Genomic DNA, 144,179 nt, shown 5'->3' on the forward strand with positions numbered 1-144,179 from the left:
GGCAAAGGAAATATTATGAAATTCTTGGAACTATGTGAGTTTTGGATTATGTTTTGAGAGATGTTGATATCATGAGAAGTTTGAGGAATGAGTATCCTATGTTAAAAGGGTTAGAAATTATTGAAGTTTTACTCTATATATATTGCTCAATTCAAATTAGGGATGGTCACGGGTCGAGTTTGAGGTAGATTTATAGAAATTTGCCCGTGCCCTGTATCAGATTAGGGGCGGGGCAAATCGAAGAGTGATGGAAGTGGGGTGAGTATGGGGTGGGAGGCGGGTTAATTTTTTAAGTTGAAGCATAAAAATATTAATAAAAATTATATTATATAATATAGAAAATAAATGAATAAAAATTAATATTAAGTATAATATTTCAGTGTTTTAACTCTATTATAATGAAAAATAAATAAATTATATATATATATATATTATACATATAAATATGTTTAATAAATATAAATGGGGTGAGGTTCGGGTGGAACGGGGCAGGGGAAGCAAAACTCATCCCCGTTACATTTCTTAATCGGAGCGAAGAAAATCTCTACGAGACGGGACAGGAGATGCAGGTACGGAGTGGAGCAAGGGAAAATGACCATCCCTAATTCAAATGTTGAGATAGAAATATTTGTCCTGGCTATCGGTGGAAAATATCATTGATTGTTGTAGAAAACGCATGCGAATTAGGTAAATTGAAATGCTTACAAAGTTATGCATAACATTGATCATATCATACTCTCATGATTTAATTAGCGCATTGAAATTGAGAATTTGCTATCAAATTTTATTGGAAATGATTGAATGTGTAGAGTTAATGGGGTAAATACTTTGATGAATACGGTTAGCGGGTGTAGATGGTTATGAATGAAGTTGGCCTTAGGTCCATGGTGAAATTCCAAAAACATGCGTGGAACAGGTCCCAATTTCCTTTCGGTTAAGAGTTGATAAAGAGATTTTAGTAGTGCTTTGAGAGCCTACTTGCACAAACCAGCCTAGAGATTACTAGTGTCGTATTTATCTATTTTATCAAGTGAATAATTGATTGGTTTTGATTTTGAACAAGTACATGGCATGATGTCTTCTATAATGCCTTGAAATTTTAATTCAATTTCAAAATATAATTCTCAACAACAATAAAATATCTTTAAGACTTTCGTGTAACTACTCATTCTCATTGAACTATTTCCCATCAAATAAATATCTGTTCCCAAAGGTGAGAATTTGATTATATATTACAGTTCAAAGAGTTAGAGAGAAACAAAAGGAAAGTGCCCTATTGGCTTACATATTTCAAGACATGTGTCTTGATTACACAAAAATGGATTTCAATCCCAAAATATCAAAGCTCGATAGCTTAAGCACAATCAACATCTAACGAGCAATTTTGTGCTCCATCCAAAAATAATCACCACCATCTATCAATTAGGTGGAAGCACATCACCCATACCTGAAAAGTTAATGATTGGGATAAGCAATGTTGCCCAGTAGGAATACATTTAACAAAATATATAAATGCTTGAAATGGATATGATCATGCCATGCTCATGCTAAGTTAAAACCTTATTTTTTCCTCCCTTTAAGAAACAAAATGCAAGGAGTTCCCATGTAAAATCAAGAATTTGCATATCTATCACTCAACCGTCATTACCCTACTCCACATATGCCGACTCACAATATGGCAGGGTAATGGGCACCTAAAACATACACAACCTTTTCACATTTGTCAATTCATAAGACGGCAAGGCCAGTGGACACCCAAAATCACTTGTTTTTCCACATTTGCCAACTTGATACAACAGGGCCAGTGGACACCCAAAAACATTTCCCACATTTGTACGGTGATAAGCTCAAGACAAGGCAATTGGGCACTTAGACTCCCTGTGCGAGTACCAATACAATACACAACCCATTAACACCTTCTAACTTTATTACCAAGACTTATACATCGTTCGCCTCCTCTTCACATTTATCAACAACCAATAAGTGCAACATCACAAGAATAACCATACATGTTATGTTATTCCTGAATTTGCCAATGTTTCAAGTCACCTAAAGTTCAATTCAATCATAAGAAAATTCCAAGCCTTTGATATGAAATTTCATGACTTAGAAATCTCAAGCATCAATTTCAACCCTTTTTATAGCTTCAACAATAATAACAATATCTCAAGGTTTGCAAAAATCAAGTATTTCCCCCATAACAATATCAAATCAATCTCAATTTCATAGTAGAAAATCAATTTATTTCATAATCCTCCTTTAATTCACATTTAAATTCTAGGGTTTCCAAGAAATTTGGGGTTTTTCTCATTTCCTTAACAAACCATCAAAATCTTCAAGTATTATCTTCTAATATGTTAAAACATTCAAAACATTTCAAGAATTTGGAAGGAATCATCATTTTAACATCAATATTCCATTGTAAATCAAATGGTTCATCTCATACATCAATATAACTAGGAAAATATCACATATACATCTTGTACATCTCAAATCATAGATATATCAAGTTAAAGGTATCCTTACCTCAAGAATGTGAGCAAAAAATGAAAACCCAAGGAGAAATCTTCAAGAAATTGTGATCCAGTCGGTGAGAGTGATGATCTCTACTTGTTCTTCACTTTTGCTACAAAATCTAAGGGGTATTCTTTGTAAAAGTGGAAAAAATCTTAGGGATTTTTGGAAATAAAGAGGAGAGAGATAGAGAGAGAGAGAGAGAGAGAGAGAGAGAGAGAGAAAATGTGAGAAAAAATGGAACAAAAATGACTTTTTAAGTGGTTGAACCTAAATAAATTGCTCGAGTGGTCAATTCATCGCTCGAGTAATGTGAGAGTAAAAACTGCTCAAGTGGTAACTTGGTTGCTTGCGCAAAAAACCTCTCCTCCTATAATTTTTGAGCTGCAGAGAAGATTCTGAAAGCCTCGCTTTACTGCTCCAGCGGTAACTCCATCGCTCAAGCGGTCCCTCAAATGAACTCGCCCTTACAGACATCTAAGATCTCAAAAGATTTGTTAATTTGTTTTAACTGTTCATCGGCCTTCATCAGGTCAGGCTCGCCAATGAACTCAGCGAGATTAGAGCGGAAGAATTCTTTCTTCAAGAATGTGACTCTAGTCTCTCCTTCTACGGTCCTAGTTACTTACTCAACTCTAAGGATATCCATGGACTCTCTAAGAGCCTGACCATCTCTCAGGCCAATGCTTCCATTGCATCTTGGGCCGATGGCGCAACCATGTTTTTGTGATCAACTCCCTCTTCTTATGGAGGAATTTTCTGTTGGGCTAGAATACCCTGACCACCCCAGCGAGGTCTACCATAATGTCTACTACATCCAGACATTCTATATGAAAGTAAAGATAAGATTAAGTTCTCAATTCATATGCTCACACGTCACATATGCCTAAGCATGAACCTGGCTATGTTTGGCATAAATGGTTTGGGCTAAAATAGCCACAAAAAGAAAAAATAGGCTAAAAAGTCAATAAGAGAAAGGGACACATCCAAACTATAATCATTTCATTTTTTTCTCTCACAAAAGTCAAAAAAGTCAAAAAGCTCATCCCAAACGAGGCATTTTAGCCCCAGGCAAAAATAGCCAAAAAGACAACCCACATCCTAAACGAAGACATATATTTACAACACATAAGGCAAACCAAGTAAGCACATAGTCACATAGAGCACATACAGATTACTCTCCCAAGATGCCAACTCGTCCCACGGCGCTCAAAGACCTCCAAGTGGAAAAAAGCATTTATTAGGTACCTATCCAAAAGGATTTATATGAATGCAATAGGCATAAGTCGTATCCTAAAAGCTTACCCCATACCCTTATAGTCACATAGATACATAAAGCATAAAAAACAATTAAACATCTCATCCTAGCATGATAAACCCATTATGACAAAAGCCACCGCCCACAAGCTCAAGGTATTCAAATCTGGATAGCTCTGATACCAAGTTGTAACCTAAAATTTTAATTGAATTTACTAACTATAATTCTCAATAACAAAAAAAATATCTTTAAGACGTCCACGTAACTACTCTTTCTCAATGAATTATTTCCCATTAAATGCATAATTGTTCCCAAATGTGAGTATTTGATTATACATTACAGTTCAAAGAGTTACAGAGAAACAAAAGGAAAGTGCCCTATTGGCGTACATATTTCAAGACATGTGTCTTGATTACACAAAAATGGATTTCAATCCCAAAACATCAAAGCTCGATAGCTTGAGCACAATCAACATCCAACTAGGAATTTCGTGCTCCATCCAAAAATAATCACCATTATCCATCAATTAGGTGGAAGCACATCACCCATACCTGAAAACTTAATGATTAGGATGAGCAAAGTTGCCCAGTATGAATACATTTAACAAAATATATAAATGCTTGAAATGGATATGATCATGCCATGCTCATGCTAAGTTAAAATCCTTATTTTTTCCTCCCTTTAAGAAACAAAATACAAGGAGTTCCCATCTAAAATCAAGAATTCGCATATCCACCACTCAACCATCATTACGCTACTCCCACATTTGCCGACTCACAATATGGTAGGGTGATGGGCACCTAATACATACACAACCTTTTCACATTTGTCAACTCATAATACGGCAGGGCCAATGGACACCCCAAAATCACTTATTTTTCCACATTTGCCAAATTGATATAGCAAGGCTAGTGGACACACAAAATCACTTGTTTTTCCATATTTGCCAACTTCATACAGCAGGGCCAGTGGACACCTAAAAACATTTCCCACATTTGTATGGTGATAAGCTCAAGACAAGGCAATTGGGCACTTAGACTCCCCGCGTATGTACCAATACAATACATAACCCATTAACACCATCTAACTTTATTACCAAGACTCATACATCATTCGCCTCCTTTTCACATTTATCAACAACTAATAAGTACACCATCACAACAATAACCATAGATGTTATGTTATACCTGAACTTGCAAATGTCTCAAGTTACCTAAAGTTCAATTCAATCATAAGAGAATTCAAAGCTTTTGATTTGAAATTTCATGACGTAGAAATCTCAAGCATCAATTTCAACCCTTTTTGTAGCTTCAACAATAACCATATCTCAAGGTTTGCAAAAATCAAGTATTTCCCCTATAACAATATCAAATCAAGCTCAATTTCATAGTAGAAAATCAATTTATTCCATAATCCTCTTTTAATTCACATTTAAATTCTAGGGTTTCTAAGAAATTGGGGCTTCTTCCCATTTGCTTAACATACCACCAAAATCTTCAAGTATCATCTTCTAATGTGTTAAAACATTCAAAATATTTCAAGAATTTGAAAGGAATCACCACTTTAACATCGATATTCCATTGTAAATTAAATGGTTCATCTCATACATCAATATAACTAGGAAAATACCACATATACATCTCAAATCATAGATATATCAAGTTAAAGGTATCCTTACCTCAAGAATGTGAGCAAGAAATAAGAAACCCAAGGAGAACAGTTCAAGAAATTATGATCCAATCAGTGAGAGTGACGATCTCTACTTGTTTTTTTACTTATACTACAAGATCTAAGGGGCATTCTTTGTAAAAGTGGATGAAATCTAAGGGTGAAGGACAGGGTTTTAGGAAAATAGAGAGGGGAGAAAGAGAGAGAGAGAGGAAAAGAAAAAGTGGAGCAAAAGTGACTTTAAGTGGCTGAACCCAAACAGACCGCTCAAGTGGTCAATCCATCACTTAAGTAATGTGAGAGTAAGAACTGCTTAAGCGGTAACTTGGTTGCTCAAGCAAAAAACCTTTGCTTCTAGAATTTTAGAGCTACAGAGAAGATTCTGAAAGCCTTCCTTTACCGCTCCAACGGTAACTCTATCGCTCAAGCGGTTCCTCAAATTTCAAAATGTTACATCTTCCAAACGAGAAATTTATATTTTGACATTTCATCTGATGATATTGTTCAACATCATGCACTTCATTAAGATTATCTTTACTAGGCTTTATGCTCATTTTTATGTGGAAATAATTTTTCAGATGTTGACAGCGTGCCTTCACCAAGGTGAAGAGTTGGAAGGATTTTGGAGCTTAGGGCTCATTTAATTGCTTTCATTTTGTATAGCCATTGGGTTTTTATGTTTTGGATTTGAATTCCACTTTTACTGTAACTGGGCTAGGTCTTGGAATTTGTAGCCAATAGGGCATAAAATTGTATCTATTTAGTTTTAGCTTTTGTAATCACATGCTATAAATTCAATTCTTAGGGAATATGAATGTGTAATTGTATGTGATTCATATTTTGTAAATCTTACTTACAATTGAAGAATTAAATAAGGAGATTTAGTATCAATGTTGATCATGAGTTATTCAGAACATCCATCACTTCTCCATATTAATTTTCATGATAATGGAAATTAAGCAATGAATGTGAGTATAGTTAGACGAATCGGGTTTCATTATTTTGGGGAATTATAATTTTTATTTAATTTGAAAACATTTTTTAATATCAAATAAGTTTTCAATTTTTATTACATTAATAGATGACCTAAGGCAGTGTTTGATAATTTAATTTAGCACTTAAAACTTAAAGTAGTAAGTGCCAATTAATTAAGTCTATTTGATAACCACACATATTACTTACAAATTTAAATGACTGTTAACATTTAAGCTAATTTTTTTTTAAAAAAAAAAAGTGATAGAAATCTTATTCAATTTTGACTAATTTATAAATATTTATACATAAGCATCAACATACATTGTTATAACCTCACAATCGTTGCCATCACTGTCGTTGTCGCCTCTACCACCACTACTACCATCCTCCACCTTTCCATGACCACCACCACCACCTTCATCACCATTATTATAATTACTATAAGAACCACCATTATTTTGCTACCACTAACACAATCGCCATTACCAATTTACCACCACAACTACAACAACTACTATAACTCTTCGCGCCCATAACTATTTTCATGTGGCCATAACGACCACCATCGTTACACTATCACTACCCCCTATTTTTTTTTATCTTGACCACATTACTCCTCTACCATCTCTATAACCACTACGTCTCTATCTTCACTAGGGCTGCAAATGAACCGAGCTGTTCATAAACAAGCCAAGCTCGAGCTCGCACAAACTCGGCTCGTTTATCTATATTTAAATTATATAATAAATATATTATTTATATATTAAATATATAAATAATATATAAATAATTGTATAAATATATATAAATAATATTAAAAAAATTATCGAGCCGAGTCGAACCGAGCTCGAGTTTCATTAATGTTAACGAGCCGAGCCGAGCTCGAGCCCAGTTTCTTATCGAGCTGAGCTCGAGCTCAATTCGTTTGCAGTTCGTTTGCAGCCCTAATCTTCACTACCGTTATCATTGGCGCTATAGGCATCATTATTGCCTCCATCATTACTACTACCTCCAATTCACTATCATAATATTAAATTTTAAAATAGCAAATTTCAAATTTAATATTACACACATCAAATAATTTATTTTAAGTTTTATCAAATAATTTTTAATTTAAAAAATTTAACATTAAATTTTCAATTTCATCTAAGTAATTGGCTAAAAAAGTAACTAGATGAATGACCAAAATATATGTATGTAGAGGGTTGCTATTTGCTCCTACATTTTTACTTTGGCCATTCCACTTCTTTAAATCCCCACCCAGCAAAATGAAGCCCCTTTCATTTTCAATTTGAACCCCCATCTTAATACCAACTACACCTCTAACCCTAAATCCAAACCCAAGCCCAAACCCAAACCCAAACCCAAACCCTAACCCTAATTTCATTTCTATCACCTCTGGTAGTCACCATCGCTTTTTTCCTCACCAACGACAAGTCCTCATTAACCGGCGACCACCCTTCCATGCACTCCTTATCCTCATCTTCTCTTCTCTTCTCTATTTCTCCTCATCTTCATCTTCTTTTTCTTCTTCTCTTATCCTCACCGTCGTAATCCAACCCCACTGACAACTTCCAAAGCACCAACTTCCTTTCCAGTGGCGATCTTCTCCACATGAGACATTCTCAACTCATTGACTATGACACAATCTCCTCGCTTCCTCCACCACGACCAAGCCAAAGCCACGCAAACTCTCCGTTGCGATCCATCCAATATGCAAACTCTCCATAGTAACCTAACCACCATGCGAACTCTCCACCATAACCCAGCCATTGCACGCATGAGATAGGGTTGAGAGAGATAGAGAACCTAGATTTCCTTTCCAATTGAAGAAGGTCACGGTTGTGACACCCCAAATGTTTAATTAATTTTAAATATGGCATTAATATCAACTAAAACATATATATAATAATATATTTAATTTTATAATTGTTTATGCTAAAATGTAAATTAATTTTAAACTAGGAATAATTGTGTATTACTAAAAATAAAAAAATAATAAAAAAAAGAAGATGTAATTATTAAGATTTATGGGCCAAAGGGTAATTAGGCTTAAGTTTCATGAGTTATCCATTTGGGGTTAAATCTATGTAACCCCTTGGGAAAGCAGCTCCTAAATCCTGTTCCCCTATCTCAATCCACATAGATACAAACAGTAGATAATGAAATAATAATACAATTCTATAACACTTCTTTCGCATTGAACTATTCTCAAGAATTTCAATACAGCCAGTTTACATCCATGGTTAAAATGAAACAGTTCAAAAGCTATGAAGTTATACAAAATAGAGAAATCAAAAAGGGACAACACTCGATCAAAAATGTCCCTGATTCAAAAATAAAACCCTTTACATTTATACAAAATAACCCCAAGACTTCAACAAAACATCAAAAAAGTGATCGTTCATACTTCATCCAAATTGCTTTCTATAGTAAATCATTTAGGTGACTCGTCAACTTCATTTCCTGAAAATGATTAGTTTTTGGGGTGAGCGAGTGCTCGGTAGGAAGTATATTTAACAAATTATATAATTAATTGAAATACACATGATCATGCTATGCAAGTATAGAAATTATGTTAAAGTAAATCTTCTTTATAAGTTTAAATGACCATGCATAATATTAGATAATCATTCTTCTAAAAGCAGGGGTGGTAAATATACTATGACATCCCAAGTAAGAGCCGTAATTCAAAATACATACATAGATATAGATTTTGTATACTGAAAATAGTTTCACATTTGCTTACTCCAGAAACGACGAGGCTATGGGCACCGAAATTTTTTTTCCCCCTCCACATTTGCCGACTCCTGAAATGGCAGGGACATGGACATCCAAAAACCATGTTTTTTCACATTTTTCGACTCAAAAAACGACGGGCTTGTGGACACCCAAAAATATTTTCCCACATTTGTCTGGCGATATGCTCAGACAAGGCAATTGGGCACCTTGACTCCCCGCGCGGGTACCAATTACTTGACACAACTCAACCAAACCCGACTCATTATCTGGACTCATAGACTATTTACCCCCTTTTAACTCCATCAATATGCCAACATTTTAAAAGTCACAAGATAAAATTTTAAAAGGTTATGATGCATGAATTTTTCAAATCTCAATTTCCCTATAATAATTTCAATGCACAACAATTCAATAGTTCACATGTCAACAATGAGAAGTTTCTTTAATTCATAACCCCTCTTTATTGAACAAGTTTCAAAACTAGGGTTTGTAGAAAATTAGGGGTTTTCTCTCTTGCATGAATTAGAGACTACTTTTCATCATCAACAATAATAATCATCAATAATAGACATAGTTCCATCCATAATCATGAATTATTTCCCACATCCTTCCAAATCATTTATTAGCAAACACAATCTATATATATATATATATATATATCTACAAAGGTCAATATCTAATGAAATTACCACATGCATGTCTCAAATTAAAGATATAATAAGTTAAAGATACCCCTACCTCAAGAATGGAAGCGTAAGATGGAAACCCACTTAACATTTCAATGAAAATGCGAAACAACCAGTAGATATCTCGAACTAGACTTGGTTCTCAATTTTCTTGAAGGATCTAGGGTGGATTTAAGGGAAAAATTGGAGAAATCAAGTGTTTGGAGCTCTAGGGTTTCAAGTATGGAGGAGAGGGAGAGAATAGAGGAAGAAAGAATATATATTTTGGGCCAAAAAGTGACTTTAAAGTGCCAGAATTTGCGCATCAAGCGGTCAAAAGTTCGCTCAAGCAAACTTGCTTCCAACATAGGTGCGCAAATTTCAAAAAGGCATAACTCCCTTGTCCTGACTCCGTTTTAGGTTGTTCTTGTGTCCAAATCGAAGTCCTAGAAACAAGCTTTCCAATGGTTTTAATCTCACATCCAAATTCAAAGTGTGGAAAGAGAAATGAACAACAAAGTGAAGATTACTCATGGGATAATTATGCAAATCAATATTTTTGGTTCAATCTCACTTTACTATTATGATACCATCTCAATCAATACCCCAAAACGAACCAAAGAGGCTACAAGTACAATAATAAGACTGTTAAGAGCAATCCCACTAGTCCAAGAAGTACAAAGTGTTACAATCTATCTAGGAACAAGATGTTGCAGTTATTGCTGCAGCAATGTGGGAAGCCTATTATTAGCCTAATTAATGAAGCTATGGAAGCTAATTGATGAAAGCCTCAGTATAAATAGTGAGTTTATGCTCACAAAGTTGAGGACAAATAAAAGATTAATAAATTAAAGACAGGCAGAGACAAAGAGAGGCTCATAACATAAGTAAATAGTAGGAATCTACACTAAAGTGAGTTTGAGAAACCATAAATTGTTTTATTATTTTGTGAATTGTTTTATGCAAATTATTTTTTATAAATTATATTAATATTTCAAGAATGTTATTTGTTTTATGAACCCTATTTGCATAAAAATAGAAACACGTGGATACAACTGTTTATTAAATGTGTTTTTGAACAATTATTTTATAAGTACCACCACAAAGGTCCCATGCCTTGGGGGACTTACATAACTATTGGCCCTCTGAATTGTCACTTTAGTGACCCTCTGACGGTCCCATGCCTTGGGAGACTTAAATAACCATTGACCTTCTGATTAGTCACTTTTTGACCCTCTGTCTGTCATGGATCCATTAACCCTCTGTTCTGCTCTGTACCGTAGTTATAATTATTTGCTTATATGATTTATGATTTATGCATTATGTTTCTGTTGGTTAAAATGATTTATTACTTGAACCAAACTACTCATTATGTAGCCTAAATAATTATCCATGGTGATTTGTATACCCTTACGCTCTTAATATAATATTTCTCACTCTACCATGTGCTTATAGCTATTAAACCCTTTCAGGCGAAGAAACTTAAGGAGGAATTGTTTTACTCCATTAATCAGGACTAAGACTTGAGATAAACAGCGTGTGTTTTTTTTTTCCTTCTCTTTCTTGTTATTTGTAATTATTGTTTGACTTATGTTACATAAATAAAAGTTCCAATGTACACTTTAAATATCTATGTGCGCCTTTTTATTTATCTCGCTGCATTATTTAGTTGTTTAATATAGAATTAATCCTTGGTAACATTAGAAATCAACTAGTTATGACATCTAGCCCTAAGCACCAAGGTTGGGTCGTGACAAAAGTGGTATTAGAGCAATGGTTTAAAAAAAAATCGTGGAAGCATAGGACATTATACAATTAGGAAATAGGATAAGGAAAATCTTAGTTTGTTTGATACATTAGCCATTATGTGTATAGCCTCTTATTAGTTCCATAGCTGAGTTTAGGCATCCTATGATGTAGGAAATGTCAGAACTCAACTTCGGTGATTCTTTTTGGTACAGGCCCGATCTGCCAGTTTTCGAGGGGATTTTTGAAAACAACAGCTATGTCCTAGATCTGCCAGAGGAAATAGGGAATTCTAAACACATAGTTAGACATTCACATCCGACCTTTAACTAGCTAATGGATAGGCCTGTATATCTACAGGCAGACCCAATAGAGGTGGAATTGCTATGATGGAGGATCGGTGGCAATAGTACACTAGATAGATTTCTCAGACCAACAAGAGTGGTAGGCATGACCTCAAGCGTAGGATACCCTCGTCTCTTGGTGGCACTCTTGCCTCTAGAATTTGTGGCCCGAAGAGGGAATGTTTTTTTAAGTGACAACCTACAAATAAGAACCCCTCTCCCTCAAAACATTATCAATATCCAAATAGTTGATTTTGGTGGTGTTATGACATATGTAGAGGTAACAGTACGCATCACAAGACATCAGTTATAGGGTTACGAAGCATGCATTCCCATCTACCAAGTGAATTTAGTTTGGTTATGTTTTGGTATTGAGCTAAGTGGTTGGGAGTTTGAACAACACATGTAGCTGCAGTTTCCCTGGTTGTTTCCGAATTAGACCCTAGGAGTAATATCCTTTTAGATGTACAGTGAGCTAATCATGACCTAGTTCTAATCCATTTTTGCAATAGAAGGGTTAAACACTAACCAGACGTAACTGTTAACTCATAGGGATGAGTAATGTATCAACACCTTTATGCATAAATAAAAATGGTGTTTTTTTGAATAATGTATGTAATGTTTTGTGAACTATGTTTTAAATTATGGAAGTAATATTTTAATTGGGTATACGATGATTAACAATTGTTATGTACAAATAGAAATTATGCACTTCCATTAAAACATTTACTCTGTAGTGATGGCTAATGATGGAAATGGTACCAGATCGTCGTCCAACGGAATTGATCTAATGGAAAAAATCATAGAAAGAGCTGTTGCTAGTTTCTTCCAGGCCTTGCAAAATAATGCAAACGATGGAATACCAGAACGTCTAGAAGGGCCAATTACAATAAAGCAATTCTAAGACTTGAAACCTTCCACATTCACAGGGGATTCCAACCCATTGTTGGCAGAAGCTTGGGTTAAAGAAATGAAGAAGATTTTTTGTGCCCTACCTTGCACAAAAGAATAGAAAGTGTCCTTCACCACCTTCACTCTTAAAAAGGATGCGCAAGAATGGTGGCTTCTCACATTAGAAAAGGAAGAGATCGTGACTTGAGCTAGATTTCTAGAAGTATTTTATGAAAAGTATTTTCCAAACTCACTACGGGAACAAAAGGTATCGGAGTTCCTACACTTGAAGCAAGGAACGATGTCGGTAATAGAATATAAAAGTAAGTTCACTCAACTGGCGCAATTTGCAACGTATGTTATTCCAATGGAAGCCCAAAAAGCTAGAAAGTTTGAAGCAGGGTTAGATGATGATATCAAAAACAAGATTGAGGTTTTGAAACCACCAACCTATGTAGAGGTGGTAGACCAAGCATACATCACTGAGAAAGGAATTAAAACCTCACGTCTTGGCAGAACTGGTCAAAAGAAGCAGTTTTGGGAACCAACCAAAGGATTTAGTTCAGCACCACCAAAGAAAATGAGTACTAGACCTATTGGTTCAAACGGTTCGGCCAATCAAAGTTCTACGATCCCTAGAAGTAGCACCATTCCAAATTGTCAAAGTTGTGGAAAGGCTCATCGGGGATAGTGCTACCGGGCAATAGGAGCATGCTATAGATGTGGCCAAGTTGGTCATTTGGTGAAAGACTGTCCAAAATTTACCAACTCCGTAATGAGTACTCTTGAACCAGTTCAGAAAACAAGAATGCCTATAGGAGGGAGAAAATAATACAAATGCCAAGGGAGAGCTTTTGCTTTAGTACTTGGAAACCCCAATGCTACCAAGAACGTTGTGTTAGGTACACTTTTTATATGTGGTCATTCAGCTCATATTCTCATTGATTATGGATCAACTCATTCTTTTGTTTCTCCACACTTTACTCCCAATTTGACATCAACATCTGAACCCTTAGGATATGCATTATCTGTGTCCTTTCCATCTGGTGATTTTGTACTTAGTATTGAGATATACAAATCTTGTGCTATATCCATAAAAGATGAAACCTTATATATAGATCTGATTCCACTCTGCATCAGTAGTTATGATATAATCTTGGGAACGGATTGGCTTGCTGCCAACCATGCTTCTATTGACTGTACAACCAAAAAGGTCTTTCTCTAGTTACTCGACCAGTGCGAACTTGTCTTTGAAGGAACTGAAGTTTCTACCCTTTCATGTTTAACATCCTCCGTGAGAGCCCAACGGCTTTTGAGAAAAGGGTTGTTGTGGTTATATATGTTATGTGGTCGACACTCAACAAGTAAACCCAACACTCGATTCAATACTCGTAGTTCAAGAATTTCCTGACATTTTTTCGAATGACTTACCTGGTACCTTAGTTGACCGAGAAGTCGAATTCACCATTGAAACTTAACCCGGCACACAACCGATATAAAAAACCACTTATCGCATGTCGATTATGGAATTAAAAGAAATGAAAATGCAACTTCAGGAATTGCTCGACAAGGGTTTCATACAACCAAGTACCTCACCATAGGGAGCTCCGGTACTATTCGTAAAGAAAAAGGATGGTACAATGAGATTATGTATCGATTATCAAGAATTGAACAAGGTTACCATCAAGAATCAGTACCCTTTGTCGTGAATCGATGACCTATTTGATCAACTTCAAGGTGCTCAAGTATTTTCGAAGATCGACTTGAGGTCTAGCTACCATCAAGTGAAGGTCGAAGCTAGAAGCATTAAAAAGATTGCCTTTAGAACGCGTTACGAACACTACGAATTCCTTGTCATGCCATTTGGTATCACGAACGCTCCAGTAGCCTTTATGGACCTCATGAATCGGGTGTTCAAACCCTATCTTGATGAGTTTGTTATTGTCTTCATTGATAACATTCTCATTTACTAGAACACCGGAAGACCATGGGCAACATTTACGATCAGTTCTCCAGACACTACATGATCACAAACTTTATACCAAGTTGAAGAAATGCGAATTCTGGATCACTAGTTTACACTTCCTCGGCCACGTCATTGACAAAGATGGCATCTCTGTCAATCCACAGAAGGTTGCAGCTATCATGGATTGGTCGCGACCTACTAATGTATCTAAAGTTCAGAGTTTCTTGGGATTGGTAGGATATAACCGACGTTTCGTTCAAGATTTCTCAAAGATTGCATCACCATTGACTCAATTGACCTAGAAAAACATACCATTCGAGTGGAGTGACAAAAGAGAACGTTGTTTCTAGGAGTTAAAAAGTAGACTTGTGATAGCTCCCATATTAGCACTACCTACTGGAACGGATGGTTTGTAATATATAGTGATGCCTCATATAATGGGCTAGGTTGCATACTTATGTAAGATGGAAAGGTTATTGCGTACACGTCACGTCAATTAAAGACTCACGAGAAGAACTACCCAACTCATGATTTGGAATTAGCTGCGGTGATTTTCGCTCTTAAAATTTGGCATTATTACATCTATGGAGTAACATGCGAAATTTACACCGACTCAAAAGTCTTAAATATCTGTTTACACAGAAGGAACTGAATATGAGGCAACGACGATGGTTAGAGTTTATGAAATCTTATGATGTGAAAATTCAATACCACCCAGGCAAGGCTAACGTCGTAGCAGACGTGGTAGCAGACGCGTTGAGTTGGAAGGCCACCCGAAGTTTGGCATACTTTGTTACTGACAAGAAATCACTTATTGGAGACTTGGAAAAACTAGACTTGGAGTTGGTTCCATACAAGGCTGGTGGATTTCTCACAAATATAGTCATGGAACCTACAATAATCAATGAAATCAGGGCACGCCAATGTGAGGACAAGCTTTTAAAGAAAATATATGATGAACAAGGAAGTAAGCCAAATCTCGACTTCACCATAGACAATGGGATATTAAAGTTTTGAAACCGAATTTGTGTACCCGATATTCCTTGAAATCAAAAAGATGATATTGATAGAAGCCCATAACTCGAGATTCGCTACTTATCCTAGAAATACAAAAATGTACCATGATCTAAAAGAGCATTATTAGTGGACATGAATGAACAAAGACATAGTAAGCCAAGTTTCCAAATGCTTCCAATGTCAACAAGTTAAGGCATAGCATCAGAGACTTGCAGGACTGCTGCAACCACTTCTTATTCCTAAATGGAAATGAGAACATATTACCATGGATTTTGTTATTGGATTACCATAATCAGCCTCAAAGAACGATGCGATATGGGTCATAATAGATCGATTAATGAAATTAGCACATTTTCTGCTCGTCAGAGTCACATGCTCTCTTAACAAATTTGCCACTTTATACATCAAAAGATCATTCAATTACATGGCGCCCCAGTATAAATTGTATCGAATCGAGACCCTCATTTCATATCTCAATTCTGGAACACGTTTTAGGCACTTTGGAAACAACACTAAAGTTTAGCACCGCTTATCACCCGCAAACCGATGGACAATCCGAAAGAACGATTCAAACATTGGAGGACATGTTGTGGGTATGTATATTAGACCTTCAGGGTAATTAGGACGAGCATATGTCATTAGTAGAATTCATTTATAATAGCAGTTACCAAGTAAGCATTGGGATGACACCGTATGAAGCACTATATAAGAGAAAATGTTGATCGCCTGTATGTTGGACAGAGGTAGGAGACACCAAGTATTGGGTCCTGAAATTATGCAGATAACAAATGATAAAATTGAACTTATCCAACAACAAATTCGCATTACCTAGAGCCGTCCTAAAAGCTATGCAGATACATGGAGACGAGATTTGAAGTTTTAGGTAAGAGATCATGTTTTCTTGAAAGTTTCACCAACAAGGGAAGTCATTCGGTTTGGGAAGCGAAGAAAATTGAACCCGCGTTACATCGAGCCATTTGAAATACTAGAATGGATTGGCCCTGTAGCATGTCATCTTGCACTTCCACCAGAATTGTCCAATGTTCATATTGTGTTTCATGTTTCAATGTTTCGGCGATACCTTCGAGATTCAGAGCATGTCATTGATCACGAAGACCAAGAAATTCAAAAAGATCTCTCTTATAAAGAACAATTGGTACAGATCCTTGACTGTCGTGATTAAATTCTTCGAAACAAGACTATACCTCTTGTAAAAGTCTTATGGCGAAATCATTGTGTCGAAGAAGCTACGTGAGAAACTGAGAATCAAATGCGAGCTTGATATCCACATCTTTGTCGAAAACCAAGGTACGACAAGTTTGGAGAGAAACTTCTATTTAGGAGGGAAGAAATGTGACACCCAAAATGTTTAGTTAATTTTAAACACTGCGTTAATATCAACTAAAAATAAATAAATAAATATATATAATATTTAATTTTATAATTGTATGTGCTCTAATGTAAATTAATTTTGAACTATGAATAATTGTGTATTGCCACAAAAAAAAGATGTAATTATTTAGATTTGTGGGCCAAAGGGTAATTAGGCTTAAGTTTCATGAGTTATCCATTTGGAGTTAAATCTATCTAGGAACAAGATGTGGTAGTTGTTGCTGCTACTGCAGCAACGTGGGAAGCCGATTATTAGCCTAATTGATGAAGTTATGGAAGCTAATTGATGAAAGCCTCGGTATAAATAGTGAGTTTATGCTCACAAGTTGAGGACAAGCAAAAGAGTAATAAATTACAGACAGGCAGAGACAAATAGAGGCTCATAACAGAAGTAAATAGTAGGAATCTACACTAAGCTGAGTTGTATTATTATCTTGATTAATCATGAATTGTTTTATTATTTTATGCAAATTATGTTTTATAAATTATATTAACATTTCAACTATGTTATTTATTTTATGAACCCTATTTGCTTAAAATGGAAACCCATAGATATAATTGTTTAGTAAATGTGTTTTTGAACAATTATTTTATAAGTACCACCACGAAGGTTTTATGCCTTGGGAGACTTAAATAACCATTGGCCATATGAATTATCACTTTAGTGACCCTCTAACAGTCTCATGCTTTGGGGGATTTAAATAACCATTAGTCCTGTGATAGTCACTTTGTAACCCTTTGTCTGTTATGAATCCATTGACGCTCTATTTTGCTTTGTACCGTGGTTATGATTATTTGCTTTTATGATTTTTGCATTATGTTTCTGTTGGTTAAAATGATTTATTTACTCGAACCAAACTACTCATTATTTAGCTTAAATAATTATCCATGGTGATTTGTATACCCTTATGTTCTTAATAATATTCCTCATTCTGCCATGTGTTTATAGCTATTAAACCCTTTCAGGTGAAGAAACTTAAGGAAGAATTATTTTACCCCATTAATCAAGATCAAGACTTGAGATAAATATTGTGTTTTTTTTTTCTCCCTCTTTCTTTGTTATTTGTAATTATTGTCTAACTCATGTTACATAAATAAAAGTTCCAATATATGGTTTAAATATTTATTTGCATCTTTTATTTTATCTCGTTGCATTATTTAGTTGTGTAATCTAGAATTAATCTTTTGTAACTTTATAAACCAACTAGTTGCGACATTCAGTCCTAAGCATTGGGGTTGGATCGTGACAGTAGTGGTGAGAGATGGTGGTGGTTGCTAGTGAGGAGTCACTAGGATGGCTGTCGGAGGAAGCTACCGAGCAGAGTAGAGGTGGAGGTGGAGGTGGAGGTGGAGGTGAGGTTGGGGTTAGAGTTAGAGTTGGAAGGATAAAGATGGGGTCAAAAATAGAAATTGATATTAGGGCAAAATTATAATAATAATAAAAAAAAGATATGGGGGCAAATAGTAGCCCTCTATATGTATCATGCAATTTTTTTTTAATTTTTTGATTTTTTTTTTTTTGCATTGAGTTTTTTCATTAACTGATGTAAATATTAGTTAGTCTGTCATATTTTTTCATGATAAAAAAATAAAAAGATGGCTTGCCATACTTAGATTCATTATTTGAATTTTGATCTAGAAACACTACCAAAGTGTTAATAGGTTTATAACAGAAGGCACAAAGATTAATAACCAAAGATGCATCTACCATAGCATTTTTCATATAGATGATCTAGTTTAGAATTTGTGTCATTTTAATTTTTAATTTTTTAATTATTATATATTTGATCATAAATTTTAAATTTCATTTTAAATAAAGATAATAGAAGGTACCGTTACTCTATTTTAAAAGCAAATTCGTTAATTTTAATAAAATATAAACTAGTTTGACAAAAATAAATGTCAAAAATTATTTTTGAATTTTTAAACTTATTTCTACCCCACCAAAAATAAAATTATAAATCTTTTACATTTTTATTTTTTTTATCAAATTAATTTTTGGTATGCGTTTGGATAATAATCATGTAATGTGTGGTTTTTCCTGATATTTTCAGATGGTTATCATATAATAGATGGTTGTATTTGTTATTAACAGACACTTTTGGTTGATTATTATGTAATGGAGGGTTATTAAGTTTTTAATGTGTAATATATTTAATATATGAATTGTTTTTAGTATTGGATTTTTTGATTTAATTGATTGGTTTAATAAAAATATCAAAATTATTGTCATATTTGACTTTTGAAAAAATAGAAACTAATTTAACAAAAAAAATATCAAAAAATATTATTTGAAAAAATTATTTCTACCCTTCTAAAAGATAAAATTATATAAAAATAATTTATTTTAAATTTTTTTTCATCAATTTAAATTTTAGTTTTTTTAAAAAAAAAATCTGAAAAGAAAACCAAAAACAACTTTATAAACAAAAAAGTTTCAGCATTATTCATTAAAAAAAAAAGTCATTCGATTTCAAGTAACATACAAGTTAACTAATACAAAATAAATTGTATAACGATTTTACTCTTGAAAATAGATCGTTTGCAAATGAAATATCTTTGATTGTCTTTATTTGAAACATAATTTAAAATTTAAGATCAAATATATTACAATTAAAAAAATTAAAGATTAAAGTGACCCAAATTTCAAAGGAAAAATTAGTCTAAAGTCTCTCTCCCATTTTTAGTAATGGAAGAGGTCCACAATATTATTTTTTGATGTCTAAGGTCCCTCCCATCTATCACAGAGAAATTTGATATATATCTCATGTCTCCGTCCAGTTCCACTTGATATAGAGCAAAAGACCGTCGCCGTTCAGTTCGTTGACGAAACCTAGGGTTTTCTTTTTCCGATACTACAGAGGCATGAAATCTCCGTTAGATTTGGGAATCGAGCAAATAATCGACCCGATATGAGGAAGTTCCAATCAAGAAGCTTCAGGGATCGAACAAGACGGCCTTGGAGATTCAACCACCATTTGGAGACTAGAAAAATCGAATTTCTCTGAGATTGGGGGAGTTTTGAGAGGATTCGGAGGAGAAGCTCATCGGAGAGGCATGTCAACCTGTCAGAATTCTGGTTTCAGATCTGGAGTTAAGGAAGATATTTCAAGGTGTAGTAATGACTTTTCAACTGAGCAAGGCTTGAACAAGAAATTCTGCTTTGATTAATCAGAGACTCCAGCCTTTGTTTTGTGGAAAGAATGCAAACTCATGTCATTGCGACAACTTAACTTTGCTAGGACTTCTGGGGCAGAACGAAGGGCAAGCAAGTGGAACTGTATGATAGTGTTGTATAGAGCAGCAATGGCTAGAGGAAACCTGAAGCAGAGCTGCTTGAGGAAGAAGAAGCTGGATCTCTTGATATAGAGAGAGAGAGTAGGCTCAGATTTTCTTCAACGAGAAATTATTCGATGGATTGATGGCGTTGAATTCGTTGAGAAACATTGTTTCGCCTCGAAACTCAGGTGTTTTGTTGAACCATAAACTAGTTTCATCTCTCTCTTTCTCTGTCTTTCTCTCTCTTGAATTTTGATTTTCTGAACATGTTTGATATTACAATGAATCTATTTATTCATAATTTTTTAAATTTTTTTGGTGATCATTTGGATAGTCAATCTCATATTCAAAAAGATAATTGCCCTGTTTTTTTGGTGATTAATTTCTCTGGGTTGGAAGGCGATTTTCTCTGAGTTTGAGTAAATTTTTCTGGAATGGATTAAATTTCTCTGGTTTATATATGTGATTATTGTATAAATAGAAGGGGAAATTTCTCTGGAGAATGGGAAGGTTAAGGGAAAGTCAGAGAAATTTTCAAAATTTCTCTAAAAAATCTAGAATTTCTCTGTTGAGATTTTCTCTATGACAAAATAGGTAGAGTTGAATCTGCTGTTCTATTGATTTGACAAAGTGCACCAGAGAAATTCTCTTAGTCCAGAGAAATTACCTTCCAACCCAGAAAAATTCACAAAAAGTCAGTGAAAATTCCCTTCTAGCTTAGACAAATTCACAAAAACTCAGAGAAATTTAGAATTTTCTCTGAAATGCGTCTAGAGATATTCTCTGGATCGAATTTTCTCTGGATTGATGTTGAGGGACCTTAGACATTATGAAAATGTTGAGTGTCCTTTATGCTATAAAATCATAATGTTAGGGACCTTAAAAAAAAAAACCCCAATTTCAAATTACAAAAATTATTAATGTAATTTACCCAAAATAATAATATAATATTTTTTAAAAAAAAAAAAAAAAAATTGAATTTGTATCTCACTGAGTTGAACAGCACTAAAACGCAACCCGGTCCCGGAGCACGTACTCTACAATGATTCATCCCACTAAAAATATCACTACTAATAGCACTAATGCATTAAAAAAGTAAAAAAAAAAAAATACAACTCTAAAACCAAAATATCACATCATTAATGACGAGACCCACTGCCACCTAATTAGTGAGAGCACTAATTATTACTACCAAACATTTTTCCAAAAGTATAACACGGTTTCTATGCTCTGTGCCTCTCTACCGTGTTCTCTCTCTCTCTCTCTCTCTCTCTCTACCTCACACACACATTCTCTCTTTCTGCACATGCAAACACTCTTTTCCTCTTCTTCTGCATATGCACATTCTCCCTAAGCCACAATCTCTCTCAGCCTCTTCTTACTTTTTCTCGCTACACGACAAAATCACCTGTGTACAGTTTGGAACTCGAATCTGTGGTAATCTGTAAAATCCTTAATCTGAATAGCATTTTCAAATGTGTATATATATACATGTAGAATGATCTTATTATGGTTGAGCTGTGAGTTTTTGCAGTGTAAAATCAAGAATGTGGAAGCTTAAGATCGCGGAGGGAGGGAGCCCATGGCTTCGGACACTGAACGATCACGTCGGCAGGCAATTCTGGGAGTTCGATCCCAAACTCGGATCCCCCGAAGAGCTCTCGGAGATCGAAAAGGTTCGCGACAACTTTCGCAACAATCGTTTCCAGAAAAAGCACAGTGCAGATCTGCTCATGCGCATTCAGGTTCGATTAAGATAGATTCTCTAAACTTTCTCTCTGTCTCCCTCTGGATATTCGATTTCATCCAGAAATGTCTGTGTATATTATAAATACTATATATTTTTAATATGGACCCACTGTAATTTAAAGTCTTTTCAGTATATTCGGTGGTATGACAAGGCCTTTCGGTTGTGTGATTGATTGTGATGATCCAGTGGTTTTCTGATTTACAGACGGTGACAGTACAATTTAGGGTTGTTTGGGAAGACCTAAATAAGTGTGTTTAAAAAGAGGTGCAGAAAAGTAGAGAGATGTAATGAAAAAAAAGGATAAAAAGTGTGTGCCTATTTAGGATAGTCAAACTTGGCCTTAATTTTAATTAGGAAATTTGGATAGTTGAAATGGGGTTACTGTACTGGTGTGGTTAGCTTGATTTGATTGGTTCAGGTAGGTGTGTAGTCAACAACAACAACAACAACAACAACTTTAACAACAAAGACAACTAATGCATTAACAGAACAACCCTGTAATTTTAATTGTGAGTTATGCAAGCAGCTCCCCCCAAATGACAGTCTCTTTTGTATGAAAATTGACATTTAATCATTGTTTATATTACTTGAACTGTTGGCGAACCACCCAATAATTGTTTCAAACGTTGCCTCATGTGTACTTGGTTTTCTCCCTAATATCTTGGATTTATAATCTTCATATTCTAGTCTTTTTTTACTTCAAATGAGGGAAAACAAAAATCATTACTGTTCGGTTTGATTTTTTATTTATTTTTTATATTATTATTTTTAATTTTTGTTGCTATTGGCTTTCAAAGTTGTTTGACAACTCTATTTTTTAATTTTTTCCCCCTTTTTTGAAGTATTAAAATTTGAATTAGTTTCTGAATCTTGAATTGTGAAGTATTAATTTTTTTCCTCCTTTTTCTGTTCATTGTCTGGGAAATCAAAAGGTGATTATTTTTCAACGTCTGACTTAGCTGGCAATGGTGAATATCATAGATATTCACTGCTTATGCAATTATATAAAACCGTACTACTCGGGAAAAACAAAAAAAATCAACTAAATATGCTTTTAATTTGTTCACTGTAAGAATCTGATTGACTGACTTTTCACTACTTTCCTTTCCTTTCCAAAATGTAGTTTGCCAAGGAAAATCCAAGCAGGTTACTCCTACCACAAGTCAAAGTGAAGGATAGAGAAGATATAACTGAAGATCAAGTAATGACCACATTAAGAAGAGCTATCAGTTTCCATTCAACACTTCAGGCTCATGATGGACATTGGCCAGGAGATTATGGAGGTCCTATGTTTCTAATGCCTGGCTTGGTAACTGTTCTTTTGCCTCAGTTAACATTTCTACTGCACCATCCATTGAAAGTGGGTTGTCTAAAGTGCAATTGTAATTTTGTTCTTCAAACACACAATGGTTCTTACCATACATGTTAGTAGTTTGGTACGTAGCTAAGTTGGTTGAAGCAAAGGTTTATATGTGATTTGGATATCTTCATGCTCATTGATGTACAGGTTATTACTCTGTCTATTGTGGGGGCACTGAATGCAGTCTTGTCCAAAGAACATAAACGTGAGATATGCCGTTATATTTACAATCATCAGGCAAGGACGGTTTGATATTAGCATTTGAAACTGTTATGAATGTGGTCTATATTCATTTTTCTGTAGGATAATATTCAATAATGTTTTCCTGGATTTTTTCTTCTCCAAGTTTCTCTTCAACAGGATGAGCTAAAATTTCAAAATGTTGAAATATGTAATTACAGAACATTGATGGTGGGTGGGGCTTACACATTGAGGGCCCAAGCACCATGTTTGGTACTGTCTTGAACTATGTTACTTTGAGATTGCTCGGTGAAGGTGCTAATGATGGGCAAGGGGCAGTGGAGAAAGGACATAAATGGATTCTAGACCATGGTGGTGCCACTGCAATAACATCATGGGGGAAAATGTGGCTTTCAGTTGAGTTTTGAACCTTTATCTTGTTGGTTTAAGTGCTCAAGTGACAAAGTATTTGGCTGTGCTTGGCATTTGTTTGATTACCGTTGTATTCCTTGATGGTAACAGGTGCTTGGAGTATTTGAATGGTCTGGAAATAATCCTTTGCCCCCTGAGATATGGCTTTTGCCTTATGTTCTCCCAGTCCATCCAGGTTAGTGATCATTTATGCATTTCTTTTAAGTAAATCTTTCATTTTCTTTTTGGGTAATAAAAAACTATACATTTATCCGACAATGGAAGCCATTAATTCTTCAACGTATTTATCCAACAACATCCATTCAGATTCAGAGTAAGTGCATGAGTAAATGATCAAACACAAGGACTACAAAATTTTATATACAGGAGAACAACTTGTTTGTTCTTTCAAAGCTGAATATGTGCAAAACTTTTAAACATCAAGCCTTCTATTCAATAACTAGACATACAAGCCTCCAAGTCTATTCACATATACACACAGCTTGAATCATAATGGCACCTACACATATATAGGGGAGAGGGGTGAGCCAAAGCCCAATAAATCGTATGAAGTCAAGGCTTCAATTGGAATAAGTACCATCATTCTATTGAAAATAATGTAATTGAACAAAGCTTTTAATTAGCTTTGAAACATATTAATGTCTTATACATTTCCAAAGCATGATAATGACCATCCAACAGTGTGAACTAAGGACTTACTAGTCTACCAGTTAACCAAAACCACATGCATGTGGCAAAGGAGATTTCAACCATACACTACTAGTCTGCTTACTGTTCCCTAGTAGTTGGGCCTACCGAGGATGCCATTTCTGTAATTCCTAACGGATTTAATCTTAGGATATTCATTGATAACAAACATTTCAATGTTGTTTATAGCATAGCATAATTTGAGTTCTAAAATAATGGTTCGAAACATGACTTTGATGGAATACTACTTGCCTTAACTCTTCCTATATGAAGTGTTAGTTTCTATAGTAAGTCAACCTACATAGGCATGAAAAATACAATGCATTTGATGATTTTTGCTCTAAACGTAGTAAAATTAAGTGTACATACATGTTAGTTGTATTTTATTTTTTTATTTTTCAAAACAAGTCATTTTGGAAGATCCGTGGTTTCTGGAAATCTCATTTTCTCACTGTCTTTCAGTTTTAAGTTTGCTTTTGATGCTGAAACAGTATCTGCAGGTCATAAGGAGTCCAAATAAGTAAAAAAAAAAAAAAAAATTTACTGGTTGCTGCCTTCTTTCACTTGAGCAGGGATGAGGCCTGCTTGAGCTGACTGCTCCAGTTCTCAGTCCTCTTCTCTGTTTCCATCCTTTTCTGCACTGTTTGCTATTCCAGGTTGGAAATGCAATCAAAATAAGTTGCAAGGCATAAGTTCTTCAATTCTTTCTTCAAAATTCATTTTCAAACAATATCAATTAATTAAAAGGTTATAATTAGGTGTGGGAACATGAATTTTATCTCAATTCAAGCAAGGAGCAAGTCTAGGTCAATATTTAATCTTCCCCTTTCCTTTTCTTTATTTTCTTCTCTTTTCTCCTGTTTCTTTATTTTCTTTCTTTTTCCTGTAGATATTCTCTCTCTCTCTCTCTCTCTCTCTCTCTCTCTCTCCTTTTACATGCAACAGAGGCACTCGTCTCTCATATCTAATACTATCTATATAAGTAAATGTAGTGAGTGTTCTTAGGCCTCCAAATCTCCATCCCTAATTTTTTTTTTATAAAATTTAAAAATTTTAAAAATTAGTGGCACTTATTTCTAAATCAAGTTTTCAACTCACTCCTCTGTCCTCAATTCCATTTAAAAATAAAATTTGTTTATTTATTTATTTATTTATAATTTAATAATAATAATATGCTCTTAGAATAATAGCTATCCCAATACAAACTCATCAAAAAGAAAGGAAAGTTATCCGAAAATTCAAAAATATGTGAATTGGGAATCTATACAAAGATAATCTATATTTATCAACAAAATTCAAAATAAAGAATAATAATAATATGCCCTTAGAATAATAGCTATCCCAATACAAACTCATCAAAAAGAAAAGAAAGTTATCCGAAAATTCAAAAATATGTGAATTGGGAATCTATACAAAGATAATCTATATTTATCAACAAAATTCAAAATAAAGAAGATTTAAATTTGAATTTGAATATATAAAGATAATCTATATCTATCTATCCAATCTCACACCTTTCTCTTTTTCTATATAAAAATTATGTTTCAATTAATTGTAAACACATACAAAACTATTGACGAGATCAAACAAGGCTATTTGTATTCAAGTTCATAGATTTGGCCACCAGAACACATCGTATTTTTTGTTCTACTATTTTCAAGCTATTTATTTTAAACAATAAAGGCCAGAGCATCACATGGGTTGTCATAATATATATATCTGTTACAAGTGGGAGGTGGCATCTCCATTGGTGAGATGTATGTTTGTTTTGTCTCTATTAATTACATCACTAAATGAATCTATATTAACAGTAATTAAGCTAGGTTAGTATTATTTAATGAAGTTTGGGCCACTAATCACACTTAACCTAATTAATAATTATTAGACTTAGGGGGTGTTTGATTACACGATTCAGCATTTAAAACTAAAATTTAAAACTAAATTGATTAAGTGATAATCAATTAAACTTGTTTGATAACCACAATTGATATCACTTAAAAATATAAGTGCCTCCTATAATATAGGTTAAAACTTAAGAAAATTTTAAGTCATATGAAACTTATTTAATTCTGACTGAATTTATAAATATTAAACACAAGTATCGATCTATACTGTTATAAACTCATCACTACCGCCACCGCTACAACTATCACTACCACCACCACAACCATCATAATCATACCACCACAACCATCACCACAACCACCGCTACCACCACCACCACTATGCCACCACTACCACCACTACCACCATCATCACCACCAATATACTTTGTTTGGTTTTAATTTTTTGGAAATTGAGTTTTTTATTTTTTGTGAATATTTTTAAAATTTAAAGTAAATTTTTTTACTTTTTAGATGCACCTTACCTAGATGTATCTAAAAAGTAAAATGTTTGTAAAAAAATATTTTAAAAAATCAATAAATATACAAGAATACGAAATGTATTGAATTTTTGTGTTTTTTTTAAAATTATATTTTTGGTATTTAGTGAATTTTTTAAAGTTTTTTTTCACAAATATTATACTTTTTAAGTGTGTTTATGTCAGGTGTATCTAAAATTTTTTAAAAAATGCTTAAAATGTTAAAAAAATTCAGTTAAAACAAAAAAACACGGAAAACATAAAACTCTAATTTTTTGAAAAGCGAATTCAGAAAATTAGAACTCTACCACTGCTACCACCACCACCACCACCACCACCACCACCACCATGCCATCGCTGCCACTACCACCACCACCACCATCACCATCATATCACCACCACCACTACTACCATCATCTTCATCACCATTGTTATTGTTGCCATAAGTATCACCATCATTTTACTACCACTACCACTACCACTACTATCGTTATCGCTACCACCACCACCACCACCACTATGCCACCACCATCACCATCACAACATAAAAATTAAAATATACAATTTCAAATTTAATCTTATACATATTAAATAACTTATTTTTAATTCAGCACTTAAATTTTTACCAACCAGCTTTTCAGCTTAAAAAATTCAACATTCAATTTTCAATACTTAATTTTTTCAATACTCAAGATTAGTGATAATTTAGCGCAATTAGTGGACTTAATCAAGATTAATTAAGGTGGTGTTTGATATTAAAAAAAATAAATACATTAAAGTGGTATTTGATAAAGCTGAAAACTGAACATTGAAAATTAAGTCCACAAAAATGTCAAGCACATTAGACTAAAGCTATTAAGCACATCAATTAGAAAGATATAAACATGTATGAATGTATCAATAGTATAGAGTCTTTGAAATTCGCATTAATTCTTTTTCTGTTTCTTATCAATAACACATATAGGAACTCAAAACTACAAACATAGCATAGCAAAGCATATAAGTGTATTTTATTCGAATAACAAGTACTTCTAAGTCATGCCAAAAGATTATCAAAGCATACCTTTAAGTGTTTCATATATCAAAGAAGGCAAATTTAACTCTAGGCATTCCAAAAAAAAAAAATGAGAGATATGTACATGTTATGCAATAGAAACATCTGGGTGTTACATCATGATGTGAAAAAGGGAGGAAAATGTTCCACAATTGGTGTTGCATGTTTTAGAGGGTAGAGGAGATTGTCAACCACCTCTTGCTAAATTCTGAGGTTCCTAGAGAAGATTGGAGTCCATTGGGTTATGCTTGTTACTTTTCTTCAATCTTGGGTTATGTGGTTGTTGGCTCAATGACGTGTTTGAAATAATCCAAGCTTGGATGGTACTGCTGTTTGTCTCATGTGTTATAATTGGAGTGAGGGAGGAATAGGCAAACTTTTGAAGATGTATAGATGCAGGTTTGTAGGTTAAAGACAACAATACTTAAAGCTTGTCAATTTGGATCACTGGAGAATTTTCTGATTCTTTAATCTTTACGTTTCTTTTCTAGATTTTATAGGAGTCGAATTTTTTGGAGTGTAGTAGCTTGGTGGTTATAGGCTTACTCCTAAGTGGTTTAGTGTACTAGAGGTCACGGGGTTTGACTCTCACAGGTGGTCATTCGGGGTGAGAGACTCGTTGAATTAAGGGGCAAGTGAGGGAAATCGCCCCCATTGAATTTTTGACTTTTTAATAATTTAAAAATGGTTTCAATTTGGCCCCTTTAAGATTTTTGTTTTGTTTTGTTTTTTGCTTATGAATGTTCATTTTTTCCAATAAAATTCTTTGCAATTGCTTGTTTATTACTTTGATTGGAAGGTATTTTTTTTATCGAGTAATGATATTCACATTTCACTTTAAGCCTCTCACACTCTCTTTGTTGTGAAAGTTTCTGAGGAAAAGAGAAACTGTACATTCAATTGTGTCAAAAACAGAAGAATTACATTAGTATTTATAAATTATAGCCTAGGCTAACCCTAAAACAAAAAAGGAAATAATCCCTAAAATAATAATAGTTAGAAGGTACAATGAAAAGATTTAAGGTTAGGGTTTAGAAGAAGGAAGAAGAAGATGAGAGAAGAGAAAGAAGTTTTGTATATTTGTTTTCTCAACTCTACATCTGCAATATATATACAAACCCTAACAATGCAATATGATCATCATACCCTCGACTTACATAGATATTAGCAGAAGAACAATAGAACAAAATTAACCATGCTAACACTCCCCATCAAGCTAGAGTATAGAGGTCAAACATGCTCAGCTTGACGGATAAAAAATGAAATGAAGGCCGAGCCAAAGGTTTGGTGAGAATATCACCCAATTGATTTTTAGAACGAACATAGGAGTTACAAGTTGCTTGCGCAGTAAGAGATCATGAATAAAATGGCAATCAACTTCTATATGTTTGGTCCGTTCATGAAACATTGGATTATTGGCAATGAAGACTGCAACCTGATTATCACAAGACATGCTCATAGGGGTGGGAACAAAAAGCCAAAATCTCGGAGAAGAGATTAACCCAAAGCATCTGAGAAGCTGTATGAGCCATGGCACGGTATTCCGTCACTGCGCTAGAACGAGTAACAATAGTCTGTTTCTTGCTACGCCAAGTAGCAAGATTTCCACCAACAAAGGTACAATAACATGTGGTGGAACAACATCAGTCTTATTACTAGCCCAATCAGTATCACTGAAGCCAATGACAGACAACGAGGAAGATGGGTGACAGAGCAAACCCCGGCCCAGAGCACTCTTCAAGGATTGCAAGATATGACACACAATCGCAAAATAGGGTTGGCGGGGAGCATGTGTAAACTGACTGACCACACCCTCGGCATAAGCAATTTTTGGATGAGTGATAGTGAGATAGATTAACTTCCATGAGGCCCATTATGAGAACCATCACCATGTGAATTTATTTCCACAAATACCACTATGAGAGCCACAATTATCATAGCCAACATGAAAACCACGGTGGGAATGACCATAGTTGTTACTGTTAGAAACCACAACAGAAAGGTTGGGTAGTGGAGCCAACTGTAGTGGAGCTTTGTCCTAGTGAAGAATGCAACAAGTCAAACTAGGCATCAACAACTATTTATAAGGTTTCACTAGCAAGGATTTGATCTTTAGCGTCCTGTAAGTTTGAATCTAAGCGAGAAAGCAATGATGCAATCATAAACTTTTGCTTTTGCTTCTGTTGGATCAAGTCATTAGTAAAGGGTTTGTGTTGTAATAATTGATCCCACAAATTTTTAGTAGTGTTGTAATAAAGATCCTCTTATTTAATTCATACACTTGAGAAATATTACTTAAGCAAGAGAGTTCCCAATCTACTTAAAGGTCTCACAAAACTCAATAGTAGTTGCAATATGGAGTAAAGCCCCAAACAATTGGTTGAAAAAGTAGGCTTAAAAAATTTGAAAATACTTCAAAAACCAAAAACTTACATCGAATGGATTTAAAAGAAATTCACAAAAGCTCACCATAATTACCAGGAGGGGAAAATGAATCAGACCATGTGTTTGGCCCATCACAATGTCATCATATGATGATGACATCATCGTATGGATGATGACATCAGCATGTCTCTGTCACCTCATGATGATTTCCAGACTTCAATAACACTTACTACTGTAGGATTGGATTGCTTTGATACCAAGTGAAAAGCGTAGAGTGTAAGTAATTAAGGTAGGGTTAGAAGGTACAGAAAAGAAGAAGAGAGGAGAATTAAACGAATAGGTTTTTGGTGTGAAATTAACTATCACGACCCCATCCATCCCAAACAAAGACAGGGTAGTGACCGGCCAGTAGCCATAGGCTACCAAAGGCCTAACCATACAATTCTATAGTACTCCTGAAGACAATTGGGGTAAAATCATTATAAATACCCGAAGTCTTTAAAATTCTTTAACCTGTTTAATCTCTCACAACATCCATTCAGAGCAAGTCCGTAGAGATGAAATGAAAACAAACTATTGCTTTATTTATTATAACTTTCACTTAGTCACAACAAAGTACAACTTAGACAAAGATTGTACATCTTATTTACCAAACTAACTATATACAGAAAGTCATTACAAAACATTTCTCCCAAAGAGAAGAATAGGCATGTAGGTTCTTCTTCAAATCACATACACATATATACAAAGTTGTCACAATAATCTTCATTTAGTTTTGTCACCTACATATATATAGGGAGGACGGGTAAAGCCCAATGAATAGCATTTAATCAAAAGTATAAAATAATGGATATCAATATTTGTTCGATAAAAACATAGGTGAACTGAGAACTTAATGATGTAAATGATATGGCAACTCCTTTTGAAAAATATTACAAAAGAAGAGGGAAACCAAATTCAAAAGCTAATGTTGAAAAGTTTAGCCACCAACCACCAATAAAGTCCAAGCATTATCTGTATTTTGAAAATCTCATTAATGTGTATCTTTTACTTTGAATTTTGTATTCCAACTATTTGTCTTCTATTGTATTGAGATGCGTATAAATATGTAAGCTCCCGATGTATTGAGAACAACTTGAAGAAATAAGAAATCTTTGCTATATCTCTAGATGTGTGATACATCTCTTCTTGGTTGTGATTGCCCTTGAACCTAGGTGTGATTGCCTAGTTTTCATTGTTTTATCTACCATTTCACCTTATTATTTCTACTACATTTCTCTGCATAAAATCCAGCCTATTTGTCTTGTCTCTAAACTCAAATTTAAGCTCTCCAAACTCTACCTTAGAACACTAAAGCCTAGTCCCAATCTGTCCTAAACCTCCCATAAACATTCAGCCTACCTTCTCACTTTATTTAAGCCTAGTTTGGTGCTGAAAGTTTAAAGATCCTGCATCACTTAAACAGTTTGAGAACAAAATAGTCATATACATTTCATTTCAAAACTATGATAATGAACATTCGATCGGTACTAACAAATGGAATAACTGGGTTGACTCCGGTTAGACCCACCCAACCGTGGGTGGCGTGGCATTGGAGATCTCAACAGCTGCTACTGGTATATTTTCCTTCTTCTAATAGCTGGGACTAACCGATGATGCCATGTATATATTCACTTCAACATAATCATAAGATATCCATAAATTTGAGACATTTCAATATAATTGATCAAACAAAGTTTTAAGCATTCAAAATAGAAGTTCAAATTTACTTTGAAGAAATACTACTCACCTCAAGTCTTTCTAAGTGTTAGTTCCAAATTTAATCAACCTACATTATATAATGCAATGCATGTTTATCCATTTCAATAGAATTAGAGAAATTGAGTTTCATTTTTTTAAATTAACTAGTTTAAGGTGTATCAAGATTCAAACATGTCACTTAAAAATGTCTCAAAACATTTTAGGGTTAACTTGTGTGTGATTTGGGGCTGAATTAAATGAAGAAAAATAAGTTTGAAACAATTTTAGGCAATTTAAGTTGTGCTGGCAGTGCTGACATCATTTAGTAAAACAGTCATGTCCCTCCTTACTAGAAAACTCGAAATCAAGTTTCGTTTGATAGGTAAGAAATTAGACTCGTATATGTTTCGAATGATATGGACCATACAAATTATTTATTTCCCAATTGTTACAGATTTCAGTCAAAGTTGGCCGAAAATTGCTGCCTATGCACTAATTTCCAGCAAAGAGAAGTCATTTTCAAATGGGTATGACTCTTTCATACAAACTTAGATTTGGACAAAATTTGAGTCTAATTTGTAGCCCCATATGTCTAGTTTCTAGCGGTAGTAATCTCACATCAAAATTCCACATATTTTAGGAGATATGGTCAAAAGAATGCAACCTGGTCAGATTTTCCTTCTCAAGTACTTACTCGTTTTCTAACTCAAAAGCTTAATTCAATTAAAATAAGTTTCTAAACCTAAGTTCTTCAATTCTTCCCCCCCCCCCAAAAAAAAAAAAAAAAAATATCCAGACAAAATCAACCAATTATAAGATTATAATTAGGTGTAGGAACATAAATATTTCCTTAATTGAAGTTAGGAACGAGTCTAAGCCAAGAGTCCAAGTTTTCCCCCTTTTCTTCCTGGTCTTTTCTCTTTTTTTCTTTCTTCTTTTCTTCTCTCTGCAGAATTTACTCTCTCTCTCTCTCTCTCTCTCTCTCTCTCTCTCTCTCTCTTGTTTTGTTTTGTTTTTCTTTTGATTTACTTGAAGATGAGACACTTGTCTCTATATAGGTGGCAATACCAATTTAGGTGTGTGTACTTATCTCTACTAATTGCACCACTAACTTAATTAATCTAGATTAACACTAATTAAGCTATGTTAGTACTAATTAATGAAGTTTAGGTTACTAATCACACTTAACTTATTTAATCATGTTTAAGGTTATTTAATCTGGATTAATTACACTAATCCCACTTATTTACCACTAATCTCAATTAATTTTTCACATAATATATGAAAATGTCTAGTATATTAGACCAATACAATTAAGCACATTGATTAAGGATTAAGAGCACACATGAGCATATTAGCTTAAAAAGGAAAGTTTCTAATTTTTATACCTTTAAACCTCTTCCTACCAAAGCATATTTCTAAGCATTTCAAATATCAAAGATACTAATGCAATTCAAAACACTTAAACATGGAACAAAACATGCATATGTAAAGCTATAAAATTAGAGTTGTTACATGAACCCTCCACCTTAACACATTTATATTAAAACAATAATCTGCCAATATGAAAAGAGTACCCTCAATGTAAAATGACATAAGACTAACATGACTAGTAGTTCTTTTGATTGTCTAAGAAAAAACTTCATATATAGTTCTAGACTTTTTGGTATGATTTTGCCCCTACTGGACAAATTTTTAAGCTTTTCCCCTGACCACATTATGAAGTGAAAATTTAATAATGCATGCCATGTCAAGTCAATAAATATAATTTTCTTACACTTGAAATTTAACTTGATGACTTTGGTTGTTTAAGTTCTTAGGTGATGCTGATATTTGCATGCCACTTAAAATATCCAAAACAACTTACCTACTATTCTGTCTAAGAAAAGAAAACCTTTTTTCTCCCAATTACGCAGGAAGGATGTGGTGTCACTGTCGGATGGTTTACTTGCCTATGTCATACTTGTATGGGAAGAGGTTTGTTGGTCCAATCACGCCAACTGTTCTGGCTTTGAGAAAGGAACTCTATGCTGTCCCTTATCATGAAATAGATTGGAACCAAGCGCGCAACCAATGTGCGAAGGTTAGTATTCATTTTTATCAAAAGCTAAGGTTCTGTTATGTATGTTTAGCTGCTTGTTAATGTTTGTAAACATTTTGGGTGATCACCACAAGCGATAGTGTTGTAGATTGCATGGTTTTGGAAAATGAATTTACATATTGATTTCTTAGAAGTGCTTTAACTATATTCCCCAAAAAGCTTAAATTACTTGTTCTAGTTACTTAGGGATCTACACTATTCCCTAAAGCGACCTCAAAAGTTTTTTTCCCGCAATATTTTCTTTATGGTTTCTTTAGGGGTAAATTTTAAAACTAAATAAATAAATAAAATGTACTAAAAATCTGAAGTGAGTGAAGAACCGTACATAGGTTATAATGCTCATAGAAATGTGTTGTTACTTGGAAAAAAATCGTAAATTTTATTGAATGTCTAATTATTAAAAAAAAATAAAAATTTACTCTAGACTAAAAGAAAGTTATTTTTGTAGTTGTTAGAATGTATTGGAAATGTTTCCTATTTCATCCTTATTTATTTTTAGTATCTTTATTTATCCCTTAAGGGGCTCCTGTAATTTTGTTAATGATCTAATATAAAAGGGGATGAGATAGGACTCATACCTCTAACTCTTTCTTTTCTCTAAACCTACATGGTATCAGAGCCTCGTTAGGAGGACTCTTATGCGAATTCCAGTCTCCTTTTCTCCATTGTAGGACTGCCCAAGGCACCCAAACCCTTGCTTGGGACAATCGGTAACCCTAACAGTGCCGTCGTGTCTCTCTCTCTCTCTCGCAATAGCTTTTGGGTATTTGACTAGTGCCTTCGTGACCTTCCAGGTGGTCGTCTAGGGCATTCGTGGCCTCCCTGGTGGTCGACTAGGGCATTCGATCCTCCGTGGCTGGTCAACTAGGGCATTCGACTCTCCTCAGGTGGTCGACTAGGGCATTCGACCCTCCCTGGCTGGTCGTCTAGCCTTTGGTTAGCCTCATGAATGTTTCTAGTTGGCCGTTGATTTGTCTCTCATCCCTGTTGGCTCTGTATAACACAGAGAAGTTTTTTTTCTTGTCTATAACACACGAAAAACGGAAAAAAAAAAATGCAGTAAAAAAAAAAGAAATTATGAATTCTTAATTTTATGCTTTTCTAGTTACTATTGTGCTTGTTTCTTCACCATCTATCGAGTTTGTGATTGGTCCCGAGTTTGTGATTGGTCCTGAGTTTGAGGGTTACTTAGTAGAATATTCATGGCAGATTCCACTGGTGGGTCCACAACTTCTCAGCTGCCTAAGAGCGAGAGTTCCCTTATACCTTCTACTATGATCGATAATCTCAATTCTGGGCTTAAAATCACCACTTCTCTATTCAATGGTCAGAATTATCTAGCGTGGTCGCAAAGTCTGACTATTTTCTTAAAGAGCAGAGGGAAGATGGGGTATGTTGATGGCAAAATACAGGCACCTATCACCACAGACCCAAGTTATGATCAGTGGGAGATCACCAACTCCCTCATTATGGCTTGGCTAATATATTCTATGGTCCTAGAGATTGGAGAGGGCTATCCTCCCTATAGACACTGCACAGGAGATTTGGGAAGCCATGACTACCACTTACTCCCGGAAGGGAACTTCTCACAGGCTTTCGAGTTACGTCGCTCTATTGAACGGTCGGTACAAGGTGAGATGACTATTCTCCAGTATTTTACCTTCCTTAATAATGGGTGGAAGAGACTTGATCACCTTTAGAATTACAAGCCTGTCTGTCCTACAGATTCTGCTGGTTACCGGACGTTTGTGACCCAAAAGAGAGTCTTCAAGTTCTTGGAAGGCCTTAATATGGAGTATGATCCAGTTCAGAGCTGAGTCCTTGGCATGGATGTGCTTCTTTCTCTCAGGAAGCCTTTGCTTTTGTGCAAAATGAGGAGCGTTGCCGCTCTGCAATGCTTCCTTCTGCTACTACTGATCGCTCGGCCTTGGTTTCTGCTCCCCCTCGCAATGGCGACCGTGTGACTTGTGGTTCCCATCCTTCCTTTGAGAAGGATAATCTTTATTGTGACTACTGTTGTAGACCTCGCCCCACACGAAGCTTCATGGCACTCCCTTTGGTGGTCGAGGCAACCGTCCTGGTACTCGAGGGGGTCGATTTGGTCAGTCTAGAGGCCGAGGGGCCAATGCCTGGGCACATCTTTCAGACACTGTTGAGCCACCATCTTCTTCTCCAGTTGTCTCCCCTGCTGCTGATGTTTCAGGGTTATCTGCCTCGGATTTTGAGATTGCTCTTCGCCACTTACTAGTCCGTCGAGCCTCCACTTCTACTACAGGTGCTCCCTCTGCTTCCTTTGCCAATTCAGGTAACTTGGCTTCCTCCCCATATGCATTGCTCTCGCATACGACTGTACCATGGATTATTGATTCTGGTGCTTCCGACCATATGTCTGGCTCCTCTCATTTATGTTCAGAGTATAACCCCTCCTCAGATCAGGAAAAAATGCGTATTGCTGATGGTACTATGTCGTCTGTGTCAGGAAAAGGTTTAATTCATGCTACCTCTTCCCTTCCTTTGTCCTCTGTCCTCCATGTTTCAAATTTTGGTATTAATCTTTTATCTTTGAGTCGTATTACTCATGACTTAAATTGTAGCATGACGTTTTTTTTCTGATTACTGTCTTTTTTAGGACCTTATCACAAGGAAGAGGATTTGCAGTAGTAGAGAGGAGCATGGTCTCTACATTCTGGATCAGACTGACAAGTTGGCTCATTCATCTATTCAGTTACCATCCATTAAGGACAATATTTGGTTGTGGCACCGTCGCTTAGGACATCCCTCTTTTTTATTACTTAAGCATTTATTTCCTAGGGTTTCACCTATTGCAATGAGTCAAGCAAAGTGGGTTATGGGTTATGATGGCTCTAGTATTGCAGACGGATCGCCATCAAAGAGACTTGTGGGTCATGGGTTATGACCGAATAGACTCATGGGTTGTGGGTCGCAACAAGTAGTGAATGGGTGGCAAGTGAAGAGAGTGGATTAACGAAAGAGAAGATGAAGACGAGCAGAAGTCAAACATCTTCCTGAGTCGAACAAGAATCAAATAAAGATGAACTAGAGGCGTGAGGGAGGTGAAGGCCTAAAGGCTACCATTGACAGAATTGCAAAGCTTTCCGGCAAAGGTTTAGCACTAGAAATAGTACGGCTAGGCTTTGATATCATGATAGCAACGTAACCAGAATATTGTATTATTGTATATTAATCATCAATGCCAAGTACAAGTTAAATAGGCCAAAATATGAAACTCTAAAACTCTAATAACATATTTTAAGACTAAGCTACCCTCAAGTATTAAACTAAATAACATAAGATATTTCACAACTAGATGATGATTTCAAGTGAAGGATGGTAGATCTCCAAGTTGAATCCAAGAATGGTAAGAGAACTTCAAATTCCACTACTTCTAGGTTAATCTTTTTTGCTAAGAGGCAACTCTCTTAATAAGAATGAGACTTGGGTGTGGTAGAGATGGCTAAAGAAGTTTTGTTTCTAGGAGAATATACGAAGAAAAATAAAGAAAATCAAAGGGAAGGCTGAGATGTACAGTATGGCATAGGACCCTCTCATACCTTGTACATAATAAAGCAGCCATATACATATATCTCTACCTCATGATGGAAAAATCCATAGGATGATGAATGGTGGGAAATAAAAGTGATTTTGGATAGATTCACAAGCAAATAATACTGATGGTATTATATGTCATGAGATGTTTACCATGCAAAGTAGACAAAATAATAAATATAAATGTGCCATATGTGTAAGGTGATATAGAAAAACCATGGGTCCTGTTCCTTGTGATGCTATCTTACTAATATAAATGCAATCTTTACATATTACAAGGGGAAAAGATGACAAATTTGATGTGACACTATCCATGCAAAATAAAATACAATTTTTTTATGTAGGTTGGTTGGGGTTTCCTTGATTTATTCATGTATTTATTATTTTCTTTCTTCATTCAAGCGTATATGCATCATTTTATTAAATACCATAAATCACATTCATACATGCAAGCAAGACATCATCTATACATTAGTTAGATCATAATAAAGTCAAACTAACTATGATTAATTATTCTAGCACTCTATGTGGATCTAGTGTAACATCTTACATATTGATCAAATTCATTTGAATAATTGTAGTGAGTGATCCAATCTAATTCATTTAATTAGTGTCTCAAAGTGATTTCCCAAAATTGTGTAACAGGGTATTCAAGAATCATGCTTAATTAATTCATACACCAATTATTAATTGTGAAACTCATCAATTAAATACTAATTAAGTCTAATTTAAACTAGAGTCTATAGTTTCTACATAGATTGCACTTCTATCTAATTTATATAGATCAAGGCCAAAGCTTTGTAATTAGTTGTATAGAAACATAATTTCTCGTCAATGCTTTCTCTTTTCTTCTAGTTTGCTCCTTTATGGGATGTTCACTAACCGAAGAATTCATTACTTTTTCTTGCAGGAAGACTTGTACTACCCACATCCTTTGGTACAGGATGTACTTTGGGCATCTCTTGACAAGGTTGTGGAACCAATTTTTTTGCATTGGCCTGGGAAAAAGCTGAGAGAGAAGGCCCTTCGTTTTGTGATGGAGCACATTCATTATGAAGATGAGAATACTCGATATATATGCATAGGGCCTGTAAACAAGGTATGCATTTGATCTCAATGGTGATCTTTTATTGTTTTGAATTTTTCATCAATATATTCGAGTGCCAAGATCTGTTTGAATAACTTAACTCCCTTCCTCCAATTTGGTAGTTCATTCAATAAAATCCAACTTGTTAAGTAGAACCAAAGTTTTCAAAGGCGTGCTTGGGGTTCGCCATTTAGGCGAAGCGTGATGAAAACGCACAGGTGCATTGATTTTTAGGTGAAATACCAGCTATGCATAAGCCTCAACCTATGAGGCGTTCGCATCAATCACGTTTTTGCGCTTTTCACACATCAAAGATTGAAGTGTATGACTTCAAATCAGAAGAAATATACATCCCACAGATGCAAAATCACAAACAATCAAAGTTTCTTCAGAGTCGAAACACTTATGCTTGACTTCATCATGTCGTCCTCCAACGATTTAGGGTTTTCACACTTCTCTGCCTCGTCCTTCTCTCTCCCTCTCTCTCGTTTTCTGTCTTGTTCTTGCTTCCTCTCTTGTTTGTCTCTGTCGTTGTTTTCTCTCTCAAGTTCTCATTGTCATTCTGTCTCTCTCCTCTATTTTGGCTGAATGACTTTTGGTTAGACTCTTTGTATTTATTGCATAATAGGTCTCTTCCTTTATTTTTCTTTGTTTTTAGCTGGGTGACCTTTGGTTGGACTCTTTGTATTTATTGTATAGTTCTCTTCTTTCTTTTTTGGTTGAATGACCTTTGGTTACTCTTTGTATTTATTACATAACAGTCTTTTTTATTGGCTAATTTATTAATTCATTTTATTTTTAGGCATAAAATTGTTTTTATGAATTTTATTTACTACTTTTTAATTTTTTACTCTTTTTATGCTATATTTATTTAAATTTATATTTTATAAAAAAAAATCAAAATTTAAAACGCCTTGCCTCGTCGTGTAAAACGCCTCGCCTTGCAGTTTTGCCTTTAAAAACTTTGAGTAGAACCATTTGATGCATTCATAATTGACTGGGGAGGTGCAATTTTTCGAAATTAATCCTTCACCCCAACTTGATTTTATTGACTATTTTTGAGCCATGTTACATTGACTTGGGTATGATTTTTGGATGCGGGTGTCTAAGCACCAGAATTTCATAAACCTAAATCTTAGTGTCATGATCCCATCCCATCTCAAACTGAGATAGAGCAGTGACCGGCTAGTAGTCATAGACTACCAAAGGCCTAACTAAACAAACATGTAGTATTTGGTGTGTAACTCTTGTCTAAAACTTTAACACGTTTATTCCACTACATCCATTCAGAACAAGTGCATAAATAGATGAAGTGAAATATTTATTATTCTTTTTGTAGGCTTAACACAAAGGAGTACAAAAGTTTACAAAGAGAGAAACTTGTTCTTGTAAAGACTGAATATATACAAAGCTTTCAAACGTCAAATTCAACTAGGCATATAAGCCTTCACATCTATTCACATATGTACGTAGCTTCAAATACAAAATCTTCAAGCTTTATCACCATCACCTACATACATATACAAGGGAGAGGGGTAAGCCAAAGCCCAATGAATAACATTAAACCAAAGCTACAATAAGAATGGATACCTTCATTCTTATGAAAATAACATAGTTGAACAAATAGCTTATTCAGCTTGAAACATATTAGCATCATATGCATTCCTTTCCCTAAAACATGATAATGTACATCCAACGTAATGAAACAAAGGAATAGGCAGCCTGGCTACCAGCTAAACAAACCCACACATGTGGCAAAGAAGAACTAAATCATATGCTATTTGTAAGTCTGTTGTCCCCTAGTACATGGGACTAACTGAGAAGGTCATTTATATACTTTTCCAAACGTAGATAGCATTGGATATCCATTTGTATAAAACATTTCAATAGAGTTCATTACATAATATAGTATGAGTTCTAAAATAGAAGCTCAATACATGACTTTGGTGAAACAGTACTCACCACAAGTCTTACTACTTGTTAGTCACATCACATACGGCAATGCATTGATGATGCTTGCTCTAAATGTTGTGAAATTAAGTTTACATGCATATTGGAGGTATTTTCCTTTAAAAAAAGTGATTTTGGAAAATCCATACCTTTCAAAAATCTCATCTTCTTACCTATTTTCAGTTTTACGTTTTGTTTTTTTATGCTGAAAACAGTAGATGCAGGTCATAAAGAGTGAATTTAAATATTAAAAAAAATATGTTGGATCTACCATGGTTTGCTTGATTGGAGGTGACGATCACTTGAGTGGCCTGGTCCAGCCTCTTGTACTTTGACCTGTTTTCAATTTTTTTTTTTAGTCCTCTTGCTGTCTTGGTTCAAAATCATTATTCCTAGGGCCTGAAATGTTAGAATAAGTGTCAGAATAGGAAATAATATTGCATATATTTTGTTCTTGTTTGATTGATTGATGTAATGGGCTGGCCCATAATTTATGCCTGGTGGCACTCCTGTAATTACGCATTGTTATCAATATAAAAGGGGATGAGGTCTTACTCATTCCTAATATCTTTCTCTTCTCTAAACTTACATGGTATCAGTGCCAGCCCTAACCATCTCTCCTTCTCTGCCACCCATCACCACCAGTTGCCTCCTCTCTCATTCCTACCATACGACACACCCTTGTAACTCCTCCTAGCCACCCGACAACCTCTTCCTTTCTTCCTCTAACCCCGACAGCCTGCTCCAGCCCCATCCAAGCCTTGCTCTCCCCCCGACACCCCCAACCTTCCGTTTCCTTTCCCTCGGTAGGCCCCTCCAGCCACTGCTGAGGGCCCCCAGGTGGCCGACCAGCCTCTGTGCTGGTCTGGTCGAGTTCGGCAACCCTTCTAGGGTAGCATGAGTTCGTTTCTTCCCTTATGGGATCTTCTGGTGTCCTTCCTGAAACCCTTTTCTCTTTTAATCTCCCTCTATTGCTGGAAATCAATTGTAGCAGTGCTGATTGATGGTGGTGATGATGCTATTCAACACCGGCGATGGTGACGGTAGTAGTCAACGAATGTGGCAGTGGTGTATATCAATGTTGGCTGTGAATGATGGTGACTGTCTTTCTTTGAGATTTTCATAGCACCAACCTAATCGACCGCCGGACCAAAGGTTTTGCCTCAGTCGATTTTGAATGGCCTATGGGTCGGCATTGGGTGACAATTTCTTCAATCCGATACATTCGGTTTGGTTGCCGGGCTGAGAGTAAATCCGAACCGAACCGAACCGAACCGAACCGTCCCGCGCACACCCCTAGATAACATATAACACTTAATTTTCTTACTTTATTTTAACCATTTAACTTGTGTTGGTTCCTAGCTTAATTAACTCTTAACAATACTCATTTCATGCATTAAAAAAAAAAATGTTTGGAAAGGAAAAAGAAAGAAAATATGAACAAAAAGATAGTTTTTTTAAAATTGGCTGAAACAGGGCATCCGCTCGAGCTGTCCTTTCACCGCTTGAGTGGTGAATGCGAGTTCTCAGCAATTTTTTCCATAAAATAAAACAATGTTTGCCTCAAATGTTCACTCTAGCTGTAACAAGATTGCTCGAGCGGTCTGTAAAAATCCTGTTTTCGAAAGTCTGAAGAAATGGCTTCCAAAATTTGCATTTTGTATAATATTCTTAGACAATATGTTAGAAATGTTTTCTCTCTAACAAATATAAGTTTCTTCTTATTAAAACATTGTTAAAAGTTAGAGGATCCAAGTGTCTGTGGGTGATGGACACTGACCCTTATCATATCCGGTGGACTCAGTTACTTCGGGGGAAATAGAAGAGTCCATATAACATGACATGACTTTTGACAGTGGACAACTACACTGGGATATCCAAATTTGGACAGAGTGATCTTGAAGAGTCAACGACCATGATAATTAGTTCTAACATTTCATAATATTAATCTCTCAGATTATTTGATTTTTTCATACAGTGGTTAAAACTTGGTCTACTAACCTTGAGGTTGTGGGTTCGAACCAGTGGACAGTTCGGTTGGGTTTATACCCAATCTTCCTATCCTTGACCCCTGCCCAATGGGAACTAAACTGGCATGCCTTCTACTCTACTTATATGATCCTAAGATTTTTTGCACGACTTTACATTGCTATTCTTTTTCCTTTCTCCTTTCTAGTAAATGCACATAATTAACTGGTAAGTTTCATTTCTTTGTTTCTCTGTTTTCTTTTGTAGACTCTTTTGGCCTTTTCTCTCTATTTTTTCATTCTATGAGAAATCAAAATGACTGCTGAGATTGTCAACCTTAAGTAGTCATTCGACTTTCTTCTCTAAATGGAAATTTGAAACACAGGTTCTAAATATGCTTTGCTGTTGGGCGGAAGATCCAAATTCAGAGGCCTTCAAGTTGCATCTTCCAAGAATCTATGATTATCTGTGGCTTGCTGAAGACGGCATGAAAATGCAGGTCGTCAAATAGTGCCAAACATTTAATTACATAATTATGGTTGACCCCCACATCTTTCCATATACGATCAGTGAAAATCTATCGTTCTACTGTTTTTTATTAGTTAAAGGTTGAAGATTCTAGCTTTTTAGATCTATGAAAATTTTCCATCCTTGTACATACTGGAAATGTTATTACCACTTCAGTGGCTATATGAATCTTTTGCAGGGTTATAATGGAAGTCAATTATGGGACACTGCTTTTGCTGTTCAAGCCATTGTTTCGGCAAATCTTGCTGAAGAATTTGGCTTGACTCTTAAGAAGGCACATACCTACTTAAAAAAGGCACAGGTAGTTCTCTCTCTCTCTCTCTCTCTATATATATATATATAAGTACAATACAAGTGGTTCTCATTTTTTATTGTTTGTGATTCGCTTATCCTACAATATGTTTTGCAGTCTTGGATTTTCTTGATTTAACCCCCTGCTTTTATTTTCTTTTGACCCCCTTCTATTTTCTTTAAAGGTTTTAGATGATTGCCCAGGCAATCTTGATTTCTGGTATCGCCACATATCAAAAGGTGCTTGGCCTTTCTCAACAGCAGATCATGGATGGCCCATCTCTGACTGCACAGCTGAAGGATTGAAAGTAATTATGGATCAAACTCAAAGTTTTTTTTTTTGCACATTTCTTAGTTGTAACTTATATTTCAATTCTTTTTCAGGCTGTTCTTCTATTATCAAAACAGTCATCAGACATTGTTGGCGAACCACTAGATGTAATGCGGTTATACGATGCAGTAAATGTTATTCTTTCTCTGCAGGTAACTCAAATTTTGATCTAGTTTAATTAACTCGTGTTAATTAATCTGAAACACATTGCCTGGTTTTATTTATTTGTTCACTATGTCAATGGTTGATATACTTAAAGGTTTTGTTGGAAATGGGAAGAAAATAATTGTGCCAGGATATGGCTGAATTCTTTGGGATATCACAGTTGTAAATATTTAGATTTAGTCAATACTATAGAATAGGAAAGTTCATATTTAGAACCAGAATTAGTAGCTAATCAGTCCTCAGAATCAGTAGCTAATTAGTAGCTAATCAGTCCCTAATTTTATGCCTTGTATCTCCTATAAATAGAGGTGCTGTGTACATTTTTTAAATATGAGAATAAGAAATATTATTCTTTCTAGCTTTCATGGTGTCAGAGCTAGGGACTTATTCTCTAACCCTTCTGAGCTAATCCTAGAACTTGCTAGCTATCCTTTACCATGTCAGAAACCACATCTGAATCCACTGTTACTGCTTTCACCGAAAAACATTGAGAAACATGCCTCCAACATTGATTCTCACTCGGTGCAAATCACCAGCATTAAACTCAATGGTGATAATTTCTTGCGTTGGTCTTAGTCCGGATGTACATTTGGGGCCGAGCAAAGATCGGATACTTGATAGGAGAGAAGGCGGCACCGGCAAAAGAGGATTCGGCGTATGCTACCTTGGATGCTAAAAACTCCATGGTCATGACATGGTTAGTGAATTCCATGGAAGAAGACATCAGCTCCAACTATATGTGTTATCCAATAGCTAAAGAACTGTGGGATAATATCACCCAGATGTATTTGGATTAGGGAAATCAGTCCCAAATATATGAGTTGACAGTTAAACTTGGTGAAATTCGTCAAGGAGAGGACAGTGTCATTAAGTACTTCAATTCTTTGAAAAGGCTGTGGTAAGATTTGGACATGTTCAATGATTATGAGTGGAAGTCAACCAAGGACTGCAATCACAACAGAAAGATGGTGGAGGATCACCATATCTACAAAGTCCTTGCCAGCTTAAACATCGAATTTGATGAAGTCAAAGGGATAATAATTGGCCTCCAACCTCTGCCTCCTATTGGTGATGCCTTTGTTGAAGGTAGGAGAGAAGAAAGCCACAGGAATGTGATGGTTGGGAAAAAGGGAGTTGTTGCACCCGTGGAAAACTCAGCCATGATTGCATCGGATGCAAGTGCAAACAAGATTTTTAAACCACGGCAGAATGAAAAATCTCGAGTATGGTGTGATTATTGCAATAAACCCCGCCATACAAGGGAAAACTGCTGGAAGATCCATGGGAAGCCTGCAACTTGGAAGAGCATCAAATCAAGTGAGACCAATTCATGCATCCTCCTATGCCAACGAGGTTGTAGCAAGTCTGTTCAGTGAGGAGCAGATGGATCATCCTCTTAAACCGCTAAAATCCAATTCTTTATCCAGCACTCCTAGTGGTTCTCTTGCACAAACACGTAGCAATCCTTATGCTCTATCTTGTAGTCAAAATTCTATCCCTTGGATCATTGATTTGGGGGCATCTGATCACATGACTTCTTCCTCTTCTTTATTCAATACTTATTTATTTTGTTCTGAAAGTGAAAGAGTTAGGATTGCTGATGGCAGTTTCTCACCCATTGTAGGAAAAGGTCAAATAAAAATTTCAGAAAATATTACTCCACCCTGTCCTTTATGTTCTTAAACTGGCCTGCAATTTATTGTTTGTCAGTAAATTATCCAAAAACTCTCACTGTCGTGTTGTTTTTCTTTGACTCTCATTGTGAATTTCAGGACTGGAACTCGGGGAGGATGATTGGCAGTGCTAGAATGGTCAATGGTCTTTACTACTTTGATGATGACATATCCAGCAATATGACAACTCAAGGCCATGGTTGTAGTAGTAGTTCAATTTCAGCTCGTGAGCAAATTATGCGTTGGCATTTTAGACTAGGGCATCCCAGTTTTTTATATCTTAAACGTTTGTTTCCTAACTTGTTTAAAAATTTGGATTGCTCATCTTTTCAATGTGGAGGTTGTTATTTATCTAAAAGCCATCGAACTACTTATCTTACAAAACCCTACCGTGCCTCACAATTCTACTTAATTCACAGTGATGTGTGGGGTCTCTCCAAGGTTACCACCATGACTGGTGTAAAGTGGTTTGTAACTTTTATAGATGATCACACTCGACTTTGTTGGGTTTATTTGATGAAAGACAAATCCAAAGTAAAAAACGTGTATCAAGATTTTTTCAAAATGGTTGGCAATCAATTTCATTCAAAAATTAGTATTTTTTGATCTAATAATTGAAAAGAGTACTTCAATGCATAACTAGGGAATTTTTTAAGGGAAAAAGGTATTTTTCATCAATCTACATGTCTTGACACTCCTCAACAAAATGGCATTGCCGAAAGAAAAAATAAGTATTTACTGGAAATAGCCCGAGCCATAATGTTTTCTATGTATGTTCCCAAATATTTATGGGGAGATGCCATTTTGACAGCCTCTTATTTAATTAACAGAATGCCTACCCGGGTTTTGCAATATGTCACACCCCTAAGATATTTCAAAAAAACCTTTCTTGATTGCAAAATTAATTGAGATTTGCCTTTAAAAATTTTTGGTTGTACTGTTTTCGTTCACATACCCAGCCAATTTTGATCCAAATTTGATCCTAGAGCAGAAAAATGTGTTTTCATCGGGTCTGCTCCAAACAAAAGAGGCTACAAGTGCTTTTATCCCCAAACAAAAAAAAAAAATTTGGGTGAGTATGGATGTCTCCTTTCTTGAAACTCAATCCTATTTTACCAAAAATTCTTTTCAGGGGGAGAAAGAGAGAAATGAAGAAAATTTTTGGCGGACAACTTCGGATCCCTCACCAAATCCTATTCTCTCATCTCTATCCCTTGTTTTTGAAAAACAAGCACAAAAACAGGGTGTTCAAGATATGGAGAACAAAGGAAATCCCAGTCCAACTTCTCGAAACATAGAAGGCTCACAAGTAGGGGGAGAAATACTACAATTGGAACAAACTGTTTCCGAACCTGAGTTTTTGGTTTATGCTTGGAAAAATACTCAAAAAGTAAAGACCAACCAACCACTCTGCTACAAAGCCAATCAGAATCTCTTGAAAAAGGTCCCTCAAGTAGTTCAGGTAATCCTAATCTGGTTCCTCCTTCATCTTCATTTCCTTCAGTGGTTTTACCTAATGTTATACCCACAGATTATGATCTTCCTATAGCCATTAGGAAAGGAGTTCGAAAATGTACCCAACATTCCATTGCGAAATATTTATCCTATGATAAACTTTCCAATAGTCATAGAGCATTTACTTCAAAAATATCTAACCTGTTTGTTCCTAGAACTATTAAGGAAGCCTTGGATGATCCTAATTGGAAATTAGCAATTATGGAATAGATGAATGCTCTGGAAAAGAACGGTACTTGGAAGTTAGTGAATCTGCCTAGGGACAAAAAGATAGTAGGTTGCAAATGGGTATTTACAATGAAGTGCAAAGCAGATGGTAGCGTGGAAAGATATAAGGCGAGACTTATGGCAAAAGGGTTTACACAAACCCTCGAGATTGATTACCAAGAAACCTTTGCTCCGGTTGTTAAGATGAACTCAATTCGGGTTTTGCTGTCACTAGCCATTAATTACAGCTGGCCTCTACATCAATTAGATGTAAAAACTGCCTTCTTAAATGGAAATCTAGAAGAAGAAGTCTATATGAACCTACCGCCAGGTTTTGAGAAGAAGTTTGGTATAGATAAAGTCTGCAAATTAAACAAGCCTCTATACGGCCTCAAACAATCCCCAAGGGCGTGGTTTGAACGCTTTGGGAAGGTTGTAAAAACCTTGGATACAGTCAAAGCCAAGCAAACCATACTATGTTCTATAAACACTCAAGAGAAGGTAAAGTAGCTATCTTGGTTGTTTATGTAGATGACATAATTCTAATAGGTAATGATAGTGCCGAATTGGAAAAATTAAAGAAGGGACTTGCTAAAGATTTTGAGATGGACCTGGGAACACTAAAATACTTTCTTGGAATGGAGTTCACTAGATCTAAGCAGGGCATTTTTGTAACTCAACGCAAGTACACACTTGACTTGCTCAAAGAAACAGGCTTGCTTGGATGTAAAGCTGCTGAAAACCAACCGAGCCCAACTTGAAGCTACAACATGCTAGAATTGAAGACATGGCGAATATAGACCAGTTTCAGAGACTTGTTAGAAGATTGATCTACTTATCTCATACGCCTCCCGACATAACATTCGCAGTAATCAGAGTAAGCCAATTCATGCATTCACCCAGACAGGAACACTTTGAAGAAGCATACAGGATCTTAAGGTATCTAAAAGGAACTCCTGGTAAAGGTTTGATATTTAAAAAACAAGGACATCTTCAAGTGGAAGTATATACAGATGCGGATTAGGCTGGAAGCATCACTGATCGAAAATCTACCTCAGGCTACTGTACCTTTTTGTTGGAGGAAATTTGGTTACTTGGTGGAGTAAAAACAGAACGTAGTAGCTAGAAGTAGTGCTGAAGCTAAATTTTGATCAGTGGCTCGTGGAAGTTGTGAAGCTTTGTGGATCAAGAGATTATTGGAAGGCTTAAAAATTCCAAGATCACCAATGGAAGTGTATTGTGACAACAAGGTAGCAATTGCAATTGCTCATAATCCTGTTTTTCACGATAGAACTAAGCATATGGAAGTTGACAAGCACTTTATCAAAGAAAAGATTGAGAAGGGATTGATCTGCATGTCTTATATACCCATTGCGGAGCAGATTGCAGATGTTCTTACAAAGGGACTACACAAAGAGGCAGTTCAACCACCTAATCAACAAGCTAGCCATGGAAGACATATTCAAGACAGCTTGAGGGGGGTGTTGGAAATGGGAAGAAAATAATTCTGCCAGGATATGGCTGAATTCTTTGAAATATCACAGCTGTAAATATTTAGATTTAGTCAATACTATAGAATAGAAAGGTTTATATTTAGAATCAGAATTAGTAGCTAATTAGTAGCTAATCAGTCCTTAGAATCAGTTGCTAATTTTATGCCTTGTATCTCCTATAAATAGAGGTGCTATGTACATTGTTTAAATATGAGAATAAGAAATATTATTCTTTCTATCTTCTAGGTTTTATCCTTGAAAGGAGTAATCTGCAACTTTCATGTAATGATAAACTCATGAAAAGATTTATAGTATTGTACATTATGCTAATCCTATGAGAAAAGAAATTTTCGATCTTTCAATCTGGATGTCTTATGATTTGTAGTGCACCTGTCATGTCCTTGGGTATCAACAGTCCTTTTACTGAAGAATCACATTTGGTTCTTCAGAAAGTATTGTTAAACGTAGATACATTGGTCCGGCCCCGATACATTGCATGGCCACATTATCGCCACATCATTTCTAGGAGGCTTCTAATGAAAAACTCACTTGTCATGTGTCGACCCCATGAGGTGACATGTGGGCCAATCACTTGAGTAAGCGTTTGCCTCTCTCACCCTCATCAGTACGTCCACAAGCTAACTTTGCACCCAGGCATGGCATCTGCCCAGCTCTCTCTGTCGTTTGGCGCATTGATAGCCCCACTAAGCAAGGCTTCAACCTCAAAGACTTTACGTGTGACACCTTGATGGCTATATCATACCTATCTCTAATCCACTTTGATGCAACCAACATGGACATATCTTTGAGCGGGCCAGAACCTTGTGTATGGGATAAACTAATGATTCAAAAATCATATGGATTTAATTTTCGAAGTCATGTGTCATTGGATCATGTGGTATCTGATAGATTACAAATTGGAGGTCCAAGAACTCATAAATGAATCCATGGATAGGTCTATTCCCTTCATTACTAAAGAATTTGGTTTAGGAATATCAAAGTCCAGGCAAAGAGATGCAATGAGCAGAAAAGGACTTGACTGGGAAATATTTATTGCTTATAAATATTGGATGTATTGTAATTGCTTTTGCGGTTAGGTGACCATAAACTTGATGAACTAGTCATACCAATGCGACATGACTGTCTGCACCAGCTTCCCTTAAAGCAAATACAATCCATTCTTCACAATCACCTAGTCAAATAGGTGAAGTCTCCGAACTCCCACAGTATTATCAAAATTTTGTGGATTTGTATCCCCTCCCAAAAGACCTATTACAGGATGGCTGGGTGATCTTAAGTGGGAATGGCTTAGCCTTATTCTTCTTCTATAGGTTGTTAGATTTTTCTGGATCTTATTCTTTTTCTTCACTATTTTCCTCTTTATCTGTCTTCAGTGTCTAGTATTATTCTCCTGCCAAGGTAAGGAACAAAATTTTGTTTCAATTCTATTGAAACAGCAGAAACATATCCGTTTACTAGGAAAATAATACACACTGGAACACACTGAAACACTATGAAACACACTGAAACGATGAGTCGTTTTGACACCTATTAGGAATATCCTATATTTGTTATTTTCGTTTGTCAAAAGAGAAGATTTTAAACAAAGAAAAATCTTAAATTTATTTGAGAATCTGAGAATGTAGAAAGGAGAAAAGGAGAGATAGAGAGTAGATGATAGAACAAGCATGAGTAAGTTACTTATTCTATTTCTTTGTTACTGCAGAGTACTTTTTTTTGGTAAAGAATGTTATCAGTACTTTTTTCTTTTCTTTTTTGTTTTTGTTTTTCATCCTTACTACTAGAATTTTGCATTTTTTTTTAAAATGTTTTACCATACAATGGAAACCCCCCTTCCCCAACTAGGTCTTTAAATCTTCTGTTTTTAATATTTATACTCCTCAACCTGTTCAATTATTTAGTTATTGAGGGAATATATTAAGATTTATATGCGTTTTATATTTTTCAAACATTTTTCATACATTTCCAAATTCTTGTCATTTTCTTTATGTTTTCAAAACATTTTCCAAAATATTTCTGTTCTAAGCTAACCAAAACAACATAACAAAACGAAATTTTGATCCTTGCTTACAATTGAAATATGTGCACATTCAAGTGTGTCTGCTGTATTCCTACAATTGAATAATGCTCTGGTTTTGCACACTTTTTGTACTTGTCCTTTATCCCAGCACTTAAATTTTCTTGTGAAAGTTTTTTTTTTTTTCCCCTCTGTTCAAAAATGTAATTTAGGAATCATAAGCTTTTTCTTGTTACTTGCAGAATAGTGATGGTGGCTTTGCAACATATGAACTCACAAGATCCTACAGTTGGTTGGAGGTAAAGTCCATAAATTGTTTGTGCACTTCTATGAACTGTTTACCTTCCTAGAAAATTGAATATCATGCAGCCCATAACATGTTTTCTGTTTAATTGTCTCATCCTACTAAGAGTCGGTTTTTTATGTGTATTGCCAGCTACCTTCCCGTCCAACTGGTGCTTGTGTTACTGCTAATGTTACTTGTAGGGAACACTATTACCTTTAAGCTGATTGTTTCCAATGCTTGCTTGTTTACTAGTCACATTATGTACCCAGCAACATGCCTAAACCAGCTCCCCACTGCTATCTTGTGGTCTTTCTTGAGCCCAAGGTTTTAAAAAGCGGCCGCAAACGTTACGTAACATCATTACGTAACGGTCGTGGTGGTTACCGTCACCCATTACGGCCGCTTTTGCAGTCTGATTGAGATTTACAGGTGTGTCAACCGTAGCAGCTACCGTAGCGGTCGTAACGGTGTTGTAACAGCCGTAACGGTCTGTTACGCACCGTTACATAACGGTTTTGAACTGTTTCTTTCGAAAAAATACAAAAAAAAAAAAACTGAAAATAGTGGAAGAGGGATAGAGAGAAGAGGGAAGATAAAGAGAGAAGATGGAGGAGCAAGAGATAGAAAGAGAGAAGAGAGAAGATGAATATGTTATTGATTTGTTGAAGCTGTAAGACCTATGCTATTCTATTCAACTGCTATCACTCAACTATTTTGTTTGTGTGTGTTTATCTATATTGTACGGGGAGCAAATATTCCGGCGTGCCCGTATTCCTTTCTTCCGAGCTCCGTCGATATCCGATCACCTGCGAGCAAGTAATGGTGAGCTACCCGGCGGTGTGTGGCCGGAAAAACCCTCCGACGGTCAAGTTAGCACACACCTTAGGATGGATAGAGAGAAGGGAGAGAGTGTTTGAGTGTAAGAAATCCTTACAGATGTGTTCGTGTGTTTCGTATGGGGGGCGCAAACATGCTTATATACCTTCTGACCCCCATATCCACTCCCAGTCGTCTCCTGACACGTGGCTCTGCTATCCCATCTGTCAGCATAAACCATGCCATTCACCACCTAACCTCAACTGCCTGACTTCGCAGCTGGAGCTCGGCAGCCGAGCTGCTCTTCCTCGGCCGTGTCATGCTTCATACTCACGCGCCTAGCCGGACAAACACGCGGATGACCGGGCTAGGCGGCATCTCGGCAAAGCGTTGCCCGGGCACCTCCTTTGGTTGGCCTTCCTGCCGGTCAATCAACTACCTCGGTTGACCGCGCCTTTCCGGGCGCCGGTCTCTCAGCCTGTCTGGCTTCGACCATCCTCGGACCGAGCATCCTGGTCTGACCGGTCACTTCCTGGCCGAGCAATTTCTGTACGGTCCGGGGTGGCACACACTCGGTTCAAACTCTGCCCGGCCCAAGTTTTGGCTGCCCTTCTCTGGGCGAACAGTGGATCATCTCGGCCCAATGCACTGCTGGGCCCTCAACCTGATCGGTCGATATCTCGGCCCAACTCCAGATCATAAATCACCCTCTCAATTGCCCCTTAATTCCGTCCGCGGAAGCGTGACTGGGATTACTCACCTCGACCGAGATAACGTTTCTCCGGTCGTCAAGATGCCAAGCCTCGACCGAGCTAGTTGACGTAATTGTCCGCAGATTTGACCGGTTATATTCCTCGGCTGACCTATTCTCGTTGAAAGTAGCTCGGTTGGCTCTTCGTCTTTTCAACCCGTCGTTTCAGTCCTGTCAAAGCCATAAATGGGGACACGTGGCGGTCTGCCATTGGTCATCGGGCAGCCAACCCGCCGTTTTTGCCAGAATTTGAATTTGGGCGGTTTTCTTTGCTTATACATACATGCCCTGCTCGAACTCCAAATCCTCCTACTGCCATTTCGACATTCGATCCCAGAGCTCTTGCATCCTCATCCAGACTCGCTGCCATTCTTCGTGCTTGAAGGATTAGGTCCTACTCTTCACTGGTAAGTCATTCCATCCTCATTTTGTTGTTATGTTCCTTCATATTACACACATTAGGGTACAAAAACGTAGCTATTAGGGCATAGGTCGTAGAATCCGTATTAAAACCTTCCTCTGTTCTTGGTGTTCTTCATATTTCTAAAGAACACTGATGAACTGGGGTGAACTGGGCTCTGGGCCTTCTTTTGATCCAAAAAACCAACCAAACCGGGCAAACATGTTTGTTTCAACCCCAGCGAAAACCGAGTTAACAAAAGGACTTGGCCGTTCAACCGGGCTAACATCTGGTCCGCTTGGGCGACCGGGCTCCTTAGATAGAATAGACAACCGAGGTGGTTTGGCGCCCTTAATGACCGAGCTAAAATTCAGCACCTTTCGCGCGACCGCGCTAACACTTAACACTTGCCATCCTTTTCCTGCAGAGTCCAAGGGGACCACTGTCATTCCTAAGGCTCTCAGGACCGGGCAACATCCAATACCCAGAGCCAAACCCCTCAGCCGGGATACACTAAGCCGGCCAAAAATGGGGAAATTCCGCTTCCTAGTGGATACTCCGGCCGCGCTCGCCGCTTTCAGAGAGGAGTACGGCGTCCCGGCCGACGTCCATCTCGAGCTGGCCGAGGAAGAGACCACGCCTTGGGGTAGGGAGGAATGCCCCTTCACCGTGCTATCTATTGTCGAAGGGGGCCTTCGTTTCCCGCTCAACCCTCTTATAACCGAGTTCCTCCGCCGCACCGGGCTGGCACCCACACAGGTGTCCACCAACACTTATAGAATAATCAACGGCGTTCACGAATTGAACAAACGGCTAGGCACCAACTTAGGCCTAGCCGAGATATTGAGGCAATACACAATGGGCCACACCGGTGACGGCCTAGCTTACTACTTGAAAATAAGACCGGGCAAGGAGAAAATCGTAACCAGCACCCCAGATAAAGATATGCACGACGATGATTTTTTCTGGGTGTCCGGCAATTACGAAACAGCCGAGGTACCGGGCTGGCGCATAAGCAAGGACTTCGGTTCTTCATGTAAGCCACTCAAACTTGCTCGGTGAACTTAATTCTTTAGTTTAACTAACCGGTTTCCCTGTTTCTTTTGCAGCTATCCAAGCCTTGCAGGCCAACTACCAGTTCCCCAACGTCGAAGCAATTCGGGCCGTGCTTAGGTACCGCCACCGGGATTGCAACGATTTACTCAGCTATACCCCGACGTACAGGTACTCTGCCCCGCGCCGGAGTAGAGTGACTGACTTCCTCAGAGCTCCTTCGCCACCTCCAGATCCAACCCTACCCGACGTCCCGCTAATCCGGCTGACCGAGGAACAAGAGATGGCAAAGCGCAGCAGAATCAAAAACCTTCTGACCGCTACCTCAGCCGAGATACCGAGCGTTGTAACCCGGTCGCCAGCCGCCGGCCAATCCAGCAGTGCTGTGGTCGCCCTTGCGTCCCCGGCTCCAGCTGCCGGGCAATCTGCCAGAGAAGCGCGCCGGGCTGGAAAAAGACCAAGGGCAGATCCCTCCGCCGAGCTCGTCGCCGAGCTGACAACCGAGCATCCAGCTGAAACTCTTGCTCCCGTGCCCGCTTGGCGTCCTCAGCTGAAGTACCGGGGACAGGACATCCCGGCGATGGCTTCAATCAAGGCTGACAAAGAACATTTGCTCGCCTTCGATATCTCCAAAGCATTTCTCCTACCGGGCGACGTGGTCGGCAGCGACCACGTCCCTGACACCCGGCTGGTGAAATCCTCAGTCAAGTCCATGGCCAGGGTAAGTCGGCGTTCTTTTTAACATTTCACAAGTGTTTGCTCGGTCCTTCTTGCTCGGTCCCCTTTCTGATGTACTTTGCTTCTTTGTGCAGGCCATTCAGAAACAACATTTGGTCTTGGAGCGCATCCACCGGCTTAGGCAGAAAGCCAATGACACTGCCAGCCAGGTTGAAAGCCTTCAAGCCGAGCTCGGCCGGGCTAAAGCTTCTCTCGAGATGGCCAACAATGATAATAACAGGCTGCTCGGTCAACTGAATGCAGCCGAGAAAAAACATAGCGAGCTCCAGGCCGAGGTTGACACTCTGAAGAAGGAGAAGAGGAAGGCTTGCCGGGCTGCCAACAACGCGGGTTTCAACGAGGCCGAGAAGAATTACCAGAAGCAAGTCTTTGCAACACAAGACATATACTTCAAGGCTGGCTGGAAATCCGCTTGCGAACAGCTCGGCCAAAGTTCTGACACCGACGTATTTGCCAACCCTCCTCCAGCTTCTCTACCGGTCTACCTTGTGCCATATGCAAACGATGTTTTCAGCGCTTTACAGGCTGAGGCCGAGGAGGGACTTGAAGACGGGGACGGGGAGACAGATTCTGAGGAAGAAGAGGCCGAGGTGCCTGAGCAGCCCGGCAACGATGAGCCCGGCGCCCAAGAAGCAAGCCAAGCTATTGACCTTGATGCTGATGCTGCCGAGGATGCGTTCACCAATCTTTCCCCCTTAGTTTAGGTTGCTTTTACCTTGTTTTTGTATTTTTGCTATCAACTCTTTTGATGTAACCGGGCTCTGTCCCCTCCGTTTGTAATGAATTTCTTATCAATGAAAATTCAAATTTTTGCAAGTGTATGCACGGTTGTAATCAGTTCTGTCTTCAGCAAAACATCTCAGTATAACTCATCGAACCGGAATACATAACACGGTCTAAGCACTTCAACAGAACAAGACAAATTCATGAACCGAAGTAGCCACTTTGGCTGTAACTAAGTCGAACAAATCAACACTTCCAACCGGAGTAGATCATCTCGGTTGGGAATCCAAAGTTGGACAAGACACCAACTCTTCCAACCGGAGTACACCATCTCGGTTGGGTATCCAAAGTTGGACAAAACACCAACTCTTCCAACCGGAGTACACCATCTCGGTTGGGAGTCCTAAGTTGGACAAAACACCAACTCTTCCAACCGGAGTACACCATCTCGGTTGGGAATCCGAAGTTGGACAAAACACCAACTCTTCCAACCGGAGTACACCATCTCGGTTGGGAGTCCTAAGTTGGACAAACCACCAACTCTTCCAACCGGAGTACACCATCTCGGTTGGGAGTCCTAAGTTGGACAAGACACCAACTCTTCCAACCGGAACACACCATCTCGGTTGGGAATCCTAAGTTGGACAAAACACCAACTCTTCCAACCGGAGTACATCATCTCGGTTGGGAATCCTAAGTTGGACAAAACACCAACTCTTCCAACCGGAGTACATCATCTCGGTTGGGAGTCCTAAGTTGGACAAAACACCAACTCTTCCAACCGGAACACACCATCTCGGTTGGGAATCCTAAGTTGGACAAAACACCAACTCTTCCAACCGGAGTACATCATCTCGGTTGGGAGTCCTAAGTTGGACAAAACACCAACTCTTCCAACTGGAGTACATCATTTCGGTCCGTAACATTAAAACAATAATCCAAGTGCTAAAGCAAAATGACTTCTATAATTTGACAAAAAGAATTACATTCTGCTTTGCAAGCCAAAAAATTGCTTTACAAAAAGAGGAAAGTAAAAAGCTTAAAAATAATACAATTTCAAGTTGGCCGCATTCCATGGCCGGGGTATGGCTCTTCCCTCTAGATCCTCCAAGTGGTAAGCCCCCTTGCCAGCCAGACCAGTGATCTTATAGGGTCCTTCCCAATTTGCCCCTAGTTTGCCTTCTCCTGGCACCAGGGTGTTGCCCATAATCTTCCTCAAAACCCAATCTCCAACTTTGAACGGTCTGGGGTGCACTGTCTTGTTATACTTCTTGGAGAGCTCTTGTTGGTAGGCGGCCACATGGATGAGGGCTTTCTCCCGGCGCTCTTCCGCTAGGTCCAGCTCCAAGGCAATGGCCTCGGCATTTAGCTCGGGCTCAAAACTCTCGGTTCTGAGGGTAGGTATTTCGACTTCCAAGGGTATGACCGCCTCCATGCCGTAAGCCAAAGCAAATGGAGTTTCCCCGGTTGAACGTCGCGGGGTTGTTCGGTATGCCCAAAGTACACTGGGCAATTCCTCAGCCCACTTTCCCTTGGCCTTTTCCAGCCGTTTCTTCAACCCATCCAGGATAGTCTTGTTCGACGCTTCGGCTTGACCATTGGACTGCGGGTAGGCCGGGGTGGAGTTGTAGAATTCTATCTTCAGATCTTCACAAAATCCTCTGAATAGGTGACCGTCAAACTGGGTGTCGTTGTCAGAGATCAAAATCTTGGGGACGCCAAACCGCGTGACAACGTTCTGCCAGACAAATCGCTTCACGTCTTTCTCTTTGATGGTTGCCAAGGGCTCAGCTTCAACCCACTTTGTGAAGTAATCTGTGGCCGCGATGAAGAATTTCCGGTTGCCCGGTGCTGTTGGCAATGGTCCCACTATATCTAGCCCCCACATGGCGAAAGACCAAGGACTGGTGAGGGGAAGAAGTTCCCTGGCAGGCTGGTGGATCTGATGGGCGAATTTCTGGCATTTCTCGCACCTGCGGACATATTTTTGTGCGTCGGCCTGCATGCACGGCCACCAGTACCCCTGCGAAATAGCTCGGTAGGCCAAGGACCTGCCCCCGATGTGGCTGCCACAAATGCCTTCATGAATTTCAAACAAGAAGGCCTCCACACTGTTTGGGTGCACGCACTTGAGATACGGACCGGTGAAGGACTTCTTATACAACGCGCCTGATGGAGAGAGCCAAAACCGCTCTGACTTCACCCGGATTTTGTGTGCTTCTTTCTTGTCCGCTGGAAGAGTCCGGTCTCTGAGGAACAAGATCAAGGGGTCCATCCATGAAGGACCTAGCTCGGCGCAGAGTACATCCGTCTGCCCGGCGTTTTCAATGCTTGGCCGCGGAAGAAAGTCAATCAACAGGGGGTTTGGAGACGTACCATCTACCATGGAAGCGAGGCCGGCGAGTTCATCAGCCCGGCTGTTTTCTTCCCGGCCAATCCGTTGGACTCTGATTGCCTCAAACTGCTTGATATGGTCCCTGACCAGAGCTTGGTACTTCGCCATCCTGTCGTCCTTCGCTTCATAAATCCCTGAAACTTGGTTAACTACAAGCTGGGAATCACTATATACCAGAAGCTCGGCAGCCTTAATTTGAATGGCGCTCTTGAGCCCAGCAAGAAGCGCCTCGTACTCAGCCTCGTTGTTAGACGCCGGGAAGCCGAGTGTGATAGAATGCTCAATGGTTAGGCCGTCCGGGGATATAAGAACAATACCTAGGCCGGCACCATGACGGTTGGACGCTCCATCAACAAAAAGCTTCCACATGTCCCCCACAAAAAGCTTCCAGCAGTCAGATGGGTCCTGAGAGTTGCGAAGGGCAATGGGATCACAACTGCTCGGCTGTGCGGTGTCAAGTTTGGTGTTGACCGGTTCAAATTCAGTGCCCTTTGGTGATTCGACACCGGACTCAGCAAGTTGGTCCGTAATGCTCAAGTCCGTAGGCGAATCACCAGGTTGCGGTGTGAAGCCGGCCGCAGGTTCTGAGCTGTCTGGAACCATTCCTCCCCCCCTTGATGATTCGGCACCGGACTCAGCAAGTTGGTTCAGAATGCCCAAGTCCGTAGGCGAATCATCAAGTTCTGAGCTGTGTGGAACCATTCCTTCCCCCCTTGGTGATGCGGTACCGGACAGAGTGGATGGGTTGGTGATACACAACTCCGCCATCGCAGCACCGGGAGGTATTACCGTGCAAACTGAGGGAACTTCGATAGTGCGCGCTAACTCCGCGGCGCGACCTTCTGCAGCTGGTTGTTCCTCGGTTGGCATTGTGTGCGTCTCATCATCTGCCTCGGCAATGTCGATCGGGCATACCGGATGAGTGCCAGGTGAGAACTCGGCAACAAAATCGGCAAGGGTTTGGGCTTTGATTGCGGTGCGCGGCTGGAACTTCACATCGAACTGTCCCAACTCGACCGCCCATTTTAAAATTCGGCCTGAAAAGTCTGCGCGCTCAAACAAGGCCTTGAGGGAAAACTCGGTCAGTACGACGATGGTATGGGCGTGAAAATAATGTGCCAATTTCCTCGAAGCCATCATCAGTGCCAACGCAAGCTTTTCCAGCGGCAAGTACCTCGTCTCAGCCGGCAGCAAGGTCTTACTTACGTAAAAAATTGGGAGGTGCTTGACTCCTTCAGCCCGGACTAACACCGCACTTACTGCGTGCTGGGAGACGGCAAGGTAAAGGTAGAGTTCCTCACCGGGCTCTGGTGTAACCAACAGCGGCGGAGAAGACAAATAATCTTTGAGCTCGGCCAAAGCTCGGTCACACTCGTCATCCCATGAGAACTTTGACTTCAATGCTTGAAAGAAAGGGCGGCAGCGATCTGATGACCGGCTTATAAATCGGTTAAGCGCGGCGGCCATCCCGGCCAGATGCTGCACGTCCTTAGCCGAGCGGGGCTGCTTCAACTCTTGCACGGCTCTAATCTGAGTAGGGTCTGCTTCGATGCCTCGGTTCGTGACTAAGAATCCCAAAAATTTCCCGGATCCCACACCAAAGGCACACTTCGAGGCGTTCAAGCGCAACTTGTGCTTCTTCAGAATGGCGAACATCTCGGTTAAGTCGGACAAATGGTTTGCCTCATGTCGGCTCTTTATCACCATATCATCGATGTAAGCCTCCATTGTCCGGCCGAGCAAAGGAGCAAACATTTTGGTAACCATCCTCTGAAAGGTTGCCCCGGCGTTTTTCAAACCAAAGGGCATGACTCGATAGCAGAAGAGTCCCCTTGGAGTCGTGAAAGAGGTGATCTCTTGGTCAGGCCTATGCATGGCAATCTGGTGGTAGCCGCGGTACGCATCTAAGAAACTGAGCCGATTGTGTCCAGCCGTCAAATCCACTAGCTGGTCAATGCGCGGCAAAGGGAAGCTGTCTTTTGGACAAGCTCGGTTGACTGTCTTGTAGTCGACACAAACTCGCCACTTTCCATTCTTCTTAGGCACCACTACCGTGTTGGAAATCCACCGAGGGTAGTGCACTTCCTGTATTGCTCGTGCCTCAAGCAAGTTCTTTACCTCCTCTGCTACTACCTCGGCGTGATGCAGCGCCGATCTCCTTGTTCGCTGGATGACTGGCTTTGCTCCAGGGAAGACATTGAGGTGATGGCAGATAAAGCTTGGGTCAAGGCCAGGCATGTCGTAAGGTGACCATGCAAAGACTTCGATATTCGCCATCAAAAACTCAATCATCTCGGTTCTCTCCATGGCCGAGAGACTTGAACCGAGCAAGAAGAATCTGTCCGGCTGCTCGGCATCAATCCGCACCTCAACCAATTCTTCAACAGCCTTGTCTTCGGCTTTGGTGCCAACATCATCCAAGACTCTCCGGTCCTCCGGTCCCTCGATCATTTGAACGAATCCTTTGGCAGCTCGGCTCCCGTTGACCGCCACGAAGCATTGCTTGGACATGACCTGATCACCCCAAATCTCCTCAATTGCCCCCATAGCCGAGGGGAATCTCATCACCTGGTGGTAGGTCGATGCTACGGCCTGCATGGCGTGAAGCCATCCTCTTCCAAGGATAAGGTTGTACGTTGAAGGCACTTGTAGCACCCAAAACTCCACTTGCTTGACCACGGATCCCGCTTTGACCGGCAGGATAATCTTTCCCAATGGCCACTCCGGCTGCGAGTTAAATCCAACCAGGGGCGAAGTGGCCGGAGCCAAGTCTGTCTCACGGAGTTTGAGCTGTTTGAACGCATCATAATACATGATCTCGACCGAGCTTCCCTGATCGATCAAGATCCGTCTAACATCAAATTCTTTGACGCGTAGTGTTACTACAAGAGCATCGTTGTGCGGCGTCTGGATACGCTCTAAATCCCTTGAGGTGAAACTAATCACGTCTTTCTCTTCTGTCTTCCCCCTTTTGATGGCGGGCTGTACTGACAAAACTTCCCTCATATGTTCTGCCTTCTTGATCATGCCCCGGAGTTCGCAGACACGCTCCGGTTCCACGATGCCGTGGATGACATTAATAACTCCTTGTGGTGGTGCATCTCGGTCATCCTGTCCCCTAGGATCGACCGGAGCCTGATTCGGTTTCACGCCGCCATCAATGTAAAGGTCCAGATGCCCGGCCGCAACCAGTTCTTCCAAGTGTTGTCGCAAAGGCAAACAATCCTCAGTCCGGTGGCCCCTCTCCCGGTGAAACGTACATCGATACCGCGGATTGTAGCCGTTTTGTCCATCGCCCAACTTAGCAGGAAACCGGACATACTCCTCGTCTCGGATTTCACTAAGTATGCGATAGATTGGAATCTTGAAGACCGTGGTTATGCCAGTCCTCGCCTTCATTCTCCTGTTTGCGTCCTCTACGTCATCTCGGGGGTAATCATCCCGGTCATTCCGACGTCCTCTACCCCGGTTTTTACGATTTGAACCTCGGTCTGATTCCTCTGCTCGGTCATTTGAGCGGCTGGACTCTTGCCCAACTGCGTGCACCTTGCCTGCTGTCTTCTTGTCTGTTCCGACCGGAGTGGCCTTCACGGTGGAAGCTGATGCATCGTCCTCTACTCGGATGTGCTCATTGATGCGCTGCATGAGCTGGCCCATGGAGGTCGGCTGGTGCATGGTAAGCGAGTCCCGCAGTCTATGTCCGACCGGGAGACCACGCTTATATTGCGTGATTGCAAGGTTGACCGGGCAATCCAGGATCTCGTTGAAGGTTTCCCAATACCTTGAATTGTATGCCTTCAGTGTGTCGCACGGTTCCATCTTGACACTCAGCAAGTGATCGACTTCCTTTGGTGTTTTTGTGTTGGTTTTGAAGCGCGTAACAAACGCCTCGGCCAACTGATGCCACCTTTGTATGCTCCCTTCCGGCAACCTCTCGAACCACTTTAGGCCCAGCTCGCCTAAACTTGACGGGAAGATTAGGCACATAAGTCCGTCATTGCGCCGATGTCCGGCCATAACCTGTCGGAAGTGGCTCACATGCATGTACGGATCGGTTTTTCCGTCGTAAAGTGTGAACTTAGGCTGGTGGAAGCCTGCCGGAAGCGGCGTTGTTTCTATTTCCAGGGAAAAAGGAGTGGCACTCAGCCTTGCCAAATCTGTATCTTCGAATATTGGCATTGCTTGGCGGGGTGGAAGCATTCCGACCTCCTCGCTGCAGTGAACCCCGTAGGAGAGCCGCTGGAAAGCAGGTATTCTCTGAGCTTCGCGCCGGCGAGCCCGCTCCCTTAACACTGCCCGTAGGTCCTCTGACTGAGCAGAATAAGAGTACCTCGACGTCGTCGCCGGACGTGAGGGTTTGTAAGTGCTGTCTTGCGCGCTAGACTTTTCTGCACGCATGTCGGAATCACCAACCTGGTAACTCCTGGTGATGGAAATGGACTGAGTACGTCGCTGACTCTGATCGCCTGACCGGCGGGATGGGGTGCGCTCACTGTGGTCTCCCACTCCAGCTACACCTTTCCCTTTGACATGCCGCTTAAGATCCTCCATCTCCGCCGCCATCCGCCTGATGACAGTGTCTTGGTCCCTTAACTTGCTTTCCAGTCGCCTGGCGTGTGAGTCTCTCCGCCGGTGACCGTCTGGACTCCGTGAATGCCCATGACTCCTTCCGCGCTTATCCCGCGCGTCTCCTGACTGTCCTCCAGTGGGCGTCCCCAAGTCAGCCATTGGATGGACGGCAGGTGGTCCCTCTCTCCTTCGGGTATACTCCGGGGTGGCTCCATCGATGGCGGACAACGGGAACTCGTCGTTGTTCGCCATGGACGGCGATCAGATGAACCTGGAAGACAAGGTTTTGTCTGTCAAGATTCCCACAGACGGCGCCAATTGTACGGGGAGCAAATATTCCGGCGTGCCCGTATTCCTTTCTTCCGAGCTCCGTCGATATCCGATCACCTGCGAGCAAGTAATGGTGAGCTACCCGGCGGTGTGTGGTCGGAAAAACCCTCCGACGGTCAAGTTAGCACACACCTTAGGATGGATAGAGAGAAGGGAGAGAGTGTTTGAGTGTAAGAAATCCTTACAGATGTGTTCGTGTGTTTCGTATGGGGGGCGCAAACATGCTTATATACCTTCTGACCCCCATATCCACTCCCAGTCGTCTCCTGACACGTGGCTCTGCTATCCCATCTGTCAGCATAAACCATGCCATTCACCACCTAACCTCAACTGCCTGACTTCGCAGCTGGAACTCGGCAGCCGAGCTGCTCTTCCTCGGCCGTGTCATGCTTCATACTCACGCGCCTAGCCGGACAAACACGCGGATGACCGGGCTAGGCGGCATCTCGGCAAAACGTTGCCCGGGCACCTCCTTTGGTTGGCCTTCCTGCCGGTCAATCAACTACCTCGGTTGACCGCGCCTTTCCGGGCGCCGGTCTCTCAGCCTGTCTGGCTTCGACCATCCTCGGACCGAGCATCCTGGTCTGACCGGTCACTTCCTGGCCGAGCAATTTCTGTACGGTCCGGGGTGGCACACACTTGGTTCAAACTCTGCCCGGCCCAAGTTTTGGCTGCCCTTCTCTGGGCGAACAGTGGATCATCTCGGCCCAATGCACTGCTGGGCCCTCAACCTGATCGGTCGATATCTCGGCCCAACTCCAGATCATAAATCACCCTCTCATATATATTGTTTGAAAATAATAATAATAAATGTGGTCATTTTCTATTTGGGTTGGTTAAAATATGTATATATATATATTTAGGCTCTTATTTATTCTCTTACTTTTGTCATTGTTTATATTATATATAATAGTTAGTGATTAATTTTTTGTATAATATAAAGTCATTAATTATTAAAATAAAATGTAAAAAGCTCAGTTTATAATGATTTAAAAATATGAAATATATTGGATCATAATTAAAAATTTACAAAAATTGATTAATATTTATTTTAAACCCAATAAAAATAAATATGATCATGGAAAAAAAAAATATGCATATCGGTAAGTTTTTTTCAAATTGAGTGAAAAATAAAAAAATTCACGATTTCGGTTATCGCAACTGTTACGCTACGGCTTTTACACCCCGCCACCGTTACAGTGACCGCAACCGCTTTTCAGAACCTTGCCTGAGCCATATTTGATATTGATAATAAACATATTATTTGACCCATATTCATTAAACCAAAAAATGGCACGGTTTATGGATTTGCTTTATCCTGCATTTCATTTTAATAAGACAGAATCAACTAGTGCAGGATTGAGGAACAAATCTTAGTGGCAGGAATCGTCTCAGATGGCGACGACTCCGAGGAAAAAGCGCGATTTTGCGCTTCTGAGGAAGAATCGCAGCAGAATTGCGAATCTGAGGAGAGGGAAACGCGAATCTGATGCGAGAAGGGAGCACTATTGAGAGGGCAAGGAGAGTACCTGGTCACTGGCGCCGTTTGACGACTTCGATCTCGCCGTTTGACTTCCCCGTCGAAGCCCTAGTCTTCGTCCCTCTCTTCGAAGCCCTAGGTCTTTGTTTCTTTCTCTCGCTTCTCTCACCTTCGATCTCCTCTTCGTCTTTGCCTCTCTCTTTCTTCGTCTCTGTCGCTTCTCTTGCCTCTCCCTCTCTGATCTATTATGTTCTCTCTCTCTCTCTCTCTCTCTCTTTACCTCTCCGTTTTCATTGATATATATAATATAATTTATCATATAATATATATATATATATAAAATTTATAAATTATAAATTATAATATAATTTATTATAAACAATATAATTTTTATTTGTAAAATAAAAAATTATTTATTTTATCATATATAATATAATTTTTATTTATTACTTATTTTTTTAACAATTATTTCTTAACTTTTTAACACATAATAAATCATCTAATTGTTTAAAAGAAATCTATTTAAATCATATATAATAAAAAAAATATTAAAAAATTTATAAAATAAGACATCTAATTTTTATTTATTATTTATTTTAACATAATTTATTATTCATTATAATAAATAAAATATAATTAATAAAAATAATACATAAGCGCTCCTAATTTACGACTCCTCTAAGTGGCCACGTTCCCCCGCTCCCGCCCCCGCTCCCGCTTCGTGCAACTAAGGAACAAATTATTCCTTTAATTGTTGAATATTGTAAGTTCCAAAGGAGTTTACGAGTCTTTTGATTTAAACTAATATTGAGCAGTTTTTCTCCAGGGAAAAAAAAAATAGTTGACATTTTTTTTCTTTCCTCTCTATGTTCTGATACAAATTCCATATGTATATATATATATGTTGTCACAATACTGTGTGCTCGTTCATCTTATTATAGAATATGGGCCTACATAAATGTAAGGTTTCTATTCTCAACATGGGATGATGGCATATTTTCAGTTTCTCTTCCAGTAAGTTCCTTGAAACTATTTGCCATTTGTACTAGGATGTGGGTATATGTATTCACATGGAAATATCCATGTGATGCATATAAGTAATAATGATTTAACTATCAGCAGTGTTCTAAAACTGGACTGGTCAAGATAGTTGTTTCTTCCAGATTGTGATTTTAATTATGATTTTTGCAGCTGTCCTAGTCTTTCTTTTTCAAGGTTGGTTTGTTTAGAGAGGGAAGAATAATATTGTATTGACTCTCTTGATCTGATTACAACGATTATACCCCCAATTATATAAGAGAAAAACCCTAAAGAGAGATAAACTAAACAACTTACCAAAACAAATATGGAAACTACCAAAACTAACTAAACATTTCTTTCACTCACCCCTCAAACTCATGATGTGAGCCTGGTAACGTTAAGATTTTGTCAAGTAAAAACTAAAAAGGAGCAGAAGTATTAGTCTCGGTGAAGAAATCCTCAATCTGCAAAGAGGAGGAAACAAAGGGCTAAGTAATGGTACCTAACTACAATGATGGCGAACAAAGTGACAATTGATCTCAATGTACTTTGTGGCGCTCATGTAAAAGTGAGTTGTGGGCAATCTGAATAACACTTGTATACAGTAGAAAGGAGTAAGAGAGGACATAGAAACACCCAAATCAAAGAGAAGCCAACAAAACCAAACATTCTTAGTTGTGTCATGCTTATCCTCAACAATAGAGATAAGAGATAAGAGTCTCCAAGGGAAACACAAAATCCAATAGCGGGCTTGTGATCAAAAATATCACGAGCCCAATTAGTATCTGCATAAACCTGAAGTACAAGAGAAGAAATAGAAGTCATCAACAAACTCAAAACAATAGTACCTCGAACATAATAATACCTAACAAATCAACCTGATTTGTAAAGTGGGGCAAAGACAAACGGACTAATCATGTGAACAACATAGGCAATATCAAGATGACTCACACCAAGATAAACCAAACATCCAACTAGTTCCTAATATAAGGTATGGCCATCATGAAGAAAATCATTAGAAGGAGAGAATTTGGCGTGCAGCTTAATGTGAGTATCAATGACTTTATCATCAATGAGTCTGGCATGACAGATGATCTAATGTGTATACTTCGACTAAGATAAAAGATAACCCTTGGGGGAATAAGCCACTTCAATGTCAAGAAAATTAAGAGATCCCAAATCTTTCATCTGAAATTCCTGACAGAGATGCTGTTTCACCTCAATAATAACAATCACATTAGCACCAGTGATGTCATCAACATATAACAATAAAACAACTATCCCAAGAGTGCTATGACGAATAAAGAGAGCAGAATCATGAGCACTAGGGTGAAATTCAATTTGAGTAACAGTCGATGGAAAGCTCTCATACCAGGTGGTATGAGGGGACTATTTGAGACCATGCAGAGGGCAATGGAGACGACAAACATATCCAATGGGACAAGAAAAATCCGAATGACCGCATATAAACTTACTTATTAAGATGAATGCATTATTGACATCCCGTTGAGAAAGGGACCACCGATGAACAATAGCCATAGAACTCTAGGAACCAACTCTCAGGTGCGAGTTTTCTCAAGAGCATTTAACTCATCTTGCATAGCACGCATCCAATTAGGATAAGTGTTGGCGTCCTTATAAGATCAAGGGTCGAAGTAAGCATGAATAGAAGATAAGAACACTTGATAGGAGGTAGAAAACCAAGAGTTAGCAAAACTAAGTCTTACCAGTGGTTGACTAGCATGAAGGGGATAGCCTGTCAGGAGGATCAGAGTCCACAGAAGCAGTTGGATTAGTAGAACTAACGAATATAGGCAGAGAGGAGGAGCATTCTTGCAAGAATAAACCAAAAGAAAAGACGAGATCCTTGTAGTAGTAGTAGGAGAAAAGGGAAGGTCAGAAACATCAAGAGTATATTATACTCATCAAATACAAGAAAAATGATCAATATGAATCAAGTCCTCCTTGGACATGTGAACCGTCTTTGGAGGAAGAGAAAAGAATGGAAGGCGCTCACACAAACTAATATGACGAGAAACATATAAATAATAACTTTTTGGAAACTGGTTCATAACACTGATAACCTTTTTGATGAATGAACGAGCATTGATCTTGTTATGCTCCTTTCTAGGAAAGAGAACAAAACAAGCGAACTCACATGATAAAGAATAATTACGATTTTTACCGAACAACCTTTTATTTGGTGAAAGACTAGAAAGAAGAGGATTGGGTATACGATTGAGAAAATAGACTGTAGTAAGGAAGTCCTTACTCAAAAAAACCAAGAGAATAGAGGAACGAGAAGGGATCTAGCGGTGTTGAGGATGTGCTGATGTTTTCTTTTGCTTTACCATTTTGGGTTGGAGTATCTGAACAAGAAAGTTGATAAATTGTAATAGATGAGTCTAGGAATTGAGATACTCTATAAGAAAATGTTAACCACCTAAGTCGAATCAAAGGATTTTGATAGTTGTGGAAAATTTTGTTTGGACCATGGAATGAAATGAACGATAAATGCGAGAAAATAGATAGACACAAGATATTTCCAAGCGATTGTAATCATCAACACACCTAACGACCTTTAGTAGCAGTGTTTTAAAAGGCGTGCTAAGCTCAAGGTGCATGGCTGCGCTTCGAATAGGCCAAGGCGAGGTGACGTATGTGAGGCACAACTTAGGCGATGAGGTGATGCTTTTTTTGAGGTGTGAGGCGATGGGCTTTTGCGCTTTACCTGTTTTTTGACTCCAGTGGTTGATTAAATGGTTTTTCTGTGTGCATACCCACATGGAATCAAAACTCTTAAATATAAAATGACCAAACGTGGTCTAAAGAGAGTAGAAAATGATTAAAACAAATGCTAGGTTGTGGGAGATCAGAAAGTGAAGACGACACACGACTACGACTATGACTTCCTCTTCGGCTCTTCAGGTTCTTCTCTTCTTCTTATCTATTTCTCTTATTCTCTAGTTCTCTTTGATGGGTCCTCTTCTTCTCTGGTTGTCTTCGTTGGGTTCTTTTCTTCTTTTCTTCTTCTGCCTCTTTTTTTTCTTCTCTTATTATTCTCTTCAGCCTCTGTTTTTTCTTCTTCTTTGTTATGCATGCAAGAAAGGTGGTTGGTTCTCTTATTGTTTCTCCACTATTTTTGTCTTCTCTACTATGCAAGAAAAAAAGAGTCTGTTTTCTTACTCTGTTGTTTTGTTTTTGCTACACCTCTTTACTACTTGCTTTTCTTCTACTACTTGCGCCTTGCTTTGGAGAGGCGCGCGTTTCGTGCTTAGGCTTTGGGAGACCTTATCGCTTCGGTGCGCTTTGAGCCTTTTAAAACACTATTTAGTAGTAACAGACAATGGACTCCATACATTAGTATAGACAATAGAGAAAGGAGAAGTAGAAATAGAATTGGTTTTATTAGATGGCAATGCATACATTTTCATTAGTTTGCTTCCGCTACACTTAGAATTATCAGTAAATGACACTTTATGTAAGGCATGAGATTGAACTAAACACTTTAACCACTCACTTGATGCATGACTCAATCTTGAATGCAGAAGATAAAATTGACTGTAATTTTGATCTAAACAAAATGAAAATATGATTACTGAAGAAGACTACAAGAATATGCAAGCACTCCAACACATTTAAATCACCAATCATTTGCCAGATCCTAATCAACTTCTTAGACCTCTGATCTTGAACAACATAACTAGAAGAACAAACTAAACATCAAATCCTAAATTAGACAGTTAACTAATATATAATAACCTAATAGACACTTGAGGAATATAGAAAACATTAGGAATGGACGAAAAAGGAGGAGACAAGAGAACACAACCATTGGAAACAACATTAATAGGTGCACCATGGGCATTGCAAATGGTTATAGGAGAGGGAGGTGAATAACAATGACGAAAAAGAGATAAATTAGGTGTCATATGATGGGAAGAACCAAAATCTAATGTCCAAATAATCGGAGATAACTTGTAGCATGAGAAGTATGCAAACCTAAATGGGCAGTAGTCATAGAAGCATAAGATTGAGTCATTGAGGGTGATGCAAGAATGGACCATAAGTGGGTTAGCTTCTCAAGCATAGGCTGCACTGAGGATAGCGAGATGCTATTAGAAGTGGGCATGACAAGAGCTGCTGGAGGATGGGAAGAAACTTGAAAAGACGATCATGGGTAGATTGAGAAAAGGCAGTGGGTCCCATACAGTTATTGTTAGGATAGTAGAGTTCGAAATCTACTAGGAAACCTAATATGTGTAGGGTTTGGTTACCTAATTGTATGGAACTAGGATCGTTATGGATAGACTATTACAAATAGTCACGTGGACTATGGGGTTTCTCTGAGAGAGATTGAGAGATTGAGGTGAGGGAAAAAATAGAGATGCACATGGGAATCGGGGTGAGCAAAGGCTCAACTACCCTTGAGCATGGGTTCGGGTAGTGGTGTGCAGGTTTTGAGTATTTTGGCTACCTCAAATGTATCCTATATTTTATTCATAGTGGAATCTCTCTCTCCTGTGGATGTAGAGTATTTGGGTATAACCACATAAATCTATGTGTGATTGCTTTTTTCTCTTTGGTGTGTGCATGGTGTGCTTCGTGTTGGTAGGATGTGGTATAAATCCTAAGAAGTGGTATCAGAGTTTAAGGTTGTCGATCCTAGATGCGGTTGGTAGAGGGTGCCATTATTACACACGGAGGACTCGCACAAAAGAGAAAGAAATCTCAATGGTATAGGAAAAAAAAAAAAAAAAAAAAAAATTCAAAATCTGATGAAGGTAGTGCAGTGGAGGCATCGATTAATTAGAACACATTGCACAGTGGAGTACACAATTAAGGGCTTGGTTTTGTGGCTTTGGCTTGTCAAAGGGTTATGATCTTGTTTGACGAAAAACATAAAATCAACAATTTAGAATTTTTCTGTTATATCGGTGAGTATATATAATAGAAAAATTCACAGTGAAAGTGGTTTCCAAGGTTTTTAGTTTTTGTGGACTAATCAGTATGGTTAGAATATTCAAATTTTGAATAGTGAGGGTTTGGACAGATTCAAGGGCAATCAAAGGAGATTGCATATGATCTAAGTGATCTAGAAGTAATCTGATTCAATCAACAAGTATAGTCATTGTAGGGTCAATCAGATGGCGTTTTTCTTATTGGACATTACGATTGGCAACTTGTACAGGCTTGTGGAGTATGTTGTGACAAGATGGAAGCTACTGTCATGCATCAAGCGAGTAGTACGAGTTATGGGTGAACAATGATAAGCAATAGTTGAAAGGATGTTTTGTGGCTACTATGACGAAGACAACAGGTTGCTAGATGTTCATAGAAGGAAGTTTCGGGCATAGAATTTGAGATGGCTTCATGACAAGATGGTGTACACTAAGGGAGGACATGGGTCTTTTTTTCTTACGAAGGTTTTGGTTCATGGCAGTGGAGACACCTCGGGTATGTGCGGTAGATCTCATCGACTTGAGCATGAGGACAAAGGAAAGCCACGAAGAACACATTTGAGCACTATTGTGTAAGGTGCAAATAACTTGAACATTCGATTTAGGGGGTGTGACATCTTTTGGGTGAAGGTAGAGTGTGTTACACAAACAAGGGCATCGAAGTTAGAGGGTGCATATAATATTTCCCCCAGGTGGGAGGGGTTGATTGTTTAGGATTAGTCCACAAATGTAATAAAGGTGGGTCTCATACAATTATTAAGTTGGTTTATTCATGTATTTGGATTTGGATAGTAGAGTTTGGAATCTACTAGGAAACCTAATATGTGTAGGATTTGGCTACCTAATTGTACGAAACTAGAATTCTTATGGCTAGATTATTATAAATAGTCATGTGGACTATAGGGTTTCTTTGAGAGAGATTGAGAGATTAAGGTGAGGGAAAAAATGGAGATGTAAGCGGTGGGAGAAAAAATACCGTGGACATTGGGGTGGTGAGCAAGGGTTCAACTACCCTTGAGCATGGGTTCGGGTAGTGGTATAGGTTTTGGGTATATTGGTCATCTCACATGTATTCTTTTTTTTTATTTATAGTGGAATCTCTCTATTGTGGATGTAGGCAATTTGGACTGAACCATGTAAATCTATGTGTGATTGCTTTTTTCTCTTTGGTGTGTGCATGGTGTGCTTTCATTCATGTTAGTGGGATGTGGTATAGATCCCAAAAGGCATACCCCTTTTGATCGATGAATCTAAAGCATGTAAACTTTTAATACCCCTTCTAACACATAAACTACAATCATCCTAAGCAACATGAGGCTTAGGCTATGTTACACGGACTCTTCCAAATAAATCAAATACTTGTGTCGCACACTCAACACTCAGATAAGGGTACGAGATATGTATCGGATACTTTTCAATGGACACTTCTTATATAATTGTATATAACACTATTATTATATGTACATATTGTTGTATAAGTGCTATAAATATCTTTTTGACACTGTAATTTACTTATAGTTCCAGTTTATCTCACACACTTAATTAAAAATATAAAAATGTCATTTTTTAGTTGAGTCCGTGTACCCTTAAATTTATGGTTTGATGAGTTCAACATCTAGACACATACCCGCACTCAACACCAATACCCGAGTTTATGTAACATAAGGCTTAGGCTTCCCCGCGCCTTGAATAAGATGAGTAGATGGAGCAGCAACATAGGGGTTGAGTAAATGACTTCATAGAATAAATGCCTTAAGTGTATGATTAGATGGCCTATTAATTGTAGCTTGGTTGCAGTCTATAATAAGGTGATGTAATACCATTGTACTTAGTTTTTGACTAAAGAACTATGTTACCTGGAACATGGATCGTTCAAGTACGTGGAATGGGAACGAGAACGTAGTACTCCACATGCCCTAAAATGTGGTACGATAGAGATAGACTTGTATTTATTACAATATAAGATACTTTTAGAGTAATTTTCTTTAATTATTAGGCATCCAATAAAATGTAGTTTTTCTTTTCATGTAGCAAAACATTTATGAGCATTATGACACATTTTTTTATGTTTTATTTTGTCAAAACTTAATTCATCTTAAATTTTAGTTCATTATATTTGATTTTTTTCCTCCTAAGAAAACATTTAAGGAAATATATTGGAAAAAGCTTTTGGGATTGCTTTGGATCACTAAATTTACTATTTTGGAACGAATGTTTTAGAACGTGCATACCAATACTTGATTCGCTAGGATATTAGTGTTTTATGTTAACACGACCAAAGTATATACATTGTGATTGGAATAGAGCTTGATTTCTCTCTCTAGCCCTTGAGGGTTTTACCTAGCATTTGTCTTCTTTCACTCAATTTGATCTTGATTTGCATTTGGATTGCATTATTTGGTATCAGAGCTTTAGGCTCAAATTCTTTGTTTTTATTTCATGTATTTGTTGCAAGAATGAGAGAAAGAATTCACTCACCTTTACCTAATTTGTAGTTCTTAGTAATTAGAAACCCTAATTTTGTCTTTTGTGTGGCTTTAGAATCTCAGCACCTCTCATAGAATTTGTTTGGCCTTTTGGATCAAAGTGCAACTGGAATTAAAGTGGAATCATTCGATTCCGTTTGAAGTCATCTCGCGAAGAGATTTGAGAGCAATCACTACTTGGATTGAATAGTTATTTATTTCATACAATTAACCGATTGCAGAGCTGGATTATTGATTACAACTAAGTCCCTCAACATCTTCGATTCAACCTTTGATTCTGCCTCAGCTTTTGACGCAATCTGGACCTAACCTTGATTCGATGTTGCGTTGGCATTGCGATCTGGTTTTTTCCCCAAACTAAAGTCTTAGTTGTGATTTGACTACAATCTGAAGCCCAAGTTGAAGATCCAGACTCGATATCAACCTCTAATTGAGATCCGAACTTGAATCGCAATTTTTGAGGAGAATCAATTCGATCCGAAACCCTAGACCCAACTTGGCAATCTGATTGTGACCTAGTTTCGATTTTTTATTAGGCATCATGAGAACATATCCGACTTCGCAATTCCAACCAGATCTAGAATCATGATCTGAACATTGAATTTTTTTGGTTATAGTTGATGTTGACTTTGACTTCGATTTTGAGTCCTTGTTCAAATTTAGCTTTGAGTTCTAGTTGAGATTTTTACTTTTGTTGAGTTGCGAATTTGAATCTTACTTGACTTTGGTTTACGATTTGGCCTTCGAGTTCGATTTCTAACTTAGATTCGAACCTAGTTATTAATCATACAACAACTTCGACAAACATGAATTCTTGCTCCTGTGGTGTTCTACTTGGCAATGAACCATTCGCAACTCCACTATTGAATTGTTTAGAAGTTTACATTTTTGAGTGATGGCGTTGTAATGGAGTTTTTGTTCTGCGTTTGGGTGAAAATACTGTGATGAAACTCTCAATTGGAAGGAGAAATGATGCTAATCCAAATCAGACTCATACTCTAAGACATGAGTTAAAACAAATGAGTAGATCAATTGTTGCATTGCAAATCGACATTGATATCTTTAACATCTTTAAAGAATTTATTTGGAGCTTCATCATTGGGGCTCCTTTCATGCCTCTTTAGGGAACTATTTTGAGTTGAGTAGGTTGCTTCTCATGTGCTCAATTCACATTTGTGTCCAAAGCAAGAAGGGAAGAAGGCGTGCCATGTCGAATTTTAGCTCGTGATCAGAGTGACTCTCAAGTGCTTTTGGCTAGTGGCGGCATCGTCCATCCAATCATTGTGTTGGTGTTTGTCAACCTTGCTTTGGAAGCTGTCATCTTCCAGTCCATTGGTCTCATTTTGACAGAATGAGTACTCTTTTGCACAAGTATGCAGGTTAGAGGTGAAGGCGTTTGGAAATGGGGGTTTGTCTGAGTTTTGGCGACAGGGTATGGACACACCTATGGTTGTTGAGCCAAGGATGAAAAGGATGAAAATAATTGTTTTGGCTTACTTATGAATGAGGTAGATCCTTGTATTTATAATGAAACAATATTACAAAATAGGAAATGAACAAAATAGGAAACAGAGATAAAAAAGGTATTAAATCTGTGATTGACACAATCACAGATTTTATACACACTACCATAATTACAATATTACTATTTCCTAATTCCAACACTACCATAATTATAATATCACTATTTCCTAATTCTAACACTCCCCTTCAAGTTGGTGTGAAGATATTCAATAAATGCAGCTTGCTGATAGACTACTGGAATAATGTTGGGCCTACAGACTTGGTGAACATATCTGTTAACTGCTGAGAAGAGACAAAGAATGGTCTCACAATACCAATCCGAACCTTCTCTTGAATAAAATGTATATCAACCTCTATATGCTTAGTACGCTCATGTAGTACAGAATCAGAAGACAACATAATAGTAGACTTGTTGTCACAAAACAAATAAGCAGGAGCAGTCTCCTCAAATTCTAACTCTGCCAAAATAGAACATAGCCATAGAGTCTCACAAGTGCCTTATGCTATAGCCCTATACTCAGCTTCTGCAGAAGAATTAGAAATAACTGCTTGCTTGTTACTTTTTCATGAAATAAGATGATCACCATAGAAAGTACAAAAGCCAGAAGTAGAATGTCTATCCGTTCTAGATCCTATATAGTCAGCATCAGTAAAACAGGAGAATCCAGATTGAGGATTAGCTATGAAGAACAATCGGTCTTCAAATATCTCAAGATGTGATGAACCCCATCAAGATGTTCTGTACGAGGTGCATGCATGAATTGGCTAACCACACTAACCGCAAATGGTTAAGACACAATTTCGTACCATTGTTAGGAACATCCGCTCTGATACCAAAAAATATGAAAATAATTGTTTTGGCTTACCTATGAATGAGTTAGAGCCTTGTATTTATAATGAAACAATATTACAAAATAGGAAACGAAGATAAAAAAGGTAATAAATTTGTGATTGACACAGACATAGATTTTATACACACTACCATAATTATAATATCATTATTTCCTAATTCCAACCTTACCATAATTATAATTTCACTATTTCCTAATTCCAACACGATGCAAGGATGTAGTTCAATGTATTCGCAGACGACTAAGTTGGGAGAATCATGTTTGTTTTGGAGCGAGGAAATGCAACACCTGTCCCTTACTTACTGTTACATGAGTAGTGTTATATTGAGTTTAGTTAGCGGCTGCTTAAACTTAAGGACAAGTTTCTTTAAAGAGGGGGAGTACTGATGTAGTAGAATAAGTGCCTTGAGTGTATGATTAGTTGGCCTATTAGTTGTAGCTTAGTTGTAGCTTAGTTATAGTCTATAAATAGGTGATGTAATTGTGAGAATATTAGATTAGGTTTATGTATATGGTAGTGTTTATTGTGTATATATATGGCAGTGTTTAGTCTTAGGGTTAAGATTACTATATAATCAGATGTATTCTTTGTATTATGAGACAATTGATATACAGATTATTATTCAGAAAACTTACATGGTATCAAAGCTAGGTTCAAAACCCTAGCAGCCATTGACAAATCTTATTTGTTGAGTTCTCTAGTTCAGCTTTTTGGACCCGTGTGACCCATCTGAGCTTGAGTCGACCCATCTGGTTTGTTGTTCTCTGGTTTATTTGGTTCGAGATTGGGTTTGGTTCGTCATAGCCTCACGATCGCTGAGTTCTTGGTGGCTAGGGTTATACATGAATTGGTTTGTCTTTGTTTTCTGAGTTGCGATATATCTAATCTATTCTCTCTTGACTCGTTAAGACTGTTTGGATTGCAATCGAACTCCTATTTGTTAAATTTCTGGTTTTGATTTGGATTCACAACACAACTTTCTCTCTAGTTCTGGTTTCCAGCATCTGGATCAATGAGACTAAGTTTGAGATCGCGACACTCATACATGTTGGTGTTCGCGATCTCCCTTTTCACTCTGGTTGTAATCTCTCTCTTTCTCACTCTGGTTCTGTTCGTGATCTTTGTGGTCGTGTTCCTCTGGCTCTCTGATATTAGTAGTTCTACATATAAGTTTTGTGCTTGTTATACTTTGACCACATCAGTACAAGTTTTGTGGTGATCTGGTTCTAATTGTCTGTTTATTACCGTTTGACCCCTGGTTTGACTATTTTGCTCTAATTTGGACTTATTACACTTGAACCCCTCATCTTTCTCATTATTACGATGTCTTTGGCTTTTGATGAGTGTGCCTTCTGCCATCAAAGGGGTCATTGGAAGCATCAGTGTCCTAAGAAGGGACGTATGTTTGCCCTGTCGTCTCAGCAGTTTTAGATCCAATTCCGCACCCCTTTTCCTAGTACTTTTCGCTCTCCTACTGATTTTATTGCATCTGCTCTGACTCTTGATCCTGACTTGGCTTCTTTGAGTGCTCAGATTAGTCAGTTTTAGCATATATCGTCTATCTTCCAACTATCCTCATCTGCTTCCATTGTTTTCTCTCTTCTTTCAGGTTTGCTTTGGTCTTCTTCAGGTATCTCTTTATCTATCTAGATTTTTTACTCTGATGCCTCTCATTATATGACTCCTCATCTCTCCTTACTTCAAAATTGTACTCCTCCCTTCCCTATTACTGTCAATGCTGCTAACGGGTCTAGTACGTTTGTTATATCTGTTGGGTTTGTCCTACCATCTACTATGTTTGCTGTTTCTATTCCATTTGTCTTATATGTTCCTCAGTTATCTGTCAGTTTATTATCTATCAGTCAGCTTAATGCTTTTGGTTTTGATGTTATCTTTTCTACTTCTATCTGTTCTGTGCAGGATCGGATGTCCCAGCGGCAGGTTGGGATTGGCCGTAGAATTGGAGAGCTCTGTCGTGGAGAGTTTGCATTTGCTTATGAGTACCTTTCCAACTGCCTTTTCCTTTTTTTAGTTAGATTCTCTATCAAGTCCTTTCAATTTGTGGCATTCCAGATTAGGGTATTTGTCTGTTGACCGCCTACGGTCTTTAACTCAATCAGGTATATTAGGTAAAGTTTCTCCTAGTCAACTTAAAGAGTGTCGAGGGTGTAAACTTGTCAAAATGACAGTCTTACCTTTTTGAAAAAGTACTTCTATATCTGATACATCATTTTCTTTAGTTCATATTGATGTATGGGGTCCTCATGTTCTCACTAAAAGGGGTTCTGCATATTATGTGTCATTTGTTGATGACTGTACTCGTTACACTTGGGTTTATCTTATGACTCATAAGTTTGACTTCTACTAGATATATCGTACTTTTCAATCTATGGTCACTACACAATTTGGGTCTACTATTAAATTGTTACGGTCTAACTTAGGTGTGGAATATTTTAAAACTTAGTTCTGTGAGTATTTGGCCAATTTGGGTACCATTTACCAGACTTCTTGTATTGATACACCTGCCCAAAATGGTTGCATTGAGCATAAACATCGTCATCTCCTGAAGACAGCTAGGTCTCTTCTTCTCTGTGCCTCTGTTTCGGCTCTGTTTTGGGGTGAGGCAGTTCTTACTATTGTTTTTCTTTTCAACTGTATGCCTACTCCCCTTCTCTCTGGTTAGTCTCCTTATGAGACTCTGTTTTCTCAGCTTCCCAAATACTCCCTTCTTCGTGTATTTGTGTCTGCTTGTTTTCTCTTTTTACCCCGTAAAGATAGGACCAAACTGAGTGCTCGATCTGTCTTGTCTGTCTTTTTGGGTTACAGTCTCACTCAGAAAAGTTATCGCTGTTATGGCCCTATTTCTCGTCACTTATATGTCTCTTGCCACGTTCCCTTTCTTGAACGTCTACCTTACTTTCAGCTTCCTCCTCTTACAGCCTTAGTTTTGAAAGAGGATTTGGTTTATATTAATCCATTTCCTTATGAGGTCCCTTCTGATGAGTACATCTCTGCTGTTTCCGTGAGCTTGTTCCCTCTCATCCTCGTCTCACCCTACCTGATGACTCCCTCTTCCCTGACCCCCATGAGTCTATTTCGTCTTTTCCTCCTACTCCCCCACCTGCTCCTCCTCCTCCGTTGTTAGTCTATTCTCGTCGCAAGGCTCTCCCTCCACCTGTTGTCTCTACCCTTGCTGCTAATCCCCTTGCTTCTGACAACTCTGATTTTGCTAACCATAAGTATCCTCTTTGCATCCATAAACAGGTAGTCAAACTGGGTTTTGTTAACACATTTTTCTCTTTCATACTGCACATTTTTATCTGCTATTCACTCTTTTTCAGAACCCCAATCTTATAAGGAAGCCTGTCAGGATCCTAATTGGGTTCGAGCTATGGAGGTTGAGCTGTCTGCTTTGTAGAAGACTACTGCTTGGGAGTTAGTTCCATAGCTTGCTGGCAAAAATCTGGTTGGTTGCAAATGGGTCTACAAAGTCAAGACCCATTCTGATGGTTCTCTTGAGTGCTCCAAGACTCGCTTGGTTGCCAAGGGTTTTTCACAAGAGTATGATATTGATTATGAGGAGACCTTTGCCCCTGTTGCCAAGATAACTACTGTCCGTACTTTGATATTTGTCGCTTCTGTTTGTCATTGGCCTCTTTATTAGATGGATGTTAAGAATGCTTTTCTTAATAGTCATCTCGTTGAGGAGGTTTACATGTGTCCTCCTCCTGGCCTTCACCATTTCTCTGGACAAGTTTGTCGTCTTTGGCGTGCTCTGTATGGTCGGAAGCAATCTCCTCGTGCTTGCTATGATCGCTTTTAAACTGCTATTATTGAGCTTAGGTTTCATCCTTTTGCCCAAGATTCTGCTTTGTTTTTCCTCCACACCTTTGCTAGTTTTGTTGCCTTATTACTGTATATGGTTGATATGATTATTACTGGCTCTGATTGTTCTGCTATTTCTGAGGTCAAGCAGTATCTCTTCCGTACCTTCGAAATAAAGGATTTGAACCTATTACGGTACTTTCTTGGTATTGAGGTGGATTCTTCTCCCAATGGTTACTTTTTGTCTCACGCTAAGTATGCTAACAAGGTTATTCATCGTGCTGGCCCTACTGACACTTAAGATTGCTCATATTCCCATCGAGCTTAATGTGAAGCTTAACACTATTGATGGTGTTCCTGAAGCTTGGGTAACCAGCTTGGGGAATGATAGAATATCACCCCCTATTTATAAAAGAAGATTAGGGTTTACAAGAAATGCAATTTACAAGATGATCCCTGAGTGCTATCCCTGAGTGCATAAAATGATTACAGTGATTACAGACAGACCCTAGTGTGCCTTTCGGCTAATATAATATGCTAACACTTAATATAATATGCTAACACTCCCCCTCAAGCTGGTGCGAAGATATCTCTCATGCCCAGCTTGCCTACGATGTCATGAAATGGTTTATTCCCAATTCCCTTGGTGAGAATGTCAGCAAGTTGTTCACCAGACTGGACAAAGGGAGTACAAATGATACCACTAGTGAGTTTCTCCTTAATGAAGTGACGATCAATCTCAACATGTTTTGTCCTGTCATGTTGAACTGGATTGTGAGTGATGTTGATGGCGGCCTTATTATCACAGTATAACCGCATGGAGTCCGTCTAATCAATACCTAGATCACGCAACAATAATTTGATCCATAAAAGTTCACACACACCTTGTGCCATAGCTCTAAACTCAGCTTCTGCGCTTGACCTGGCAACCACATTCTGTTTCTTACTCCTCCAAGTAACTAGGTTGCCGCCAACAAATGTGCAATACCCTGAAGTTGATCTCCTATCAGTTACTGACCCAGCCCAGTCAGCATCTGTATAGGCTTCTACACGAAGATGATCATACTTTGAAAAATACAGACCCTTACCAGGAGCAGACTTCAAATACCTCAAGATTCTCATGACAGCCTCAAGGTGAATCTGATGAGGAGCATGCATAAACTGACTAACTATACTGACAGCAACAGCAATATCAGGACGGGAGTGAGATAGGTAAATGAGCTTACCCACTAATCGTTGATAGCTCCCCCTATCCACAACTTCTCCTCCTTCATCATCCCCTAATTTCTGATTGGGTTCCAGGGGGGTGGCACATGCCTTGCAGCCAAGCATCCCAGTTTCCTTCAACAGGTCAAGCACATATTTTCTCTGTGAGATAAATATCCCATCCTTAGAGCGAGCAACTTCAATTCCCAAAAAATACTTCAAGCTGCCCAAGTCTTTGATTTTAAACTCTTTAGCTAAATATTTCTTCAACAGAGGTATTTCCCCACTATCATTGCCTGTAAGAACTATGTCATCTACATAAACAATAAGTGCTGTAGTCTTACCGTGTGAGGAATGTTTCACAAACAATGTGTGATCTGCCTGACTTTGTTTGAAGCCATATTTAATCATAGCCTGAGTGAATCTCTCAAACCAAGCCCTTGGAGACTGTTTGAGACCATATAATGACTTCCGAAGTTTGCATACTTTGCCTTCTGTTTGATGATCCTCAAAACCCGGAGGAATGTCCATATATACTTCTTCTTCGAGGTCACCATGGAGAAAAGCATTCTTGACATCAAACTGATAAAGCGGCCAATCTAGATTAGCTGCTAGAGAGAGAAGTATTCTGACTGAATTCATTTTAGCCACGGGTGCGAAGGTCTCCTGATAATCAATGCCATATGTCTGAGTAAACCCTTTTGCCACAAGTCTTGCCTTGTAACGCTCAATAGACCCATCTGCTTTGTGTTTCACAGTATATACCCATGTACACCCCACAGGTCGTTTGCCCGGAGGTAACTCAGTCAATTCCCAAGTGCCATTCTTCCTAAGTGCTTTCATTTCCTCAATCATGGCTAGTTTCCATTCAGAGGTAGCAAGAGCATCCTGAAAATGGTTAGGAATGCTAACAGAGGAAATATTGGACACAAACGCTCTATATGAGGATGACAAATGAGAGTACGATACAAACTGTGAGATAGGATGTTGAGTACAAGATCTCACACCCTTCCTCTTGGCAATAGGAACATCAAGATCAATGGACTCGAGAGATTCAAAGTTACCTCGACTCTCATCAGAAGCAGGAGATGGCAGTGGGGTAGCAGAAACGGTCCCGTGTATCCAGTTAACTTGTTTTCTGTCTATGTCCCGGACATAAACATGCCCGTCCGTATGCTTGGTGACAGTGGGTTCTATAGTCCCAGTAGAAGAGGGGGGTTCAAGAACAACTGGTTCCACCATAGGAAGCACAGTAGTAGAGGGTGGTGCAAGAACAACTGGTTCCACCATAGGAGGCACAGGACTCACTTCACACCAAGGCTCCCCCGGAAATGAGGACGGTGACACCGGAGAGGACAAGAAATAGGACTGGGATTCAAAGAAAGTGACATCCATGGACACAAACCACTTACGAGAAGAAGGGTGGTAACATTTATACCCCTTTTGAGTAGGAGAGTAACCAAGGAAAACACACTTGAGGGAGCGAGGGTCCAACTTACCACGAGAGGGAGAGTGATTATGGACAAAACAGATACAACCAAATATTTTGGGATGAATAGAAAACAAGGACGGAGAACCGAGGAGGACGTGAAACGGAGCCTGTTTGTCCAATACCTGGGTAGGGAGACGATTAATAAGATAGGCAGCGGTGAGAACAGCGTCGCCCCAATAGGGCCGAGGTACATTCATAAAAAAACACATGCACCGAGCCATGTCAAGAAGGTGCCGATTCTTGCGTTCGGCCACCCCATTTTGTTGAGGGGTATTGGTGCAAGAGGTCTGATGGATAATGCCATGAGCAGAGAAATATTGTCCTAACCCAGAAGCTATGTATTCCCCGCCATTATCAGAACGAAATATTTTGATAGTGGCCCCAAACTGAGTACAAATCATCTTATGAAAAGTGCGAAACACAGAGAAAACCTCACTCTTATCTTTCATGAGATACACCCAAGTAGCACGAGAAAAATCATCAATAAATGTAACAAACCAGCGATGACCTTTCACAGACAGAACACGAGAGGGACCCCAAACATCAGAATGTATTAATGAAAAAGGAACGAAACTTTTATTCAAACTGGGAGCAAAAGAAGCTCTTTGTTGTTTTCCAAGTTGACAAGACTCACAAAGAAAGTCAGACACATGATGATTTGCGAAACTAGAAGGAAATAAATGCTTAAGTAAATGAAATGAGGGATGCCCAAGACGCCGATGCCACAGCCATAAATCAGCGGGGGTAGTAGAAGACGTGGTGGAAGAATAAGCAAGTTTGTCCGGTTGATCTAGGAAGTAGAGACCATTTTCTGCACTACCACTGCCAATCGTCCTCCCCGTGACAAGGTCCTGAAAAAGACAATGATCAGGAAAAAACGTCACACTACAATTCAAATCTTGGGTAAGACGACTTAAGGATAACAGATTAACAGAAAACTTGGGAACATGGAGAACAGAAGATAGATGTATGGTAGGAGTGACTTGGACTAAACCTTTTCCAGAAATGGAAGAAACAGTACCATCGGCAATCCTAACTTTGTCCTGACCTGAAGAGGGCTTATAGACAGAGAAAAGATCAGAGGAGCCAGACATATGATCTGAGGCACCAGAATCAATAATCCAAGGCAAGGATGTATGACACAGGAAAGCACAAGGAGAAGATGCTAAGTTACCTGAGCGGGCAAAGGACGAGGAAGCGGTACTGAGAGCAGTAGAAGATCGGCGGTCCAACAATTGGCGCAAAGCATCCTCCAGCTCAGTATCAGAAGTTTGGGTAACAGAAGTAGAATTAGACTCAAGGGTATCAACGGCACTAGACTGATGAGCCCGGGAATAGGAACCACGTCCTCTAGATTGGCCTGACCGACCTCCTCGAGAACCAGACCGATCACCTCGACCCCCGGATGGAGTCCCATGAAGCTTCCAACACGTCTCACGAGTATGCCGCGGCTTCTTGCAATAATCACAGAATACAGACTCCTTATTAGCAGACGGAGGAGGCAGGCTGAGGCCATCTCGAGGAGTAGACAGTAATGCGGAACGGTCAGTAGAGACAGGGGACATCATGGCAGACCGGCGACTCTCCTCATTTTGTACATAGGCAAATGCCTCCTGAAGTGAAGGAAGAGTATCCATACTCAGAACTCGACCCCTAACTGGATCATACTCCACATTGAGGCCGGCCAAAAATTTAAAGACCCGTTCCCGTGCGATGAACTTTTTGTACCCGATAGAATCAGTAGGGCAAACGGGCTTATAGTCTTCCAGGTGGTCAAGGCGTTTCCAGCCGTTGGTGAGGAAAGTGAAGTACTGAAGAACAGTTTGCTCCCCTTGAAGTGAGCTCTCAATAGAGCGGCGCAACTCAAATGCCTGTGAAAAATTTCCTTTGCGGGAATAGGTAACAGCCACAGCCTCCCAAACGTCCTGGGCGGTCTCCATAGACAAGTAGCCCTCACCAAGTTCTGGAACCATCGAATGGATAAGCCAACTCAAAATCAAAGAGTTGGTAATCTCCCATTGGTCATAACCTGAGTCAGTGGTACTAGGTGCCTGTATCCTGCCATCAACATACCCCATCTTCTCTCTGCTTTTCAAAAACAAAGTCAAACTTTGAGACCATGCTAGGTAGTTTTGACCATTAAATAGAGAGGTGGTGATTTTCAGACTAGGGTTGGGGTTCTCAGTCATGGTAGTAGGTAGAATGGGACTCACACTCTTTGGTGTTTGAGAAGAAGGGGACACACTGGTGGAATCTGTCATGGATACAATACTACCGAACCCGCAACAAAACTAGTGACAATCACAAACCCGGAAGGTGGTAGTGAGATAACAGGCACAATGACTACTATAAAGACATAACAAAAATTAAGAAACCATTTTTTTTTTTTTTTTTTTTTTGTTTTTTGTTTTTTTTTTTTTGTTTTTTTTGTTTTGTTTTGTTTTTGTTTTTGTTTTTGTTTTTTTTTTTTTTTTGGTTTTTTTTTATATTTATATATACATGTATTTATATATATATAAATATCTATATCAGGTTATATTTATATATATCAGCATATATATATATATATATATTTATATATGAGATACCAGAGTGACGAAGACGAGGGAGATGAGGACGACGAGGGCGATGACGGCTGGAGGAGATCGACGGGCTGAGGCGAAGCTGACGAGCAGACGAAGTAGGCGAGGGCGATGACGGCTGGAGGAGATCGACGGGCTGAGGCGAAGCAGACGAGCAGACGAAGCAGACGAGGGCGATGACGGCTGGAGGAGATCGACGGGCTGAGGGACGAAGACGAAGACGATACAGAGGACGGCTGGAGGAGATCAACCCAGCAGATGATCCAACTAGGTACGTTTTGAACCCTAACCCTAGAGGTGTAGCTCTGATACCATGAAGCTTGGGTAACCAGCCTGGGGAATGATAGAATATCACCCCCTATTTATAAAAGAAGATTAGGGTTTACAAGAAATGCAATTTACAAGATGATCCCTGAGTGCTATCCCTGAGTGCATAAAATGATTACAGTGATTACAGACAGACCCTAGTGTGCCTTTCGGCTAATATAATATGCTAACACTTAATATAATATGCTAACAGTTCCTGTACATGATCCTACTTTATATCGAGAGCTCATGGGTTGCTTAGTCTATCTGACAGTTACTCGCCCTGATCTTGCCAATGCTGTTCATTTGGTTAGTGAGTTTATTTCTGCTCCTCGTTCTACACATTGGGCTGCTTTGGTTCTGATTCTTTGCTATCTTCGCAGTACTATTTTCCAAGGATTGTTGTTGTCCTCTACTTCTTCCTTGGCTTTAGTAGCCTATGCTGATTGGGTTGGTGATATTACAGATCATAAGTCCACTTCTGGTTTCTGTATGTTTCTTGGCGATACTTTGATTTCTTGGAAAAGCAAGAAACAAATTGTTGTTAATCATTCTATTGCCGAAGTTGAGTACCGTACTATGGCTCATGCTACTGCTGAAGTCGTCTGGCTTCGTTGTCTTCTCTCTGACTTGGTCGTCTCTCAGTCTTCTTTGACCTCCCTCTATTGTGATAACCGTAGTGTTATTTAGATTGCCCATAATACTATCTTCCATGAGCGAACAAAGCACATTGAGAATGACTGTCACTTTGTCCGTCGGCATCTGCAATTTGGCTCTATCTTGCTTCCTTTCGTCTCTTCGGCTCTGCAACATGCTGACTTCTTTACTAAGACTCGCACCACTGCTCGGTTTCAGTTTCTTCTTGGCAAACTCTCAATGTTTTTTGTTAAAACACCTTGAGTTTGAGCGAGGGTGTGAGAATATTAGGTTAGGTTTATATATATAGTAGTGTATATTTTGTATATATATGGTAGTGTTTCCTTTTCTTTTTTAGTCTCAAGGTTAGGATTATTATATAATCATATGTATTCTTTGTATTATGAGACAATTGATATACGGGTTATTATTCAGGAAACTTAAAGTAATACCATTGTAGTTAGTTTTTGACTAAAAAATGTACATTGTGATTGGAGTCAAGTTTGGTTTCTCTCTCTAGCCCTTAGGGGTTTTACCCCTAACTAGGGCGTTTGTCTTCTCTCTCGCAATTTGATCTTGATTTGCATTTGGATTGCATTAGTAAAAGTAGCGAATATTGATTGTGATATATTGAGGCAGTTTGAGACATCTAAGTAAACAATCAATAAGCTCTCGAACAACACCATCAACGGAAGGCAAAGGGGACCGATGTAGAATAGCGACATGAAGGGGCTCAAATTGATCACTAAGGGCCATAAGAAACTGTACTACCAACCTTTGCTTCTCTCTGTAATGAACATGACTATCCAATCACCGCAGGTCAAGAGGTTTCATAAGTGCTAACTGATACCAATAAGTTGTCATCTCATTATAGAACTCCTGAATCGACATCTCTCTTTGTTTGGCATTTCGAATAGACATCTGTAGTTCATATTGTTTGACAAAATTAGACGTATGGTCCATGTTCTACAAATAGTCCTACACTTCGTTGTTGTGTTATACTTAGAAAAATTCATCCCAATACTTGGTTTTACAGAGTTGTGTGACCAAGTAAGTACCTGCGCATTCTCTTTATCCCGTATGTGCACAACTTTTTGATGTCCCTCTGCCTTAGTATCAGTAGGCCTAGAGGTGGAACCCATCACATAGCCCCATTGTTCCTTGTCAATGAGAAAATTCTTCATATTTGGACAGTAGGAATAATTATCTCCATTCAAGAGGATGCTAATAGATTGCAATTTTTCCTCAAACATGATGAAAAGATGGGAGAGAGATTGCAAATAAAGAGACAAGAAGTAGGGTTTGCTACTGTCTGGAATCAGATAAATTAATTTGAGTCGAGTTGGTTTTGGATAACCCAGAGCTACACAATCCATTAGAAGTGACTTTCTACTTTGAATCACAATTGAACACTGTGCTTTGAAGAACACTCCAACAACTCTGGGCTACACAATCCAAGGCCCACTGCAAGAGGAACATAAAATAGAGAGAGGCATCTTTGAAGAGACAAGAACACTGGGCTTCAAAGAGGGAGATAGAGTTCGACGAAGAGCTAGGGTTTCTCAATTGAAGAGGCTTCACGATTAAGGGGCGATGAGCTTCAAGGAGAGAAGAACAAGATCTGAACAGAGACAATTGAAGGGCTTCAAAGGGAGATGAACTAGATATGAATTGAGACGAACCATACGGAGGCAAACTACACTATCATAGAGGCAATCCAGGATTTCGATGAGTATACTCTGATACCATGTTAGTTTGGAGAGAGAAGAATAATATTGTATTGACTCTTGATCTGATTACAACGTTTATACCCCCCAATTATATAGGAGAAAAAATCCTAAAAAAGATACACTAAACAACTAGCCAAAACAACTACGGAAACTACCAAAACTATGGACCATAAAAAACAAGCATTCCTTTCACGGTTGATAGTTCGATTATTAGTATCAGTTATTCATGGTAAATTTACCTGTGCAGTGTTTTCTTTTCTTTTGTGGTTCAATTGTGTTTTCTTTTGTGGTGCAAGTATGGTTCGGTTGTGGTCAGTTAATGTAGATTATAGAATATATTACAACTGAACTTTCTTTCAATTTTACTGCTTCTTCATCTAGGGAAGCATAATTCTGCTTTTGTTTTCTTCACTCAGTTACTCAACCCTGCTGAGACATTCGGCGACATTGTCATTGACTATCCGTAAGCATCAGCACCTTTACTGTAATTATTTTCAGATCCCATTGTGTACTAACCCTTATTAATAACCAACTACAACTATTATGTAGTTATGTGGAATGTACCTCAGCTGCAATTCAAGCTTTGGCATCATTTAAGAAATTATACCCTGGGCATCGGAGAGAAGAAATAGAATGGTGTATTGAAAGAGCTGTTATGTATATTGAAAAGATACAAGCACCAGATGGCTCATGGTTTGTTTTCCGTTTTCATGTTATTTTCTCATTTCCTTCTGCAGAAGATACACAATATATTGTATGCTCTGGTTGCATGCTGGCTTTTCTGGTGTGTCAAATTTTCAGCTTTGTGTAACCAATGTTTAGGGGCCTGTTATGTGTCTGTACTTTATTTTTTACTTGTCAAAAAGAAAGTACTTTATTTTCCTGAAGTATTCTACTAAAGTCTTTAATAATTGCAGTCAAGAGAATCGGAATATATATAAATATTTAATGTTTCTCAATAGGTATGGCTCTTGGGGAGTTTGCTTCACATATGGCACATGGTTTGGGGTAAAGGGATTAGTGGCTGGTGGAAAGAGCTACGACAACTGTTCTAGCATTTGTAAGGCCTGTGATTTTCTTTTGTCAAGACAGCTTGTTTCTGGTGGTTGGGGAGAGAGTTACCTTTCGTGTCAAAACAAGGTCAGTTCATTAAGATTTGCATCTTGTATTCATTTAATTAATGCTCAACCAATAGACATTCAGTTTTGCAAAAGTCAAACTTGATGATTTGTATTGCTGTAAAAATTATTATATAATAATTCCAAGTCATTTAGCTTTTATTGTAACCATATAGATGTGTGTGCTTCTTCTGGGTGATTTCTAGATGGTTTTGTATAACTAGTGTTTCTGTAGTTTTCTTCAAACCTATATATATATATATATATATATATGAGTGTGTGTGTGTGTGTGTGTGTGTGTGTGTGCGCGCGCGCGCGCTCGCCCTCGCGTGTGTGTATGAAGTTGATAATTCAGTTTGTTTATGTTACTCTTTAGTCCTATTGAGATCCTAAAATTTAATTCTGTTGTATTTTGACCTTTCTAGGAGTTTTAGCGGTTTCAGGAATGAAATTTGGGCCTTTTTGTTTCACTATTTTTGGGACAATAGTTTCTACTTGTTTTGGGGAAGCCAAGTAATAGGCCTTACTATTTTAATCAAGAGGAACCTCCAAAAAGATGAAAGAAAATCCTAAATTTAGAACTCTATCTCTCCTCTTTCTTCACCCATTAATTGTAATGTCGCCATCTTGAACCATAATGACATTGTCTAACTATGAAGCACAAACGCCTTTCTGATGGTCACGTTCCAGTGTCTGACATGGAAACACGCTAGTCACACTTAGAACACATGTCAGACAAGTTCGAGGAATCGGAGACGCTAGGGGCACGTTAGGGACATTCAATGTCCCATTTTTAAAATTTTTTTCACTAAAATAGCATACCTGAGATTGATGAATTTGATGAGAATAAATATTTGACATAGAATAAATATATAATATTAAAAAAATATGACACATAGCAAATATATCAGATTATATGTTTTGCACTTGTCTCTTGCATGTTGGTGTCCATTTAAAAATAAATAAATAAAATTGTGCCCATGTGTCCGTGCTTCTTAGTTGTCTGCTTTAGAATAGACGTTGCGTCTTTAAAATGAGTTGTTACTAGAAAGGGATGTGAACTTACTTTTATAGCCAATGAATTTTTCCTCCCTAACTGATGCAGGATGGGATGGGATGGGATGTTACATACTTATCTTCACTTCTTTATTTTGTCACTCTTCTCGTATGTTTCTTTTTTTTTTTTCTCTTTCTTACCTGCTCCTTGGGAGTTGTTTCTCCTTTTACTTTATTTTTCTTTCTTGGAATGTTCATTAAAATCTATTATGTTCTCTTGTTCGTTTTCTCATCTTATTTTCTCTTTTACTTTTCTATCTTGCCCCTTCTCTAATCTACCTATTTCTCTGAAACTTTTCTTCTTTCCTTGTCTTATATTCCATCTTCTCTCTCTTTTTATGTCCCAATTAGTATTTTCTTGTCTTGAAGCCACAGGATAAGTTGCATCATGAACTGTACTAGGTTTAGATTCATTAGAGAGAGGATGATGTGATAGTATGGAATGACTGCTCTGGCAATTAGTTCACACATTTTTCATTCTAATCACTTGAGGTTAATACCAATCAGTAGAGATTTCTTCATTAGTATAATACGTGGATCTTGTGCACCACCAGAAATGGCTTTATTCTTGTGGGCAACAGGTAAAAGCAATTGCCTACCATAGATAATTTGATTAGTAGGGTGGGAGTTCCATTAGTGAGAATTATGAGGAATCAATTTATCACTTCCCCTTGCATTTTTTATTTGCTAGGGGAGCCATGGTCATTTGCTTTCATCTTCTCGGACTATATTGGCTGACCTACGTTGTAAAAATGAATTATCAAAAGTAAGAGGATATATAACATTATGTTGAAAGTGACACATCTAAAGCAAAATGAAGGAATTTCCAATAATGCATAGCTATCCACTTTTTAAAATCTTTAATCCAATGGATATTGGCCTTGTATGGTGCAGTTTATAGGGGCTGCTTATGGCTTCCTTTTTCTTTTCTTTTCGTTTTTTTTTTTTAATATTTTGGGAGTTTTATGCCAGAGTGTTTGGTGCAACTTCTGCTCATGGCTTATGAGGCAAAATATCTTAAACAAGTTGATTATTGGGAAGCTGAAGGAGGGGTGGTTTTAGGTTTTGCTTTCTGATTTTCAGCTTTCAACTTTCTTCAAGACGCTGCACCAAACAGGCACATTATTCATCTTAGTCTCCCTATGTTCATGGTCAAATCTATACTGCAGGCATTTCATTTTGTCTATGAGAAGTTTGGCAGGAAATTGCTTGATGGGAGATTAGTAAATTCTTTGTATGCATGTGGAGACTGGTTAGATCTTTTAATTCTAATGTTAGGAACTAGTTGGTTAGTTTTGATTCAGAAAGATCAGCACGTGAGAGCTTGAACTATTGATAGGGTCTTTTGACGACAAAACCTAACTAGTGATGGAAAACCTCCCATATTGTTGGTTTCAAGCAATTGGCAATGAAATGCCCAAAAGTATTAATCACCTCTTGGAACTAAAGCTCCAATGTCATGTTAGATACCCAATGGCACCAAAAACTTCCGTTGTTAGGCAGGGCCCATTCATGTACATCTTTCAAACACACAAATCAAGCTACTACAAAAGTCCAACACAAAAGTTGATAAAAGCTTTTAAAATAATCCACTTTCTAAGCTTCACCTACACCTTAGTTTAGGGATTACCTCATTGTTCTTTTCAAGCATGATTCCTTGGGAAGTGTTAAGCTTCACCTACACCTTAGTTATATAGACAAACCAATGATAGTCATGGTTACTAATCAATAATTTGAATGTGTGGAAGGTTGCAAGCTGATGTAGGATATCATGTGCTTGGCATGTGATAGTTAGTGGTGGGTAGTTGTTAGCCTATATCTAGAGAAGTCATAACCATTTTGTAACCAACTTTGATGATATGACATTTAATTGATTGGAGATATTCTCTCTAAATTTCTCTCTTGTTCTTGGACCTCATCATTTTGGTATCAAAGCTTCAAGATTTAGATCCTATTCTTTTCGAATTTACCACAGATCATTACCTAAGAAAACTGACCTGTTCTTCGAACCCCAATCTGAATCAGATATCGCGAGTCGTCATCTGGAGTAGTCAGATATCAAAGCCCTAATTTGAGAGCTTTGAAACAATCGCAATCCACGATCGCACTTGCATCTGTGTTCGAAGCCTTCGATCGAGTTCGTATTCCAGTACGTGAACCCTAGTCGATCCTCAAAATTTGCTTTGGATTTGTTTTGGGTCTTTGGCTTGCGAATGGAAGGTTGATTTCATGATTTGAAGTCAAAGATCTAGACTCAAAATTGAAGACTCATCGTGGTTTGAAGCCCTATCGCATCTTGCGATTTCAAAATCAAAGGCTACATTGAAGTGAGTTCGCAAATCTAGATTGTTGTTGAAGTCGACTTCGTTGGGTCCAGTCCAACGTCGATTTGAGTTCACAATTACTGGAAGGTGACCTAACGCTTGATTCGAGTTCTTGAATCGATTGCTTCTACCAATGGGTTCTGTCCTAGTTATCTAAGTTGAATCCACCACTTGCAAACAACTGATTGTGCATTCCAATTTTGGGCCTCGCTGACATCACGACTTCAGTAGTGGAATTTGGACTTCTCAGAGTGATTCTTGCTCGAGGTTGACTCTAGTTTCACATAGGTATTTCGATCGTCCTTGTTTCCATTCGTGGGTTGTTCATTTCCATTATACAGATTGTGAATTTTGTCTAAAATTTTAGTGCTGGTCCATTTTTGCATCGTTTCTTGAACTGTTGCACTGTTGGGTTGTTGCATTATTGTTCGTGGACTATGACTTTACACATTTTGGGTTGTGACTATGACTTTGCAAATTTTGGGGGTTAATGGCTCAACCGGGACCTGGTTCTCGGGGTGGTCGTGGTAGGGGTTATGTCCCGGATTTGGGTGATGATAACGAGAACAATGGGGTTCCATATCCAAGAGATGAAATGGCCGAGATGAGACGCCAAATTGCAATTTAAACCGAGACGGTGCAATGTCTCCTACCTCTTACCGATGGTAGTGATGGTTCCGATTGCTCTTTTGATAATCTTTTTTGGGCTCCGCAAAGGCGTCGAGTGGATGTGGGTAGGCTTGAACACAAGTGGGAAAACAACATCAAGATTGAGTTCCTCGACTTTCATGGAAGCCTTAATCCCGATGAATTCATAGATTGGCTCAACACTATTGAGCAGATCTTTGATTATAGAGAGGTTTCCAACGAGAAAAAGATAAAGTTAGTTGTTATCCGGTTGAAAGGAAGGGCTTCCGCTTGGTGGGAACAACTTCAACTTGGTCGTTGGCGATGTGGGAAAGAGAAAATCCGTGATTGGTACAAGATGAAGAAGTTGAAGAGGCATTTTCTACCGTCCAACTATCTTCAAAGTGTTAACCAAAACCTTCATGTTCTCAAGCAAGTTGGAAGTGTGGGTGAGTACACGAAATCTTTTTATCAACTCATTGCACGGGTTGATTTAATGAAAGTGAGGAGCAACGGGTGGTTCGTTTTGTGAGTGGCTTGAAGTCTTCTATCTAAAATGTTCTTGCCTTGCATACTTGTATAATGTTTTTGAAACCTATAATCGAGCCTTAGCCATGGAGAAGTAACAAAGCTGTCGTGCGTTCCAAATGGGATAATACTCCCAAGGAGGGTTTTGGGGTGGTTTTAGGCTGGGTCCGTCCCCTCTTAGCTTTGCCAAAGCTAGTCCTCCTTCCAAGTTTATGGATAAGGGTGCTTCTTCCTCTCAAGCTCCTCATCCTAATGGTGCTTCTGGAAACTGCAATCCCCCTCAAGGTCGAACCTTCAAGTGTTTGAAGTGTGGTGAACCAGGACATAGATCTTTTGATTGCCGCAAAAACATGGGCAATAATCGGAACAAGACACTTCTCATTGAAGAAGTTGAGGAGCATGGTGACTATAAGGATGCCCCAATTTTTTACACTTCGGGCAATGTTGACATCGGCGGTGATAGTGATGAAGAAGAGGGTCTTGCTCTTATGTTGAAAAAGATGCTTCTATTACCAAAGTTAGAGAGCCAAGAAGATTGGTTGCATACCAACATCTTCTATACCACTTGCAACATTGGTGGACATGCTTGTAACATGATCATTGATAGTGGAAGTTGTGAGAACGTGGTTTCTCAAGAAGTGGTGGCTAAACTTAACCTTCTGGTGGAGGACCATCCACATCTTTATTTTCTATCTTGGTTCAAGAAAGGCAATGAGATTAAGGTAACCAAATGGTGGCTGATTTCTTTTTCTATGTGTAAGAAGTATTTCGATGAGGCCTATGGATTCTTGTCACATTCTACTTGGGCATCTTTGGCAATATGACCGCAAGCTTTGCCTGATGGCAAACGAAACACTTACACCGTCATCAAGGATAATAGCCATTTTACATTGCTTCCAATGAAGGAGAAGGTTGCTTCCAAGCCATTTTCTAGTTCCACTACTTTGTTTACTTCCAAGGAGTTTCTGGGAGAGAGTCGGGCTTTTGAGATTGTATTGGTTTTGGTTCTAGTTGTGCACACGGGTGCTACTACGGAAAGGTTTGATGTGACTACTCTTTTGGAAGAGTATGCCGATGTCTTTTCCCAAGAGCTTCCTTCTGATTTGCCTCCTATGTGTGACATCCAACATCGTATTAATTTGGTATTCGGGCTGACACTTCCAAATAAACCGGCGTATTGCATGTCACAAAAGAAGAAAGAGGAGTTGCAACGGCAAGTAGAAGAGCTTTTGGCTAAGGGGTATATTCAACCAAGCATTAGTCCTTGTGGGGTTCTAGCTCTTTTGACACCTAAGAAGGATGGGTCATGGCGCATGTGTGTGGATAGCCGAGCAATCAACAAGATCACAATCAAGTATTGCTTTCAAATTCCAAGATTGGATGATATGTTGGATTGCCTTGCCAGGTCAAAGGTGTTTTCTAAGATAAATCAAGTACCGCTTTCCAATTCCAAGATTGGATGATATGTTGGATTGCCTTGTTGGGTCAAAGGTGTTTTCTAAGATTGATCTTAGAAGCGGTCATCATCAAATCCGCATCAAGTCGGATGTTGAGTGGAAAATGGCTTTTAAGACACCTCATGGCCTATTTGAGTGGCTTGTGAGGCCATTTGGGCTTAACAATGCTACAAGTACTTTTATGAGGATGATGACACAAATGTTGCAACCACTTTTGGGCGTTTGTGTAGTGGTTTCCTTTGATGATATCTTGATCTATAGTTGGAGTTTGGAGGCGAGAGAAGTTCTATGGCAACACCAAGAAATGTGCCTTTGCCATGGATGAAGTTATTTTCTTGGATTATGTGGTATCTTCTCATGGGGTGCTTATGGACATGGAGAAGGTCTAGGCAATTGTGGAATGGCCTACTCCCTCCAGTATCCTTGAAGGTGTGGAGTTTTCATGGGTTGGCTACCTTTTATAGGAGGTTTATCCGTGACTTTATTAGCCTTGCTGCCCCTTTAACCAACATTCTCAAGCTTAAGACTTTTGAATAGAACAAGGAAGCCGCCGATAGCTTCAATTTTGGAGGGTGCTTACCGAAGCTCCAATTTTGGCACTACTAGACTTTGACAAGACTTTTGAGCTTGATTGTGATGCCTCGGGATTGGGTATTGAAGGTGTTCTTAGCCAAGAGGTGAGGCCAATCGCCTTCTTTAGTGAAAAGTTGAACAAGGCTAAGCTCAAGTATTCTACTTATGACTTGGAATTTTGTGCTTATCTTCCAAGCCATCAAGCATTGGAGCTACTACCTTGCTTATAAGGAGTTCGTGCTCAACACCAACCATGAGGCTGTCAAGTATATCAATAGCCAATCCCATCTCAGCAAGAGACATGCCAAATGGGTGGCTTACTTGTAACAATTCGCATTCTCTTTACACATAAATTGGTTGTCCTTGATAAGGTGGCCGATGGGTTGAGTAGGCAAATGACTCTTTTGATTGAAATGAAGAATAAAGTTGTGGGTTTTGATGAGTTTCGAACATTCTATGCAAGTGATCCTTACTTCTCCAAGATTTTTGATGCTTTGCAAAGGGGGGATAGGGCTACTTATCCAAGCTACATGATAAGAGATGAATTCCTTTTCCATGGCCTTAAGTTGTGTGTTCTTAGTTGTTCCTTGACGACACATTTGTTGATTGAGTATCATAAATTGTGACATTTTCGTAAGGACATGGCCCTTGGGTTACTTCAAGATGCCTATTATTGTCCAGGCATGACCAGGGATGTGGACAATCATGTGAAGCATTGTCAGATTTGTCAAAGAAGCAAGGGGACTGAGACTAATGCGGGATTATATGCGCCTTCACCGGTGTCGGGTGGTCTTTGCAATTCATTGGTATGGATTTCGTGTTGGGTTTACCTACACAAAGGCAGAGTGATTCTATTATAGTGGTGGTGGACCGTTTTTCCAGGATGACACATTTCATAACTTGTAGGAAGACCATCGATGCTACAAACATTGCCAACCTCTTCTTCAAAGAAATTTATAAGTTGCATGGGGTGCCTACCTCTATTGTGTCTGATAGAGATGCTACGTTCATTGCTCACTTTTGGAGAACTTTGTGGAAGAAAATCGGCACCGACTTGAACTTTAGCACTACCTTTCAACCTCAAACCGATGGCCAAACGGAGGTGGTGAATCGAAATTTGGGAAACTTGTTGAGGTGTCTTGTGGAGGATCACCCCAAGAGTTGGGATGGTATTCTTCCCTTAGCCGAGTTTGCTTACAACTCATCGATAAATCGCACCATAAATACTTCTCCCTTTGAAGTGGTTTACGGGATGAAACCTTCAAGTGTTATGGACTTGGTGCCTTTGTCTATCTCAAGCAAGGGAAGCATTAAAGCAGAGGAAATGGCTACATTCATGAAGAATGTTCATGCTCAAGTTAAAATTGAAGTCCAATGCCAAATACAAATTGGTCGTTGATGTGCATAGACGGAAAGTGTTGTTTGATGTGGGGGATCTTATTTGGGTTGTGTTGAGCAAAGAAAGGTATCCTGACGGCGCTTACATCAAGTTGAGTGATAGGAAGGTGGGTCCTTGTGAAGTGTTGCACAAAGTCAACAACAATGCTTATCAAGTCAAATTGTCACCTCATTTGGGAATCCCCAACACCTTTAATGTGCAACCCCTTGTGCCTTATTTGCCGGATGCTTCTTACATCAACACCGCTTCTCTCATTATAGATTGGCTTCCTTTATGGAATTTGTTTGTATTGTACTTTCTAGTTTTAGGTTTCATTTCTTGTGCATTGGTTGTATTTTGTTTGTCTTCACTTGAGGACAAGTTCTTTCGAGTGGGAGAGTATAATGTAGGATATCCTGTGTTTGGCATGTGATAGTTAGTGGTGGGTAGTTGTTAGCCTATATCTGGAGAAGTCATAACCATTTTGTAACCAACTTCGATGATGTGACGTTTAATTGATCGGAGATATTCTCTCTTGTTCTTGGACCCCATCATAAGCACTCGGTGTGGATACCCTTTCGTCTCTCTCCTCAAACAAGGTAATGCTTTCGTGTGCACAACAAACTCAAAGCATAGTCTTGGTTGGGTGTTTCATTTTGAAAACTAAACAGGCCACGCCTAGAACCTGATGCACAAGGCTTCTGCTTAGGTAGACAACCTTAGCCTTTTTTGTGGCAGACTGATTCTTGTGACTTGAACCATGCTATAAGGTTCTAGGGTTATGCCTAGAACATAGTGCACAAGGCTTCTGCATATAGCAGGGTTTAGTAGAGGCAAGTAGACAACTTGACTCCTACTTTTTTGTGGAAATACTGATTCTTGTAACTTGAACCATGCCATAAGTCTGGGGATGGATAACGCTTGCCACCGCACTATTTCACAACCACTATTTTGAAAACTAAAAGTTGGGAGTTAATTATTCCATGTTGAATGCAAAATCCACTGATATAGTAACAGTGTTAACAAATTCTTAGTATTGGGATAGTCACAGAAACACTGATATTTGAAGCAATATGTGGCTTCTTTAATACTAATAATTGCTTAGTGCAGCAATAAAATGCATAAGCTGCCAAGTGTGAGAATGATGGTTCGAGTTTGAGAGAAGTCACTTTGTGTGCGTATTTTCTGGAGACTAGATCTATATTCAATCTGCCCCTCCCAACACCCTTGTTTATCGAGGACAACTGTCAGGGAATGGACTTCACACTACTACTGTTCATATTAAAAGAAACTTTAAAAATATTGGGATTTTTCAATGATATTTGATACTTGATAACAATGTCTAACTAGTTATCTTGTTAGTTTTTCACCTGAAGTTCGTTGTTGACATCTTAGGAGGCATGGACACGCGGACACATAATTTTCCAAAAAATGCAAGAGACGACACGTGTGGGATATGTGCAAAACATATAATTTTATATATTTATTGTGTCATGTTTTTAATACGTATTTTTTTTTCTCTTCAAATTTGTCAACCTTAGGTATGCTACTCTTTATATATACAAATGAGACAATATGTGTCCCCAACATGTCCGCTTGTATCCCTAGTGTGTCTCAACGTGTCCGATTCCTCTAGCGTGCCCGGCACACATCCAAGTGCGACATGTGTTGAACATCGGTACATGACCTCCAAAGAGGTGTCTATGCTTCATAGTCAACATTAATTGATCCCATGATCAATATGGTATAGTTTGGCCAATTGTGAACTCAATCTCTCATTGTCGCAAATATCTTGCTTGTGCTTTAGGAATTCAGTCTAGATTCTCTTCAGTCAAATCTTGACTAATTGAATAATTACTCATTGTAGATTCGTAGTGTGTTCTTCCCACTGATGATTGTTGAACTGATTAATTCAAATTTTAGGTCAATGCTCCAAACAAAGGAGTTGAATAACAAGGTTATGGTATTTGGAACCATGATAGGATGGATATAGAAAATTGTCATTGAGTCAAAGTTAGAAGTAAGTATTGAAGTTTGGTGGGTGAGACACTGAGGAGCGACTATTTTCATTTCTAGGCTATATCATTCCCAGCAATTGAGAAGGTACTCAAGAGTCCTTTTTTTTGGTTCGGCAGAGTGGGAGAGGGGCTTGGTAGGATGTTCGCTGCAGATTTCTGAAGGGATAGATGGAGTAGTTTTGCAGCCTTTGTGACAGTTGTAGCATAAACATTGAAGAGGCTGAAAGAGAGTTATCACAATGGCAAAAAGAGTTGACCTCGCCATTTCTTGGAGAGACATAATATAACCATTAACCACTATTTTTTTTTTCCTCTTCTTCTGGGAACCGAATATCACACATTTAAAGAACAACTCTTTTATAAAAGAACCTAAATTGTGAACAAACACAACCTTGAGAATTTGGAGGTAGCACCAGATGGAGCTAGATGAAAGAAAACAATTATGATGATCTAGCCATTCTCAATGAAGGCCAATGACTGCCCCACTGAGATGACGTGATGTGTTCTTTTGTGGGGAGCAAAATTAATAAGTAAAATGTGATGGAAAACATGTTGGGATATGTTTGACTGAAATTATGTTTGACTGAAAACATGTTTGGCCCCAGATAGAACATAATAGGAAAGTGGAATTTGTGTAGAGGAAACCATATAATCATATACAGCTTTCTTGAACTTTCATCTGTGCATATCTCAGGTTACAAAGTCTGCTAAATTTTGATGATTGAAAATTCTGAACACGGCACACTCTACAGCTATTTCCCTATTAACATTATTCATGGGTGTAATGAACCAGTAATTTATGATAATGAAATGTGGAAGATAATTTTGTTGGAATTTTTCCCCTGGGATCATAGAGCCACTTCTCCTAGTCTACAAACTGTGTATCACAATTATGACATTATAATGCAAATATGTTAATTTTATGTTTCAGACGATAGGAACCGGTCCACTGTGATTACTTTATTTGCTGCTAATGTCAATTGAGAGATACTGAATGCAAATAATTTCATATTACTGATTAAGAGAAGTTAGCACTGTACTTAATACCAAAGTGTTTAAAGGCGAATGCGTACCTCGAGGCATTTTACCCTTCATGAGGCGAGGCGTAAGCATTTCAAATTTCAAATTTTAATATTTAGTGAATAAATTAAATATTTTAAAATAGTAAAAAAAATAAAAACAATTAATTATAAAGGTGTAAATACTTTTCCCCCTAAGGTTTTGAACATTCTACTACATAAAAAGAAGCTTTCCTTCACTAAAAGTGATTGATTTTCTTGACTTTAGTGATTGAGCTTCTCGCTTGACCATTAATTGTGCTTTTTTTTTTTTTGGATTGATCATTTACTTAATTTTCCCAGTAGAATATAGTTGCAAAAAAGGTTTCTTTTTATTATTTTTTTTATGTTCAAACAATCTAATAGACTAAGTTTAACAAAAGCCCAAGGCAACCTCTGCATGTGTGTACTCCTCACATGCTTATGCGCAAAAAGCGTACAAAGCGCACTTAAGGCGCATGTCTCAAACTGTGATGCGCAAGCCTTTGGGGAGTAATGCCTAAGAATCAAAGCCTTGATGCGTTTTACCTTAGTCTCGAGGCGAGGCGAGCATCAAGGCGAGTCTCAGGAAAGCCTTTTAAAACTCTGCTTAATACACTCACTCTGGAGCGTACAGTGGGTCACTGGTCCCAGACTAATATTCATTGTTTTGATTAACAACAATTCATTTAATGCTTTCTGTGCAGGTGTATTCAAATCTGGAGGGCAACAAGTTTCATATAGTAAATACTGGATGGGCTATGCTGGCTCTCATTGATGCTGGCCAGGTACACAAAATGTTTCTCTGCAGTACTTCTGTTAATGTTATTGCATTGTTTGTTGTCTCTAAGGTGTAAGCCTAATTTCAGTTTATTTAATTAATTTATTAGATGTTAGTTGTTTCATTTTTTTCAGTGCTTTAGTCTCATACGTCTTGAATGTAATTGCATCAAGTGGCTTTACTTACAAGTCCTTTGTGAAGGGATGTCTTCAACTTTAACACTGAATGATATCCTTTTGCTATCTAGATAAATTACCCACCTACGTGCATTGCTAAATTTTGTGTTAATATAGACACCCACATACACATTCCTTAATTTAGGTGATGAGCTGTTACTCTTAGGTTAGCTTACCCTTGAGAACATTGCTGATACTTCGTCGTAATACCTTTTTACTACCTTCTTGCTGTGGGTATTATTTCCACCTGACTCCAATAATTCAATATTACACTAATTCCTAAAGTTCAAACGTGAAGGCATTAATATGTATAAATCTACATTGTTATTTTATTTTATTTATTATTGTATCCCATTATTTGATTAAAAATAAATAAATAAAAATATGTTTTGTCAGTGACTAAGCGATGGACACATGTTATCCAAGTGTCTGAAACTTATCCCGGTCTTAAATTTTTTTAAAAAAGTAATCACATGTTTGGACGAGTGTTCAACACTGGTCGGGAAATGTTTGATGAGTATTGATGTTCAACACCGACACACTACCTTAGACATTTTTGTGCTTCTTAGAGTGTTGGTTTTCGACATGGACAAATCAGTTTTTTTAGAAATGTACGAGCTTCTTAGTGTAACACATACTGCAAATTTGGAACAGTCCATTTTAACATAGTGTAATATGTTAGATTAAATTTTTTGTGATGAATCATGTATTTTGATGCTACAATAAATATGTATTTATAGGTTTTACTATTTGAAATTATATTTTCCTAATATTTCTTTGTATTTTTGGCCAGGCCGACAGAGACCCAACACCATTGCACCGTGCAGCAAGATTGTTAATAAATTCTCAAATGGAGAATGGAGATTTTCCACAGGAGGTAATTCTACATAACTTTCTGCCTATCACACTTGATCGGAAGTTAAATTTATCTAACCTGCTATGATGAGCACCTATTTGTAGTACATTCGCCTCGGAAATAAAGGGCAGAACCAGTTGCATGACTTTCTTGAAATTGATCTATCTTTTTTTGTGAACTGTCAACTTCTATGTGATGCTATTATGTTATTTGCAATTTGCATGAACTGAAAAAAGATTTTAAACTTGAACCCAAGGTTGTTAAAATCGGGATCCTACATGGGATCGTTGGAAGGGATTCGTGAATCGGATTGTAGAATCAGATCGAGAATCGTAAGATTATACTTTTAATGTAAAACAAAATGAAAAATTATCATTAATTATAATATATGTTACGTAATTTAAAAAAGATTAAAGAAAAATGATAAATTTGATATAATGTATCTTTTATGTTAACATCAGTTAGAATAGATGTTTGAAAAACGTGTTTATGGTCAAATTTTTTATATAGAAATACACATATACATATATATATATATATATATAAGAAATAAATAATAACAAAAAAAAATTGTTGGGATCAGGATCGGAGTAGAATCGGGATCGTATTCGATTCTACATGATTTTATGAATAGGATCGTAGTAATTTTAAGATCCTACTAAATTTAAGATCGTAGTGTGATCCGGGTCGTTTGGCCCAACTAAAATCGTAGAATCGTAAGGTCTTATGATCTGGATCAGAATTCTAATAACCATGCTCGAACCTTCTAATTCTTGTCACTTCAACTGGAAATTTATTCATTATAAGATCACGAAGTTGAAATTTTGTGGAAAAATATATTAAATAAATATATCTACATATAATGAAATGCAACTTCTTGGAAAAGCTGCTCAGAAAAACTTACTTTTCTTCTCTTCATGTAACTATTACTAAGCACTAGACAACATCTTTGTGAAATGGAAACATTAAGACTCGGTATTCTCCCAGTAGTGAAGTGTTTTCTTCAATACATTGAAAACTCAATGATTTTCAACCTTCAACAGTTCTTGGTCTGAAATCTTGGAATATTTATGGCTCAAACCTGTTGAGCAATACGATTATCCGGGAAATTCAAACAAAATATACGTTGGGGTGATCTCCATGTTCCAATGATTTGAGCTGTATATTGTTTATATTATAGTTGCTTGAATAGAAGCTTTCATTGTTAAGTTGGTTTATGCTGGCTACTGCTGGCATTCTGAAATATTGATCTGAGTTGTAATAGTTCATGCCTAAATGTTTTGTATACCTTTCATGTTTGGAATATAAAATACTTGTCGTATGTATATTGATTGTAAATCAAATATATTTCAATGTATGTATCTGACGACTTTTGAGCATGCTTCATTTGTTCTTATTATTATGTGAAATGATGTTTTCAATTTTTTGCATCATGTAAGTGGTGATGACTGCATTTTCAGCAACAAGTTCTAGCGAATCAGTAGATGCTTTTAGAATGGAACTTTTTTTACTTCCTGCAACGTACAAGTACACCCTATCCCAAATAATAATAATAATAATAAAATAATTCATAATAAAAAATAAAAAAAAAAGGCCAACTTAATGATGAATTTTTCACTTTGAATTTTCATAGTTATATTTTTACTTTGTGACCTTACAGGAGATCATGGGGGTCTTCAACAAAAACTGCATGATCACTTATGCTGCATACAGAAACATTTTCCCAATTTGGGCTTTGGGAGAATACCGATGTAGGGTGCTACTTCAATCCCAATAAAAAATTTACTGTGAAGTGATCCTGCCTGATGAATATCATTTCAATATTGCTTTTTAGATATTTTCTGCTCTATTTGTTTATTTTGGCCTCCCCAGTTTTAGCTTCCTTAAAATGCTTCAAAAGTTGCACTAGATTTCTAATATGTAGCGTCATTTAGTTCAGTACATTTTCATGTGAATATACCTGCTTTTGTATACTTTCCTCATTTAGTTATTTTACAGCTTGAGTTTTACAATATCAGCTTGCAATGCTTACGGTTTATTATTATTATTATTATTGTTATTATTATTATTATTATTATTATTATTAGCAATTGATTGAAGGGGAATAACAAAAGGGGAACTATATGCAAGTGGGAGAAAGGGAAAAAAAAATAACAAACAAATGGAGGGTTCAAGTATGTCTGTGGTCGGGTGCTAATGAAAGGCTGTGGTTGCACCCCTTCATGTGTTGGTAGTTTTTTTTTTCTCTTTCTCTCACCTGCATGTAGTTCCCCCAGTAAGAGAAGTGGAACTTGCATTACGTAGTGATGAGACTTGAACCTATACCTCATATGCACAATTAGGGAAGATTAGACCCCAACCTTGTTCTTTTTCAATTGAAACTGTTGATACAATGAATCAATCACTAAAACTTGATTTACCATTTTGGTTAAAGGTTATTCCATTTAACCAATCAGATGTTGGCCACAGTACACTATGTTTGGTAACTTAGGAGAGAAAAAAAAAAATGATTAAGTGTAGGGGGGTTCGAGGTAAACAATGATTAGGAAAGTGATTAGAGAGGCAAAACAATGTTAATAGTCCAACAAAGATGGAATGGTTGGAGAATGAGTCAACAAAACTCTAGGAAAGTTGGAGAATGAGCAGTTAGGTGAATGTGGAGCTAGTGGCTCAAGAAGAAGAGAATGACAGTGCACAAAATGGGTAGCATCTCCCCAAGTTTTTTGAAAATCCTCCTCTTGTGCCTAGCAAAATGGGTCCTATTTATAGGCTTTTCCTTGGCACCGAAGGGTATCAAGTGGCCAAATAAAATAAGGACATGTGTCCCTAAGAATCACATGGAATATTTTGTCTTGAGCCACCAAGCTAAAAGTGCCACGTGTCCATCTGCATGTACTGTGTACTATCTGTTTGGCACAGATGCCTCAGCAAGTGCACTTGCGGCGGGAGTGTTTGCAGCCGCAACTTGCCTTCTTAGCTTGAACCTCAGCAAGTGCACTTGCGGCGATAATGTTTGTCACTGCACTTGTCTTCTCAGTTCAATTTAGCCAAGACATGCATTCTCAGGGCTTCATAGCTTGTTATTGATTATGTTCGTGTTCACCTCAGTGAAGCCTCCACCCTTAGCCGCCTAACCACAAACTCCCCAGCTTTCTAGGGCGAAGGCCACAGTCAAGCCTGCAATCAACTATGTTGTGCCTTAGTACCAAGCCCAAGGGGGCTTTCTTGGTCCTGCCTGCGCGACCAAGGCAGGTCTATGACTTGGGTGGATAGAAAGGGAGCCCCTTGCACTCGGGCTGTCCTACTCCCATCTTCGTGGGGTCATCGTGGTATACTAGTATCTCTGGGTCTGCTATCAGCTCCAACTAGTAACTAATAATGCTTTGGGGCCTGTTATCAGCGCCAAACATTAGTCTCTATTTGTGGAGGGAAGCTCTTCCCAAAGGTTGCTATCATCTTGGCGAGGTTCGCAAGTTAGTTGCGGTGACTGCAGTTGTTGCGGTGGCTATTTCTCGGGGCAAGTTCCAATGGCGGCGTTGACAATACTAGAGATGGTGGCGTCGACAAAGTAACTCCGCAACTTGGCTGCTACAAATGTTGTCTCAGCAACTCAGTTGTTCCGATTTTCTCTCTCTCTTAGCAACTTCAGATGACGACATCACCGTCAATACTTGGAATGACAGCGTTGAGACAAAATGTCTCTGCAACTTGATTTAGACATTTTCTCCCCATGGAGTCCATTCAGACCTTTGGTGGGTCAGACCTCCTCCGACCCACTGTTGATTGGGCTTTAGCCCATGCTCCTTCGGTCTTTCCTGGTCACCTAAAAAGGGTGACCTTCGCACTTAGGTCCATACTTGATTTGGACTTTAATTTCTAACCCTCTACATTTGCTCCCTGCGCACGTGGGGAACATGCGCCTAGTTTCTTGAGCATGCATGGCGTCAGCAAGTAAGCCTAGGGTCACGTCTGTTGGGTCGAAAGTTGCGTCGGTTCTCTTCAGTCATAATGGCTCGGAAAAGGTGTGTTTGCCTAATGGGTCATAATGATTCCTGGAGAGGTGCGTTGGCACCGTTTCCCTAGTTTCTTTATAAATAGGATCCCTTGGGTTCCACTGGTCCTCCACTTTCATCAAACCTCATCCTCTTCTTTTTCTCTCTCTAGTCTCTTTCTTTCAAAGTTTTCTTTCTCTAGGCCATCACCAGTGTCACAACCCAAATCCACCCCTATAAGTTTAGCATCGTAATCGGCCAGTAATTTGTAGATTACCGAAGGCCTCTTAAACAGAAATCAAATTATTAGGGGCTAGTGGAAGCAAATAACAAATATACAATGTCCATTGAGTTATGTAGACTTACATGAGATAGAAAAATTTTAGAACTTTTTATATACATATATCATCACATCATTTCCAACGTCATCACATATACAGATAAGACAAAATGGGACTTAACCTTATTTATAAAATAAACCAAACCTTGTTTAACCAAAACAAGAAAACAAAACTTAAATTTTAATCACATAGCCATAACCACCTAACATATCCGGAACCTCCACGAGAGACACATAGGTTGGCTGACAAGACAGAATCCAGGCAGAAGCTCTAGGCCTGGTCACACGCTTGATCACCTACATACATAAATAATACAGTGAGTTGGAGTCCAATGAATAACAACAGAGTAAAGGGTTTATGAATGATGCTCATCACAGATTTAGAAATCAGAGTTCATATCAAAAACAAATTTAGATTCACATACTTATACAGATTTCATAAGCAGTTATACATGGTAACATCGATTAGCAAACAGACCAGATTGGTCATAAAGACCCACGTGCAGAGTAGGTGGTCATTAAGACTGTAGTTGGTACCGACGACCATATAGGTCAACATCTTTGTGGACATATAGCCATGGTACTGTTACCCCCAGGCGAGGGCCACGTGAACATAAGTGGTGGTATTGTTACTCTCGGGCGAGTGCCACCTGAACATAGGTCGCGATATTGTTACTCCCAGGCGAGGGCCACATGAACATAGGCTGCGGTATTGTTACTTCTAGGCGAGGGCCACGTGAACTAAGGATACCACATTACGTTACAGAAAATTAGACATTCATTCATGGTTCACAAAATAGCATTTCAGAAAACATATCATATTATTTTAGTCAGAAAATACTTATAATCAAACATAGCTTTACAGAGTTACTCACAGATAGTTCCAGAAGTAGATTAGATAGATCAGACAAACGTTAGCGCGTGACCTACACAAACACATAACACATACACATTGAAACACGTCACTTCCTTGATCAAACTTGATTTCTCTTGTCTTTTCTGTTAAAGTAATCTGAAGTTCTATTACGCTTAATCTTTCTTATTCAAATGAACCGGTTTCTCATTTCACATATTCTTTCAGTACTTTTCCAAATAGACCGACTTCTTACTTGGCTTCTTAATCAACTACTATTAAATCAATGACTTATTCTTTAACTAACTAATTTTTGTTAATTGTTAACTTATTAATCTTCATTGAGCTATAAATTATGTCTAGAATGCTTGAAAAGAAATGAGAATGAAAATATGAAGAACATATAATTTTTCAAAACATGCTGAAAAGGCTTAGCTGCTCAAGCCACCACTTGGTCGCTCGAGTGGACTGCACAGTCTGCAAAAATAGTGAAAGCTCGAAATGTTCGCTTGAGCCACCAATTGGTCGCTCGAGCAGTCTATAAATTTTATAGGTTTTCAAAGCTGAAGATTTAGTTCCCAAACTTTATTTCAAAACTTAGGTTTATGCTTGACTCAATTTAAATATGTAATTTCATTAATAAATATGAACCCATGGATAATTTTAAATTATAAAACAAAACCTTCTTTGATTTGCCAAGACTAAAACCAAAACTTCATGAATATTATGATATCAGAACCTGGCTTCCCTTTTCTTATAAAACATGAAATTAGAACTATAAGGCTCTTAGAAAAATATTTGCATGCATGGATGAACAATCAAAATCAAACAATTTCTAATTTTCATAATAAAATCAAAACTTTCCTTAATTGCAAAAATCAACACTCATATCTTCATGAACTCTTGGTTTTCAAAACTTTTCTTCAAAATCAAATGTATAATAAACTTGCATGGTTCAAATCATTTCAAAAACTCATGGTGCTTGCAAATATACATCTTATATGGTTTCCAAACCCAAGCTCAATTTGAAGAATTCTTACAATTATTTCCATATTTATTAACACTAACTATGTTCATGAATTAATTCTTTAATTTCTCTAAATTACATGCATGTAAAAATGAGACTCAAATTCTTGGAAGACATTCAAAATCAAACCAAAATAATTAATTTCTAAGTTTATTTCCATAACCATGAACATGCATGTATAACTCATTTCTTGTTCAAAACCCAATTTCTTTCTAATTCCATGAATATAATCTCAAATCATTCTCAATCTCAAGTATTATAAGAAGGTACTATAAAATCAAACCAAAAATAATTAATTTCTAAATCAATTTCCAAAGGAGAAATTACTCATAAGTCCCATATTGAAAAATATTACTCCATCTACTCCTGAGTGTTTTTTTATAAACTATTTAGTCCTTTTTTTACATCACAACATCATCATCAAAACAACACCAAACATCAAACATTATTCAACATCATCAACATCAGCAACGTCATCAAACATTATTCATCAAACTTCAAACATTATCCAACATCCTCCATATTAGATTCCAAAGACACTAGAGCTTTCATCGCTATCGAAATCCCTTTCGTAATCTCCTTCATCTTCGTTTCTCTGTTCGGAATCAAACATTATTCATCAAACTAAAACATTATCCAACATCCTCTACATTAGATCCCAAAGACACCAGAGCTCTCATCGCTATCGAAATCCCCTTTGTAATCTCCTTCATCTTTGTTTCTCTGTTCGGAATCTCCATCACAATCTACTCCTCAGGCCTAATTTATAGAGGCAAAACCTCGAGCTTAATGGAATTGGTTTCATGGATTGTATCGACTTGGAAGAAACTAGTAATCACATTGATACATGTTTTGATTTTGATAATCGGTTACATTGTTGTGTCCCTGATTTCGATCAAATTGACTGACTTAATCGGTTCTTATATATGCAATTGGGTGTTAGGGTTAGTTGTTGCATCGATTTATCTGTATTTAGCCTCTGTTTCGATTCTAGGGTTTGTGATTTTGATTGTGGAAGACGATTGTTTTGAATCAGAAGTGATTGGGAAAGCGAGAAGGATCATCCGAGGGAGGGATGGGTTTTTTTTTTTTTTTAGGACTGAGATTGGGCTTAGGGCTGGGTGGAGATGGACAAGACTGATCTTGAAGAAGGGGAGGCTTATCCTCCTTACTCGGATGGTGATCGAAACATCGATCCTGATGAAGCTTTCTCTTACATTGTAAGGGTTTCCTCAAGATCCTGATGGTGTTGTTGATGATGGCGGAGCCGCCATTGTTGGTGATCACTGTGTTATACGATTAGGCCCTAATGTTGAAGAATAATGTTTATATAATTTGATCTATTGTTTGATGTTGAATAGAATAATGTTTGGTGTTGGTGATGTGTTTTGGGTATCTTCTGAATTTGAGTTCTGGGTATTTTGATGTTTGATGTTATTTTAATTGTTATTTTGATGTTTAATCGTTATTTTGATGTTGTTTTGATGATGATGTTGTGATGTTTGATGTTGTTTTGATGATGATGTTTTGATGTTGTTTCGATGATGTTACTCATAAATCTGATGTTTAATCTTTGATGAATAATGTTTGATGTTTGATGAATAAAAAGGCCTATAATAAGCTTTTTGAGAAATAGGACCTATTAGTCCAACAAAAAACTTTCGGGACTAAATGGGTTAACATTCCTAAATTTGAGATTTATTGGTGCTTTCCCCATTTCCAAAACCATGAATCTAACTTAATGTCTTCATCTTCTTGCTAATTTCTTTGTAATTACATGAGATTGAACCCAATCATCTCTTAATTTCAGCTTTTAGGTGATTTATCTACAAAATTTAACCTTCAATTTCTTACCTGAAGTCTTTAATGGTTGAATTTCTTTTTAATCATTGAGTTTCCTCTCTTATCTTCACTTAGGTCTCTTGAACCCACTTCTCCAAAGCTTTTCCTGGCACAATGTTTGAGTTCTTTCTCTCTCTGTGTCTCGGTTTCCCTCGCCCTCTCTTGAACTTATTCAACAAAACATCCTCTGAAACAAAATGAGCCCACTTCTTCACTTGAAATTATCACATCATACATACACACCCACTTCTTGATTCAACACCACTTGTGCACACACACATACACACAGAATTCTCAATGCACCCACATAATTTCTTGGTACACCTACAGTGCACCCACACAGAATTATGCTTGTCAACACTACCACCCATAGTTCGACTTCCCCAACTCCCAACCGAAAAAGTGTTTTGTCTCTTAGCATTGCCCTTCGAAATATTGCTAGTTTGGAAGTTGGAAGAACTAGGTCTTTTCTTATAATTGTCTTGTTTTCTTCTTGGACTCTTGCGAGGCCACTCTCAACCAACAATGCCTTATTCAACACTACTTCAAAAGTAGGCAACTTGAAGGAACCACATGTTGCATAATGTTCGTTCTTAGCCCACCTTCAACTTTTGTGCTTTACTATCCTCATTTGCTACAAATGCTGGTGCAAATTTAGACAGCTTCGTAAACTCGGCTTCATATTCTGCAACTTTCTTATTCCCTTGCTCGAACTTCGAAAATTCCCTCTGTTTTTGTAGACGAACACTCCTAGGGAAGTATTTCTCATTGAATGCATTCTTAAGCCTTTCCTATGTATATGGGTTGGCATCATGGTCATGTATGCACTTCTCCATTTGCCACCAATCATTAGCTATCCCTTGTAGCATAAACGTAACATAGGTCAACTTCTAATCATCTATACACTCAAAAACGGGAAACAACTTTTCCATTTCTGTCAATCATTTTTCAGCCGCCAAAGGGTCTGTTGCTCCCTTAAATGGTAAGGCTATCTTCTTAAACTCAGCAATGTTATAACATGGCCTCAGTTGTGGCCCAACACCTAGCTGCATCCGTTGTTGTTGCTCCATAAGTCTGGTCAAATTATTCCCTATGGTGGTTTGTTGTTGCACCACCCCGGCCAAAGTCTGAAGCACTTGAACCATCCCATCTAAATTGGGGACTGCAGCTTGTTCTTGTTGTCCCAACTCTTGCCCCTCATTTCCTCCAACCACTTGAGAACCACTATCTGTCATGCCCCAAGCTCTGTGACAACGCCACACACTCATATAAGTGAGCATGCAAGGCTAAGAATCCAATCACATAACCCACAAAATAAAATACTCAAATTAAATCCTTAATTGTCATAATGCCAAAATCCATAAAAATAAATAGTTCTCATATGAAAATGTCCACCAAGTCCACTAATTTAATCCACTAACAAAACAATAATCAAAGTACTTAAATCATGGTCCTACTCTCGGCACTCTCACATGTAAAAAAGATCCCGCGCAGCTCTACTCTTCAGAATCTGAAAAAAATAAGAGTAAGCTAGATAGCCCAGTAAATAACCAACCATCACTGCTAGCTGGATCAAGTATACAAAAATAAATAAATAAATCGATAACCAATAAATATAATTTTTTCTACAGTTCAATAGATGAACAATTATTTGTAAGGTGGTTTCATAGCTAAAAATAAACAATGTACAATACATTTTAAATGAAAAGCCAACAAGATAATTCATAGTAGTTCGTTGTTCAAATCGATGGTTCGATATTCAGATGATTCAATGATTTGATTCACAAAACTCAAGTCTTACTGACTACGGTCACATAGCCCGTGACAAGGCCCAGAACCACACATAGACCACTGGTAAAGCCCCAAAAGAAACTAGTTTCTGTGCCAATAAATAACCCCCATTGGCTAGGGTCCAAATCATAGTCAGACTAGAGTGATGTTCAAAATTCAAACAATACACAACTTTTATATAAAACATTCGAAGTTTTCATGAATAAACGTTTAGTACAATTTTCAAAATAGTTTAACCAAATATTCAAATAATTTTCATAATAATATTCGATGTTGTTTTATACTTGACCCATATTTTATTTTAAGAGAACATAAAGGCTATAAATAAATATTTATGATTTTAAACGATTCGATAGGAATAAAAATGAACCAACAGTGATAGAGGGTTACTTACCTCAAACAGCTAAAATAATATTTCCCAAGCTAATCTCAAATTACCAAGATCCACCTCAATCTCACAAACCTAATAAAATATTACACCGCATAAACAATTATTATGTGCACCCATCCATCTCTTCTTGTAACAACAATAGAATAAATTAACCCAACAGTCTATTAGGAACTCCCACGATTTAGCATCAAAACAAAGCAATCACGGCTTCAGAAATTCTCAAACCATATTATTCTCTTGTTGTTTATATACATGTAAAAATTTGTAATTGCTTGTAGTCAATCGTGTAACCCACAAATACACCACCATTAAACTTAACCCATCACATATCAATCTCAAAATATGAACCACCCAAATGGGATGCCAAATACACTCTAAAATTGAGCAAAATTGAGACCCCCAACATAGACTACATCAATATATCTATTTAATCATCTATGCCCATAAAATCATCTATTGATATATTAACACTAAAATCATAGATAGGAATACAATAAAATAAATCTTACCTAAGTGATGAATAAAGCAAAACCACCACTCTTATGAATCCTCCCTCTTCCTTGGTTTGGGTTTCTTTTCTTTGATTTTAAACTTTTCTAAACCCTTTCTTGCTGCCTTCACCTTTAACTCTTCCAAACCCTTTTTGCAACACAAGCCTCTCTTCTCTTTTTCTTTTCTTTTTTCTTTTACCTTCTCAAACCCTAGCCGCCTATGGAGCAATTCATAGCCTCTGTTTTGTTTGTTTTCCAAGACTTAAAGCCACAATAGGTGGGCTTATTAACCTAATTTCTCAAAGTTACAAAATTACCCATCTAAGTAATAGGAAATATAATGCCATCTCATAACTAATTCTTTGATATTAATAAAGGACTCATATAAGTTAATTTAATTACTAATCTATCCAATAAAATAATCCTACACACAACTTGGGTTTTACACTATCATTATTAGTCACATTCCCTCGCTGGTTGTTGTTACCAATCCGCCGATTTGTCTGACCTTGGCGTGTATTCCTAGCCCTATTTGCCAATGTCTCCTCATGTTCCATTGCAACCTATATGTATCAACAATAAAGCATCATCTTATTCCATTCTCAAATACCTAGAACATATAAATAAAATTAACAATATAAGCATTCCCAATCGTACATCTACCCATCCTCACCACTATTCTATACTAGCCTTTAAAATTACAACTTGGCTCTAATACCACAAATTTATCATGCCCCAAGCCCCGTGACAACGCCGCACACTCATCCTAGTCAACATGCAAGGCTAAGAGTTCAATCAAATAAACCAACAATATAAAATACTCAATTTAAATATTTAACTATTATAACGGCAAAATCCATAAAAAGAAATAATTTTATCATATGAAATTGTCCACCAAGTCCACTAATATAATCCACGAACAAAATAGTAACTTAAGATCATAGTCCTACTCTCGGCACCCCCGCACGTACAAAACCTGCTCAGAATCTAAAATAAAATAAAATAATGGTAAGTTAGACAGCTCAGCAAATAACCAACCATCACTGCTAGTTGGGTCAAGTATACAAAAAAAGTAGTCGATAACCAATAAATATATTTTTGCTACAATTCAATAAATGAACAATTATTTTGTAAGATGGTTTCATAGCTGAAAATAAACAGTGTAACAATACAATTTAATTGAAAAGACAATGAGATAATTCAAAGTAGTTTCATTGTTTAAATCGATAATTCGATATTCAGACGGTTCAGTGATTCGATTCACAAAACTCAAGTCTTGGTGACAATGGTCACTTAGCTTGTGACAAGGCCCAAAACCACACATAGGCCGGTGGAAAATCCCCAAAAGAAACTAGTTTCTACGCCAATAAATAACTTCCATTGGCTAGGGTTCAAATCATAGTCAAACTAAAGTGATGTACAAAATTCAAACAATGCACAACTTGTAAATAAAATATTCAAGATTTTCATAATAAAATTCGATGCTATTTTGTGTCTGACACATTTTATTTTAAGAGAACATGAAGGTTATAAATAAACATTTATAATTTCAAATGATTCGATGGGAATAAAAATGAACCAACAGTGATATAGGGTTACTTACCTCAACAGTTAAAATAATATTCCACCACACCACTTCAATCAAACAAACCTAATAAATAGAATCTCAAATAAATTAATATTTTGATGTCTTTCACACATCAACAAAAACCCACTATATACATGCAGTGCTTAAAATCCAAGAGACACCAAATCAATCCATCCAATTTAATAGCCAAACACACCTAACCCAATGTATAAAACTCAAATGTCAAACCACACCCAGACAAACTGCTCCATTGTTTCTACTCTTTACCCAGACTACACTCCACATGTTGCACCATTCACCAAGCTCTCAAAACCAAGTAGGCACATACAGGTTTACATAAAGTTTCGGTTGTTTTTTATTTTTCAATAGAAAATTAATAACTAGTGATACAAGAAGGATGTTACCCCAGTCAATGGTTGTATCAGAATATCCCCAATGTGCTGCCCTCAATTCCTATTGCAGCCTCACTTGAACCCTCTGTAAGATTGTGACACCACATAACGTGAACCCCCCCCCCCCCCCAAATTTCTTTAAAGGGTTAGTAACCTAATTCTTAAAATTACTAAATTAATTATTAATCTATCCAAAAATAATTCTATACATAACTTAGGTTTTACATAGACTTAGTCAAACACGTGACCTTGAATCTTGGGCCCAACTAACTCCTAGAAATCCGGGTTAAGTGGAACATAATCCCTAAGGAATAGGGGTTGACGTGGAGAGTGGAAGGAAGGCTAACAGCACTCAACGGCTAGTGGGAGCATGCTATAAGAGGAAAGTAATCTGCACAACAACTTCATCTTGGACCCTACTCTAATTAATTTTGCACCTTTGTCTATCCAATCACTGACTTAAGCATCGGAGTGTCCCCAGGCTAGTCCAACCAACCCCTTTGTCTTCTTTGTGAGTGTTTTACAGGTTTGAAGTGAAGCACCATTGTCCCGTCTCCGCTGCAGCCAAGTGGTTTGATTTTTACCCACTACTGTTGGCACAATAAATCTGTAATTTTATTATTTATTATTTATATAATTGCAGGACATGTAGCACCCTCCTACTCATTTGAAAGTTATGAGAAGTTATGAAATGTGGAAAGATGATGTAGAACAAAGTGGAGAACATGGAGCCTGAAGTTATGGAAGATCATGGAGTATGAAATGGAAGAGGTGGAAAAGTGGGTAGTTTTAGGTAGTTTTTTCCTACAAATGTTTGCCTATAAATAGTCATTCATGACTACAAAGTAAAGCATCAAAGTCAAATCAAAGACAATTGATTTCTATTTTTCTTGTCATTTATATTTCTTGCACTTAATTTTCTGCCCTGTATTTTCTGCACTTCAGTTTCGAAGCATAGGAGTAATGGTTAATTTTTTGCACTTTATTTTGCACTTCCTTTTCAAAACATAGGAGTAGAGGTAAATTAACAAAGGCATGATGCTTCATTAACCAATCCATCCTCAAAATAATCTCAAAATCCTTCATCTCTAAGGAAATCAGATCCATTGGAAAAATCCTACCATCCAAGTCTACCTCACAAGATCTGCAGACATCTCCCAATACTACTGTTTCTCTTAATGGATTAAAAACAGTAATACAAACATCAAAGGCTTGCAAAGAATAGACAATCCGTGTAAATATCTAGGTGCCAACTCTTAACCTTCAAAATGAAATCAAGAAAGATTCAACACAAGTTTAAACAAAACTAACTTAACAACACACTACTAAGGACTATAGGGACTCGGACTTCGTCTAAATGATGAAATGAAAGATATGTAACTCGATAAAACATAGCTCTGATACCACAATTGTCACACCCCAAATCCAGGCATGACCAGCCATGGCCCACAGGGACTTAGCCCAAGGCACACGTAAACCTAAACATGAACCCAAAAATCGCAAAAAATAAATGTGATGATAGCCCAGAAATAAATAAATCAAAACCCAATCCAATGACATGTCACAAATATAAATGGTAAAACCAACCATAACCAACTTCCAAAAATATACATCAAATGGAACACAAACCGCCCACAAAATAAAATAATTCTAAATAAAATCCAACCATAATGCATGCATAAAACCAACATAAGAAGCTAAAACAAAATAATGAATGTCTTAGAGGTCCATGCAATTGAGTCCTCACTACGCAATGAGTCCACTCTAAGTCCTTCTAACACTTGGAAATGATAAACAACTAAGTCAGTTGATAGCTCAGTGAGTAGCAACATGAATAGTAAATACAGTTTTGAAAATAGGGTGCAATTCCAAAATAAGATATATATATATATATATATATATATCACAAAAACTAGATTGGCATACAATTTTGATAAAGATAATCTGTTTCAAAAAGAAAGTTCCACAGTTCAACAGTTAAAATACTCATATCTCTCAAGAACATTATTCTCTACGTAAAACAGACTACAACATGATCATTAATAATTTTCTGGATACCAAGAATAACAAGTAACAAGCCACATAGTTCTCAAGGCAATAAGCCCATTGGATCCAATATTAAACCAAGAGTCATCCTTGGGGTGGCAACCCGGGCCTTTTCTCTAAGATGATCTGACTGAAGGTCACCTAGCCTAGCCTAGCCCAGGTCTTTTCCTTATAATTGTTGAGCACTAGAGTCATCACAGCCCAACTTGGTTCTGTTCCCTACTGGCCAGAGTTACCGCACACAGTGGAATAATTTTCCTGGACTTTTATATACAGATGGTTCCAATCATTAATACAATTCAGTTTTGCAAAACATGACAGTTCACCATTATAAACATGAGACCATAACAAATAGTTTACAGTATGCCAAGTTTACACATGTTTCAGAAATAATTTAATTCCATTGATACTATAATAATTTATCAAAACAATTTAGTCCTGAAGCAACAATTTAATTTCTAACAGTTCAGGGTAGGGGAACATTTATAAATATATTTAGCATGCAGCTACTCACCTGGAAACGAAATAATATAATCTTCGAATAGAGTATGAAAGTCCAACTAGTGCCATGAACCAAGTATGAAAATTAAACATCATTACTAATTTAAAAATACTAAAAAGAATAACAAACTAAGTACCCTACACTAAAGCGCATTAACACAGCTCAACCCCACCCACCGTTACTCTTAAATAATACCTAAGTTCATGTTCTTCAAGGTCTCAAATTACTCAAGACATGGGTTCAGATCGAAACTCAATTAAAAGTAACTTTAAGATAAAACAGAATTTTAAACAAGTTTTTCCAATCTATTTGCTAACTTTGAAAATTAAAAACCCACTCCATGCTATTAGAAAAATTCCAAAACCCTCCAAATATCAACTAATGTATCCTAAGTTTCAAACCCAATTGGTTTCATTTGATTTGCTTATCAAAATAATTATTTACAATTAGTTATATCCAAACAGGTTGTTTTTTGTAGCACTTTAAAGAAATTAATGGTTCTCTTAATATACACGAACAATCAACGCAAGGCCAAAAATGTAAGAAACTAGACTCATAACCGGTTCTCATGACGCTAATTTGATAATTTTCGAATTTGTACCCAATGAGAACGACATTTCCGAATTTACTGTTTTACACTAGTTTTCTGGACAGATTTGAATGCACCAGTTAATATAGATTTTGACTCCCAACAATTATGAGAAAATTATGATATGGGGTTCAATATGTAATTAATCTACTATAAAAATTTCAATTCAAAATTCATCCATTTAATATGATTCCTCGATTTTTAAAGTTTGTGATTTTGTGCAAAATTCTTATCCAACGGCTTTAGCTCCTTAATTTGCTCTAAAATTTTGCATGATAATAATATACACAAAACACTATCCCAATCAGCCTAACCGTTCCTTTTTCTTCCAACAACTCACAACACCCGCATGCACCATAACTATTTAAACAACATATTATAATAGAACAAGAATAGATTTATTGTTACCTTAGAATTGTTGAGCCACAAAGGTGCTTTCTCTCCCTCTCTCTTTTCTATCTCTTGCTCTCTTCTCCTCTCTCATGTTGCAACTGTTGCTGCTGCTATAGTGTTGTTAGGAACCCTAGGTTTGTTATATATATCTAAACAAAACTCTAAACAATTATCCTTTGTTTTATATAAATTATAAATTATAACTATTATTATAGGTTTAAAATATACTTAAATAAATTATAACTATTATTATATCAAAATATACTTACTAACTTGTCTCCTTTTTTAAAAAAAATAAAATAATAAATAAATCTTACCTCCAAATTAAAGACTTTCACCATAATTTATTTTAGGTTTAAAATTAATTAAAAGATTGCTTAGTAATATTTGATTTGCACCTTAAGATTTACAGGTAAAATATTTGAGGTTTGTAAAATAATTATTATTTAATTATTTATTTTATTTGTATATTTGGGTTCTCTCAGCGTTGTAATGGTATTTTAAACAAGTTTGTTACTCATATCAAGCAAAAGAATTTTTTGTAACATTCACAAAGTCAGTTTAGATGAGAAACCAATTTTTTGGTTTGATCATTAAGTATTCACCCAATTATTGGTTTGAGTATATTACCTTCGAAGATTTACATGAAAAAAAAAAAAAAAAAAGTTACTGGTTTGATAAAAAAAAATATACCTTTGAATACTAGTCACATGCCATACGTATTGGCATATTTCATTACCACACCATTATATATTTCGAACTAATTTACTAATCAATGTCAATATTAATGGTTTTTTTTTTTTTTTTTTTTTTTTTTTTTGTGTTGAAGCCACATTTTTTTGGTATTTTAGTCTTCTTATATGGCCTTAAAATAGCTTTGAAGCTTCATAGGCCTATGAAGCATGCCATAGGTGCCTTTGAAGCATGATTTTGGCCTACTATTGACTTCTTCAAAGCATGATTTTCATATGTTATTGACACCTTTGAGCATGATATTGGTCCATTACTAATAGTGGCCACCAAAAAATTTATTTTTACAAGCAGAATTGTTTGTGGTTTACACTTCGAAGGTAGGAATGGCAACGGGGTGGGGCCGGGGATTGCCCTCCCCGTCCCCGATCCCCGATCGCAGAATTTTCCTTGTCCCCGACCTCGATCCCCGACAGGGAACCCACTACCGCCCCCACCCCCGCCCCCTAACGGGGATCGGGTTTCCCCGACCCCGAAAATCCCCGGCCATCAACAACCCACTTGAGCTCAAATACATAAAATCACCAACAGATCAAATTAGCTCCAGAAAAATAAAAAAAATAAAAAAGGGATCACAACACACACATCTTCAACATCATCACCAACAGATCTTCACCAACATTAACATCAAAAAAACAAAAAAAAATTAGCTCCAGAAAATCATATTCATCTTCATCTCCATCATTTTTAGATCTGAAGAACAAAAGCAAAAAATATTTATTTAACAGATCTCAGAACAAAAGAAAATGATCTTCATGTCATTTTTCAGATCTCCACCAACAGATCAATGTATATTTATTTAACAGATCAAAAAATAATTTTTACAGAATAAAAATAAATAAATAAATTTAGAGAAAAAAAAAAAACAGAGGTCGAACCCCTTATACACACAGATATATATATATATATATATATGTATGTGTGTGTGTGTATGTAGCCCTATATCGAAATCGATCGATCGATCGAGAGAGAGATAGAGAGCTACCAGCAGCGGCAGTCGTGGCGAGGGCGGTGAGGGACGATCGGCGGTGAAGGACGATCGGCGCCGTCGTTGTGTGTGAGGGAGAGAGAGAGACAGAGAGAGAGAGATACCAGCAGCGTCAGTCGTGGCGAGGGCGGTGAGTTACGATCGGCGGTGAGGGACGATCGGCGCCGTCGTTGTGTGTGTGTGTGTGTGTGTGTGTGTGTGTGTGAGAGAGAGAGAGAGAGGACGATGGGGACGAGGGCTCCGCCCTTGTTTGTGTCTGTGTTGTGTGTTCTGTCCAAAACCCTAAACACACACACACGTGTTAATATATATACCCAGGGGCAAAAAAGTCATTTCACTTCGGGAAGGGAAACGGGGCGGGGATCGGGGCCGGGGCCGGGCCTGAAACAGGTATCCCCGTCCCCGGCCCGAATATCATCGGGGATTCAATTTTTAATACCATCCCCGGCCCATCGGGGGTATTTTTCAGGGAATCACCACTCAATTCGGGGTCGGGGGATCGGGTCCCCGTCGGGTCGGTTTCTGATTGCCATCTCTATTCGAAGGGCAATGTCTACATTCCTGGACATATGTTTATGTCAAATAGATTGATTAAGTGTTCCTAACATGGCCTATAATGAATTTGTGAGTTTATGATGTTATTTGGGATTGCATGCAAACTAAAAGTTCCATGACATATGATGCATTGCATCCATGAAGAACACGTGTTAGCTTTGAAAACCTACATTCGAAGCTCTAAAGGTCTCCCTCGAAGCTTTCGGTAAAGTGTGTGGTGACATTTTTGAAGCAAAGTTTGTTCCTCTAGCAATATCTCAACCTCCAAAGGTGATTTTGATCCTCTGAAGCTTTGCCGCAAGACCTTCGAATGATGAATTTGGTCATTCATAAACACTTTGACCATAAAAAGGTGATTTTTGGTCCTCTATACCACCTTCGAAGCTTGTTATTAGTCTATAATAACTAGCATGTGTAACAGCTTGTTAAGATGAATCATGAAAATATGAGATTCTGAATGATTCTAAGTACAAGCAACATCAACCTACTTCAAAAGGTTTCAAGTTTTCTAAGTGTTTGAAGTATCAGTAAAACAAAATCGTTTAATTTCCTTCAAAGGATTGATGCCGATTCGAAGCACATATGTAATATCCCTTCAAAGCACATATATAATTTAAGACATCTAGTCATAATTTCATGTTCATTCGAAGCACTTTATTGGTGCTATTATATCATTCGAAGCACTTCGTTGATATTATTCGAAGTACTTTGTTGCTTAGATTAGTCATGTGTTTGGTTCGGCTCGTCAAAAATTCTAGTAAACAGCATTTTTAATGGCCATGACGAGCAATATTGGCACCATAAATTTGTAATTTTATTATTTATTATTTATATAATTGTAAGACATATGGCACCCTCCTACTCATTTGGGAATTATGAGAAGTTATGAAATGTGGAAAGATGATGGAGAATAAAGTGGAGAACATAGAGCATGAAGTAGAGGTTGAAGGAAATTACGGAAGATCATGGAGTATGAAATGGAGGAGGTGGAAGAGTAGGTAGTTTTAGGTAGTTTTTTCCTACAAATGTTTGCCTATAAATAGTCATTCATAGCTACATTGTAAAACATCAAACTCAAATCAAAGACAATTGATTTTTATTTTCTTGTTTTCTATATTTCCTGCACTTAATTTTCTACACTTTACTTGATGCACTTCATTTTCGAGTAATGTTGGCAGTACATTTTGTACAAACCAATCACAGCCTGACACGTGGTCCATAAGGGGTAATTTGGGAATCAGTGGAAATCTCCAGTCATCAACAGACACGTGGTAACTTGTATCAATGGTGATGGATCTGCAACGCATGGGAACAATCAAGATACATAAAATGACATGGACAAATGGTTGCTTACAATTTAAATTCAAATTCAAGAAGGAAACCCAACCGTAAGAGTGGTATAATGGAAGCAAATTGTTCAAAGTCATGCCCAATGATCATGGAGATCACTTCGACAGTTATCACCTACTTCGGTGGTTATCAGCCACATCGACAGTTATCCTCAGAGCCTATAAATAGAAGAGAGTGCTGATAATAAAGGGATCAAGAACCAAATCCAGAAACCAGTCTATTTACTTTACATTTTCCAGTCCTTTAAATTCCAGTTTTTTACTTTCTTGTACTGTATTTTAAATTCCTAAGAGTAATTCTAAATTAGTCTGTTGTTGTAATTCCCTTCAAAGCTGTGAAAGTGAGAAAGTACAATTGTAAACTCTTGTTTAATTAATGAAATTTGATTTCTGACACTTGTTTCTCTCTCTTTCTTTTATTTTTTGATTAGTTTTATGAGTTTTCTCTTAAAAACAAGCCACTAGTAAAAGTCCTCTTCATTAAGGCTAAAAGAATTTTGAAGCAATCGTCTGGTTAATTTGTTGGCATTTAAATACTTCTGTAAGGACTCATTGACCCTTGCTGGCATGCTCAAAATTACATTTCTAACCTTTAAAAGTCAAAAAAGCCAACATATATTTCTAACACGTCCAATGGGACTTTATTAATGGGTAGACATAGGAGACAAGGAGAAAATAAACACCTCGAAAAAGGTGTGGAAGGAGACTTAGACGTACAAACCCAGAGGATAACGTGGTATCACGTCCTATGGATATGCCTGCCTCAAGTGATCCTACACAAGTGGTCGAAGAGACCGGCATTGCAGGATATGCAACACACATCCAGAATATTGGACAGGGCCATGAAACTGGACTTCAACTATTCCCTCTACCTAACCAATGAATCCATGGAGACGATTGGTCAACATTATGGGACAGTAATTAATGTATACAATGGAAAGATGGGCAACATCCTTTTTGATCGAATGAACTCTTATCAACTACCTGTCATAAGACAGGCTGACGAGAACATAAATTTTCTTCAGCAGAGATTGGCTCAAGATAAACAGTCTATGCAAAGTAATGGACAAAATAATTGTCAAACTAGTGGTCAAACTAATAGCCAAAATCACGAGAGACCATCACCTATGTTTCAATCATGGTACGAAGCTCCTCCGAGACCACTGGTAAGTCAGAATGCACCTTTACTCACCTGCGAAACCATATACATTGGTGGGTTTGGTCTGACACAAGGCAATGGTATGCGAATATTTTCAAATCCTATGTTTTAACCCATGTCTAGCACACGAGTGTTCACCAGTCCCATGTTCGAACTCAGACCCAGGGGGTTGGAAGGAATTTTTGTGGTTGGAAGAGAAACAACACATGTTCCTTCTCCTATAGTTCCCTTCGCATCACCTTTCGTAGGGAAAATGCCTGCCCCCAAGAGGGCAGCCATACCCTTTGCACATCAACCAGCACAACAAGGACAACCAGTCCCAAATGTACCTTTACAGTGACCAAGAGAGCTCCAAGCACAAGGAGGTCCTCAAAACCCTGTGTTTGTTCCTCCAATAGTGGCCCAACCAGAACAGAATATGGTACCTAGGAACCAAATTGCTGACATTATTAGAGAGATTTGTGGCTACGGCCCGAGGGGGTCCAGACCCCTGTTTACAAAAAGCCTTACCTAGAATGGGTAGATAAGTTACATAAATACCCAAGGGGATATAAGATATCAAACTTTGCCCTCTTCTATGGAAATGGAAACCAGTCAACTGTTGAACACATTGCCAGGTTTACGAGCCATTGTGGTGAATTTTCCAACAATGATTACATGAAATTGAGACTTTTTCCAAACTCTTTAACTGAGGCGGCCTTCGTATGGTACACAAACTTTATACCTAGTTCTATCCAAACTTGGCAACAAATGAAAGAAGTGTTTTTGCCCAGTTCTTCCAAACAGGGCCTAAAGTATCTATGGCAGACTTAGCAAGGTTAAGCCAAAGGTCTGATAAGAATGCTGCTCAATTCATTATCAGATTCAAAAGGGCATGAAACAAGTGCAGGGTTATATTACCTGAACCTGAGTTTGTAAGGTTGGCCCAAAATGGACTAGAGTTTAGGCTTCGAAAGAAGTTTGACTCAACAGAGTTTCAAGACCTAGTAGAATTGACTTATAAAGTTACTAGATATGAGACTCTCCTTGAGGAAGAACAAGATTGAAGTAATGCGTCCTATAGGACCTATTATAGAGACCTTAATTTTGAAGTTGATGCAGTAAATATTATAGTACAAGAACCTATGAACTGTGAAACATTATTTCAAAAGGATACTACCATCGATCAGCAGTTTAAAAAGAAAGATCTTCATAGGAAATATTCTTTCGATATATCAAAAGCAGATGACATATTTGATCATTTGCTAATAGCACATTTTCTGAAATTGCCTAAGGAAATTAAGATCCCAACCTCAGAAGAAATAAAAGGCAAAATGTACTGTAAATGACATAACTCTTGGTCTCACTCAACTAAAAACTGTATTATTTTTCGAGACAGGATTCAAGAGCAGATTCAGAAAGGAAGACTGAAATTCCTAGCCAAAATAGAGAAGGCAATGGAGATTGACATCGACCCATTTCCGGATATCAAAAAAGTAGCAGCCAATGTTGGCATACCAAATTTCCTTGCTCAATGAGTGGAGAAGAGCCTCACCTTGAAGGAATTGGATGAGGTCGATGTGCAGATGCATGTGGCTAGCCAAACTGCCTTTAAAAGTACACAGGGTTCACTAGCAAGTGGGCAAAGCTTCGTAAGACAAGAAGACGGTTTCAAGGAAGAACTTTTAGACGATGACTCGCTCGAAGCAGCAATTATGCAACGAATATGCCCCAGGTGCAGGCTAAGTTATAAATGGCTGAAAGGGCTTCCAATTGATAGAAAACAATATTACAGAGATATGCAAAAAGATCGTAGGCCAGTCAGTACCCACAACAAGAGGGCATACCCAAATGGCCCTAACCAGTAGCCAGCCTTGGTTGGGCCACCAGAAGCCTGTAATCTGTCGAGAGGTAAAAGACCTTTGTATGAAACCAGGCTACCAAACTACTACAAGATGGTCAGCAAACCTGCAAATAAGCCTGAACTAGGCTTAAAACAAGGAACCAAGGCCAATGATTGGCCTTCAAAGACAAAAGTAGTAGGCCCAATGGTCGGCACAGTGGGTTCATAGGTGCCAAGAGTACCAAATTGGTTTGTCATTCAAAAAAAACCTAAGATGATACCAACCTAAAGGAAGGTCTTCGTAGGCAAGGACAAAATGATCAAATCACCTTTGGTGGCTCCCAATAATTGGGTCCTACTTAAAAACCTGAAGATACAGGAAACATATATGGTTCTTGTGATCTTTAAATTTCAGAGGAGGAAAATTCAACGAAGGTTCACTCAATACCAGATGAATCTTAAGGGAGTTGGTGAGGGCACCTCTTTGACGCAAACAAGAGGTCAATTGGGAGAATGAGAGAATTCGAAGCGTAGTCCCAAGATCAACAGAAGTGTGAGCAGAGAGAAACTGGCTAAAGTCCATACTGAACTAAAAACCAAAGAGAGATCAAGTTTGGCAGGCCTAGAAAAGGCCTTAATGGAAAGTGATCATGACAAGGAGACAAACGAAGGAACTGAACCATGCTAAGAACAAGTATTGACTGAAGAAGATATGTTTAAAGCCTTCGTGGCTGAACAAGCAGTGTCTGTGTTCAAGACAGACCAACAACGGACAACTGCTATTAAGGAGCCTACCAACTTAGAAGTTCCAGAATGTAGCATGGAAGATGTATCCCATGTGTCAAGCCAAACCAACACAGAAGGGGAGTAAATACAGCCAGTAGTGCAGTTTGGCTCATTCTTCCCAATGCCAATCAATATGGTCTACGTGCTGTCTGAGGAATTTCAAGTTGAGGTAGGAAATTAGGAGGGTCACGAGGGTGAGCCTATAGAAGTTTCCAGTGAGGTATTACAAGCCAGCATAGTCCAGGATGGGCCTGAAGTAGTCAAGCCTATGGAGATTGATCAACAAAATGAAGAGGTAAGTATAGTCACACCCTATCATACCCCTTTGATTATCCCACATAATCAACGACTCAACATATTAAACCTTTGTACATTGAGGCATATTTCGATGGAATAGAGATGAACATGGTATTAGTAGATAATGGGGCAGAAGTAAACTTGCTTCCTCATTTATCTTTGAGAAAATTGGGCAAAAGGAACCCCAGGTTGATCCCAACAAACATGACCATTGCTGGTTTTGCTGGAGACAAGCAAATGGCCCAAGGCATACTACCCATTAATTTGAGTATGGGATAAGGGACTATATGACTGTTTTTTTTGTCATAGACATCAATGCCAAATACAATGCTTTGCTTGGTAGAGATTAGATCCACATCAACAAGTGTATGCCATTTTCTTTACATCAAAAGGTGATGATAGCTTTAAGTAATGAAGAGACAGAGGAAACAAATGCAGACCCACAACCCTTCATTGCCTGTGCAGATTTTGCAGAAGCAAAGTTGTATACTGAAGGGGTGGTTCCACTAAGTGTGCTGAGGAAGCCTAATGCAACAGCCGAAGTAACGACTGATGAGGAGTTGGCACACCTGAAACATTTGGTACAAGAAAGTGCAGATGATAAATATGACTACATCATCAAAGATACCAACAATGCTTGGTTGTAAGCAGGAGGATCAGGAAGCCAGACCATTGGCTTTTATGAAGTTCTTCACATTGGACATTGAGGCAATAGTCCAGAAAGTTTAGGAAGAAAAGAAAGCCACAATGATTGGCTGTGAACATAAGCAACAGGAAGCCAAATCATTGGCTCTAAGTAAGTATTGTGCTTTGAACATTGAAACCAAAGTCTAGGAAATATAGGACCAAGAAGCTTTGTGGACATATTTCATCTATGATGAAGAAAGTAAAGATGATGAACCAGGAAGGTTTGTGGTAGATCAGGAGAAAAAAGTAGCTTCGAAGGTTAAGGAAACTGAAGGAGAAGCATTGCTAAGTACTCAGATGCAAGATCCTTTGGAAGAGGTTAATCTAGGAGAAGCGTCAGTATAGCAACTTACTCATATCAGTGCTTGGTTGGATCCCATAGCCAGGGACCAATTGTTGGCTCTTTTAAAGGAATATAAGGATTGTTTTGCCTGAGCTTATAATGATCTGCCTGGGTTGGACAGGTCATTGGTAGAACACAAACTTCCAGCCAAGCCAAACTTTAAGCCATACAAACAAAAACTAAGGCGAATAAGTCCTGAAGTTGTTCAGAAGCTAAAAGAGGAGATTGCTAGGCTCCTCAAAGCAGGCTTTATCAGAACAGCTAGATATGTTGAATGGTTATCCAACATAGTGCCTGTAATCAAGAAAAATGGCAAATTGAGGGTACGCATTGATTTCAGAAATTTGAATTTGGCAACTCCAAAGGATAAGTATCCCATGCCTGTAGTCGATCTGCTAGTGGATAGTTCAGTAGGACACAGGATCTTGTCTATGATGGATGGACACTCTGGCTACAATCAGATATGCATAGCAGAGGAGGATGTTCACAAGACAGCTTTCAGATGCCCTGGGAACATTGGGACTTTCGAATGGGTTAATATGCCATTTGGATTAAAGAATGTTGAGGTAACATATCAGAGGGCAATGAACACCATCTTTTATGATCTCATTGGAGGGTACTTGGAATGTTACATTGATGATATTGTGGTGAAGTCTCAATCTATGGAAAAGCATTCGATCCATCTGACAGCAGCCTTCAAGTGAATGAGAAAATTCGAGTTAAAACTCAATCCACTCAAATGTGCTTTTAGTGTATCAGCTAGAAACTTCTTGGGGTATATAGTACACAAGAAGGGAATGCAGATTGATTGGAACAAAGCCAAAGCCATCATTGAGGCCAAACCTCCATCAAGTAAGAAAGATTTGCAAAGATTCCTTGGTCAGGTTAATTTTCTTTGAAGATTTATTTCTAACACTGCTGGGAAAACTAAAATTTTTTCTTCTTTGTTGAAGTTAAAAAATGAAGAATAATTTTAAGTGGGTAGGCGAATATCAAGTTGCTTTCGAAGGAATAAAAGCCTATTTGGCCAAACTTCCAGTACTAATGCCACCAAGGAAGGACAGGCCTTTGAAGTTATACATTGTTGCAACTGAAGAATCATTGGAAGTTTTTCTGGCTCGGGACAATGAAGAAGACAACTAGCAAGCAGTCTATTACCATTGTAGATTTTTAACTTGTGAATGTAAATACTCAACTGTTGAAAAGTTGTGTTTAGCCTTATATTTCGCAGCAATAAAGTTAAGATATTATCTATTGCTTACTGTTGTCCTAGTAATTACAACCACAGATTTGGTTAAACATATGTTATCTAGACCCATATTAAAAGGAATTATGGGCAAATGGATTTTAGCTTTGTCAGAATTTCATTTGGAATATGTTCCCCAAAAGGCAATAAAAGGTCAGGTATTGGCCAACTTCTTAGCTGATCATCTATGTCAAACAAAAAGTCAAGAAATAATGGAACTTGACACAGCAGAGTTGGAGCTATTGCAGATGTGATTTGATGGATCAAAGGCTAATGGTTTAGTGGGAATTGGGATTGTGATTAAATCACCACAAGGAGTAGAAATCACACATGGTTTCAAAATTGATGAGACTGCCTATTCCAATAATCAAGCTGAGTATGAAGCCTTGATTATGGGACTTGAGATACTTATTGGGTTTATAAGCTCATGTAGTGGACATATTTAGAGATTCCCAATCGGTAATTAATCAAGTAAAAGAGATCTTTAAATGTCAAAGTGCAAGTATGTTGCCATACTATGTTGTTGCTGTACATTTGCTTTCCCACTTCCAAGTGGCAAATATAACTTACATCCTAAGATTTATAAATCACAAGGCCAATGACGTGGCCTAGAAAGCTTCAGATTTTAGAAGAATGGATAATGCTCAAATAGACATGAACCAAGCAACATACCAGAAGTTGATTCCCCCTCTAGCAAAACGAGGTATATTGGTAGATGCTAACCAGAATGACTTAGAAGAGCAGGATTGGTGACATCCAATCATTAAATATGTGACTGGTCTTTCTTTGAAAGCCAGCCAAAAGCTAAAATTACAATCAATGCAATACATAGTGTATGGGAATGTTCTTATAAAAAGGGGGCTGATAGTCTTTTATTATGGTGTTTAGGACTGAAGGAAGCATTGACTACCATGGCTGAGGTGCATGAAGGCATTTGTGCTGCTCTCCAGCCTTGGATTAAAATAAGATAGTTGCTTCGAAGGCATTCTTATTACTGGCCAACCATCCTTAAAGATTGCATAGAATATGCAAGAAGTTGCTAGGCATGTCAGAAGCAAGGTATGATAAGACATGTTTCAATAACTGATCTACATGCAGTGGTGAAACCCTGGCCATTCAGAGGATGGACAATGGACATGATAGAGAAAATTTACCCACCTTCTTCGAAACAACACTATTTCATTTTAGTGGCTACGGACTACTTTACTAAGTGGGTTGAGGCCAAGCCCTATAAGGCTGTGGATCAAACAGAGGTGATTGACTTCATTAAGGAACTAATTCGTAGGTTTGATATTCCACAAACCATAACAGTGGATAATGGGACTGTGTTTGTGTAGCGACCCTAATTTTCTTTAGTCATTATTTATTATTATTATGGTTATTATTATCTTATTTTATTTTTGACTTTATTAATTGGGTGGTTACATAAAGTTTAATGTGATATCTAAGGCATTTAATGTTGTAATTAATAAATTTTGCTGCATATTATAGTTTATTAAGCTATTATATATTGAGATTTAGGTTTATAGTATAATATTATTAGGTTATACTAGCTCTTAGGTTATTATATATATAATAACATAGAAGTATTCAACTAGGCTTAGGAGATAAAAAGGAAAAGAAAGAGACCAAGTTGTGAGAGAGAGAGAGAGAGAGAAATCAAAGAAGACAAAGAAAGGGGCGGCAGCAAGGAAAAAAGAGGAGAGGGAAGAAAAGGAAAGATTAGGGTTTCGTTTTGGTGACTCTAGTAGTTTTCTAAATATTCTTTGATCTTCAAAATAATATTGTGAGTACAAAGCCCACTTCTCTTGATTTATGTTTAATTCGTTGTTTTTATTTATTTATTTATTTATTTATTTTTATTTGTTTGATGTTAGTTTGATTTTGTTTTTACATAAAGATGATAGATTAATTTTAATTATTTTGATTAGTTGTAGATGTAAGATTTAGGGTTTATAGATGATTGATTGATTTTAATTGTTTTGGTTAGTTGTGTATACAAGGTTTAGGTTTTTTTTTTTTTCTTTTATGCATTTATTTTATGGTTGTAATCACACTCATGATTATATAAAATTAAAATAAATTTAGAATCCATAGATATTGGTTAGAGGATGGATTGATTTGTTGTTTTTATTTATTTATTTTTATTTGATATTGGATTGATTTTGTATTTGCATGTAGTTGATTAATTGATGTTAATTATTTTGATTGGTTGTATATGCCAGGTTTAGGATTTTTATATGGATTTATTTTATGGTTGTAATTACACTCATGGTCATATGAAATTAAAATTAATTAAGAACCTATAGATAAATTCCTTATACTCCACCATGACTCCATGGATTGTTGTTTTATTTGAGTGATGGTGAGAAAGAGTGTATAAAAAAAAGTGAGGATTATGAGGTTTATTTGAATGCCTTAGGCTCGGCACTGTTATGTTTATTCTCATGTGTGAGATGTTGTGTATATATATATTGTTGCCTCGTTCTCATGAGTAGACGAGTGCTTTGATTTGCATGCGTACGTATATGCTAACCATCCGGGGAGTGTGAGTCAAACTCGGGACGATATCCCCGTGCAAGTTTGGCTTCAGAGCGGTGTTAGGTATACGGGAGGCACATGGGATATATGTGTAGGCCGGAAGGAGAGGGCCGAAGTGGTGGAGTTAAGGTACAAAGAATTTAATTATGAGTTTATTTTTATAGTGTGAATTGTATTGATTTGTACATCTTGAAAAATACTGTAGATACCCCATTTTTGACCGTCCTCAAGACTTGGACGTCACCGCTTGAACACTCGGTGATCATCCATGTTTGTGTTCGTCTTGAGTTCCCGGAGGTCTCGACTACGCGCCTTGCCTCAAGATCCCTCGACTCGACTGTTTTGTGTCTGGTTTTGCACCAAACACTTGTGCTTTGCCATGGAGGGGGCAGGGAATGCCTTGTGGGCCATCTCCACACTCCATCGGCCATGGCTTGAGGCCACCGGCTGTGTTTTGTTGCCACCGGCCAAATATTTGGCCGGCCGGCACTATAGATGGCCAGCCGGCTATCTTTTTTTGGTCAATTTCACTTTTGGCCGGCCGACTACTGTGCATCTGCTTTTGCGGATATTTTCATGCAGCTAGCATGCACTTGGCTCCCTCTATACACGTGTATGGAGGGATTTCCCTCTTAGCTAGCTTGTCTTGTAAGGTTACAAGATTGAAGCTCTATAAGAGAAGGCCTCCTCTCCCTCTTTTAGGGTTAGACAATTTAGACAGAATTTTCAGAGGGTTTTGAGTTTTAGGGTTAGGGTTCATAGGTTCTCCATCTCTATATCTCTCTCTCTCTTTGTTTTGTGAGTGTTTTTGCCTTAGTTTTGCACACAAACACCCACCATCACACCTTTTCTTAGAGCTGAGGCCCTTGAGGGTTGTTTTTGGAGTTGTGGAGCTGGTTTGAGCTTGAAGAACCAACTGGTTCACCATTGGTGAAGAGGGTCTACAAGGGTAAGAAACTTGTCCCTTTATTCCCCATTTTTGCATTGCATTTTTGCCTACCTTGCATCTGTTTTTTAGCTTTGTGTAAAACATATAAAAGTTCTGATTTTTAGTGCTCTAAATAGTTGGTTAAGGTTGCTTTAAGCTTTGGGGTGGTTTGACCCCTCTCAAGCCTTGAAAGGCTCCATTTTGTGCCATTTTGGTTGAGCTCTGGGACCATTGTATTTGGGCCTCCTCACCACTGAAATCTTGAGGGATTTCAGTGCTGAGGATGGTGCCTTGAGGTCCTAGGAAGGAGAGGGCCACCCCCTCTCCTTGTTGTCCTTGAAAAGGGCCCTTTTTTGCCTCTTGAGGGAGCATCTAGTCTAAGTGTGTGTTGGCCATGCCTTAGCTGATTTTCATGCTTATTATGTCATAATATGCCTCTGTTTTTAGTTGGTTTGGACACACCTTGCTTGTTTAGCATACATGTCTTGTAATGCCATATTGTAGCCTTAACATGCATCTAGGTTTTAACCCTTGTTCAAGCATGCTTTTGGCCTAGCTTTGTGAAGCTTTTGTACTGGTTTTGCCATGTTTAAGGTCTATTTTTGGTTGTTTTGGTCAACCATAACATGTATTGCATAGCTCCTTTGCATTGTTAGCTTGTAGGCTTTAAGTATGTGAAGTGTTGAGTATGCATTGTTTGATTTATTTTAGTGGTTTGGCACCACTTATGGCATCATTTCAGTTCCCATGACATGCTTGTATGCTTGCCTTTGATGCCTCTTTGATGCCTTGAAAGCTTGTGTTGTACGCTCCATGTTTTGGCAACTATGCATGCTTTTGGATTTGAGCCATTTAGATGCCACCTAGATGTGTTGTTGGCTTTGTTTTAATATGTCAAAACTCCGTTTTTGATCATTTAATTCATGCCATGTTCAGTTTTGTTAAGGGTAGTTTGATGCCTCCCTTAGCTTACCTTGGGTTTTGGATCTTGGTTGCATGTCTTGACTTATCCTGTTTAATTGATTTGGCATCATATTTAACATGATTTCATGGCTTAATGTGCATGCTAATTGTCCATGTTTAGTCTCTTTTAAGTGTGCTTAAAAGTTGCTTTTTATGTGCTTAAGTGTTGGCCTATTAACATGCGCATGTGTCTGTGTGTGTTGGACCTCACTTCCATAGCATTGGCCACTGTTTTAGGCTTGTTTGAGAGTCGCCTAATTTAGTTTAAGTCCATCCCTTTGTTTGTTGCATGCTCTCCTTGTATGTTGTAGCATATTAGTGAGTTGTTGCGCGATTGAAATCGCATGATTGAATGAAGTTACATGCCTGTTTGCATGCTTAAACACCCACATTGTGCCTTGCACTTGTAAGTTGCGTTGCTTCATGCCTTACATGCTTTCTTTACCTAGGTTGTATGTCTAACATGCATCGCTTACTTGCATTGTCTATGTTGCATACTAGCCAACATACTTAGAGTTGCATTGCATTAGCATGTATACTTGGCTTCTTGAATTGCTTGCGATAGAGGTTGAGTTCAATTTGTTTGATTATGTGCATTGCATTCCATATCAAAATGCACACTTGATTCTTTGGGCCGTCATGCATGGAAATGCGCGATTGATGGTCTGAGAATCGAAGATCATGTCCCTTTGAGTCATAAATATGATAAGGGGTGTGATTGGTGAATACATTGCTTGAAATGCATTGCCATGCCAAGTTCTGTCCTCTGCTGCTGTCAAACCAGTTTTTGCAGGAAGATTTGGCAGGCCGGCCATATTAAGTGCCGACCGGTCATCAATCGTTGGCCGATGGATTATTTTGTGGCCGGTGACCATCATACATGGCCGGTGACCAATCCCTTCAGCCGGTGGTCTTCTACAGCACTCAGAGAAGCAACCTTAGGAGTTGTGCAATTTTCAGAGAAGCAGAACAGTCAAAGCAGAGGCAGCTTGTGCATGGCAGTGACTTCCGAGCAGAATCGAGCACGCATCGCATTGGACCCTCTTCCCGAGGCTGTTTATTGCTTAAATTAGATTAATTAATTTGCTTAATTAATTTAATTGATTTGTAATATTTAATTAGCTTGTAGGTTAATTAAATTGTATTATTCTTTTGGTCCCTCCGAGCGAGGGCAAATTTGTAATAAGTGTGGGTGCGTGTGTGCCTGTCTTCCAATCCCCACTTCTTTCTCCCTTTTACTTACCTGCTTTTGATGGTAAGTATTAGGACATGTTTACTTTAGCATACCTTATGCTATGTATGTGTGCATCATTCATTTGTCTTGCATGCACCAGGCTCGGCGCATCATGCTAACTGCATAAAGTATTTCAAATCTAACTTGAATACATGTTATCTGTGCATTTTTACATGTCATCCTTAGATTAGCCGAGCCTACTCTAGTGACATTCTGTATGCATTGCATTAGGCATTTAAACATGTACTTGGATCAGGCATGATTGCTAACATGTTCTTGTTTTGGCACGGAGTACTAGGTGAGCGCTTTATGCTTTAGCATCTCACATGAGTGTGAACGTTAACATGATAGCATGATTACCATGAGGCTAGATGCTTATTTGATGAACTGCTTGAATTCCTGTGGGTGAAGGTTGGATTGTTTGAGTTGGGATAACTCGTTGAAATCCGTATTTTAGCCTACTTGTGAGTAGCAAATTCCAAAGCGTTTTTCAAACAAACGGATATGCAATGTTTTGTTCCAAATTAGGCGATCTAGTCTATACTTGTTTGCTGTGCGCATAACATAGTAATTCTAGGCTAATAACCGGAATAAGAACACATAACGTTTTCAAAAACGGATATCATGGTTAGTAGAGGCCGATCTTTGATCGGGCGAGCGGGGGTGCTCACGAAGTGACCTTCCCCAATCGTACCTAAGCTCCTAAGCCGAGGCAACTTTGGTGATGACAGACACGTGGCCTTTGGCACCGACTCAGGGTTTCCTAAATTCCCCATAAAAAATATTTAGGTGGCGACTCTGTATCTGGCAAAGCAGTCCATGTTTGGCACTTTTTTTTCTAAAAATCTGTTTTCTCAAAACGATTTGCCGGATTTGGACTCTTTGGTTCAGATTAAGAACCGTGACAATTCGAGAGTTCTGAACTGTAGCGAGCCCAAAACGAACAGAACGGGACTCGTCCTCCCGGGGCGTTCGGGGACGTCTACAGTTTCTGGCGACTCCGCTGGGGATTTAGAGAGCTTGACTCGAGCTCGTGATATCCTGTTTTGATTTCATTTATGTGTCTCTTTGAATTGCATGTGCATTAGTGCGCCTAGGACACCGTGTTTGCCATCTGCCATTCCTGAACGGTTTGCCGGAGGCTTGACTTTGTCAAAGCATGCCAGAAGGCTGACCGGTTGTGGGCTCTGACAGTATGGGAACACAAACCCCGATTTTACTGAGGCACCCTTTTCGACCATTCAACCTAGTGCATATCGAAATCCATAGTGACTATTCCAAACTAGGACAGGTTGCTTACCCAATGTTAGGTTGTTTGAAAACTGCTGCGTGCATAGTGAAACCCTAGCTCCTGACAAAAATAGGACAGGGAAACCCTACCCCAACTTAGGGGTGTTTTGGCTCTCTTTTACTTGCTATGTGCTTTTAGAGTGCATCTATGCAATGAACACACATATCAGTTTGCAAGTTTGAGTATCAGGCCTGAGGGCACCAGTATCAGTTTATGACAGTTATATCTGTAGGTATCCGATTCAGTATTTTGGGGGCAGTGATTTCGGGCAACAGTGGTCAGCAGTAGAGTACAGTTGTTCGGCTACATCTATGATTGATCCATTTGGGCTGAAACGCTGCTTGTTTTTCCTTTCAGTTCAGAGAGTTGATACAGAATAGCTAATGTTCCCCCTTGCTGAGGCAAGACAGATATCTGATCCGTCAGTCACCGTTCAGTACAGCAGACTTATCATGACACAGAATTCAGAGGAGATTGGGGTTACGACGGCCGCATTAGATCAAGGAATCACTCTGCAAAGCGAGACCAATGTCGATGTACCATATCCACCCAGGTCGCCTGTCGCGCACCCGGTCTGGACCCCCCAGTTGTATCAGGCTCGTGAGCCTACCACATTCGAATTGATGGGAATGATAGGTGACCTCCAGAGGTCCGTGGCGGATCTCGCTTACGGAATGTCAGCTTCGCCACCAGCCGCACCGTATGCCGGGAATTTTGTAGCACAGGAGCCCCCACTGTTGGGACGAATTGTGATCGAACTTAGCCAACCCGAGGTGGCCTCCAACTATAACAATGACGTATCAACATCAACCCAAACCCTCGATCAGGATGAGGCCAAAGGCAAGAACAAAATGAAGGCAGATGCCGATCCCATTGAACAACTGCTATGGGCAGTCGAGGCTTTGAAAGCCGAGGGGATGAGTAACAATAAGTATTCGCAGTCGTAGCTAAGGCTGTGGATGATGTTTTCCCCACTCCAACCGAAGGCAGTACAAGCCAGTTAGAAAATCAGGATAGGCCTCGTCATGCTAGAACAGTTCCTTCCGCTTCCAGCCCTGCACCTGGGAAAGATCAGAAAGCCAAGGCGGCGCCTGCCGACCCTTTCGCTAGTGCGTCTAGCAAGAATACTCAACCTTCAAAGTACCTGCCCCGAGAGCGCAGGGTCTTTCACGCTCTCTATATGCCATTGTCAAAGGCACTTTAGATCCTTGCCGAAAGGGGTCATCTTAAACCCTTGGAGCCTCGGCTTCTCCCAAAGAATCTCCCTACTACACATGATGCTGCCTTGTACTGTGCGTACCACCAGCAAACCGATCATGCTACCGACAATTGTTTTCGCCTTCGTCATGGGGTGCAAGACTTGATCGACAACGAAGTTATCCTCCTGCCCACCTCAGCCAAGTCCGTTACTACCCAGTTATTGGATTTTGAGGATACTGATACTGCGAGTATGTAATCAGGAAGTGAACCACCTGCGGGCGGCGCTCGGCGTATTTTGGATGTTGCGTCTGGTACGCATTTTTGGAGCATCTGCGAATGCTAGTTTTGTAAATTCTGGTTTGGGTGTCGAGTCAGTCTTTTGTTTTGTTTTGAGTCTGCCTCATTGTCTTGAGTCAGTCCTTTTGCTTATGGGTCTGTCTTGTTGTAGTGAGTCAGTCCCCTTTGTATAGAATGTCGGGTGATTCCGGAGCTGTTGCCTCGAACACCGTTTTGTTTTGTAATTACCCTTTTTCTTTCTTTTGAGTCTGTCTCTGTCGTGGAGCCAGTTGCAACCAGGGAATCTGAATGAAACAGCTGCAGCTATCATGTTTCCATGCTTACTACTATTCTGAATTAGTTGTGCCAAGGGACTTGAATGGAACAGCAGTGCATTCCACATGTTCTCTTGTGCCCTGAAAATCATTGTATTGACCTAAGTTTTTCAAAACTTTTTGAACACTGCGGTGAAAACAAAGAGGAAGGAATTCCTCGGGTTTTGCAAACTTTGATCAAATTGAGAGAAAGAGAGGCGTGCTAAGCCCTTAATGATTGAAATCATGCTTGTCAGCGTGAGTATTGAGAAGGACCCTGGCTTGATCCAGACTGGTTCCACACTATCTTCAGCGCGAGCGATTCTTTGAAAACTTTCAAAAACAAAATGTTTTGCGCGGTCCTGCGAAGACCTGTGTGGGATCACTCTTGAGATTGTGCAGCTTAGGATCGCTCTCAGCCTCAAGACTCGAGCCCTTGTTTTAAAGCCTTGAACCACAATTCGGAGTGTTAAACGATCGACCATCAAGAGAGGCCTGTGTGGCCAGATTGGAAGCAGCCCCCGAACAAGAGGCACCAAAGTCAGATCAAGAAGATCAGATCTCATCAGAAGAAGCCTGTAAAGCTAGAACAGAAGCACCCCTCTAAACTAGGGGCAAAAATGTTCGATTTGCTCGAAGAGCCGAAGATGGGTCCTTTAGTAAGTCAATACAATAGCCACTCTCCTGGATACGGATGGCTTCAAAACCCTAAAACCATTTGGCATGGACTTGTTACACTTTTACCCTTTGAGTGGCTCGTTGGGCCGAAAACCCGGAAGGGCGACCCAAGCAAAAGTTAGAGCAAAAGAAAATATATACAAAAAAAAAAAAGAAGAAAAAAATATACAAAAGAGAGAAAAATAGAAAAAAGAAAAAAAAAATAATATACAAAAGAGAGAAAAAATAAATGGAAGAAAGAAAAAGGAAAGAAAAGCTCGCAAGGTCGAAAACCCGCATCGGGCGCCTTGGCAAAAGTTAGAGCCTAAAAGGTGAAGGTTAAAATACCCAAGTGTACCTTAACCGGAATTACGTAAGGCTTGTTTCCCATGTTTGGGATACGTAGGCAACTTCGTCCTGAAGTCCAGCCCCCAACGCTCTCATAGCGCCTCAGTCCATGTAATGGTTTTGATTATTCTTGCCCTCCCTGAATCCGATAGTTCGGTTGTGACAACCGAATATGTAGGCAACTTCATCCTGAAGTCCAGCCCCACGCACTTTCAAAGTGACTGTGTCCATATATTGGTTTTGACCATCTTCGTCTTCTCCGCGTCCGAGAGTTTGGTCGTGACCATCACTAATGAGGACTGACTACAAAATGTTGCGGCACTATCCAGACAAGGGGCAACTTTCCGTTGCCATGAGTCGCCATCCAAACCAGGGGCAACTTTCCGTTGCCGTGCAGCGTCCTTCAAACAAGGGGCAATTTTTCATTGCCTCCGATCCGAGGTTGTGCATCTCGAGAGTAGGTTCCGTGCTCTTTGAGCATTGACTGTTTGCAAAAATAGTTTTTGAAATTTTTTTTACTGAGGTTGACTATTTTCTCGAAAACTATTTCATTTTCCCAAAACTTAGACCATTTTGGACCCAAAAAGGAAAATTTTCAGTGCTCATAGCCTGATTTGCATGATTTTAAATCAGAAAATTGAACAAGTATGTTAATCTGACTCTCATCTTGGTCAAAATTGTTTCAGTAGAGAACCAAAACAAAAAATGGTCAAAATGATGAACTAGGGGTACAGTTGAGTCAGGTGTTCTGTCTTTCCCCCATCACCAACATACTTGCCTAGAAAGGGCACAACTGAAGCTGTCATTAAAGGGCTGAAAGCTCTCTTAACCTCCGAGCAACGAGGTATGAAACCAAGTGCGAAGCACGAATCTGAAGGAATCAAGGTACTCCGTTCCCTTTACCTAGGACATCGACCAAACGCCACCAGAAGAAACAGCCATGAGCTAACCATGTCGGGCGTGAACCCACAACTTCCTATTCATCCATTAAAAAATCCTGGGAAGGGATAAAAATGAGAGAATAAAGAATAGAGAGGTGTAAGTTGAGAGAAAGAGTGAGCAAAAAGGGTTTTGAGAGAAAAACCAAGCTTGAGTGCCAGAGTGATGTGAGAATCAGAAATGAGAAAAGGGTGGGAAACAATACCCAGATAAACTGGCTTCTCGTGATCTGAGGTCCCCCGTCTTCGTTAACGCGTCTGTATGTCGTGTCTTTTGTTTTGTTTACCTCAACCTTTGTTTTGAGTCTTTTCCGAGTGTGTCTCGTTGTGTTTAGGTTGTTTACCTTTTTTGTCTCCGCTGTTGAGTCATTCTCGCTATGTCCAGTTGTAGGTTCACTACCCCGGTTTAAAAAAAAAAAACCCTTCTTCAATTTCAAAAATTAATCATTTTGTGCTCAGAATGCTGTGCCATTCTCCACATTTGTGCAAAAACATGATTTGGTTCTTTCATACGACTGCAGGGCCCACCCCCAATAAGTGTGAACAGGAAAAACTGGGCCTCTTTGAAGCTTCTGGGTTTCAGATCGCATCTGAGTGTGCTTCAACTTCAGTAGATTCAACCTTCATGGTCCGTTTTGTCAGATTGGGCTGTTTGTTCAGGATCCGCTGTGTGCAAAATGAATCAAGCGCTGTGTTATGAGTTGCATGCAAATTAATCCCCAGTAGAGTACGAGCCGAGTATTCGGAATGAGCAGTGGTTGGTATGGGTTGTTTTGCTGTTGGCTGGTTCGTTATCTGATTATTACAATACAAGTGTTCAATTTTCAGACAACAGATCAATTTCATTTACATTGAGGTGCAACATGATGCAATGCGATGCAATATATGAAATGTACAAATGCAACACTTTTTTTGATAGAAGTTTGTTTCATTTCATCATCTTTTTCAAGTACATAGTTTTGGAAATAAAAATCTGCCTGCGGCACTACAAAGGTACTCTAGCTACCAGCAAAAAGTACAAAAAGAAATAAAAAAAAGAAAAACAGCAAAAGTCTGGATCAAATGTCAAAAGGCCGCGGGTCTAGGGGTCTGTCCTCGTCCTCTTCCTGGACGGAGGTCTAGGAGCATCGTCATCGTCATCTGAGTCTGAGCCCGAGCCGTCTCTGTTCTCCTCCTCGAACGACTCTGCCTCCGCCTCTGCCTCAACCTCGGACTCATCATCATCATCAGGGACGAGTGCCCGTGAGCTACTCCCAACGTGGGTGCGCCCCACCTTGGTGCGGGGGTATACTCTGCCATTTCCTCCGGTAAGAACAGAAGGTCCAGCTGGAGCACCTCCCACAGTGGGAATCTGGAAAGGAGGCTGAAAAGTATAAGAGGCAAACGCATCAATATGCCGTGAGCAGTTTATCAGTGTAGAATGCAGTGTATGAGTACAGTGTGCGAATGCCGTGAGCAGTTTATCAGTGCAGAATGTAGTGTATGAGTACAGTGTATGAATGCCGTGAGCAGCTTATCAAGTGTTGTGTTGTGCACCAGATTATGTGAAGCGGATTATGTGTATGGTTTGAGACCGTGATCAGAAGAACGTACCGGAATACTATAGAGGGCCGGTAGGTCGCCGGGTCGAACGGGCGGACGCTCAAGGGGAGGAGCTCGGCCTCTCGGTCCGTCTCGTGATCCGGGGGAGTCCCGCCTCGTGGAATATCGTCTGCCATCTCAAAGGTGGTGTGAAAATGACCGGGAAAGTGGAAACCGGATAAGAATACGAAAGGTCAACTAAAAAAGTCAACCCCGAGAGGGCGGAAGATGGCCGGAAAAGTCGGAACGTGGAAAAAGCACAGAAATCAAGGAAAACTTGGGGGAAACAAACCCCAAGAGGCAGAAATCGAAAAGAACTACACCGAAACGAAGTTTCGATCGGATGAAAGTGTTCGAAATGCGATGAACTTCGCGAATCAAACAACTAAATGGGCCCTAAAACCAAGGAAAGCGGCGAATGGGAGAGAGAAAAATGCTCTAGAGAGAGAGGGGAAGGAATTTCGGCCAAGAGAAAATGAAAAGAATAGGGCTAGAGGCCCTATTTTATAAGGCCCAAGGCAAAAGGACAAAACTGCCCCAATTCAGCAACATTTGTCCGGTCGGCTAAATCTTTGTCCGGTAGGCCAAATATTTGGCCGGTGAGATGTTTTTATGGCTGGTGGATGGCCGGTGACCTCCCCTGATGGCCGGTGAGCCTCCTATAACCTTGTTTGGGTCAGATGTATAGTTTGGGGCATTTATTTCTCAAGATAGTGCAAGACAGTGCCTTTTCGAAGCTCAACCGGCCTCCGTTTTGACCTCGGACTGTGTCTTCTGTGCATGGCACTCGAATATGTGCAAGGTGTATCCTTTTTGTATCCTTTTGTCTTTTTTAAGATTCGAAAGTTGCCCCACATACGTTGTTTTGCAAACACATGTTGAGTTATACGTCATTATGCTTGCATTGTTATGCATTCGCTCGGTTTGGCGAGACCTTAAATATGCTCAGTCTAAGAGACCTTAAATCCTCTGAAGGTGCAAGTCCTTCAGTGTTTGTCGTGCCCGAACGACTTTTGGTAAGTTGCATTTTACATGTATTTCAAGCGACTCGCGTCGTCGCATATTCAAGTTCACATGCATTATCATGCATTTCAAGCAATGCGCGTCGTCGCGCATTCGAGTTCATAAGCATTTCGAGCGACACGCGTGGTCGCACATTCAAAATCATATGCATTGTCATGCATATCACAAGACGTGCATTGCCATGCATTTGCATCAGCATGCGTCAACATGCATCATTTGCATTACAAAAACAAAACAAAACAAAAAAAAAAAAAAAAAAACACAATCATGCATTATCATGCATTTTCAAAAGAAAAACAAAAAAAAGAGAGCAACATGCATTGCCATGCATTTTCCCTTTCATGCACTTTTCATGCATTTCAAAAAACAAAACCAAAACAAGTAGTGCATATGTCATGCATTGCATCGTAAGTAGTGCATATGTCATGCAGTCATTGTATATAGTGCATATGTCATGCATTCATTGTATATAGTGCATATGTCATGCATCCCTTGTATACATTGTATATGTCATGCATTTCACTACCAATAGTGCATATGTCATGCATTCCACTATATCCATTCCATTGCATGTCGTAGATATTGCATTATAGCTTGCATGCATCCACTGCATCACTTCCATCTAGGGTTTCTGCCTTTCCTTGTTGAGTTTGGTCTGGTATGTGCCCATACTTTTCACGTCTATACACTCATAGTTCTGTATGACCGTTCTATATTAGACGTGGTTTGTTTGTGTACATGCCTTTCCTAGGCAAGATTTGGTTTGGCCCGCGTGCCTTATCCATTGTATATATTCATTCCATTGCATATCGTAGATATTGCATTATAGCTTGCATGCATCCACTGCATCACCTCCATCTAGGGTTTGCGCCTTTCCTTGTTGAGCTTGGTCTGGTATGTGCCCATACTTTTCACGTCTATACACTCATAGTTCTGTATGACCGTTCTATGTTAGACGTGGTTTGTTTGTGTCCATGCCTTTCCTAGGCAAGATTTGGTTTGGCCTGCGCGCCATATCCATCATACATATTACATTGTAGTGTAATTTTTGCATCCTGCATTAGGATCATGTTCTTTCGTTAGCGGATCATTCCCCACTTGTGTCATTCCACCAAATTACTTGTTCTTGTGTCCGTCTACATCACTCATAGTTTTGTGTGACCTTTTCTATGGTAGACGGACTTGTTACTTCCATCAATCTATTTGACATTTGTGTGGTTTTGAATCTCTCATGATTGGATCATGATTCAATTGCATTGCATTTCATTTGCATTGTTTCAATTGCATTGCATTTCAATTGCATTGTGTTTTCATTTGCATTATTATACATAGTTTTGTATATATTGCATATCATTTTGCATTCATTTTGCATTGTTATGCATGTTGCTAACAATATTATACCTGTTAAGTTTGCTTTCTTTTCAGGCACGATATTATACGTACGGTTCATTTGAGGCTGGTGCAACCAGACGAGCCGGACAGGTATTGTATTCTCCGCGTGAAACGTAGTTGAGAATTGCATAATTCTCTTACATCCTTTCTGCATTGTAGTGTAGTTTGGTGTATGCTAGCTTAAAACTGTCGCATGTTATGCTTCGTTACAGCTTTCTTTGCATGATCATAAGTTATGTTCGGCTTTGTGCATTGTCTTGCATTTTGCCCCTGCCTTCGGGCGCATAACCTATTTGTCTTGCATGTTTGTCTAAGTCTTCGGCCTTGTCAAAAATGGGTCGTCTCTGGGCTTTGACATCCACTCCCGTCATTGTTATGACTTTCGAGTTCTGTCGAAGAGGGGTAACTGTACACACCCCATTTTTGACCGTCCTCAAGACTTGGACATCGCCGCTTGAACACTCGGTGATCATCCATGTTTGTGTTCGTCTTGAGTTCCCGGAGGTCTCGGCTACGCGCCTTGCCTTAGGATTCCTCGACTCGACTGTTTTGTGTCTGGTTTTGCACCAAACACTTGTGCTTTGCCTTAGAGGGGGCAGGGAATAGCTTGTGGGCCATCCCCACACTCCACCGGCCATGGCTTGAGGCCACCGGCTGTGTTTTGTTGCCACCGGCCAAATGTTTGGCCGGCCGGCACTATAGATGGCCGGCCGGCTATCTTTTTCTGGTCAATTTCACTTTTGGCCGGCCGACTACTGTGCATCTGCTTTTGCAGATATTTTCATGCAGTTGGCATGCACTTGGCTCCCCTTCATACACGTGTATGGAGGGATTTCCCTCTTAGCTAGCTTGTCTTGTAAGTTTACAAGATTGAAGCTCTATAAGAGGAGGCCTTCTCTCCCTCTTTTAGGGTTAGACAATTTAGACAGAATTTTCAGAGGGTTTTGAGTTTTAGGGTTAGGGTTCATACGTCCTCCATCTCTATATCTCTCTCTCTCTCTCTCTTTGTTTTGTGAGTGTTTTTGCCTTAGTTTTGCACACAAACACCCACCATCACACCTTTTCTTAGAGCTGAGGCCCTTGAGGGTTGTTTTTGGAGTTGTGGAGCTGGTTTGAGCTTGAAGAACCAGCTGGTTCACCATTGGTAAAGAGGGTCTACAAGGGTAAAAAACTTGTCCCTTTATTCCCCATTTTTGCATTGCATTTTTGCCTGCCTTGCATCTGTTTTTGAGCTTTGTGTATAACATATAAAAGTTCTGATTTTTAGTTCTCTAAATATGTAATAACCCTCACGCTATCCTAACCATACTTATATGCATTCATGTGATCCTGTCTTGTAAACTTGCATTTCGAGTCTTGTCCTTGTTTGTTTAAGTGTTACAGCATGTTTTGTACCCTGCCTGGTGTGAGTTTAACTGAGGGCGTCTTTAGTCTAGAACTCCCTTGGAACGACTTTGTTTGACCTCCACCTTCGCCCTGACATATTGGCCGAGATGTCATTATCTAGACCGAGGTGTTCATCACCGAGGCCGAGGAGTGAATCATCTAGGCCGAGATGTTACTTTTGCACCTAAGTGATCTTGTCCCGGAGAGGTGTGACCTAGACCGAGGTGTGGCACATCTAGGCCAAGGTGTGGCACAGCTTAGTCAAGCATTGTCCTTCCTAGCCGAGGTCATTGTTCCCTACTTGCCGATGTCTTGTTCTTAGCCGAGATCCTTACTCGCCAGAGTGCCCATGCCGTCTTGCTTGTTGAACACACTTTGTCATAGTTTTGTCTTGTCACTCAGTCACCTTTTTGTGTAGCACCAACCAACCGCTGCCACGTGCCTCTGTAGAGGGTTAAGTCAGCCAGCAGACTTAGA

At 38.7% G+C, this 144,179-nt stretch overlaps 1 protein-coding gene across 1 annotated transcript; it reads left to right on the plus strand.

Moving 5' to 3' along the window:
* The first annotated feature begins 21,648 nt into the window (after window positions 1-21,648).
* Window positions 21,649-103,423, plus strand: CAS1 (cycloartenol synthase 1). The gene is made up of 19 exons (XM_082920896.1): window positions 21,649-21,894; window positions 21,992-22,202; window positions 23,331-23,516; window positions 23,715-23,804; window positions 23,969-24,163; window positions 24,270-24,354; window positions 34,324-34,490; window positions 38,986-39,174; window positions 43,466-43,579; window positions 43,787-43,909; window positions 44,085-44,207; window positions 44,284-44,382; window positions 51,564-51,620; window positions 87,899-87,945; window positions 88,032-88,175; window positions 88,445-88,622; window positions 100,306-100,386; window positions 101,349-101,432; window positions 103,072-103,423. The coding sequence occupies exons 2-19, from the start codon at window positions 22,005-22,007 to the stop codon at window positions 103,186-103,188; spliced, it is 2,277 nt and encodes a 758-aa protein (XP_082777022.1). The 5' UTR covers window positions 21,649-21,894; window positions 21,992-22,004; the 3' UTR covers window positions 103,189-103,423.
* The last annotated feature ends 40,756 nt before the right edge of the window (window positions 103,424-144,179 follow it).

Source organism: Camellia sinensis, chromosome 3 (assembly GCF_055761805.1).
Source record: "Camellia sinensis isolate YWXY chromosome 3, ASM5576180v1, whole genome shotgun sequence".
Classification (NCBI taxonomy): Eukaryota; Viridiplantae; Streptophyta; class Magnoliopsida; order Ericales; family Theaceae; genus Camellia; species Camellia sinensis.

Excerpts from the sequence above, each read along its gene's own strand:
- CAS1 (XM_082920896.1), top strand. The coding sequence starts at position 22,005 with ATGTGGAAGCTTAAGATCGCGGAGGGAGGGAGCCCATGGCTTCGGACA. Across the intron at positions 23,805-23,968 it reads GTTATATTTACAATCATCAG|AACATTGATGGTGGGTGGGG; the intron begins GCAAGGACGGTT and ends ATGTAATTACAG. Across the intron at positions 43,910-44,084 it reads CCTACTTAAAAAAGGCACAG|GTTTTAGATGATTGCCCAGG; the intron begins GTAGTTCTCTCT and ends TTTTCTTTAAAG.